A 144,179-nucleotide genomic window follows, 5' to 3' on the forward strand; every position below is an offset into this window, starting at 1 on the left:
CCTCTCCTCACGGATCCTGCTCCAGCCCTCCTCACTTCTATCCCCACTATACTTCCCCTCACACATCCCACAGTTGGGCTGTTAACTCCCTTTCCCCGACATAAAGCTCATGTTTTCAGGAAAGATGATGGAGTACAAAAGGAGTAAGGAAGATTCACACAACTTGAAAGTCTCGATTTAGATCATAAACAGCCTTAAAAATACATTCTTCTTGCCAAATAGCGAAATTAAACTCACAAAATCCCTCGGTGCCACTCTTGCTACTCCTCCACTTACAGCTGCAGTTTCTCCTGTTCTCTCTCCAGTTGTTCGTGCTTTTGCAGTTTGGGGTTGATGCTCAGCTCCCCCACCCCCTGCTCAAGCTTGCTATGATGATCGGCCTGTTTATTTCAATTCATGGTACATTATAGATTGCTGCATGGCCGTGCATGCGTGCACCATGGAGAGAACATTGGTCCACTCCCCTGCTCTTTCCCAATAACCCTGCATCTTTATTCCTTTTCAAGTAAATATCTCATTTCCCTTTCCCACAGCTTGGAACAGATTTTCCGTTTTGGCACTCCTGGTGCATGCTGGGAAACTGGGCCCCATTGATCCTGTGATTTTTCCATCCATTAAAATGAATGATCGGAAAATTACAGGCTGGGAGTGGAAATTTCCTGAATTATGCATTTAACGTGCACCGGGATTCCAAAGCGAGAAAATCTCACCCCCTCAGCTTCCCCCACACTGCCCCTCACTGATGGGCTGGATTTTATCGGGGCCTTGACGTCGGGATCCGTGCCTGGGGAAGGGGGGGGGTTGCGGGTGCATGAAGATTGCCCTGAATGAGGCCCGCCACTGACCTCAATGCCGGCAGGGCCCATCCCATGGTGGCCCCCCACCCCACTGCTCGGCGATGGGACCCTGATATTGAAATAAATTAACTCACCTGCATTAATGACGTTCCTGTTGCATCCTGAAGTGTGGCCACGATCTTCATCCCGGCGGCCGGCAATGCCGTGCCTTCAAATCCCCGTCCGGGGACATGAGACGCAACACCTGTGGGGACGGGGGAGGAGGTAAGTTTCTAAGTGCGGGAGGGAAGGAGTGGGGTCAAACTCGTTGGATTGGTGGGGGGGATGGTGGGAAGGGGCTGAGGACTAAAGTTATTTTGGTCGGGGGTGAAAGGTCGCAATCTGAATCAAAGTTTTTTTGTGAGGGCAGTGTCCGACTAATGACTCGATTATGCCTTGGGAGTGTGGGTGAGGGCAGTGCAGATGTAATGTAATGTGTAAATTAAATTAAAACACTTCAGTCCTTTTAAAAAGTAACATTTCTTCTAAGGGCTTAAAGCCCTAGAAAAATGGCACCAGCACCTGTGCAGTGACACCGGACACCATTGCCAGGGCCAGCTCGCCCGCCCCCCCCTCCATGTCATCTGGGGGAGGGTGGTCCATCCCAGCCATATTAATGAGCCAACACGTATAAGATCGCGGCGGCTCCGCGGAGTAAAACCCGCACGTACAAGCCGCCATACAGCGGCAGCAAAATAAAATCCGGCCCGATGAAACTTCTTGAAATTCACACACCTGTTGATTTCAATGTTCCTCATGAATGTTGCAGTGAGACCATGAAAGCTGTAGCTTTCTTAGCTGGAATCTCTCGAGTTCACGCTATATCAACTTGGAGCTGGTTTTATATTTGATACAGTCTGTCAGGCATCCAGACATCTTACCTCTGTGTCAGCAGGTCATGGGGTCAAGCCCCACTTGAACACAAAATCTAGGCTGGCACTCTAGTGCAGTACTGTGGGTACTGCGCTGTCAGAGGTGCCATCTTTCAGATGAGACATTAAACCTCTCAGGTGTATGTAAAAGATCCCATGGCGGTATTTTGAAGAAGAGTAAAAAGATTTTATTCCTCAACCAACGTTACTAAAAACACATAATCTGGTCATTACTACATTGCTGTTTGTGGGAGCTTGCTGTGTGCAAATTGGTTGATGCATTTCCTATATTACAACAGTAACTACATTTCAAAAATAATTCATTGGCTGTAAAGCATTCTTGGGCATGCTGAGGTTATCAAAAGTGCCAGAAAATGCAAGTGTTTTCTTTTTTTCTTTTTATGTATATATACCCCTCGCCAGGCCAGCACACTTTAACACATTTAAGGGCTGCATTTTAAAGTGTACACCCACTTGTATGTTCTTTGTTTGCTAAGTAGAAGTTGAATGTGGACTGTCAGACTCCTGTGGTCACACAATGTCAGTATTGACTCCGTATTTTACCATGATAGTTATTTATAGGCCTGTAAAAAATTTACCTTGTGAAAGTCAATTTAGATTTTTCCAGAAAGTCTGAAATTGGAGCTTTCTGGAAAAACTGCTTGATATGTTTGATTTTTGACAATTGTGAACAAGGTCTTTTTTTTAATCTATTATTGGTTAAAGGATGTGGTTTGTTTTGAGGCAGAGACTGTTCTGGGAATCTAATAAACTGATATTAGATATTCTCAGTCGGTACATTAACTGCACTAAATTAAGTTTTATTCTAGTTTCAAAATAGAAAAAAAAGACAAATTTCACTCATGTAAACAAGACATGGATCTGAAAGGCTGGGATTAAGGGCTGAATTTTACCGACCCCCGGGCTTTGGTTTTGTGACTGGGATGCCTGAAAATGCCTCCTGGAGTGAAGGCCTGCTCGAGTATAAAATTGAAACCCGACCCAGGCCCCACCCGACCATAGCCAACCCGAACCCGACCCGGGCCCGAGTCCTTTAATTTATTTTCACGCCCGACTCGACCTGTATATTGCAATAAATTTAATGATATTAAGCATGTTGTTGTGCTCTACCTTATCCAAATGGTAATACTTGTGATCCTGTTCATCTGTTCCGGCAGCAGACTATTCCTGCAGGTGGAGTTATGGGGAATTATGGGTGAGCCTGATCCCATGAGTTCCTGGAGGCATCACTGTCCAGCCTGACCCGACCCGAGCCTGACTGCTGGACTCAGGAATATAGACCCGATCTGACCCGAACCCGACACATGTAGTCGGGTCTGGTCGGGTTCGGGTCGGGTGGACAGGCTTTATCCGGGAGAGGGCCACCAAACACCCTAATGCTGGGAGGGCCCGGCACGATAATGCCGGCAGCGGCGAGGCCTTGTGGCAGCACCTCTGCTGCTCGCCGACGGGATCCTCATTTAAATATTTAAATAAATTACAATCGATGAATTAATGACACTTATGCTCCCGTCATCTGTCCCTGTGTGATCTTTGTGGAGCTGGCCGGCACTCCTGAGCATTCGGATCCCCGTCCGGGGAATCGAGGTGGAACACTGGTTGGGAGTTGGGAGGAGGTAAGTTTCTCAGTGCAGGGGGGTGAGCGGGGTCAAAGTAATATCATTGGTGTATGGTTTTGTGGGAAGGGTTATAGCGTAAAGTTTATACACTTTGTTGGGGGGTGGGGTGGAAGGTCAGGTGGACAAGGTAAGTGTTTTGGGAGAGACAGGGCAAGTAATTCATTTAATTGCTATGGGGGAGTGGGAGGGGGGCAGAATAAATGTATTTAATTTTTTTTAATTACGTTTCTTTAAATATTTAAATTTAACGGAAGGGCTCGAAGCCCTTTAAAAATGACGTCAGCGCCTGCGCACAGGGGATGGACAGCCCACCCCCTCCATGTCACTGGGGAGGGGTGGTCCGCCCCGGCTATTTAAATGAGCCATTGTGCTTAATATCGCGGCAACTCTTCGACGTGTGGCCCACGCGGACGGGCCGCTTGTTTTTGCCCGCCGCTGATTTCGTCGGCGGCTGTATAAATTTCAGCCCCAAAAAGGTGAAGAAAGTCATCTGCACAATTATAATTCTTTTGTTTTTAACTTTTAAAGGTCATGTGCAGTTTTTTTAGCTCTTTATAGTGTCTCATTGTCAGAATCTTATTAATCAGGTTTTAGCATTGTCTCTTCCTCACAGGCACAATGATGGGTTAGGAACATAGGAACAGGAGCAGACCTGCCAGTCCCTCAAGCCCTCTTCACCATTCAATGAGATCATGGCTGATCTACACTTCAACATTCCCGCTTTTGCTCCATACCCATTAATAACCTTACCCAACAAAAACCTTGCAATCTCAGTCCCAAAATTGTCACAGCATCCACAGCCTTTTGGGTGAAGGGGGTTTCAAATTTCAACTACTCGTCAATGTCTATGTCCTTATTCGCTAAGTTAACAATAGCAATAGAGGAATTGACCTCAACCCCAGGTATACTGGATAGATGTTCTGTCTCCTGTACTGGATTTGGAAATGGTATCAGTTTACAGTAATGTGGGTCAACAAACCCAAGTTATACTGCTCAATGCACCGATCAGAAAAACTGAGGTGTGCATTTATGTCCTTGTTCTGATGCAGGGTCACTGACCTGAAACGTTAACTCTGCTTTTCTCTCCACAGATGCTGCCAGACCTGCTGAGTATTTCCAGCATTTCTTGTTTTTATTTCAGATTTCCAGCGCTTGCAGTATTTTGCTTTTATTTTTATATGTATGTCCTTGATTGAGCATAACTCTCTGGCAAGGGAGAGATCATGATCAGTGAGCTTTAATCCTGCAGGTGGTGTTTTTGTGTTTTTACTTTGAGTTTTTTGGGGGTTTTCAGCACCAGTTTTTACAGCATTTCACCCTTTGGGATTGGAAATTGACCGTGGTTGTTGTTTTCCTGTTGGTTAAGGTTTTAGTACCTGTCCCAGGAAAGTTTCAAGCACAAAATGGCTGCAGGGCCAACACCAGAGCTCCAGGCCAGGCGGTGCGTAACACCATTAGGGTGGCGGTGAAAGATAGCGAAGGAGGAGCACCCATTGACCGTGCCTTCTTCATTAAGAAAATCCTGATTGATTGCTGTGGATTCCAAGCTGCGGACATCTGCTGCCTGCAGGACTTCCCCAGCAGTGGATATTTCGATGTGACGTTTAAGAACATGGCAGAATGCATCAAGTTCCTGAAGATGTTCAAGGAGAGAGAAAATCAGACGCCGCCATCAATCCTCACGGCAGAGCTGCTCTTTACGCTGCCATGGCAACAGAACCGGGTGGTGACAATCCATCTCTACAGCCCCCATGTTCCTGTCGTGGATGTGCTCACTTTCCCCACCAGGTAAGTCAAGGTGGCCGGGAGCAGCACCGAGGTCAAGGACCGGTTTGGGATTTGAACCAGCAAATGGCAAGTCAAGGTCACCTTGAAGGTCGATGCCAATGGAGCCATCATCCATCCTCCCTCCAGCTTCGCTATCGGGGGAAGTCGAAGCTTCTTAGTCAACGCAGGGCAGCCCAGAGTTTGTCGTGCCTGTGGAAAATCTGGTCATGTGGAAACCAACTGCAGTACAGTCGTCTGCAAGAACTGTAAGCAGGAAGGCCATCAGACCAAGGACTGTAAACAGAGTAATTGCTGTACCCTCTGTGGTGGGGCAGACCACCTCTACAAGACCTGCTCCAAACGCTGCCTCAGTTAAGCTCAGGCAGCAAGGTCATAGGAAAGGCTAGAGGAAGGCACGGTGAACGCACCTCGTGCTGCGAAGGAGATCAGCAACCCTCCCCTCAGCGAGGAAAATCCATCTAAGAAGGGGCGGAAAGGAGAGGTAGCTGCAACAAGCAAACCAACACCTACCCCGTGCCCGTAAACTCCTCCTCAACAGACAGAATCAATGGAGGAGGAGGCAGCAGAGGGGCAATCGGATGAGTGGGAAGTGGTCAAAAGGAAAACCACAAAGAAGGAGCCCCAAAAAACAGAACAGGTCACCTCCCAAACCAGTGGCAAGAGGAGGCTACCGTCTGAGACAGAGTACGGCAGCTGCTCCTCATTGGACGAGGAAGGGCCGGAAAGACGGCACCTGCAAAAGAAACAACAGAACGCAAAGAAGCTGGAAGAGAAAGCCCCCAGCTCCGTGGCACTGGAAGCAGCGATGGACTGAGCGCGACACAACCCCATGTCCTGAACCCAGCGAGATGCCCAGCACACCCCAGCACCGGGAGACCAAGAGCAGCGAAGCATCCAGCGCACTCCAGCTCCGGGAAGCCAGGAGCAGAAACGTCATCGAGGAGGAACAGAGAGGAAAGACGCCACCAGCAGAGGACAGACCAAACCTTGCTGCCTACAAGACCACCCCCCCCCCGATGTCACCCCAGCAGATCAAACCCCGGTGAGTGACCGGGAGTTTTTTCTGAGCCCAACGTATGTGCAACAGCTTGTGTACACTATGGGTATACAGGAAAATACCCCCAAGGACTGGAACTAGTAAGGACACCTCGTGTGGTAAGCAACATCCAGCTTTAAATGGGTATAAAGAGTGCTTCCATTAATATGCGTAGCATTAAATCTACTACACAATGTGTTTCGACCTTGGGTTACCTTGCCAAGGTCAAAGCCGACCTACTGTTTCTGCAGGAGTGTGGGATACTGCACCTCAGCACTTACAGGCAATGGTCACAATGGTGATCCCACCGACCATCGATCTGGTCAGGGGGAAATGATTCCCATTCCACTGGCCTGGGTATTCTGTTGCAGGGAGGCAAATTCACCATATCCGAAGTTAAGGAGGTGGTGGTCAGTCACCTCCTTGTAGCAGACGTAATGTACAACAATGCTCCACTCCGGTTAATCAATGTGTACGCCCCGGTCCTATACAGCGAGCGGCTGACCGTCCTCCAGCAGCTGCCACCACTGCTGGCAATGTCCAGGCCAGTCATTCTAGACGGTGACTTCAACTGCATCATCAATGCAGCTGGACGATCCAGCAGTGACGTCAGAAAACTGGGCGATATGTCCAGTTTCCTGATGGAAACAGTAAAAGATGCCAAGCTGCACGACGTCTTCAGCAGCCCTGCAAACGGAGCACAGCGTAGATACACCTGGTCAAGACTGGACGGGTCTGCCCGTTCCAGGATTTACTTCCTGTTTGTGTCCCGTGCCTTCACGGTCAGATCCACCAATGTCAAGCCGATGTTCTTCTCTGACCACTGCCTCCTACTGGCCGACTGTCACTTACAGGACGAGCAGCGGGTTGGCAGGGGCACATGGAAGCTGAATGTAAAACTGCTGACCCCAGAGAACACTGAGGAACTCGAAAGGGATTACAAAGGTTGGAGAACCGTGAAACTCCTCTTTGAGTCTCCGGTGCACTGGTGGGAAGCGATCAAGACGAACATCAAGTGGTTCTTTATCCTCAAAGGTGTTCAGAAGGCTAGAGAGAGACAGAGGGAAATGTCCCAACTCCAGAAAAGAATGCACAATCTGCTCCGGCTGCAGTCGATGGGGGTCGAGGTCAAGGAGGACCTCCAAGAGGTGAAGAGCCAGCAGGCCTCGCCCTTTGTCACGGAGGTCTCCAAGATCATCTTCCGGTCCAGAGTCCGCTCCGTTGAGCAGGATGAGACGTGCTTGTGTTACTTCTTCCGAAAGGTACACACACAGCAGCCTGAAGGAAGAGGATGGCTCAGTGACATCTTCGCAGTCTGACATACTAAGGATCAGCAAATCCTTTTACGCCAGGCAATACTTCATGAAACCCACGGACAGCACGGCCTCCCAGTCCTTCCTGTCATCTATCACAAAGGTCTTAGATGACAGAATGCGGGTGAGTCTGGACACTAACTCTGGACGAGCTGACAAAGGCCATCAGGTCCTTTGAGACGAGTAAAACTCCCAGAAGCGACAGCTTACCGATTGAGTTGTATTCAACTCTGTGAGACTGGATCAGCCCAGACGTGCTGGAAGTATACGAGAGTATGCCCCTGGCTGGCAGCATGTCAGGATCCATGAGGAAAGGCAACATCACCCTCATCTACAAGCAGAAGGGGGAGAGGGCGGAAATCAGAAATTGATGGCCCGTCTCATTGCTCAATGTAGACTGTCCAAGGTCGTCGGGTCAGGTTTGCATTGGAGTTGGTGATCCACCCCAACCAGACCTGTACTGTACCCAGCCGTAAGATCTTTGATAGCCTCACGCTACTCAGGGATACGATTGCCTATGTACGGTACGGGGAGTGGACACCTGCCTCATCAGCTTTGACCAGGAGAAGGCTTTTGACAGGATATCGCAAATATACATGATGGACGGGCTGTCCAAAATTGAGTTTGGGGAGGGAATCCGCAATTGGATCAAACTGCTCTACACAAACATCAGTAGCGCAGTCTCAATCAACGGCCGGGAATCAGAAAGTTCCCTGATCCAATCTGGATTCAGACAGGGCTGTCCTCTCTCCCCTGTCTTGTTTGTTTGCTGTATTGAACCTTTTGCTGAGTCCATTAGGAAGGATGCAGGCATAAGAGGGGTAACAATCCTCGCTAGCAGAGGCACTCAGGTCAAAGCCTCCCTGTACATGGACGATGTTGCTGTCTTCTGCTCGGATCTGCTGTCCGTTCGCAGGCTGGTGAGCATCTGCAACCAGTTCAAACTGGCCTCGGGAGCCAAAGTAAATCGTGGCAAGAGCGGGGCCATGTTCTTTGGGAACTGGGCCAACCCATCCTTTGTTACCTTCGCCATCAGGTCAGACTATCTGAAGGTGCTGGGGAAATGGTTCGGAGAGGCCGGGGCATGCGGCAAAACCTGGAAGGAGCATATAGCAATGGTACACCATAAACTGAGCATGTGGGAGCAGCGATCTCTCTCCATTGTGGGTAAGAACCTGCTCATCAGATGCGAGGCGCTCACTTTGTTCCTGTACGTGGCGCAGGTCTGGCCCATACCCCACTCCTGCGCCATGGCGGTCACCAGAACCGTTTTCCACTTTATCTGGAGATCCAAAATGGACCATGTCCACAGGGACATGCTGTTCAAACCTCCGGATAAAGAGGGAAAAAACGTACCAACATCACCTTCATCCTGATGGCCACCTATGTGTGCAGCTGCATCAAGCTGTGCGTAGAACCCCAGTACGCAAACACCAGGTGTCACTACTTGCTGAGGTTCTATCTGTCCCTGGCGTTGTGAAGGATGGGTCTGGCCACCAGGATGGTGGCCGCAGAACACTCCATTCATTTGGACCGTGCCATACCACCTATCCTTCATGGAAAGGTTTGTGCAGAAAAACACCTTTGACCATCAATCCATCAGGCAGTGGTTTGCACGGAATGCTCTCAATGCCCATTGGGAAAAGGAGATGGTGGATCCTGTCGGATGGTTCCCTGAGCAGACTGCCAAAGTCATTTGGCAGAATGCTTCATCACCAGAACTTTCAAACAAGCACGAAGACGTAGCTTGGCTGGTGGTGAGAAGGGCCCTCCCCATCAGATCCTTCCTGCATGCTCGGATTCTCACCCGCTCCGCATGCTACCCTCGAGGTGGCTGTGGTGGGGAAGAGACTGTTGCCCACTTCCTTCTGGTATGCACCTTTGCAAAGCAGGTGTGGAAAGAGATGCAGTGGTTTTTGTCAAGGTTCATCCTGAGCAGCTCTGTAACACAGGATTCTGTGCTCTACAGGTTGTTCCCAGGGACACCACCAAGGTAAAAATCAACTGCTGCTGGAGGATCAGCAACTCGGTGAAAGACGCTCTTTGGTCTGCCCGAGACCTGCTGGTCTTCCAGAGAAAAGAGTTGTCCACAACCAAGTGTTGCAGACTGGCACATTCCAAGGTCCAGGACTACGTGCTGAGGGACGCACTAAAGCTTGGGGCAGCCACAGCAAAGGCTCAATGGGGAAAGACCCACTGTGTAAGGTCCTCCCACCATAGTGAACTGAGGGGTTGGAACCTGTGTAAAACCCCTCGGGCTATATGCACCAAAATGTTTTTGCTCTGTAATGCAAATGTACCTTGAATATAAAATGGAATGGCAAAAGTTGTGAGGAATCTCACACTCTATATCGAAGGAATCTGATCTCTATTTTACCTTCCGAAATGTCAAATTTGAACTATTCTGTAATGTAGTTTTTTCTAATTTTTATAAAGAAAGTATATTTTTGGAAAAAAAAAACTCACTGGCTAGTGGTGACAAGGGCCCTCTCCGTCAGATCCTTCCTGTATGCCTGGAGTGTTACCACTTCTGCACACTGCCCTCGAGGTGGCTGCAGTGGGGAAGAGCCCATCATCCACCTCCTTCTGGAATTTGCCTTTGCAAATCAAGTCCGGAAAGAGATGCAGTGGTTTTTGTCGAGGTTCATCCCAAACAGTTCCGTAAACGCAGGACTCTGTGCTCTACCGACTGTTTCCAGAGACACACACCAAGATAAACATCAACTGCTGCTGGAGGACAGTCAACTCAGTGAATGATGCACTTTGGTCTGCCCGAAACCTGCTGGTCTTCCAGAGCAAAGAGTTGTCCATGCAAACTGGCACATTCCAAGGTCCAGGTCTACATGCTGAGGGACGCACTAAAGCTTGGGGCAGACGCCATAAAGGTTTAATGAGGGAATGCCACTGTATAAGGCCCTCCGGCCATAGTATAACCAGGGACTGGAACCCGTGTAAAACCCCTCAGGGTATATGCACCAGAGAATGTTTGACGCTTAATGTAATTGTACATTGTAAATATAACCTGAAATGGCAAGTTTAGTGAGGCATCTCATGTACTGTATTGAATGAAACTGATCAGTATTGCACTTTATGTAATGTCAAATTTGAACTGTTATGTAATGTATTATTACAAATTTTATGAATAAAGTGTATTTTTGGGGAAAAAAACTCACTGGCTTTCAAGAGTTACATTTTAATGGATAAAATTCTTATATTTAAAAGTAGGGTGAGGGAGAACAATCTGCCCAAGAATGTCAGGGGTTCAATACTTCAGAGCAACCAATGGGTCAATCATTTTGGGAGTGCTTCTGTTGACAGGACGCTGGTTTCAGTTCCGTTGTTAAAGGAGTAGCCTGTTAATGTTGAAATGATGCCATTTCCTTTTTAAAGCAATGTGATGTAGATTTGTATTAATGTAATTAATAAAATATATTTTAATGAAACTGAATAATAAAATAAACTAGGAAATGTTTCAAAATGACCTTTGGGGGTTTTGGTAGTTTGGTGAAGGGGTTAAGACTGCAATGGGGGCTGTGCTAATAGACATGCCTGGACTAGAGATTGGTTTACGCCATTTTTCGAACACAGGGGTTGCCGTCTCCACAGCCTCTGCTCCCATATCCTTGTCATGCAGCCAACCCAAAGGCACGGTCAATGCTGCCCCCATACCTGTTTCGGACAGGTTACCTAATCCTCTGCCCTCCCTGTGAGGATGCAGCAACACTCTATGCCAAATCCAAGAACTCACCAAAAACACCTCCAAAAACACTCCAGAGTACTTTCAGACACAGTGCAATAGCAGAAAGTTTCCAAAATTATGTTAACTGCAAGTTGGGTGCCTGGCCCTTTAAATAACTCTAGTTGTGGGGCCCTCTTGCAGCTGAATTGTTGATCTTTGGTGAGTGACATTCAAATTTATTGAATGGACCTGTACATTCCAAATTTGGAAAATGGTCGTCACATCAGCCAGTATTATGCCAGGCTCGAACCAGTTCAGTTGCTTCTGGTGCTTGCAGGGGATGCCCGCAAGAGCACCCTTCTCAACGTGGTATGCCTCTTGGCCTGTGCGGCAAGTGGCTGGCGGCACAGTGCACAACCCCAGGAGGGCGTTCAGCTTCCATAGCGCCATCTCCTGCAGTGCTATGGATCTGAATTTCACGCCCACCCATTTCGAAATCAGGATACAGCATGCAATTTTGTTTCAAGTTGCTAATTACCATATTTGAACTTGCCTGGAAGCGCTAAAACAGATAACTGCAGGTTTAGCACTCAAGCGCAGTTTAGGCGCTATTCTTGTGGAGCAGCCTTTGTGGGCTCCACACACCCACATCTACTGTAGGTGTGCAGTTTGCTGGCTGACACAAAGGCAGGTTTCAGGATGGCTCAGGGACTGGTACACGGTTTCTCAGACATGGAGGAGAAACAGAGAAAAAGGAATGTCTTGTACCCACAGTGAGGAGAAGCAATCCACCCAACTCTCCTATCCCGGGGCGGCACAGTGGCGCAGTGGTTAGCACCGCAGCCTCACAGCTCCAGCGACCCGGATTCAATTCCGGGTACTGCCTGTGTGGAGTTTGCAAGTTCTCCCTGTGTCTGCGTGGATTTCCTCCGGGGGCTCCGGTTTCCTCCCACATGCTAAAGACTTGCAGGTTGATAGGTAAATTGGCCAATATAAATTGCCCCTAGTAGAAATGTGGTAGGAATATGGGATTAGTGTAGGATTAGTATATATGGGTGGTTGATGTTCGCACAGACTCGGTGGGCCGAAGGGCCTGTTTCAGTGTTGTATCACTAAACTTTGGTCCCTCTCTCCAGCAGCAGCTGATGCTGCTCTGCCAGGCCTTATGTCCTCCTCCCATTGTTCCTCCAGACCAAGGGAGGCCTTGAGCAAGATGCCAGTGACCAAGCACTCCTATTTCTCCTGGTGACTCCTATAACGTGTCCAATAAGGTAGAGTAGTACAGCACTCAAGCTTTTTAGGTGAGGTCGTCAGAGACGTTCCAGAATAAATGTTGACAGAGTGATGGTGAAGTCTTGAAAAAGATTCCCAAAAGTCTCTCCACGTATTTCAAAAGTCCTCTTCAAACCCCCAGCAGCCAGTGAACAGTAAAAGGTGATATACATTTAAGTAGCACTCAAAATGATCAGCAATGACTTGCTTCCTCCTGTTCAGCTGGTTGCTGTTAGTTGAAGTGTTCTCCAACAAAATGTTATGCAGCCTGGTAATTTAATTGTCAATCAGCCACTCAATGATCCTCCGAGTGCTCATTCCGAGCGTGGGCTTCAATTCCTTTAACAAGATGGTGCCTTGTGCCAAACATGGACTAAATCAATGTTGCAGCTGAAAACCCCATTTTGATCCACCTGAAGTATTCAGCCAAAATCGCACCCCGCAATCTTCACCGACATGCATCAGAAAACGGCAAATGCTGAAGGAATATTGAACTGTATATTTGAATTAGTTTCAGTTCTGTGGCAATCTGTTTCTCAGAAGTATCAGAACTTAATAATTGGATTTCTTATCATTACATCTTGAAAATATGTAACACTAATGATAAAACCAAATTTTAATAGACTTCAGGCATAATCCAATTCATCTGTTCTTTACCTGCTCCAAACCAGTTATCTCCCTGGGCTGGCTCCATTGCTTTGTTACTGTTCAAGAAACTACAGTTGGTATCTTTCAAATTACAATCCTCAATCACTGTCTGGTTGTAGTTTGCAGTCTCTGTCACCTTCTGAAAGGATGGTTCTCCACAGTCAAACATTTCTGCAATCCGGAATCAGGAAAGCTTCCTTCCTAATCCACTTTCTGAGCTTTTACACTGTGTATCAGTGTTGACAACCCTCCAGGATTGGCCTGGAGTCTCTGGGAATTAGACTGATTTCCAGGACGCTGCTGTGGGCAACCCAGGAGAAAACTCATTAAGGCATTAGAAAAAAAGTATGCTTTAATGTTCTTTGAATATTAGTTTTAGAAATATTGGAGATGATGAAGACAGTTCTTTGACTGTTTATCAGGTCACAAAGAGCCTCTTGCTCCATTGGTGTGGAAAGGTGGGTCAGCATGAGGACGGACACGTCGGGAGCCCAGCAGTGGGAGCACACGGTCAGGATGGTCATGTGTTGAAACTTCCTGAAATAGGTCCAACCAGATTTGACAACCTTACTGTGCACCAGAACTTAGTATCTGTAAGCACACTGTGTAATGCAAAAACTCAGGCTGGGATTTTTCTAAGCTCCCGACATCAGGCTCCATGGCAGGGGGTGGGGGGACTGGAAGATTGTTCTGGCAGGGGCTCACCACGGAGTCCGACGCGTTGAGTGCCGGGCCCGATCTTCCTGGTGGTAGTGAGGCTCCCTGGCGGCAGCCCCCCTCCCCACCACTGGGCGACGGGACCCGGATTATAATATTTAAATTAATTAAATGAATACATTTACATCCAATACACCGCGATCTTACCTTGGGGCTGCGATCTTCTGAGTGGTGGCCGGCACTCATTCACCTTCACTTTCCTATCTAGGGAAAGCAGGCGCCACCGTGGTGGGGAAGGGGGGAGGGGAGCTTATGATTTTTAGTGCTGTGGTGGGGAGTGGGTGGTGGTTGGGGTCAGATTTACAGTACGAGTGTAGGGGATGGTGGGAAGGGGTGACCTCTGCACTTCGTTCAGTTTGGGGCTGAAGGGTCAAGTGTTGAAGGTAAGTGTTTTGGGGGGGTGGGAAAGGGGCGATACATTTTTAATCAATATAGTGGCGGGACGGGTATAACTTTAAAAATGTAAATGAGACGGCAGGGCAGTGCCCTTTAAAAATGGCGCCAGGACCCGCGCACAGGCAGCTGACGCCGTTGCTAGTGTCAGAGAGCTCACCCACTCCACGTGTTTGGGGGCAGGAGGGGGGAGCAGCCCGACCAGCATATTAACATGGGTCAACGCGAAGACGATTGCAGCGGCATGGCAGTGCGCGGCCCTCACATGCGTGCCGCCATTTCTTCCGCCCGCTGCCGGGAGCAGCAGTGGGAGAGGAAAATCCAGCCCTCAGCGTGCAGGTGTAGAGACCAGCCCCCTGTGTTTGCCTCATGGAAACTGAAAAGCCAGAATGACTTGCATTTATATAGCGCTTTACATGACCACCAGACTTCTCAAAGTGCCTTACAGCCAATGAAGCATTTTGGAGTGTTGTAACTGTTGTAATGTAGGAAACGTGTCAGCCAATTTGCGCACAGCAAATGTGATAAAGACCGGGTAATTTTTTTTTTTGTGATGTTGATTGAGGAAGAAATATCGTCCAGGACACCAGAGAGAACTGCCCTGGCCTTCTTTGAAATAGTGCCATGGCATCTTTTGCATCCACCTGTGAGGGCAAATGGGACCTTGCTTTAATGATTCATCCAAAAGACAGCACCTCCAACAGTGCAGCACTGGAGTGTCAGCCTTTATTTTTATGCTTAAGTCCTGGAGTGTGACTTGAACACAGAACCATGTAACGCAGATACAAAAGTGCTACTAACTGAGCCACAGCTAATACACAAGGCAGGTACAACTGGGCCTTGACCTTAACCACATCATTTTCAATTACTCAATTCTAGCCAGAGACTTTCTACTGCCTGCTCACCCTTACCGAAGTCTCCTCTTTCTAACACTGTAATAGTGTTCACTAATATATAGGAGCAGGAGTGGGCCATTCAGCCCTTTCCTATCCTGAGTGGTGTGAAACAGGGCTGTGTTCTCGCACCCACACTTTATGGGATTTTCTTCTCCCTGCTGCTTTCACATGCGTTCAAGTCCTCTGAAGAAGGAATTTTCCTCCACACAAGATCAGGGGGCAGGTTGTTCAACCTTGCCCGTCAAAGAGCGAAGTCCAAAGTACGGAAAGTCCTCATCAGGGAACTCCTCTTTGCTGACGATGCTGCTTTAACATCTCACACTGAAGAGTGCCTGCAGAGTCTCATCGACAGGTTTGCGGCTGCCTGCAATGAATTTGGCCTAACCATCAGCCTCAAGAAAACGAACATCATGGGGCAGGATGTCAGAAATGCTCCATCCATCAATATTGGCGACCACGCTCTGGAAGTGGTGCAAGAGTTCACCTACCTAGGCTCAACTATCACCAGTAACCTGTCTCTAGATGCAGAAATCAACAAGCGCATGGGAAAGGCTTCCACTGCTATGTCCAGACTGGCCAAGAGAGTGTGGGAAAATGGCACACTGACACGGAACACAAAAGTCCGAGTGTATCAAGCCTGTGTCCTCAGTACCTTGCTCTATGGCAGCGAGGCCTGGACAACGTATGTCAGCCAAGAGCGACGTCTCAATTCATTCCATCTTCGCTGCCTCTGGAGAATACTTGGCAACAGGTGACAGGACCGTATCTCCAACACAGAAGTCCTCGAGGCGGCCAACATCCCCACCTTATACACACTACTGAGTCAGCGGCGCTTGAGATGGCTTGGCCATGTGAGCCGCATGGAAGATGGCAGGATCCCCAAAGATACATTGAACAGCGAGCTCGCCACTGCTATCAGACCCACCGGCCGTCCATGTCTCCGCTTTAAAGACGTCTGCAAACGCGACATGAAGTCCTGTGACATTGATCACAAGTCGTGGGAGTCAGTTGCCAGCGTTCGCCAGAGCTGGCGGGCAGCCATAAAGGCGGGGCTAAAGTGTGGTGAGTCGAAGAGACTTAGCAGTTGGCAGGAAAAAAGACAGAAGCGCAAGGGGAGAGCTAACTGTGTAACAGACCCAACAAACAAATTTTTCTGCAGCACCTGTGGAAGAGCCTGTCACTCTAGAATTGGCCTTTATAGCCACTCCAGGCGCTGCTCCACATACCACTGACCACCTCCAGGCGCTTACCCATTGTCTCTCGAGATAAGGACGCCAAAGAACTGTTCCATTATTCTATGGGGCAGATAGGGCTCCACTGATGGCTAGCAACGTCTAGCACCTTTTATGCCTTTATGCCTTCTTTGACCTCACAAAGGCCTTCGACTCTATCAACCGGGAGAGATTATGGAACATCCTCCTTAAATTTGGCTGCCCAGAGAAAGTCGTCGCCATCCTCTGCCTACTGCATAACGACATGCAAGCTGTAATCCTTGCCAACGGATCTGCCACTGACCCAATCCGAAGACCAACTGGGGTCAAACAAAGCTGTGTCATTACACCAACGCTCTTTTCCATCTTCCTTGCAACACTCCACCTCATCTCCATGAAACCTCCTGCCAGAGTAGATCTACTTTACTGGATGAACGGGAAACTAACCTATGTCGCCTCCAGTGCTGCAGTACTCTGACGACGCTTGCATATGCGCACACTCAGTGTCTGAGCTTCAAATCCTCGTTAATGCATTCATGGAGGCATATGAAAGAATGAGCCTTAAGTTAAACATCCGGAAGACAAAGGTCTTCTACCAGTCTGCTCCCACAGCGCAGCACTGCCCTTTTACTATCAAAATCCATTGCGAACCACTGGACAATGTGGATCAATTCTCATACTTTGGAAGCCTCCTCTTAGCAAGGGCAGACATCAAAGATGAAATTCAGCATTGCTTCCAGTGTGCCAGTGCAGCCTTCAGTCGTCTGAGGAAAAGAGTGTTTGACGACAGAAACCTCAAATCTGGCACCAAGCTAATGGTCTGCAGGGCCACAGTGTTACCTGCCTTCCTGTATGCGCCGGAAACATGGACACTATGTGGCAGAAATCTCAAAGCCCTGGAGAGATATCACCAGCGGTGCCTGCACAAGATCCTGCAGATTCAGTGGCAGGACAGGCGCTCCAAGATCAGTGTCCTCTCTCAGGCCAAGCCCCCAGTATTGAGACAGTGGTCATGGCTAGTCAGTTATGTGGGCGGGCCACATTGTCCACATGCCTGACACAAGACTCCCAAAACAAGCTTTCTACTCCGAGTTCCATCATGGCAAGAGGCTACCAGGAGAGCAGAGGAAACGCTACAAGGATGTCCTTAAAACCTCACTGAAAAAATGTAACATCTCCACTGATTCATGGGAATCTCTTGCCCGAGACTGCACAAAATGGAGAAGAAGAATCCGCGAAGGTGCCACCCAGTTTGAACAACGCCGACATGCCCAGGCAGCAACCAAGTGCAAACAATGGAAGGAGCGTTCGGAAATTCAAACATCCCATCCATTTACCTCATCAAACACCACCTATCCCACTGTGGCAGTGAGCGGATCCAGAATTGGACTATTCAGTCACCTAAGGACCCACAACCCTGGAGTGGAAAAAAGCCATCCTCGTTCCCAAGGGACTGTGGATTTTAAGGTTCTCTGGCAACTGGCATATTCGTTATCAGTTGCTATTGTTAAGGATTTTGATGTTAGGGAATTCACACTTACAATCTGAGTTAGCATACAGAACAACAATGGAGGCCAGCTGTGCATGCACCAGATTGAAACAGCTGCAAGCAGTGCCAGTTTTTAGGCAAAGGTCTTGTTGCAGGTCATAGTGCAGCACTGGGTTTACACTGACACCAGATACTTGATAATGCAGCAGATCAGCATAATTTAAAAGTGTATTTCGTATTTAAGTTCCCAGACTTTAAATCATAATGATATCAAATTTGGAATCTAATTTTGAGCATTACTTGACAGTAGAACCTAATGTAGAATCTGCAATTTTGGAATAAAATGGAAACAAAAGAGCCTCCCCACCTCTATATATCTGACCAATAAAGTATAGCTAAAGGGACCAAAAAAGCTAAGGTGACTACTAGACTTAGACTCACTCAAAGTTTGAACCAGGGTGTTTGCAGGGAAATAAAAATTGCTCCCAGTAAGGGACTGGGTGGCTCAAAAAGTTAAACACTCTGAAACTTCAGTTCAAATCCAGCCTAGACTCAAGATAAACGTCTCCTCTTTGTCCTGGAAGTAAGGGTGCTGCATAAACTTAGTTTAGCCAATATTTTGCAAAGTTGCATAGAGGAGGCTTGTATTCCCTTGAATATAGAAGATTAAGGGGTGATCTAATTGAGGTGTTTAAAATGCCAGCCAAGAGCGACGTCTCAATTCATTCCATCTTCGCTGCCTCCGGAGAATACTTGGCATCAGGTGGCAGGACCGCATCTCCAACACAGAAGTCCACAAGGCAGCCAACATCCGCAGCTTGTACACACCACTGAGTCAGCGGCGCTTGAGATGGCTTGGCCATGTGAGCCGCATGGAAGATGGCAGGATCCCCAAAGACATATTGTACAGCGAGCTCGCCACTGGTATCAGACCCACTGGCCGTCCACGTCTCCGCTTTAAAGACGTCTGCAAACGCGACATGAAATCCTGTGACATTGATCACAAGTCGTGGGAGTCAGTTGCCAGCGTTCGCCAGAGCTGGCGGGCAGCCATAAAGACAGGGCTAAAATGTGGCGAGTCGAAGAGACTTAGTAGTTGGCAGGAAAAAAGACAGAGGCGCAAGGGAAGAGCCAACTGTGCAACAGCCCCGACAAACAAATTTCTCTGCAGCACCTGTGGAAGAGCCTGTCACTCCAGAATTGGCCTTTATAGCCACTCCAGGCGCTGCTTCACAAACCACTGACCACCTCCAGGCGCATATCCATTGTCTCTCGAGATAAGGAGGCCCAAAAAGAATATATAGGAGCAGGAGTGGGCCTTTCAGCCCCTTAAGTCTGCTCCGCCATTCAATTAGATCATAGCTGATAGGCATCACAACTCCATTTTTCCGCCGTTGGTTTATACCCCTTGATTCCTAAACCAAAAGAAATTGATCAATCTTAGTCTCGAAAGCTCCTACTGACCCCCGGCCTTCTGGGGGAGAGAATTCAAGCTTCCTATCACAATTTCTGTGAAAAAGTGCATCCTGATTTCGCTCTTGAATGAACCAACTCTAATTTTAAGATTATTAAGTTTTTAATTTGTTCATGACATGTAGGCATCACTGGCTAAGCCAGCATTTATTACCCATTCCTAATTGCCCTTGAGAAGCTGGTGGTGAGCTGCCTTCTTGAACCGCTGCAGTCCATGTGGGGTAGGTACACTGTTAGGGAGGGAGTTCCAGGATTTTGATCCAGCGAGGATGAATGAACTGTGATACAGTTCAAAGTCAGGATAGTGTATGACTTGGAGGGAAGTTGCAAGTGGGGGGACTCCCCTGTGCCTGCTGCCTTTGTTCTTCTAGGTGGTAGGGATCGAGGGTTTGGAAGGTGCTGTTGAAGGAGCCGTAGCAAGTTGCTGCAGTCCATCTTGCAGATGGTACACTGCTGCTGCCATGGTGGAGGGAGTGAATGCTTGTGGATGGGGTGCCTTTGCCTGGATGGTGTCGAGCTTATTTAGTGTTATTGGAGCTGCACTCATCCTGGCAAGTGGAGAGTGAATGTTACTTGCCACTTATCAGCACAAGCCTGAATGATGTCTGGGTCTAAAGAATATAAGAATATAAGAAATAGCAGCAGGAGTAGACCATATAGCCCCTCGAGCTTGCTCCACCATTCATTATGATCATGCCTGATCATCAGCCTCAACTCCATTTTCCCACTGGCTCCTCCTATCCCTCGATTCCCTAAGAGACCAAAAATCCGTCTATCGCAACTTTGAATATATTCAGCTACAGCCATCGGGGGAAGAAAATTCCAAAGAATCACAACCCCCTGAATGAATAAGTTTCTTCTCGTCTTAGTCCTAAATGATCAATCAACCCCATATCCTGAGATTGCATGCGGGCATGGTCGGCTTCCTTATCTGAAGAGCTGTGAATGGAAGTGAACTCTGTGCAATCATCAGCAAAAATCCCCACTTCTGTTTATATTCCCTTGTTCTTGTCTCCCCCACTGGAGAAAATAGTTCCTCTGCATCTATCCTATCAAATTGTTTGAAAATCTCAAGCACCTCAATTCGATCATCCCTCAATTGCCTATGTTCAGTGGAATACAAGCCTAGTCTATGAAACCTGTCCTGATAATTTAACGTTCTAAGCTCTGACATCATTCTGGTGAATCTGCACTGTCCCCCCTCCAAGATGAATATATATTCTCATGGTATGGTGCTCAAAACAGATGCAATACTCTAACTAGGGAAGTAGAGAGGGTTTGAAACTAAATAATGGGTCAAGGAATCAAATTTGGGAAGATGTGGTAAGTCAAAGAGTAGAGACAAGGCAAGAGAGAAAGGTAATAATATGGGAAATGATATACAGACCATGACAGGAAGGGACAGAGAGTACAAATCTAAGAATAAATCAGCAGATAAGGCTAGAGGTTACAAAAATAATAAAAGGACAAAATTAAAGGCTCTGTAGCTGAATGGACATAGCATTCGAAACAAAACAGATGAACTTATAATGCAAATAGAAATAAATAAGTATGATCTGATAGCCATTATAGAGACATAGTTGCAGGATCAGAAGATTGGACAGAATATAAAAAACAGCAAACAATGACTAAAAGATTAATATGGAGGAAAAAATTAGAAATCTAGCTGGATATATAAAACAGATGGTAAGAGTTTCTATAGATACTTTGAAAAGAAAAGAGTTAACAAAGTGAGGAACAAAGTTACAAAGTTAACAAAGGGTTCTGAAGAAGGGTCACTGACCCGAAATGTTAACTCTACTTCTCTCTCCACAGATGCTGCCAGACCTGCTGAGTATTTCCAGCATTTCTTGTTTTTATTAACAAAGTGAGTATTGGTCCTATAGAAAGTGAGTCTAGGGAATTAATAATGGAAAATAAGGAGATGGCAGATGAATTGAACAGGTATTTTGTATCGTTCTTCACTATAGAGGATACAGTAACATCCCAGAATTAGCTGTAAGTCAGGAACTGGAAGGGAGGTAGGAACTCAAGAAAATTATAATGTGGTACGGAGCAAATTGTTGGAGCTGCGGGCTGACAAGTTCCCAGATCCTGATGGACTTCATCCTAGGGTGTTAAAAGAAGTGGCTAGTGAGATAGTTCAAAATTCCCTCGATTTGGGGAAGGTTCCATTACATGCAAAAATAGTCAATGTAACTCTTTTATTCAAAGAGGGAAGGAGTCAGAAAGCAGGAAACTACAGGCCAGTTAACTTAACATCTGTCATAGGGAAAATGTTAGAAGCCATTATTAAAGATGTTACAGCAGAGCATTTAGAAAAACTGAAGTTAATCAGTTGGAGTCAACACGGTTTTGTGAAAGGGAAATCATCTTAAACCAATTTATTGGAGTTCTTTTCAGAAGTAACATGTGCTGTGGATAAAGGGGAACCTGTGGATGTATTGTAGTTAGATTTCCAGAAGGCATTTGATAAAATGCCATAACAAAGGTTATTGCGGAAAATAAAAGCTCATGGTGTAGGGGGTAACATATTGGCATGGATAGAAGATTGGCTAGCTAACAGGAAACAGAGATGAGGCATAAATGGGTCATTTTCTGGTTGGCAAGATGTAACAAGTAGTGTGCCACAGAGATCAGTGCTGGGGCCTCAACTTTTTATAATTTATATAAATGACTTGGATGAAGGGACCAAAGGTATGGTTGCTAAATTTGATGATGACACAAAGATAGGCAGGAAAGTAAGTAGTGAAGAGGACATAAGAAGGCTACAAAGGGATATAGGTAGGTTAAATGAGTGGGCAATGATCCGGCAAATGGAGTACAATGTGGGTAAATGTGAAATTGTCCATTTCGGCAGGAAGAATAAAAAAGAAGCATATTATCTCAATGGTGAGAGATTGCAGAGCTCTGAGATACAGAGGGATCTGGGTGTCCTAGTGCAAGAATCGCAAAAAGTTAGTATGCAGGTTCAGCACGTAGTTAGGAGAGCTAATAGGATATAGGATGTTGTGTCATTTATTGTGAAAGGAATTGAATACAAAAGTAGGGAGGTGATGCTTTAGTTACATACGAACATACATACATATGAATTAGGAGCATAAGTAGACAATTTGGCCCCTCTAGCCTGCTCCGCCATTCAATAAGATCATGGCTGATCTGTTTGTGTTTAGAATTCCGCACTCCCATCTACCCCCGATAACCTTTGATTCCCTTGCTCAACAAGAAACTCTCTACCTCCACCTTAAAAATATTCAATCACCCTGTTTCCACCACCTTCTGAGGCAGAGAGTTCCAAAGTCATACAACTCTCTGAGAGAAATAATTTCTCCTCATCTCTGTCCTAATAGGGCGACCCCTAATTTTAAAACTGTGTCCTTTAGTTCTGGACTCACCCACAAGAGGAAACATCCTTTCTCACATCCACCTTGTCAAGACCAAACAGGATCATATATACTTCAATCAAGTCTCCCCTCACTCTTCTAAACTCCAACAAGCCCAGTCTGTCCAACCTTTCCTCATAAGACAACTCACTCATTCCAGGTATCAATCTAGTAAACCTCCTCTGAACCACCTCCGATGCATTTACATCCTTCCTCAAATAAGGAGACCAAAACTGCACACAGTATTCGAGATGTGGTCTCACCAATGCCCTGTATAATTGAAGCATAACATCCCTACTTTTATTTTCAATTCCTCTCATAATAAAGGATAGCATTCCATTAGTCTTCTTTATTACTTGCTGTACCTGCACATTAACTTTTTGTGACTCATGCACTAGAACACCTGGAGCCCTCTGCACCTCGGAATTCTGCAGTCATTCTCCATCTAAGTAATACTCTGCTTTTTTACTCTTCCTGCCAAAGTGAACAACTTCACATTTTCCCACATTATACTCCATCTGCCGGATTTTTGCCCACTCACTCAACCTATCTATATTGGTCGGCAACCTCCTTATGTCCTCATCACAACATACTTTTCCGACCTATCTTTGTGTCATCGGCAAATTTAGCTACCATGCCATCGCTCCCCTCATCTAAGTCATTGATATAAATTGTAAAATGTTGAGGGCCCAGCACACACCCCTGCGGGACTCCTGCCAGTCAAAAAAGGACCCATTTATGCATATTCTCTGTTTTCTGCCAGCCAGCCAATCTTCTATCCATGCTAATATGTTACCCCTACACCATGAGCTCCGACTTTGCGCAATAACCTTTTTTGTGGTACCTTGTCAAATGCCTTTTGGAAATCCAAGTACAGTATGTCAACTGGCTCCCCTTTATCCACAGCGCATGTCACTCCTTCAAAGAATTCCAACAAATTGGTTAAACATAATTCCCCTTTCACAAAACCATGCTGAATATTCCCGATTACCTTGAGTTTTCAAAGTGCCCGGCTTATTATCTATTATTAATTCCCCATTCTCACTCTCAGGAGGACCAACACTCACTTTACTTACTTTTCCTTTTTAATTTTTTTTCCCAAAAATATATTTTATTCATAAAAAATCTGTAAAAAAATACATTACAAAACAGTTCAAAACAGCACCAAGTTGACATTCCAGAAAGTGCATGGGAAATCAGTTTTCTTCAATACAGTAGTGAGTTGCCTCACAACCCTTCCATTCCATTTTACCTGCCATGTACATTTTACAGCAATACCATATTTGGTGCATACAGCCCGAGGTGTTTCCTATGGGTCCAGCCCCTCAGTTCATTTTGGTGGGAGGACCTTACACATTGGGTCTTTCCCCATTGAGCCTTTGCAGCGGCTGCTCCGAGTTTTAGTGCGTGTAATCCTGGACCTTAGAATGCGCCAATCTGCAACACTCAGTCATGGACAACTCTTCGCGCTGGAAAACCAGCAAGTTTCGGGCAGACCAAAAGGCGTCTTTCACCAAATTGATAGTCCTCCAGCAGCAGTTGATGTTTATCTCGGTGTGCGTCCCTGGGAACATCCCGTAGAGCACAGACTCCTGTGTTACAGAGCTTTTTGGGATGAACCTCGACAAAAACCACTGCATCTTTTTCCACACCGACTTTTCCTTTTCAAATACCTGTAAAAACTCTTGCTATCCATTTTTTACATTTCTAAGTAGCTTCCTCTCATACTCTCATTTCTTTCTCCTGATTAACCTTTTAGTCATTCTTTGCTGTTCTTTATACTCTGACCAATCATCTAACCTGCCACTCATCTTTCTTCATGGTAGGAATATGCTTATTCTGAATATTCTGAAATATCCCCTTAAATGTCTACCACTGTTTCTCTATTGATCTATCTCCTAGCCTAGTAACCCAGTGCACTTCAGCTCACTCATGCCCAGATAATTGTCCTTTTTTAAGTTAAAAATAATAGTCTTAGACCCACTCTTCCCAGGTGCCAGGGTTCGTGATGTCTCGGATCGTGTTTTTGGGATCCTTAAGGGGGAGGGGGAGCAGCCCCAAGTCGTGGTCTACATAGGCACCAACGACATAGGTAGGAAGAGAGATGGGGATTTAAGGCAGAAATTCAGGGAGCTAGGGTGGAAGCTTAGAGCGAAAACAACCAGAGTTGTTATCTCTGGGTTGTTGCCCGTGCCACGTGCTAGCGAAGCGAGGAATAGGGAGAGAGAGGAGTTGAACACGTGGCTGCAGGGATGGTGTAGGAGGGAGGGTTTTGGTTTCCTGGATAATTGGGGCTCTTTCTGGGGTAGGTGGGACCTCTACAAACATGATGGTCTTCACCTGAACCAGAGGGGTACCAATATCCTGGAGGGGAGATTTGCTAGTGCTCTTCGGGGGGGTTTAAACTAATCCAGCAGGGGTATGGGAACCTAAATTGTAGTTCCAGTGTACAGGATGTTGAGAGTAGTGAGGTCAGGGATAAGGTTACAAGGACGCAAGAGGGCACTGGCAAGCAAGAACTTGGTTTAAAGTGTGTCTACTTCAACGCCAGGAGCATCCGGAATAAGGTGGGTAAGCTTGCAGCGTGGGTTGGTACCTGGGATCTCGATGTTGTGGCCATTTCGGAGACATGGGTAGAGCAGGGACAGGAATGGATGTTGCAGGTTCCGGGATTTAGATGTTTCAGTAAGAACAGAGGGGATGGTAAAAGGGGGGGGGTGTGGCATTGTTAATCAAGGAGAGTATTACGGCGGCAGAAAGGACGTTTGAGGACTCGTCTACTAAGGCAGTATGGGCCGAGGTTAGAAACAGGAGAGGAGAGGTCACCCTGTTGGGAATTTTCTATAGACCTCCGAATAGTTCCAGAGATGTAGAGGAAAGGATAGCAAAGATGATTCTCGACAGGAGCGAGAGTAACAGGGTAGTTGTTATGGGGGACTTTAACTTTCCAAATATTGGCTGGAAATACGATAGTTCGAGTACTTTAGATGGGTCAGTTTTTGTCCAGTGTGTGCAGGAGGGTTTTCTGACACAGTATGTAGACAGGCCAACCAGGGGTGATGCCACATTGGATTTGGTACTGGGTAATTAACCCGGCCAGGTGTTAGATTTAGATGTAGGTGAGCACTTTGGTGATAGTGATCACAATTCGGTTAGGTTTACCTTAGCGATGGGCAGGGACAGGTATATACCACAGGGCAGGAATTATAGCTGGGGGAAAGGAAATTATGATGCGATTAGGCAAGATTTAGGATGCGTAGGATGGGGAAGGAAACTGCAGGGGATGGGCACAATCGAAATGTGGAGCTTATTCAAGGAGCAGCTACTGCGTGTCCTTGATAAGTATGTACCTGTCAGGCAGGGAGGAAGTTGTCAAGCGAGGGAACCGTGGTTTACTAAAGAAGTTGAAGCGCTTGTCAAGAGGAAGAAGAAGGCTTATGTTAGGAAGAGACGTGAAGGCTCAGTTAGGGCGCTTGAGAGTTACAAGCTAGCCAGGAAGGATCTAAAGGGAGAGCTAAGAAGAGCAAGGAGAGGACACGAGAAGTCATTGGCGGATAGGATCAAGGAAAACCCTAAGGCTTTCTATAGGTATATCAGGAATAAAAAAATGACTAGAGTTAGATTAGGGCCAATCAAGGATAGCAGTGGGAAGTTGTGTGCGGAATCAGAGGAGATAGGGGAATTGTTAAATGAATATTTTTCGTCAGTATTTACAGTGGAGAAAGAAAATGTTGTCGAGGAGAATACTGAGATTCAGACTACTAGGCTAGATGGGATTGAGGTTCACAAGGAGGAGGTGTTAGCAATTTTGGAAAGAGTGAAAATAGATAAGTCCCCTGGGCCAAATGGGATTTATCCTAGGATTCTCTGGGAAGCCAGGGAGGAGATTGCAGAGCCTTTGTCCTTGATCTTTATGTCGTCATTGTCGACAGGAATAGTGCCAGAAGACTGGAGGATAGCAAATGTTGTCCCCTTGTTCAAGAAGGGGAGTAGAGACAGCCCTGGTAATTATAGACCTGTGAGCCTTACTTCTGTTCTGGGTAAAATGTTAGAAAAGGTTATAAGAGATAGGATTTATAATCATCTTGAAAAGAATAAGTTCATTAGCGATAGTCAGCACGGTTTTGTGAAGGGCAGGTCGTGCCTCACAAACCTTATTGAGTTTTTTGAGAAGGTGACCAAACAGGTGGATGAGGGTAAAGCCGTGGATGTGGTGTATATGGATTTCAGTAAGGCGTTTGATAAGGTTCCCCACGGTAGGCTATTGCAGAAAATACGGAAGTATGGGATTGAAGGTGATTTAGTGCTTTGGATCAGAAATTGGCTAGCTGAAAGAAGACAGAGGGTGGTGGTTGATGGCAAATGTTCATCCTGGAGCTTAGTTACTAGTGGTGTACCGCAAGGATCTGTTTTGGGGCCATTGCTGTTTGTCATTTTTATAAATGACCTGGATGAGGGTGTAGAAGGGTGGGTTAGTAAATTTGCGGATGACACGAAGGTCGGTGGAGTTGTGGATAGTGCCGAAGGATGTTGTAGGGTACAGAGGGACATAGATAGGCTGCAGAGCTGGGCTGAGAGATGGCAAATGGAGTTTAATGCGGAAAAATGTCATGCTGCAGCTGTACAAAACTCTGGTGCGGCCGCACCTGGAGTATTGCGTGCAGTTCTGGTCACCGCATTATAGGAAGGATGTGGAAGCTTTGGAAAGGGTGCAGAGGAGACTTACTAGGATGTTGCCTGGTATGGAGGGAAGGTCTTACGAGGAAAGGCTGAGGGACTTGAGGTTGTTTTCGTTAGAGAGAAGGAGGAGGAGAGGTGACTTAATAGAGACATATAAGATAATCAGAGGGTTAGATAGGGTGGATAGTGAGAGTCTTTTTCCTCGGATGGTGATGGCAAACACAAGGGGACATAGCTTTAAGTTGAGGGGTGATAGATATAGAACAGATGTCAGAGGTAGTTTCTTTACTCAGAGAGTAGTAGGGGCGTGGAACGCCCTGCCTGCAACAGTAGTAGACTCGCCAACTTTAAGGGCATTTAAGTGGTCATTGGATAGACATATGGATGAAAATGGAACAGTGTAGGTCAGATGGTTTCACAGGTCGGCGCAACATCGAGGGCCGAAGGGCCTGTACTGCGCTGTAATGTTCTATGTTCTATGTTCTTCTCTCTTTCAAACCGGATGTAAAATTCAATAATATTGTGGTTGCTGCTACCTAGAGGTGCCTTTACTCTGATGTCATTAATTAACCCTGTCACATTACACAATACCAAGTTTTATATAACCTGCTCACTGGTTATACAGGGCATTGGTGAGACCAGTACTGATCTCCTTATTTACGGAAGGATGTAAATGCTTTGGGAGAAGTTCAGAGATGATTTACTAGACTAATACCTGGAATGAGTGGGTTGTCTTATGAGGAGAGGTTGGACAGGCTCGGCTTGAGTTTAGAAGAGTAAGAGGCAACTTGATTGAAACATATAAGGTCCTGTGTGGTCTTGACAGGGTGGATTTGGAAAGGATGTTTCCCATTGTGGGAGAATCTAGAACTAGGGGTCACTGTTTAAAAATAATGTGTCGCCCATTTATGACAGAGATGAGGAGAAAGTTTTTCTCTCAGAGGCTTGTGAGCCTTTGCAACTCTCTTCCTCAAAAGGCAGTGGAAGCAGAGTCTTTAAATAATTTTAAGGCAGAGGTAGATAGATTCTTGATAAGCAAGGGGGTGAAATGATATCCAGGGTAGGCGGGAATGTGGAGTTAAGGTTACAATCAGATCAGCCATGGTCTTGTTGAATGGCAGAGCAGGCTTGAGGGGCTGAGTGGCCTACTCCTGCTCCTAATTCATATGTTCGTAAATGGGGTCTGGCCAAAGCTCTGAGTGGCTGGAGCATCACTTCCTCTCCATTGTATTCCATACACCCATGTTGGAAGCACGGAACAGATCCTCTGTGAGCAGGGTTTGAAGTTGTGTGGGAAAGCCCCAATGGATTTCAAACCCAATGCTAATAACTCTCATGACCACAGCTAGTTTACACAAAGGAGTGTCGTGACAAACAGTCTACTCCCCAGATGCAGTCCTATAGTAGAAGCTCCTTGTAAGTAAGCAACCCTATAAAACACCTCTTCATTGCCAGAGGTGTTGTCCCACTGATCTTGGAGCTGTAATGTCTCCTCTCACTAACTTGTAACATCCACTCCAAATACAAAGAGGAAGCTGTAAAGCAATCTTGAAGATAATGTGGCCTGCCAGGTGGCTTTCAGATACTTAAAACTCTCCAGCTAACAATAAATTGTGACATTTTGTTCATTGCTTTTCCCAGTTACTGCAATAACATTTTCTGTTAAGAGCTGTTCTTTAAAGTAAACAAGTTTAATTATACAAGATTTCTGTCCTCGATTTTAAAATTCTTATCCTTGCTTTCAAATCCCTCCATCGCCTCTCTCTCTCTCTGTAATCTTCTCCAGCTCCTCTCTGAGATATCTGCATTCCTCTTGAGCATCCTGATTTTAATTGCTCTTCCGTTAGTGGCTGTGTCTTCAGATGCCTAGACACTATATTTCTCCTTTTGTTTTTCCTTCAAGCCTACCTCTTTTCCAAGCATTTGGTCACCTATCCTAGCATCTGCTTATAGAGAAATACAGCACTGAAACAGGCCCTTCGGACCACCGAGTCTGTGCTGACCATCAACCACCCATTTATACTAATCCTACATTAATCCCATATTCCCTACCATATCCCACCATTCTCCTACCACCTACCTACACTTGGGGCAATTTACAATGGCCGATTTACCTATCAACCTGCAAGTCTTTGGTTGTGGGAGGAAACCAGAGCACCCAGCAGAAACCCACACGGTCATAGGGAGAACTTGCAAACTCCACACAGGCAGTACCCAGAATCGAACCCAGGTCGCTGGAGCTATTGAGGCTGCGATGCTAACCACTGTGCCACCCCAATGCCAATGTCAAATTTTTGTCTGATTATGCTTCTGTGAAGTGCTTTGAGATGTTTTACTAAGTTAAAGATGCTATATAAATGCAAATTGTTGTTGTTTCTGTTGTAATTTTATTCATGTGTTGAGGCAAATTTTCATCTGCATCACATGGGCAGTAATTTGGTGGAGCAGATTGTCCACTTGTTATAGAACCCCTCCAATATTCATTCACCTGGAGGGGAGTGCGTAGTAAGTTAGTGATCGGTAAAGGATATAATGAACACAAGGGTATGGGTCTGACGTACAAGTGCTTGGGGAAGGGAATGGGAAGGGAGTTGCTGAAGGGCCCATTTTCCTTGCCAACCCCACCCCAAATGTAATCTGCTGCCACTGCTGCTCCTTTTCCTGCCCCACCACATCACTCAGCACCAAAAGGAAAAAAGAAAAGTCAAATACAGCGAGAGGGAAATCGAGGGGTTAAGGGAAGAGAAGCAGAGACAGAAAGGGACCAGTTCTGATGTTTGGCACTTACTGGGTGGTTGGCAGCTGGAACAAGCCCATTGTTACTGCCTGAGATATTTTGAGGACTGGGCCTCACTCACATTGATCCAGCTACTCACCAATCAGGTAAGCTGATGGAGCTCGCTGGTTTGACGATGTAGGAAATTGGCTGATTTCAATGCCAGGTGACAGTTCAGTCCGGGGGAGCAGGTGCAGGTCACAATCTGGGGACGGGTGGTGGTGGAGGTGAGGTAATGGTCATATATGTGTCAGTGAACTAAAAGATTAAAATACTTTTGCCACATGCTTCTGTACCACAAAATTGCACTCCAGATCCTATGCACATCTGAGGACTCTGGTTTGATTATTTAAGCTGCCACCCCACCTGAAAAGTTGGGCACTAAGGCTGCCCATCTAAAGACCTTTACCAAAATGGTCACCAGAGTGCTGATGTGACCCATCACCATTTTCAGGTGTCCTCCCCAGCAGCACAAAGAAATCGGAGACCAATGACCATATTCTCCCAGTAACCACACTCAATTGACCAATACATAACATTGGAGTGACTTCCTGTTTGTCACTGGGCAATTAACAATATCCATTTTCCATCACCATTGGAATCAATTACAAAGGCACCACTTGCAATGTATTGAGAACACTGTCTATTCCAGGCAATTCAATAAGCTTTTTGCACTTTACTAACATGCGATGACCTTAATTACTTAATCCACTCTACTTACCATTTTAAAAGCTCTGTTGATTTCAGGCAAATTGAAGTGTTAATTAAATGTCTTTCAGCTTGTCCTGCTGATTATTCATTTGGTATCTAGGATCTGAGTGCCTGAGGACTACAGTGCAGTCAAACATTGCGGCTGTTTTTATCAAGATGGGAACCGCTCATTGTAGGAGCTTGAGGTTTCCTGTCCTCACCCTCCCCTTTAAGATGTTGTTTACTGTTGATGTTGTCGGAAATTTGTGCCTTGAAGCAATCTTGGGCCAGATACTAGAGCACGATCAACAATATCTTTATTTGGCAATTCTCAGTCCATTGCGAATTGAGGGGAAATCATGTTAGTACCGGTAGGTCCACTATTGATGAGGAAGTAATATTGGTAATATCTTGTAGTAATTTATATTTACGTAGTGCTTTTTATGTCCCCAGGTCATACTGGGGCACAGTGGCGCAGTGGTTAGCACCGCAGCCTCACAGCTCCAGGGACCCGGGTTCGATTCTGGGTACTGCCTGTGTGGAGTTTGCAAGTTCTCCCTGTGTCTGCGTGGGTTTCCTCCGGGTGCTCCGGTTTCCTCCCACAAGCCAAAAGACTTGCAGGTTGATAGGTAAATTGGCCATTATAAATTGTCACTAGTATAGGTAGGTGGTAGGGAAATATAGGGACAGGTGGGGATGTTTGGTAGGAATATGGGATTAGTGTAGGATTAGTATAAAATGGGTGGTTGATGTTCGGCACAGACTCGGTGGGTCGAAGGGCCTGTTTCAGTGCTGTATCTCTAATCTAATCTAATCTAATCTAAATATTTCTCAGCTAATGAAGTGCTGTTGAAGTGTAGTCATTGCTGAGGAAACACAACAGTCAATTGGTGCACAGCAAGCTCCCACAAACAGTAATGGAATAAATTACCAGATAATCTGTTTTAGTTATGTTGGTTGATGAATCAATATTATTCAGGACATCAGGAGAACTTCTGCTCTTATTCAAATAGTACCATCTTACATTCACTTGAAAAGGCAGAACGTGTCAAATTTAACGTCTCAACAGCATCAGCGACAGCGCAGCACTCTCTTAGCACTGCATTGGAGTGTCAGCCTGGATTGTGTGCTCGATCCTGAAGTAGGGTTTGAACCCACTTCTGAATCACCACTGACCTATGACTTTTAATAGATGACACCATGATGCCTGCAATTCTGTCCTCCAGCCACAGGTGGTGTGATGTGAGTTGCCCAGATCCACCCATTTTGGCCTATTAGAACAAACATCGCTAAATGCACACCAACTAACTTAAGTAAGGCCGTAGGAGATTTGTGAGTAATATATTAAAAGTCTTGCATATAGGATGCACTTCCTGTATCACCCCTACTTCCTGTAACACTTTCGACCACTGCTGGCCCTATTGTTAAAAAACAGCAAATCCTCTCACTCATCAGGGAATCTTCCTGGTCCTGTGGAGGCGGGAACGGGAGGAAATTTAGATATGAGAGCATCAGGTCAGGGGTCCGATGGCAGGGTGGGGGTGGGGGTGGGGGGGGGCGGAGGTTATTAGAGATTTTTGAGGATGTAATTATTAGGGTAGATAAAGGGAACCCGTAGAAATAGTATACTTGGATTTCCAAAAGGCATTCAATAAGGTGCCACACAAAAGGTAAATACACATAAAACGGTTCATGGAGTTAGGAGTGATATACTGGCATGGATAGAGGATTGGTTAACATACCGGAGGCAGAGAGTAGGGATAGATGAGGCATTTTCAAGTTGGCAGGCTGTGACTACTGGAGTGCTGCAAGGATCAATCCTGGGGCCTCAGCTATTTACAATCTATATTAACGACTTAGACGGAGAGAGAGTCATGTATCTAAGTTTGCAAATGATACAAAGCTAGGTGGGAATATAAGGATGCAAAGAGCCTGCAAAAAGATATAGACAGACCAAGTTAGTCGGCAACAAGGTGGTAGATGGAATATAATGTGAGGAAGTGTGAGTTCTTCATTTTGGTAGTAAGAAAAGAAAAGCAGAATACTTTTCAAAGGCATGAAACTTGTAAATGTTGATGTTCAGAGGGACTTGGGTGTACTCATACAACACAGAAAGTTAACATGCAGGTACAGCAAGCTATTAGGAAGGCAAATGACATGTTGCCCTTTATTGCAAGGGGATTGGAGTACAAGAATAAAGAAGTTGTGTGACAATTGTACAGGGCTTTGGTGAAACCACACCTGGAATATTGTGTGCAGTTTTGGTCTCCACATTTAAGGAAGGATATACGAACATACGAGCAGATGAATTAGGAGCAGGAGTAGGCCATTTGGCCCTTCGAGCCTGCTCCGCCATTCAATAAGTTCATTGCTGAACTGATTACCCCACATTTCCACCTAGCCCCAATAACCTTCCACCCCCTTGCTTATCAAGAATCTATCTACCTCTGCCTTAAAAATTTTCAAAGACTCTGCTTCCACTGCCTTTTGAGGAAGAGAATTCCAAAGACTCACGACCCTCTGAGAGAAATAATTTCTCCTCATCTCTGTCTTAAAGGGGCGACCCTTTATTTTTAAACAGTGACGGCTAGTTCTAGATTCTCCCACAAGCAGAATCACCCTTTCCACATCCACCCTGTCAAGACCCCTCAGGATCTGATATGTTTCAATCAAGTCGCCTCTTACTCTTCTAAATTCCAGCGGATACAAGCTTAGCCTGTCCAATCTTTCTTCGTAAGACAGCCCATCCATTCCAGGTATTTGTCCAGTAAACCTTCTCTGTACTGCCGCCAACGCATTTACATCTTTCCTTAAGTAAGGAGACCAGTACTGTACACAGTACTGCAGATGTGGTCTCACTAATTCCCTGTATAGCTGAAGCATAACCTCCCTACTTTTGTATTCAATTCCCTTTGTGATAAACGATAAATTTCTATTAGCTTTCCTAATTACGTGCTGTACCCGCATACTAACCTTTTGCGATTCATCCATGAGGAGACCCAGATCCCTTTGCATTTCAGAGCTCTGCAATCTCTCATCATTTAGATAATATGCTTCTTACCAAAGTGGACAATTTCACACTTTCCCACATTATACTCTATTTGCCAGGTCTTTGCCCACTCACTTAACCTATCTATATCCCTTTGTAGCCCCCTTTTGTCCTCTTCACAAGTTACCTTCCTATCTATCTTTGTGTCACCAGCAAATTTAGCAACCATACCTTCGGTCTCTTCATCTAAGTCATTTACATAAATTGTAGGAAGTTGAGGCCCCAGCGCTGATCCCTTTGGCACATCACTTGTTACATCTTGCCAATCAGAAAATGACCCATTTATGCCTACTGTTAGCTAGCCAATCTTCTATCCATGCCAATATGTAATCCCTACACCATGAGCTTTTATTTTATGCAATACCTTTTATGTGGCACCTTATCAAATGCCTTCTGGTTGTGGATGCTCCATTGTTTAAGGCTGAAATAAATTTTTGGTCTCTCAGGGAATCAAGGGATATGGGGAGTGGGCAGGAAAGTACAGTTGAGGCAGAAGATCAGCCATGATCATATTGAACAGTGGAGGAGGCTCAAGAGGTCATATGGTCGACTCCTGCTCCTATTTCTTATGTTCTTATGTGTTTCCACCTCCAGGCAATCTTGCCAGAGGCAGGTCATCAAGGCAACAGCTACCCACGCGGCAGCGGGGTGCGTTGACAAGTTAAATAATTCATTGCGGGCAGATTGCAGACACTGCAGGGATCTTCCCATCGGCGGACTGATTCCCCCCCCTCAGTCCAAAGTCCAGCAGGTGCCGAGAGGTAGCTTGCTGACTGCTAGCCAGGGAGCCCATGAGCCCTCTCTCAGTCCCCCAACCAACTGCAGGCACAGGGATCAGCAGGCCACAGCTGCAGCTGCAGGCTGTCCTGTGGATGGGTTTCCCCTCCTTAGGGGTGCCTGACAGGTTAATTTAAAAAAATAAATATCTCTTCAGAGGGAGGCTCAAGATGGAGGTACCCTCATGGTCCTCATCCTACAGTGGCAATGCCCACCTCTGCTAGTGGGGCTGCCATCCTTCCAAGGCTGTAGGCCCTCTGATAGGGCCCACAGTCTCAGGAGTCCACTCACCATCCTTAATTGGACAGCGGACACTGAGATGGCCAATTAGGAGGCCATCTCCCAGAGGATTGTGCTAGCGGTGCACGCTGCCAGCAAGTCCTGGGTCATGACCCGGAAATAATCCCATCTCGCGATTATTCTTAAAGGCAGAAGATTTCACCCATAAGAGATTGGCAAGTTAAACTTTGAACTATGTCTTCAAATCACACAGCTGAAGTCTCAGGAGGCTCCTTTAGTTATAATGTCTGGAGAACAGTAATAAAGGATTTTAAACTTAATGGCTGATGTCATGCTAGGTCCCCACCTGCCAAGAATGAGGCATATTAATTTTGTCATGAACATTGATTTTAAACTGTTGGTGGAGTGAGGGGAGGAGCATCTGAATGTTCAGGTCTCAGGACTCAGTGGGACACAGAAGCTGTGATGTCCCACAGACTAAATTTTACCCCCATTTTTCCTTCCTTCCCTTTCCATATCTAAAACTAATTAAAAAGTAAGTTCTCCCTGTGACGGCGTGGGTTTCCTCCGGGTGCTCCGGTTTCCTCCCACATTCCAAAGACTTGCGGGTTTATAGGTAAATTGGCCATTGTAAAAAAAATTGCCCCTAGTGTAGGTAGGTGGTAGGAGAATTGAGGGAAGGTGGGGATGTGTGAGGGAAAAATGGGATTAATATAGGATTAGTATAAATGGGTGGTTGATGGTCGGCACGGACTCGGTGGGCTGAAGGGCCTGTTTCAGTGCTGTATCTCTCCATGACCCTAACTTTTCACAAGATCAGCCACGGCTGGAAAAGACATTTGCATATTAACGGATGGTTTTTGGAAGGACAAAGCAGCCCTTCCCTGACATTCAACCCACAATGGACTTTTGATCACCAGATGTTGAAGGTGGGGGAGCTCGCATTCCTTGTTGACTGTTAAGATGGCCAAATATACAATTGGACATGGTCAAACCAGCTAGTCACATGACTAACCTGAGTTTTTTGAATTTGTACAGTTTGGGGAGAAAGGCAGAATGCTCCTGGACTGAAGAAGATCTCTTGTCTGTCTGTCTGCTCCCACCTCTTTCTCACAAGCCTCTGAATCCACTGAAGACACATAACCCCGAGAGAGAAAAGTTTCCTGCAGCAAACGAGGTTTAAGAAGAATACTAGGCCCCAACGAAAAGCAAGATCTATCTACAAGCAAGAACTCTACAGTGAGCCCGAAGAACAGTAACAAATCTTCAAATATTGCCCCAAACCTTTCCACTTTATTTTTCTTCTGCTCTTTTCTGTCTCTATTTGCATGTGTATATCGCATATGCATGCTAGTGTGGGCGCATCGTGTATCTGTCGGCATCAACCAAATTAGAATTTAAGTTTAAGTTTATTAAATTTCAACTTTTCTTCTCTAAATCTAAGAAAGCCTGCTTGTGCTTTTTTTTGCCTTATAATTGGAAATCAATGAACCAAGGGGGAGCTAAAAACACAGTGTGTTTAAAATTAAACCCTGTTACGGTAAGTCCAGGTGAAGGCTGAGAGGGACCCCGAGACACCTTTCTCACCTGGTTGTAACACTGGAATTTTATGGTGGGGGAGTCGTCCACCAACCAATTGCCAGTGGCAATCCCACCTCTGCCAGATCTGGGGATCCACACCGGTTTTAGGGTTCCCAAGCCCTTAATTGTTCTTGGGTGGGACTACCACCTCATTGAGGCAGGAAGTCCTGTCTAATTGAACTGCCGGCCAATCAGCAGGCTGGTGGCTCATAGTCCCAACAGCACCACTGGGAGTGGTGGCCATTGCTGGAATTGCAACCCAACTGAAGAATGAAGATGATGGGGAGCACCAGAAAACAGGTAGGTTTTGGGGGCCTCACCAGGCCCCAGCGAGCCAAACGGTGTCGGTTAGGGGTGCGGGGGATGTGTTGTGCATTGGGGATGGTTGGGGCTTTGGGGGCGGCCCTCTGTCGGGCACAGGGTGCCTGATCAGGAGAGCCCCCCCTAGGCCTTCAGAAGACCACCTACTTTTATCAGGCGGCTTTTCTAAGGCTGCCGACTGTAAAATCCCTGTGGCGGCGGGCAGAAGCCCTTAAGTGGCCATTAATGACTTAAGGGCCTTGATTGGCCTGGGGCAGGCGGGCTGTTTCTCGCCGCCACTGCCCCGTGTAAATTGGCGGCGGAGGCGGGAGCAGGTCGGGAAGGGCCCCCTTGAGTTTCCCGCTCCATTTTATGTCCCCACCCCGCCACCAACCTGCTCTTTTGGGGGACGTAAAATTTTGGCCAATGTAATTTTTCACAGTGTAAAATTGTATACATTTTCTTATTGAATATTAATCTAACACTTTTATAACGAGTAATTAATCTGGCAACTGAAATATACACAATAACCACAAAAATATTGCAACATCATAACCTAAATATAACTGAGATAAAACATGAAATATGTAAAACCCGTTACAGAGTGACACTTGGAAGCTGTGATGGATACAGGAGATTAGAATAAAAGACAGCAGAAGAATGAATTGTAATCAATAGATTACAATGTCAGAATGCATTCCCTGAATGATCTGCTTTTTGGAGTGAACAGGGATCTATGTCAAGAACCATAAAGAAAGATTGAGTAAAACGGGTCACTGTTAATTCCCATCGGGAAAATCAGGATTTCAAAATATACGATTGGGAAGCCAGACTTTCAATCTTAACAATAAACATTCAGAACAATTTTAACAGCCCCTCTTGCTGAATATTTTCAATGCAAAAATCCTTCCTCTAGTTACATGAGTGCCAAACACCAGAACTGTACACGAACAGTGGTTTAATAAAAGATTTACGGGCCAGTTTGCACTACTGCTGCACCTGAAGTCACGTGCTAATGCTACAATGCAGTCCGCAGCTGCTGGATGTTTTCTTGTCGTACGTCCAGGTGTTGACAGGCTATTTGACCACTGAAGGCATCAGGGTCAAGTTCAATCTTGGCCTCACTTGAAATCTCTACTCACTTACAACAGACACACTTCCCAGCAGGGGTTACAGATAGTGTTTAGGAGCAGGAATCCTGGCTGACTTTGCCTTTCCTTCACCCGGAGACTCCGAGACAAATCATTTCTTCTTTGTAACAAATCAGAGGGGTAATAAATAGTTGCTTTTATTTCCAGACCCTCGAGAACATTTCTTCAAGGAATAACAAAGAGAACAAGAGAAAACCTAGAAATGTAATTAATACAATTTGCTTGCACCCATCAGGGGGCCATCTAATGTTCAGTTAACCAGATGCGAGTACCGTACATATTACCCTTACCAGCGCTGTAGTCTGTCACTGAGCAACATCTGCAGCCTCTGCAGTGGTCATTTCCATAACAGCAGCAACACCACTCACTTATGGTCTCACCGCTAGCATGGAGACTTTTAACTCCAATCTCCAAGATGCAGTTACAGTCAGCTTCAACTCACACGGTGAAGAGTTACAGGGAGAGATGGATCCCGAGCACTCTGGATACCCATTGTTGGAATCTCGGAGGCATAGGTGAGCCCTGTGGGGAAATGCACTCTGAGGGAATAACACATGAGCAGCCAGCTAGTGATTATGTAGACAGCAATTCTCTACTGTTATTTAGCCCAGTTCAAGTGACTGTCGATGCCATGTCTGAAAGCAATGAGCCCTCAATGACTGTAGCAGAGGAAATCCCTCGGCTGAAGCAGGTAAACTTCCATTTATATTGAATCTTTCACCTCCATTTTATTTAATGCTGTCAACCACAGAGGGTTTGGGACCAGTGACCATAACTGTATTAGCTTCAAGTTATGGAAAAGGATAGAACTGGTCCTCAGGTTGAAGTCCTGAATTGGGGGAAGGCTAATTTCGATGGCATCAGACAGGAACTCTCAAAAGTTGAATGGGCAGAAAAGTGCCGGATGGAATTTAACCCTGAAAAGTGTGAGGTGATACACTTTGGAAGGAGTGATGTGGCACAAAATTATTCAATGAATGGCCTGACATTGGGAAGTTCTGAGGAACAAAGGGACCTTGGCGTGTTTGTCCATAGATCTCTGAAGGCAGAAGGGCAGGTTAATAGGGTGGTTAAAAATGCATATGGGGCACTTGCCTTTATCAATCGAGGCATAGATTACAAAAGCAGGGAGGTCATGTTGGAGTTGTACAGAACTTTGGTAAGGCCACAGCTGGAGTACTGTGTGCAATTCTGGTGGCCACATTATAGGAAGGATGTGATTGCAGTAGAGGGGGTGCAGAGGCGATTCACCAGGATGGTGCCTGGGATTGAACATTTAAGCCATGAAGAGAGGTTGGATAGTCTTGGGTTGTTTTCGCTGGAGCAGAGAAGACTGAGGGGTGACCTCATCGAGGTGTACAAGATTATGAGGGGCATGGACAGGGTGGATAGGGAGCAGCTGTTCCCCTTAGTTGAAGGGTAAGTTACGAGGGGACACAAGTTTAAGGTGAGGGGCAGGAGGTTTAAGGGGGATTTGAGGAAGAACTTTTTTTACCCAGAGGGTGGTGATGGTCTGAATGCACTACCTGGGAGGGTGGTAGAGGCAGGTTGCCTCACATTCTTTAAAAAGTACCTGGATGAGCACTTGGCACGTCATAACATTCAAGGCTATGGGCCAAGTGTTGGCAAATGGGATTAGGTAGACAGGTCAGGTGTCTTTAATGCATCAGAGCAGACTCGATGGGCCGAAGAGCCTCTTCTGCACTGTATTATTCTGTGATTCTGTGAATGGGAGAGGCTGTTTACAGGTAAAGGGACGTCTGGCAAGTGGGAGGCTGTTAAAAGTGAGATAGGAAGAGTTCAGGGCCAGCATGTTCTTGTTAGATGGAAGGGCAAGGCTGGCAAGTTTAGGGAACCTTGGTTGACGAGGGATATTGAGGGTCTGGTCAGGACAAAGAAGGAGGTATATGTCAGGTATAGGCAGCTGGGATCAAGCGAGTCCCTCGAGGAGTATAGGGGACGTAGGAGTACACTTAAGAAGGAAACTAGGTGGGTGAAAAGGGGCCATGAGATTTCCCTGGCAGATAAGATAAAGGAGAATCCTAAAAGATTCTAGAAGTATATTAAGAGTAAAAGGGTAGCTAGGGAGAGAGTCGGTCCCCTTAAGGATCAGTGTGGTAATCTATGTGTGGAGCCACGGGAAATGGGCGAGGTCTTAAATGAATACTTCTCGGCTGTATTTACCGTGGAGAAGGTCATGGAAGCTAAAGGGTTCAAGCGAGGGAACAGCGATATCCTGCAGCATATCAACATTATAAAGGAGGAGGTGTTGGAGGTTTTGAAGCGCATTAAGGTGGATAAATCCCCAGGGCCTGACCAGGTGTATCCCAGGATGCTATGGGAAGCAAGGGAGGAGATTGCTGGGGTCCTGGCAGAGATTTTTGTATCATCGTTAGCCACGGGTGAGGTACCGGAGGACTGGAGGATAGCTAATGTTGTGCCTTTATTTAAGAAGGGCAGCAGGGATAAGCCAGGGAACTACAGACCGGTGAGCGTTACATCAGTGGTGGGAAAGTTATTGGAAGGGATTCTGAGAGACAGGATTTATAAGCACTTGGAAATGCAAGGTCTGATTAGGGATAGTCAGCATGGTTTTGTGCATGGGAAATCATGTCTCACGAAATTGATTGAGTTTTTTGAGGAGGTGACCAAGAGGATTGACGAGGGCAGGGCGATGGACGTTGTCTACATGGACTTTAGCAAGGCCTTTGACAAGGTCTCGCATGGTAGGCTGGTCCAGAAGGTTCGAACACATGGGATCCAGGGTGACCTAGCCAATTGGATACAAAATTGGCTTGGTGATCGGAGGCAGAGGGTGATAATGGAGGGTTGTTTTTCAGATTGGAGGCCGGTGACCAGTGGTGTGCCGCAGGGATCGTTGCTGGGCCCTCTGTTGTTTGTCATATATATTAATGACTTGGACGAGAATGTAGGGGACATGATTAGTAAGTTTGCAGATGACACCAAAATTGGTGGTATAGTGGACAGTGAAGAAGGTTGTCTCAGGTTACAACAGGATATAAATCAACTCGGAAAGTGGGCAAGGGATTGGCAAATGGAATTTAACACAGACAAGTGTGAAGTGATGCATTTTGGGAAGTTAAACCAGGGCAGGACATATACAGTGAATGGCAGGGCCCTGGGGAGTGTTGTTGAGCAGAGAGACCTTGGGGTGCAAGTACATAGTTCCCCGAAAGTGGCAACACAGGTAGACAGGGTGGTGAAGAAGGCGTATGGCATGCTTGCCTTCATTGGCCGAGGCATTGAGTACAAGAGTTGGGACATCATGTTACAATTGTACATGACGTTGGTTAGGCTGCATTTGGAGTACTGTGTGCAGTTCTGGTCGCCGCACTACAGAAAAGATGTGATTAAGCTAGAGAGGGTGCATGAAAAGATTCACAAGGATGTTGCCTGGTTTGGAGGGCTTGAGTTCTAAAGAGAGATTGGATAGTTTGGGTCTGTTTTCCCTGGAGCGAAGGAGGCTGAGAGGGGACATGATAGAGGTGTATAAAATTATGAGAGGCATAGATAGGGTAGATAGCCAGAGTCTGTTTCTCATGGTCGGGGTGACTAAAACTAGAGGGCATAGATTTAAGGTGAGAGAGAGGAGGCCTAAAGGGGATCAAAGAGGTAAATTTTTCACACAAAGAATAGTGGGTATCTTGAATGAGCTGAAAAAGGAGATGGTGGAGGCAGGAATAGTAGCGACATTTAAGAGGCATCTGGACAGGTACTTGAATGAGAAAGGTATAGACGGATATGGAATTAATGCAGGCAGGTGGGATTAGTATAGATAGGCATTATGGTCGGCATGGACGCGGTGGGCCGTAGGGCCTGTTTCTATGCTGTACGACTCTATGACTCTATAAGGAGAGCATGTAATCGGGTGGGATGGTGGCGGGGGAACCCCGTCACCTTCCCACCTCTGCTGAAATTAAGTCACCAATTGAGGCCCTTAAGTGGGCAATTAATGCCCAATTAAGGGCCTCACCGTGTCACCGCCGCAATTGACCCTGCAACGGTTGGGCCTGTTGCCGCACAGGGAGCACGGCCAGAAATATCGTGAGGAGTGCTTGCTGGCTCCGGAAGGGGGAGCCATCATTAAAAGGCATTTAACACCTAAATGAGGGACCCAGCATCAGGAAGTCGGGGGGTGTGCCGACTGAGAGCCACCGCCTGTCCTTGCTGCCGACCCCCTTACATCCCTCTCCCGTGTGACCACCACCCCATGAGACACCTCCCGTCCTGACCTGCCTGTGGCCTGAGTCCAGCCCCGCTCCTGGGCCTCGGGTGGGTGCTCCACCGGCAGTGGCCACCGCCTCCACAGTGGCACTGCTTAGTTAAAGAGCTGCTGGCTTCTGATTGGCTGAGAGCACTCAGAGGGCAGGACTTCTGTCGCCAAGGTTCTTGATCCCATGGAAAGCCCGCCGCTGTCCAGTTACATGTCTAATTGGCACTTGATTCAGCAGGCCTCCCACAGAAGAGGAAACGCAGGGTTCTCGCCAGCACTTTTGCTGGAGGTCAAAAAGACCCCCATCGCCTGGATAAAATCCTAACCATGATGACCTGGAGTACTTCACAGACAATGAATTACTTGTTACGGTCAAGTGAGGAGGGGTCAAAGGGCTTCCCTCATTTCCCTCTCCTTGTTCGAACACCACACGTTTAATTCTTTATTAAAGTGGATGTACTGGCCAATTCAATAGGTTTTTGATTACTTACTTGCTATGGTCGTAACAAGAACCAATCGGACAGGTTTTCTTAAGTTAGCAAAGAAAGAGGTTAAATTTATTGTCCCTAAACTGAACTAATAAAATAATAGACAATGCAATAACTTTCACTATCACACACACACACACACACACTAGTGGTTTACACACACACAAATAGGTTATAGAGTGGGGAAAGGTAGATTGGTTGAGTTTGAATCCATAGAAGTAAAAAGCTACACAGTTTGTGAAGTTTGGTGATTCGGCTGGCTTCTAGCTGAATTCCGTGGTCCTGAGGCTTTTAGTTTGAAGAGGTAGATAGCTGGTTCAATGAGTCTCTTGGAGATAGTGGTGAGATGATTTCCTCCAAAAAGGTTTCTGATCAGAGCTGGAGTATGTAGAGGTGGTCATTCAACAAGCAGGATTTGAAAGCTTACAAGGTGGAATGGAGAGAGAGAGAGGGACCCCTACTTAGGGTCTGCTCATGTCCAGTTGCTTTTCCTCTGCGGCAGAGAAAACACCAGCTTAAAACCACAGATGGGGCAGGGCTTGTCACATGACAGTCACTCAGTTATTCAAACATAGCAGTGAGCAGTATTTCTCTGCTTGCTGAAAAGAACAGATAGTTCCTTTAAACTTCCTGGGTCTTGGTTCTTGCTGGGAAATGCACAAACATTTTGTCTCCCTCCTCACAGTCCTTTGCAATGTAGGATGCAGTGTAGCAGACTAGGTGATCTTCTTAAGCTGCCAGCAAAGGCATCCTTTTAGCTGGTCTTTTTAAAAGTCTTTTAAAAAATATATAAATTCAGATCTCCAGTCAGTGGACCAAAGAAACTTATCAGTCAACAAAACATATAGGCATAACATACTTTTTTTTCCAATTACTGTTGTTATGTAGGCAAATGTTACAGCCAATTTGAACACAGCAAACAACAAAAATGATTATTAATCTTTTTCAGTGGTATTGGTATAGAGAGAAATCTTTGCTGTTCTTCCATCAGTGGCATGGAATGCTTTCCATTCAACTGAACAGGTAGATAGTGGATTTGGTTTATCTCATCTGAAAGATGGCACCTCTGACAATGCAGTACTCCTTCATTACTGCAGTGCAGTGCCAAGCTAGATTATGCACTGAGATCCTGAAGTGAGGCTTGAACTGACAGCTTCTGACTCAGATGTGAGAATGCTATCAACTAAGGCAAGATAGCCAGTCTTCTATATCCCCTTCAGATGGTCAGTGAGCTGTGCAGCCAGCCACTAGGACTCCTCAGTGGGAGAAACACTTATTAGTAATGGGTGCCCACATGGAGAAGTTGATAACACATAAGGGAGTAAACTCAGCATCTGAACAGATTGAACACTTTCACTACAAGCACTGAAAAAACTCGACAAATGTATTCCGATCTCACAGTTTGTCATTGTTTCACTGGGCAGAGATGAAAGTGTCAGAAATTCAAAAGCCAAAGAAAGAAAATGACTGACTCCAGTGATTTCTCCTGTGTATATCTAGACAATCCTGGTGGTGTAACTGTTGAGGTGACCTTCCTTGACATCATTTGGAGGGCCTTGCAGGTCCTTGTGTACATTTAGCAATGTTTGTCTCGTGAGCGTGAGCCTGCTCATGCCCTGCATCTCCACTTTGCCCAGTTAGCTGGCATGCTCTAGTACACCTGCTGGCTGGAGTTGTACCAGCTGGGAAGTGTATGTCTCCTACGACCTTTGGGCCATCCTTTTCAGTGACTGGTCATTCTACCAGGTACTATTCATTTCTTCACCTCGGTCACACTGGTGCTGGCCTGGGGTAAAATACTTTTCCAATTGATTGTGCTGACAGAGAATATTGCAGCAGTTCACTATAGAACCATAAAGGTTTACAGTGCAGAAGGGGGCCATTCAGCTCATCCTGTTTGTGCTAGGACAATTTAAAACGAATCCTACCATCCTGTGCTTTCCCCATAGCCTGGTACAGAACTGTAGAAACTTGACTGACCTTAACAAGCCAAGACCAGACTCACTCTTTGCTACTATTTATTAATCCATGTTTGAGGGTTAGAGTTCCTCTGTGAAGCAGTCCATGCAGACAGGACCAGGATGTGTAGGGTTGATAGAAGAAGGTCTTCCAATGCTCGCTTGCCTCTCTTTGGAGGGTTAGTGCCAGCCCGAGTGACCCTGGTGAGGGATCACACAGTGTCCATCGGTTCGATCAAGTGGCTATTTGAGGACATATTGTGCTTCACTGAAAATGGAAATAGAAACATGTTTTAATTTATTAAATAATAAATTTAATTTGTTTTGAATCAATTGTTTTCATGAACTTGCATTTATATAGCACCTTTCATGATCCCAGAACATCTCAAAGTGCTTGACAGCCAATGAAGTGCTTTTGAATTGTAGTCACTGTGTAAGGGGAAATCTTTTATGTCCACCTGAGAGGGAATCAGTATTGTAATGTAGGAAACATGACAGCCATTTTTGCACAGTAAGATCCCACAAACAGCAATGAGATTATGATCAATTTCTTTTTTTAATGATGTTGGCTGAGAGATGGATATTGGCCCGAACACCCAGGAGAACGCCCTTGTTCGTCTTCAAAATAGTGCTATGGGATCACTTACATCTTCCTGAGAGAGCAGATGGGGCCTTGATTTAACGTCTCACTCAAAGCACCTCCAACAATGCAGCACTCCCTCAGTACTGCTATAACCACTCTATGACTCTATGATTAGGTGACCACCAGGGCTCTATGTTTGAGTCCTATGAAGACCAAGGACTCGGCACCCCTAACCAAGGTTATGTTGGTGATTGCTCCATTTAACTTTTAAAGCTATTGATCAGAAATAAGGCAAAGTTAATCAACAACCTGCATTTCTACAGTGCGCTTATTGTAATAAAATGATCCAAAGACACTTGACTGGAGTGTTATCAAACAAAATTTGACATGGAGCTGCATAATGACAGGTGACCAAAAATCTTGGGTCAAAAAGGTAGTTTTTAAAGAGCAACTTCAAAGGAAGACAGAGAGTTAAGGAGGCAGAGAGATTTAGGCATGGAATTCCAAAGCTTAAAGTCTTGACAGCTGAAGGTACAGCCATCAATGATGGATGCTCAAGAGGCTAGAATCGGAGGTGTGCAGAGACCTCAGCTAGTTAATTCAAACTTTTATAAGGAGTTATTTTGTTCATTGAATAAATATAAAGCCTGTGGGAAGGATATGGCTTGGTTCTGTTTAACATTGCCAGGCCAGTTGGTGTTTATTGGAAGCAAGGTATAACTGGAAGAAAAGCTATTTTTGCACTGGGCCTTGTCAGTACAGGATTTAGTTTCCATGAAATTATAATGTACATGTTGCTACGGTACAAAAGGTAAACAGACATCTTTGTATTTATTTCTTGGAATGAAGCTTAATTACATTTTTTGTAAAGATGTTGGTAACTGGATATCTAGTGACAAAAACAGATGTATCAGAGGGGCATTAGTTCAGGCACATGAAGGGAGGTCTCTGGCGTCACCAACTAACTGTGTCTGTGCCACCCAGTTGGAGTTACAGGAAATCATTATTGGCCCAAGGAATTTGAACATCAAAAGCAAGTGAGTAGTAGTCTGTGCTGAGAACTAGACAAGGTGCTGCATAAGTACAAATATATATGCTTGTTACTGTACTGAGGATTTTTTTTTATCTCTTTGGGCTGGATTTTACCAAGCACACAAAGTCAGCCTCCATGGAGGCCCTTCTGTCGCTGGGCGATGGGACCTCAATTTCAATACTTAAATCAATGGCATGAATAAATTTGAATGAACTTACCCGCAATCGTCTGGGTCTGATGTGATCCTCAGTGTGGCGGCTGGAACTCCCACAGCTTCAATTCCCTGTCTGGCAAAAGCCAGCATGACACTGTTGGGGAAGAGGGAGAGTTAAGATTTCCAGTGCGGTGGTGGTTGGGGGGGGGGGGGGGAGGGGGCGCGGTATCGGGGTAAAATAAACGTAATGAGTGCAGGGGATGGTGGGAAGGGGTTAGCTTTAAACTTTGTGCAGTCTGGGGGGGGGTGGTGGGTGGTGCTGGAAGGTCACATTTAAAAGGTAAGTGTTTTGGGGGGATGGGGAAGGGCCAATAGCTCGTAGAATTATTATTGAGGGTGGGGCATTAGAATTTTATTTGATAAATTTTGGAGGGGGTGAATCTTTAAAAATTTAAATATGGCGGCAGGACTGGCTTCCCTTTACAAATGGCGCCAGCGCCTGCGCACAGGCAGTTGACACCATTGCCGATGTCAGACAGCACGCCCCCTCCACGTATTGTGGGGGGGGGGCTGCCCCGGATATTTAAATGAGCTGCCGGGTGGCAGCGCCCTGGGTTTTCAGTCGTCATTACAATGGGAGATCGGAGAACCCCCATGGCAATTCTATCTGAGGCTGTAAGAGAAAACATTGGAAATAAATTGTGAGCCTGTTAACATCTGGATTGTGAAGATGGGTTAACCTGTCTTCTCTTTATTTTAATGGGATCACAAGGTAATTATGGATGCAGAAGGCCATTCAGCCCTACTTGCTGCATCTCATTAAATAATTCCATAGTTTTTTTGCCTTCGCTCAACCATCTGGATTTTCTTTTATTCACCCGGGGTAAGTGGCGTTGCTGGCTAGGTCAGCATTTAAAGCCCATCCCTAATTGCCCTTGAGAAGGTGGTGGTGAGCTGCCTTCTTGAACCGCTGAGGAGTCGTGAATGGTGCTGAACATTGTGCAATCATCGGTGAACATCCCCACTTCTGACCTTATGATGGGAGGAAGGTCATTGATGAAGCAGTTGAAGATGGTTGGGCCTAAGACATTATTCATGTCTACTCAATGTGTTGGTCTCTCTGATCTCAGTCTTAAATTGACCTATCACTAGTTTGAACCTATGTCCCCTTGAACTAATCTCTGTCCTGCTGTATATCTCTAAGTCCTGAAGTTAATTTCTTTCTATTAACATAGGCCATTACCTTTCACCTGCAATAATCACTCATCCTGGTTTAATTATATATTGCTAGGTGAGATTTCCGAGCATGTTGAAACAACCTGTTTATAATCTAGTGTTTGTGGGAGTCTTTAAGAAGCTTATCTCAAAGATAAAATGCCCTTAGTTCTGGAAACACTACTGCCGTTATCCCTCTGTGAAATACTATGCTGTGCAGGCTGATTTTATAACTTTGCACTCCTAATGGTAGACTGCATTGGGATTTCATTTCAATGGACAGTGTAATCAAGAGCTGCTCCAGTCTCTTCAGTGGCGTGTGTTCGTATCGCACCGCTGCCACCATTTAATGAAGAGCTGCCACCATGTTCTGGGTGAGTGGAGGATTCCTGCGCTTTTTGCTGTTGGACACCTCCTGTAATGGCATCAACTTCGAATAGCCTGAGGAAGCCTTTGAAAACAACCGATCAGCCTGAGATAGGGATTGGGTATTCCCTTTTTTTTAATTTTACTGAGCCTTTAAAAGAATCAACTTTGCAAGCACCTCAAAGCTTTTTTTCAACGGGGGTTTCTGGAACTGTCAGCACAATAACTCACCTGATCACAGTGATTGATTTGCAGCCTGTCGTTCAGCACTCCATCTTCTACAGCTTGAGGTAAGTGTTTTCCTCTTTCCCTGTTTGGGCCAGTACTTTTTTTTTTTACTTTCTGTCTTTTAGTTATATGAAAGTAATTTTTAAAGCTGTTTTGCCTGTGGTCTTCAAGTTTAGACTTTGTCTTCTCACCACAGCTGCCACCACATAATGAGTTCTTTTTATGTTATCTGATGCAATATAAATGAGATGTGTGGAGTCCAGTTGGTTGAAGGTCTCAAACAGGTTAATTACAGCTAACTATGATATGCAGTACAGAGCTAACTATTTACAGAACTTGCCTCAGTGTGTTACAGTTGCAGAATGACTGGCTCTGAGTCACATGACTGCATCCTGGTACTTCGTCCTTAACATACTAAGATCTTAAAGGGATATCACTCTTAAAGGTAATCATACAACAGACAACACACTGCAACAGTGACTTCACAACACTCACTGCCAGAGGACAAGGTTCCATGCGAGGAATTGCATTTGTTCAATCATTCAATGAAATTTGACTAAAATCTGATGCAAAATCAGTAGAAAACTCCAACTGACAATTTGCCTGTCCATTTTGCTTGAACCTATAAAATGGCATCAGGTTTCCCCCAATGCCACAAGATGTCCATTGGTTACTGACAAATGTCCCTTCTATCAGGAGGATAACATGATTCAGTTGGTAGCATTCTTGCCTCTGAATCAAAAGTTTGTGGGTTCATATTTCACTGCAGAGACTTGAGCACATAATTTAGGCTGACATGCCAGGGCACAGAAAGAGGCCATTCATTCAGTCGAGCCTGTGCCGGCTCTCTGCAACAGCAATTTAGCTGTTCCCCGCACTTTCCCTGTAGCCAGTCAAAATCTTTCCTTTAAGGTGCTTATCCAATTCCCTTTTGAAAGCCATGATTTAATCTGCCTCCACCAACCTTTCAGGCAGTGCATTCCTGATCATAACTGCTAGCTGTATAAAAAAGTTCTGTCTCATGTAGCCTTTAATTCTTTTGCCAATCCGTTCAAATCTGTGTCTTCTGGTACTTGACCCATCTGCCAAGGGGAACAATTTCTCTCTATATACTCCGCTTAGACCCCACATGGTTATGAACACTCCTAGCAAATCTCCTCTCAACCTTCTCTTCTCAAAGGAGAACAACACCAGCTTCTCCAATCTATCCACATAATTGAAGTCGCTCGTGCCTGACACTATTCTCATAAATCTTTTCTGCACCCTCTTTAAAGCCTTCACATCCTTCCTAAAGTGCGGTGCCCAGAATTGGACACAGTACTCCAGTTGAGGCTGGAGCAGTGCATTAAAAAGCTTTATCATAACTTCCTTGGCTTTTAACTCTATGCCTCTAATTATAATGGGCACATTCTGCTCTCCGGTGGGGAATCACACTCACTAAAGGCCCGGACAACAACCCAGTAGTAGTATGGAAGACTTGTGCTCCAAAACTAGCCACACCCCTTGCCAAGCTGTTCCAGTACAGCTACAACACTGGCATCTACCCGACAACATGGAAAATTGCCCAGGTATGTTCTGTCCACAAAAAGCATGACAAATCCAATCCAGCCAATTATCGGCCCATCAGTCAACTCTTGATCATCAGCAAAGTGATGGAAGGTGTTGTCGACTGTGCTATCAAGTGGCACTTTCACAGCAATAACCTTCTCACTAATGCTTAGTTTGGGTTTCGCCAGAACCACTCAGCCCCAGATCTCATTACAGCCTGGGTCCAAACATGGACAGAAGAGCTGAACTCAAGCGGTGAGGTGAGAGTGATTGCCCTTGACATCAAGGCAGCATTTGACCGAGTGTGACCTCAAGGAACCTGAGCAAAATTGAAGTCAATGGGAATCGGGTGAAAACTCTCCACTGGTTGGAGTCATACCTAGGACAAAGGAAGATGGTTGTGGTTGTTGGAGGCCAAACATCTAAACGCCAGGATGTCACTGCAGGAGTTCCTCAGGGTAGTGTCCGAGGCCCAACCTTGTTCAGTTCTTCATCAATGACCTTCCCTCCATCATAAGGTCAGAAGTGGGGATGTTCACTGATAATTGCATAATGTTCAGCACCATTCACAACTCCTCAGATACTGAAGCAGTCCACATCCACATGCAGCAAGATCTGAATAACATTCATGCTTGGGCTGATAAGTGACAAGTAGCATTTGTGCTACACAAGTGCCAGGCAATGACCATCTCAAACAAGAGAAAATCTAACCATCTCCCCTTGACAATCAAAGGCATTGATACCCGACAATCAACCTCCTGGGGTTTAACATTGATCAGAAACTTAACTGGACCGGCCTTATAAATACTATGGTTACAAGAGCATATCAGAGGCTGGGAATTCTGCGGCAAGTAACTCCCCTCCTGAGCCCCCAAAGCCTGTACACCAACTACAAGGCACAAGTCAGGAGTGTGATGGAATACACTTGCCTGGTTGTGTGCAGCTCCAACAATGATCAAGAGGCTCATCACCGTCCAGGACAAAGCCGGCCGCTTGATCAGCACCCCATTTACCACCTCAAATATTCACTCCCTTCACCACAGATACACAATGGCAGCAGTGTGGAGCGGGATCGAGTGACCAGGATTGAGTTCCAGCCTCAAAGTCTTCCATTCAGCCACTTCCGCCAGCCAAGTGGGGGGCTGGATATCCGATGACATTTTAGCACGCGTGTGAGAAGATGGACCAGGCGCGAATACGCAATGCCATTGGAGCTGTGCGATGACATCATCCCGCGCACGTGCCACTTTGTCCTGGCAAGATGTAGCTGCGTACGTGCATAGCTTGGCGCACTCTGATGACGTCAGCGGACCACTGCGTTGTCAAGAATCACTTTGGAGGAATATATGTTAAACCAGGACAAACTACGGTGGTCGTACTTTGAAATAGTGCCATGGGATCTTATACCTGCATCTGAGAGGAAAAATGGGCCTTGCTTTAGCACTTCATCCAAAAGACAGCACCTCTGCCAGTGCAGCACTCCCTCAGTACTACACTGAAGCGTCAGGCTGGATTATGTACTTAAGTCTCTGGAGTGGGATGTGAACCCACACACAGCCTTCTTACACAGAGGCAAGAGAGCTACCCACTGACAAGGCTGACAATTACAGATCAGGAAGGCCATTTTGACTCATTTTAGGTCTTCTATCCCTACTGTTGTCTTTCTATTTTTGAACAAAGAAGGATAAGGTTTAAAGTCAATCTAATTGTAAAGAACAACAAGGCAATGAATTTGGAGATTTTTTATTATTTGTGTGCAGTATAGGCAGTTGTCGCAAACATTCAGGACACACTGGTATACACTTGATACTGTGTTCTATATAATCGTTATATTGATAACAGGCCATCTTCAGCTGCTTCATCAATGACCTTCCTTCTAACATAAGGTCAGAAGGGGGATGCTTGCTGATGATTGCACAATGTTCAATACCATTCGCAGCTCCTCGGATAATGAATTGTTCGTGCCCACATGCAGCAAGACGTGGAAAACATCCAGGCTTGGGCTGATAAGGGGCCACATAAGTGCCAGGCAATGACCATCTCCAACAAGAGAAAATCTAACTATCACCCCTTGACATTCAATGGCATTACCATTGCTGAATCCCCACACTACCCCATCCTGGGGGTTACCATTGATCAGAAACTTAACTAGACCAGCCATATATATATCATATATTAATGATATAGATGAGGGAATTAAATGTAATAAATCCAAGTTTGCAGATGACACAAAGCTGGGTGGGAGTGGGAGCTGTGAGGAGGATGCAGAGAAGCTCCAGTGTGATTTGGACAGGTTGAGTGAGTGGGCAAATACATGGTAGATGCAGTATAATGTGGATAAATGTGAGGTTATCCACTTTGGTGGCAAAAACAGAAAGGCAGATTATTACCTGAATGGCGATAGATTGGGAAAGGGGGAGGTGCAGCGAGACCTGGGTGTCATTGTGCACCAGTCGCTGAAAGTAAGCATGCAGGTGCAGCAGACAGTTAAGAAGGCAAATGGTGTGTTGGCCTTCATAGCAAGAGGATTCGAGTACAGGAGCAGGGATGTCTTGCTGCAATTATACAAGGCCTTGGTGAGACCACATCTGGAGCATTGTGTGCAGTTCTGGTCTCCTAATCTGAGGAAGGATGTTCTTGCTATAGAGGAAGTGCAGCGAAGGTTCAGCAGACTGATTCCTCGGATGGCAGGACTGAAGTATGAAGAGTGATTGGGTAGATTAGGCTTGTATTCGCTAGAGTTTAGAAGAATGACAGGGGATCTCATAGAAACCTACAAAATTCTAACAGGACTGGACAGACTAGATGCAGGAGGGATGTTCCCAATGGTGGGGCAGTCCAGGACCAGGGGGTCACAGTCTAAGGAGAAGGGGTAAGCCATTTAGGACTGAGATGAGGAGGGATTTCTTCATGCAGAGAGTGATGAACCTGTGGAATTCTCTACCACAGAAAGCAGTTGAGGCCAAATCATTAAATATATTCAGAAAAGAGTTGGATATAGTTCTTAAGGCTAAAGGAATCAAGGGATACGGGGAGAAAGCGGGAACAGAGTACTGAGTTTGGACGATCAGCCATGATCGTATTGAATGGCGATGCAGACTTGAAAGGCCGAATGGCCTACTCCTGCTCCTATTTTCTATGTTTCTATATAAATACTGTAGCTACAAGAGCAGGTTAGAGGCTGGGAATTCTGTGGTGAGTAACTCACCTCCTTACTCCCCAATGCCTGTCCACCACAAGGTACAAGTCAGGGGTATGATGGAATACTCTCCACTTGCCTGAATGAGTGCAGTTCCAACAACATTCTAGAAGCTTGATGCCATCCAGACAAAGCAGCCCACGTGATCGGTATTCCATCCACCACCTTCAACATATACCCCCTTCACCACTGACACACAGTGGCAGCAGTGTGTAACATCTACAAGATGCACTGCAGCAACTCACCAAGGCTCCTTCGACAGCACCTTCCAAACCCACGACCTCTACCACCTAGAAGGACAAGGGCAACAGATACATGGGAACACCAGCATCTGCAAGCTCCCCCGCAAGTTACACACCATCCTGACTTGGAACTATATTGTTGTACCTTCACTGTCCCTCCCTAACAGCACTGTAGCTACACCATATGGACTGCAGCAGTTCAAGAAAACAGCTCACCACCACTTCTCAAGGGCAATTCGGGATGGGCAATAAATGCTGCTCTTGCCAGTGATGCTCACATCCCAGGAATGAAAAAAAATGGTAGCAAGTCAGAATTTGAGTTAATTACTTTTAGAATGAAAACCAAAAGATGTTGAAATGGCTGTCATTGGAATTCTTGTGCTGTGATATAATTCAAATGGATGCTAATGTTGGAAGTATGGTGGAGTCTAGAAAAGGGTGGCATAATCTTAAAATTAGAGCTATGCCGTTCAGGTATAATGTCAGGAAGCACCAACGGTAGTGGAAATCTGAGCTCCCTCCTCCAAAAAAAGGTTGAGGCTGGGTCAATTTTAAATAAGTGTGGTTTAACCCTCAATGTGCTGGTAGGCTTAGAAAATTTCTTGGCCTGGTCAACTTTGTTTTCAGTGAAAATAAAGTAGTTAAGATATACATCCAGCCAATCATTCCAGGTAATGTAGGGAGTGGGAAATGTGGGCCCACTTTACTCTCGTGTCATTTGTTTCTTTATTTCAGGAACCAAAATGCAGAGCTCCTTGATAATGGCTTGGTGGAAAAATACACCTCCCAGTGTGGCACTCAGTTGTACAGATCAGGGGGTCCCAAGCTCAACCTTTCGGTCTCTGCTGAGTTCAATGATCTCACTTGTGGCTACGAAGTAATAGTGCTGCAGTGTCCCTGGGCTAGATAGGAGAACCATAAAATAACCTCCTGATCACTATCAGGTGACACCTGATGGAAACCACAGATGTGTGGTGGCTTGGCAATGACAGCACCCATGGTTAAATATAATGATGTTGTTCATACGAAATGAATGGTTGCTTGCAGAAGGGATGAAAATAGAGGAGGGGAAAGGGAAATATGGAGAAGATATGTGGATAAACTAGAAAAGCTATGATTGTTCTCCCTCAAGTAGTGAAGCAAAGGTGAGATTTAACAGAGGTGTTCAATATTATGAGTTTGATAGAACAGATAGGTAGAAACTGTTTCCAGTATCCGGAGAGTCAGTAACCAAAGGAAAAAGATTTAAGATAATTGGAAAAATAGCCAGGGGAAGATGAGGAGGATTTTTTTCCATAGGAAAAAGGGTGGTGGAAGCAGATTCAATAGTAACTTCCAAAAGGGAATTAGATTATGTACTTAAAAAGGAGAAATTTGCAGGGTTATGGGAAAATAGAGGGGAAGTGGGACTAATTGGATAGCTCTTTCAGAGAGCCAGCATTGACAGTATGGACTGAATGGCCTTCTTCTGTGCTGCATTATTCTATGACACAATGATATGAGGATGAAAATTACTCAGTTACCTATCTTTAATAGATTCAGCCTTTCAGACAAAGCTCTGGGCCAGACTGGGTGCTTGGTTGGCAGTTACACCCAAACTTCATATAATGAGTGATTCCATGATCCGGTGCTCCCATTCGGAAACCACGCTCAAGGGATAGCATTTTGGCAAAATATGGATCGCACCTCCGTGATTGACTTGTGGCATTTTTGTTGCTCATTATCAAATTATTTTGATGAGACCAGAACCAAAAGGGTTACATTGTGAGGACAGGTTATATAGACTAGGCTTGTATTTCCTTGTGTATGGAATATTAAGGAGTGATCTAATTGAGGTGTTTATAATGATCAAAGGAGTTGATAGGGTAGATAGAGGGAAACTATTTCTTCTGGTGGGAGAGTCTAGAACAAAGGGGCAAACCTTAAAATTAGAGCTAGGCTGGTCAGGGGTGATGTCAGGCAGCATTTCTTCACACAAGGGTAGTGGTAAACTGGAATAAAAACAGAAAATGCTGGCATTAGTCAGCAGGTCTTGCAGTATCTGTGGAGAGAGAAACTGAATTAACGCTTCAGGTCTGTGACCTTTCATCAGAACTGTTTATTGAGATTTCCAGCATCTGCAGTATTTTGCTTTTTTTATTCATTCTTGGGATGTGAGTGTTGCTGGCTAGGCAAGCATTTGCTGCCCATCCCTAATTGCCCTTGAGAAGGTGGTGGTGAGCCACCTTCTTGAACCGCTGCAGTCCATGTGGTGTAGATAAACCCACAGTGCTGTTAGGAAGGGAGTTCCAAGATTTTAACCCAGCAACAGTGAAGGAATAGCGATATAGTTCTGAGTCAGCATGGTGAGTCACTTGGAGGGGAACTTGCAGGTGGTGGTGTTCCCATGCGTCTGCCGCCCTTGTCCTTCTAGGTGGTAGGGGTCATGGGTTTGGAAGATGCTGTTCGAAGGAGGCTTGGTGAGTTGCTGCAGTGCCTCTTGTAGATGGTACACACTGCTGCCACTGTGCGTCAGTGGTGGAGGGAGTGAATGTTTGTGGACAGGGTACTAATCAAGCGAGCTGCTTTGTCCTGGATGGTGTCAAACTTCTTGAGTGTTGTTGGAACTGCACCCATCCAGGCAAGTGCAGAGTATTCCATCATACTCCTGACTCGTGCCATGTCGCTGGTGGACTGGATTTGGGGATTTGGGGAGTTAGGAGGTGACTTACTTGTCACAGAATCCCCAGCCTCTGACCTGCTCTGGTAGCCATAGGATTTATATGGCTGGTCCAGTTAAGTTTCTGGATAATGGTAACCCCCAGAATGTTGATGGTGATTCAGCGATGGTAATACCATTGAAATGTCAAGGGGTGATAGTTAGATTCTCTCCTGTTGGAGATGGTCATTGCCTGGCAATATACAAACTGGGTGGTTTTATTTTAATAAAAAAAAGTCAACAGATGAAACTCTCCGCCGAACAAAGGCGGTGGAGGGGTGCCACCACCACCCGGTAAACGTGAATGTTACTTGCCATTTATGAAGCCTGATTGTTGTCCAGGTCTTGCTGCATATGGACACGGACTGCTGCATTATCTGAGGAGTTGTGAATAGTACCGAGCACTGTGCAATCATCAGCGAGCACCCTCATTTCTGATCTTATGTTGGAGGGAAGGTCATTGATGAAGCAGCTGAAGAAGGTTGGGCCTAGCACACTATCCTGAGAATCTCCTACAGCGATATTCTGAGGCTGAGATGATTGTCCTACCACCACCACAACCATATTTCTTTGTGCTAGGAATGATTCCAACTGGGGGAAGACTTTCCCCTTGATGCCCATTGACTTGAATTTTGCTGGAGCTCTTTGATGCCACACTTGATCAATTGCTGCCTTGATGCCAAAGGCAGTCACTCTCACCTCACCTTTTGCAGCAGTCAAAATCTGGAACTCGCTCCCCAAATGCTTGTGAGGCTGGAAGACAATTGAAAATTTCAAAATTAAGATTGAAAAATTTTTGTTAGGCAAGGTTGTTAAGGGTTATGGAACTGAGGAGGGTAAATGGGGTTAAGGTACAGCCATGATCTGTATGGTGGAACTGGCTCAAGAAGCTGAATGCTGTACTCCTCTTCCTATTTTCCTAATTTACTATGTTGCTATGTTATTTTAAGACTCGAGGGGCTGAATGGCCTACTCCTGTTCCTATGTTCCTAATTACTATTTCAATTTAAAAACACATTTTAATTACACTTACAACATCTTTCCATTCAGTCAGCTAAGTCCCAGGTGACTGAACAATGCCAGTGAGTGAACAAATGTAATGTTGAAGCTTTCCATCTGAGAAGCTGGAGATGAGACAGGATAAACATTCTTTGCCTATATCAAACAAAATGGAACTTCGGTCATACTACAACAACAACCTCTTGAATTTATATAGTGCCGCTAACATAGTAAAATGTCCCAGGGTGCTTCGCAGGAGCATAATCGGAAAAAAATTAGCACTTAGTCATGGAAAGCGATATTAGGGCAGGTGACCAAAAGCTTGTTCGAAGTGATAGGTTTTAATGAGTGTCTGAAAGGAGGACAGAGAAGTGGAGAGTCGGAAAGGTTTACGGAGGGATTTCCAGAGTTTAAGGGCTAGACAGCTGAAGAGTCAGCCTCCAATGGTGGGTCAAAACTCTGAAGGCTGAGCAGGAAAATATTTGCATTTTAACTATAAATATAAACCCTTCAATGGTTTGTTTTATTGACCACGATCTTCTAGCACTCATCCCCTAATACCAGCTGAATCAAGTGTAATAAAGTCCACGTTCTTATCCTTGTGAACCAACAAAGGACAAGGAATAATACTCGCACAGTGAGCTCATGCTTAACTCAGCAGTGCCAACCTGAGGAGGTCCTTTCTGCAGCTTTCAGAAGAATTTCTGTCACGTTTCTCCATTTGCTACATTGATAAAGTTAATTGAAACTCCCAGTATTAAACTGATCTTATATAATTACACAGGAACTCTTCTTTCATTAAAGATTATGTACAAATGCAGTTTATTAAATCTGAGACCAGCTACCTACTGCTGTCATTAATCCAGAGCACCTTTCTCTTTTCACTTTTATTTCCCTCTTTCAATCATTTTCAAGCCATATCTGAGCCTCCTTAAAGTAAAGCAGAGGTAATCATTGCAAGGCAAGGGATCGTGGAAATAACCTTGACAGTGACATTTAGTCTCACAATACTCTCCTGCTCGTCCCTTACATTGAAACTTTTACGATCATCTGTCCAATGGATCACCGGGGCAAAATTCGAGAGTTCTGTAGTTAGCCAAAATAGTTCAAATGTGGTTACTGGCAATTAAGCGGCAACCAGGAAAGGTTACACATTCTTGTGGTGTAGCATTGAAAATTAATCTTAATTGTCATGGAACTGAATAGTCTACTAGAGGTCAATCCAATCAATGTCATTTATAATTTCGTAGGTCCAAGGAGCTTTCTCAAATTCAGTATCTTTAATGGTTACGAATTATGAAATATCAATCCATCGCAGTAGTGATTTTTAAAACCAAAAATTAGCCCTTGTCTCTCATTGGGCTAGGGCCATTTCTGTATTTCTGTGTCTCAGCTATTTTAAGTATCTCTGTGCAGTAACATCATTAGACTAATGTGCAAGAAAATGTCAATGTCTACATCATTCTGTGCAAGAAAATGTCAAACTCTACATCATTCTCTACAAATGAACACCATGGACTGTCTGGTGCAGTTATTTGCAGTTCAGATGGATAGCTTCATGTTGATGAGGATGAACAGTGTACTGGGGGGGGATATTCACAAAATCAATAAAACAAGCGGGCAACTATATACAGAGGCCCAAGCAAGGGTGGGAATGGGATGTCCAGGAGGATGATGATGCACGGCTGCCAAAGGGAACAGGACACGACATGGTAGCATGGAGAGATAGCTGCTTTAACTTGGGTCCCAGAAAGTTTCTTCCACTGAGTCTAGCTGCACAATTAGGGTTGCCAATCGTTCTGGATTGTCCTAGTGACTCCCAGCATGAAATATTAATCTCTACTTAATTAATGAGGTTAATCAGCTGGACACTGCTACAAGCAACCAGGGAGGAAAATCAGAGGGGTATTAAAAAGTCAGAGAGGGGAGAAAAGGCTGTTTGACTGAGTCAATAATCATCCAATTAAAGAGTCCGTTTCTCTAAGTGGCATGGGTAGGTGGTGTGCCCTGAGGATAGGCATGTCAGGTGACCAATATTACAACAACAACTTCAGCTATATAGCACTTTTAACGTAGCAAAATGCCCCAATGCATTTCACAGGAGCGTTATGAAAGAAAATTTGACACCAAACCACCAAAGGAGATATTAGGACAACTTGGTCAAAGAGGTAGGTTTTAAGGAACATCATAAAGTACTGCCTGTGTGGAGTTTGCAAGTTCTCCCTGTGTCTGCGTGGGTTTCCTTCGGGTGCTCCGGTTTCCTCCCACAGCCAAAAAAAAGACTTGCAGGTTGATAGGTAAATTGGCCATTATAAATTGTCCCTAGTATAGGTAGGTGGTAGGGGAATTGTGGGGATGTGGTAAGAATCTGGGATTAGTGTAGGATTAGTATAAATGGGTGGTTAATGGTCGGCACAGACTTGGTGGGCCGAAGGGCCTGTTTCAGTGCTGTATCTCTAAATCTAAAAAAAAAATCTAAAAAAAAGGAAGAAAGAGAGAAACAGAGGTGGAGAGGTTTCATGAGGGAATTCCACTGCTTAGGGCCTATGGTGGAGCAATTAAAATCAGGAATGCTCAAGAGGCCAAAATTGGAGGAGTGCAGAGATCTTGGATGACTGTAAACTGCAGGGGATTAGAGAGATAGAGAGGGCAAGGCCATGGAGGGATTTGAAAACAAGGATGAGAATTTTAAAATCAAGGTGTTGTTTAACCAGAAGCCAATATACATCAGCGAGCACTGGTGTGAGTTAAGACATCGGCAGCAGAGTTTTCGATTACCTCAAATTTACGGGGTGTAGAATGTGGGAGATCAACCAGGAGTGCACTGGAAGAATCAAGGCTAGAAATAACAAAGGAATGAAAGAGGGTTTCAGCAGCTGATAATATGAGACAGGGGCGGAGTCAGTTGGTAGCACTCTTGCCCCTGAGTCATAAGGTTCTGTGTTCAAGTCCACTCCAGGAATTGGGTATAAAACTCAAGGCTGACAGTCCAGTGCAGTACTGAGGGTGTACTAAGCTGTCAGAGGTGCTGTCTTTCAAATGAGATGTTCAGCTGAGGCCTGGTCTCAGGTTGGATGTCATAGAGTCATTTGCAGCACAGAAGGAGGCTGCTCAGTTTATGCTGGCTCTCTCTACAGAGCAATCCAATTAGTCCCATTCCCCTGCTCTATCCCTGTAGCCTTTCAAGTGCCCACCCAATTTTCTTTTGAAATTATCTATTATCCCTGCTTCCACCACCCTTGTAGGAAGCAAGTTCCAGGTCATTACCACTCACTGTGTAAAAAAGTTCTTCCTCACATCCCCCTCCCTGCATCTCTTGCCCAAAACAGGCTAGAGTGGAGTGTAAATAGTTATAATGAAATAAAGATTAACGTTTAACTACTACAGACTAAGAATCTCTCTGGCTAAACTAAATAAGGTGGCAGCGTACAGAACCAACATATAACATTTGTCTACGTTATCCAAACCTGTCATAACCCTGTGCACCTCTATCAAATCTCCCCTCAATCTCCTTTGCTCCAAGGAGCACAAGCCCAGCTTCTCCAACCGAACCTTGTAGCTAAAATCCCTCATCCCCAGAGCCATTCTGGTAAATTTCCCCTGCACCCTCTCAAGGACCCTCATATTCTTACTAAAGTGTGGTGACTAGAACTGGATGCAATACTCTAGTTGTGGCCTAAAGATTCCATGGCACTATTTTGAAGAAGAGCGGTAGAGTCATCCCTGATGTCCCTGGCAAATATTTATCCCGCAATTAACATCACAAACAGATTATCTGGTCATTGTCACATTGCTGTTTGTGGGAGTTTGTTGTGTGCAAGTTGGCTGCCATGTTTCCTACATGACAACAGTAACTACACTTCAAAAGTACTTCATTGGCTGTAAAGCACTTTGAGGCATCTAGTGGTCATGAAAAACGCTACATAAATGAAAGTCTTTTTTTTATGAGGTTGAAATAGGCAGTCTTAGTTTAGGCACAGATATGTGGTTGGAAGCTCACCCCAGAGTCAAATACAACACTGAGGTTGCAAACAGTCTGGTTAAGCCTCAGACAGTTGCTAGCAAGAGGACTGGAGTCATTAGCTAGGGAATGAAGGTTATGGTGGGAATTGAAAACAATGGCTTTGGTCTTCCCAATAGCTAGTTTGGTAAGCCTTCTTCTCATTCAGTACTGGATGTCAGAATTGCAGTCTAACAATTTAATGATAGTGGAAGGGTCAAGAAATGCCGTGGTGAGATAGAACTGGGTGTCATCAGCGTACATGTGGAAACTGATGCTGTGTTTTTAGATGGTGTTGCTGAGGGGCAGCATGTAGATCCTTGGGAGTCACCCAAGGGAGTGGGAAGAGAAGCCATTGCAGGTGATTCTCTGGTTACAATTAGATAGATAAGAACGGAACCAGATGAGAGCAGTCCCACCCAGCTGGACAACAGTGGAGAGGTGTTGGAGGGGGATGGTGAGGTCAACCATGTCAAAGGCTGCTGACAGGTAGAGAAGGACAAGGAGGAAAAGTTTGCCTCTCTCACAGTCACATAGAAAGTCATTTGTGACTTTGATAAGAGCCATTTCAGTACTATGGCGGGACAGCAACTTGATTGGAGGGATTTAAACATGGAGTTACGGGAAAGATGGGAATGGATTTGGGAGGCGACAGCACATTCAAGGACTTTGGAGAGGAAAGGGAGGTTGGGGGTGGGGTGATATTTTGAAAGAACGGAGGGGTCAAGGGTTTTTTTTGAGACCAAGAGTGATGATGTTGGATTTGAAGAAGAGTGGGACAGTACCTGAGGAGAGAGAACTGTTAACAATGTCAGCTAACACAAGAGACAGGAAGGGAAGTTGGGTGGTCAGTAGTTTAGTGGAAATAGGGCCAAGGAAGCAGGAGGTAGATATCATGAACAAAATTAACTTGGAGAGAGCATGAGGGCAGGTAGGAGAGAATCTGGAGGAGGAGACAAATTCAGGGTGAGGGGAGGGAGGGTAACCTTAGAGGAAGTTTGACCCAGTGGGCTGGGGGAAGGGCAGGGAGTAGCAGAGGCAGCAGACTACATCTTAATGACAAAGAAGTCCATGAGCTCCTCGCACTTCTTGTTGGAGGCGAAGGTGAAGGAGTCGGGGAGAGGGGTTTAAGAAGACGGTTTGCAGTAGAGAAAAGAAGCCGGGGGTTATCTTTGCTTTCCAAGATGATCCTAGATTAGTGATCAGTTATAGCAGGAACATGGGTGTGGGGTGGTTACTGGTCTTTATGATGAAACCTGCCACAATATGGCCAACCAGAGTTAGAGACCCTGTACACATCTGGCTTTGATAAGCATAATTTAGATTTTTTCATAGGAAATAAACAGAAATTAAGAAAAAAGAATGAATCATAGAGTTTTATTTTTCAGAACTTGCAACTACACAGCACTGATCATCATGACCAGCATGGATTGTTCATCACCATGACCGGCGCTGGCTCTCGATCACTAGAACTAATAATAGCAGCTACATTAACTTTAGCCAGGTAGATATGTGTACACCATTATACCTTAGCACTTGTATTAACCATGAACACCAAAACACAAGGTGCATAAGAGCACTTGAATACATAAGCAAGCTGCAAAACCTGGATGTAATGCTGTATTATGTGTGTGTTATCAATAGAGATTCCTCCCAACTCAGAGTTTTGCACACCAGGTGCATATTGGAAGTATTAGGTGTGGAAGATCAGTGTGTCCCACACCATTTTCTGTGTTTTGCTGCCCACAGTTTAATTCTTAATCTGTGTTCCTGTCATGTGAAGTCTGCACCTGGAGCCATAATTCATCGATCTACCCAGCATCCCAAACACTCCAAGCATCATTAAAACAGGCAGATTTGGACGTCATTGGAGCTTTACAGACTTGGATTTGCCCCTGTGAAGCTAAATCGCAAGGGGAAATGTCACCAAGAACTGCCTCTCCTATAAATCCAAAAGTGTTACTCCGTTCACAAACCAGTCAGATAAAGCCACAACATTGAAATAGCCACAGTTCCCAAAACTAATCCTTGAATTACAATAAGTCAGGCTTTTCTAAATCAGAAAATGTGTAACCACAGCTTCACTTTAAATATTTGATATTAATATATTCGGCTTCAAAACACAATCCTCCAGCCTGAGCCAACTCACCTTCCTATATCAGTGTTGAGTTACACAGAATTACATTGGCCTGGATTTTGCATGAAAAATAACAGTACGGCTAACAGTGCCCACCGTTATTATGGAGTAAATGGGACAGCAACTTCTGGTGTATGCACATGCACAGTTAAACTATGGAAATCTGGAAGTTGCTGTCCAAGTCACCCACAGGCTGCTATACTACTACCTCACCAACAGACTCACCATTAAAATCCATGTAAGGGAGGAAATTACGATACTTAACCATTGGTTATCCACTGAACACAACAGAAAAAGTTAGAACTGCTGCATTTAGGTATAAGTGAATTTTTAACAATGTGATAAGTCATAATTACTGCTAAACAACCTCTCTAGCACTGAAAATGTAATTATACAATATCTCTTCAGTACTTAATTAGTGATGGTGATTTTAGAAAAAAAGATTTTTAAATACTTTTTCTCTCTGTCTCATCTCTCTCTCTCTCAAACCTATCTTTTTTTCCCTCTCTTTATTTTACTTCCTCTACATGATTTAAATCTAATTTATACTTCCTGGTTGAGACTCTGCACATCTTAGTCAAAATTCATCAACTTGATTGGTTGTGGGGCCAGGCTACTGCTTGCCCTTCTCACTCACACCACAGATTCCTGGTAGAGGGCACCACACTGAATCAGGCATCTGTATGTTGCCACTCAAAAGTCTGCAAAGAGTCTCTGGGCTTTTCCTTCACCACTGACCACAAAATCCGGGCCATAAAATTTACAGCACAGAAACAAGCCATTTAGGCCAATAGGTCTATGCCACTTTACTTCATCTCACCCTATCAACATATCCTTCTATTCCTCTCTTCCTCATGTACTTACCTAGCTTAAATGAAACTATGTTAATTGCCTCAACCATTCCACGAATTTGAAAGTTCCACATTCTAACCATATTCTCAAGAAGTTTTTCCTGAAATCTCTGTCAGATTTTTTTAGTGACTATCTTATATTTATGACCCCTAGTTTCAGACACACCACAATTGGAAACATCTTTTCTATGTTTACCATATCAAACCATTTGATAATTTTAAAGACCTCCATCAGGTCAACTTTCGGTCTTCTCGTTTCAAGGGAAAAGAGCCCTAGTCTTTTCAATCTTTTCTGATATTTGTGGTATCATTCTCATTATTTTGTGGATTTACACAGTTAATGCTGGTGGATAATTTTAAGTTGGAACTATAATGTAAATTCGGTGCTCCTAACAGCACATCTCATTTGAAGGGAGCACAGATTAGAGATATGAATATAACATTGTGGTGTTGATTTGTCAACAAGCATTTGATAACAACTTGTGTTTATATAGTGTCTGAATGTAGTAAAACATCTGAAGGTGCTTCACAGGAGCAATATCAAACAAAATTTGATACCAAGCCACATAAGGAGATATTAGGACAGGTGGTCAGAGAGGTAGGTTTCAAGCATCATCATAAAACAGTAGAGAGAGGTGGAGAGGTTTCGGGAGGGAACTCTAGAGTTAAGGGACTCCAGAGGTAACGAGAGAGGGAATGGGAAGAGAAGCCATTGCAGGTGATTCTTTGGCTATGACATGAGTTGGATGATCAGCCATGATCATAATGAATGGCAGAGCAGGCTCGAAGTGCCGAATGGTCTACTCCTGCTCCTATTTTCTATGTTTCTATATGTAAGAGTGGAATCAGGCGGGGGCATCAATTAAGGCCACCGGCTGGGAGTGCAGGATTACTGAATTTAGCCTTACAGATTCCCTTTTATGAATTTGCTGTCCTGTATAGATTGTAAAGCCTGTGAGACCTATTAACCTTTGTATTTCAGATACTTGCTCCCTGGAGAGTAAAGTTACATGTTGGAAAAGGGAATTCGTAGCATGTGAGGCGATGGAGTCTCCTGTCGCTTAGACAAATAATTGTTCAGCAAGGAGACTGGTTGTTCACTGTCTAGGTTGATGTCATCTCGTATGTGATGTTAAACCAAATCTTGATTTGCAGATCTGATTGCAAATATTACATATGATGTCACTGTTGGAGGGGTGGGTGAAGGCACTGACTCTCAAATGTTGAGATTGTTTGAAAAGAGACTTCCCCATTTAAATCTGTCTGGGGTTGTTTTCCCCCAAGTAGTGGGGTCCAATTTACAGGCTCTGAGATTGGCTTTCAGAATGTCTTTGTATCTAAGTTTGGGATGTCCTATGGTGTGGGTTCCCGTGCTCAACTGGAGCTGTAGAATACCGCCTATGGTATGTGGGAACCCTCCATGTGAACCACATGGCAACCCAGTGAAGCTGAGTTCTGATGAGCATGCTCATGATACCAGGTATGTGGCACCTTGTAAGAACTTCGGTGTTAGGCATTTTGTTCTGTCACTTGATTTTGCAGATGGATCTTAAGCAGTGAAGGCGGGATGCATCTAGTTACCTTATGTGACGCTGGTAGGTTGTCTATGCCTCACAGCCATACAGAAGTGATGTGAGAACCACTGCCTGGTAGACTTTGATCTTTGTTTTGAGACAGACTCCATGTTCTCTCCAAAGCCTGTGGGTGAGCCTACTGAGCTTGCTTTTGCCAGGCGATGGATGATTTCATCATCCAACGTGGTGGGGTTGGAGAGGATACTCCGAAGATAGCAGACTTCTGAACTGAATTGAGGGCTGTATTAGCGATTGTGACGATGGGGTCTTGGAGTTTGTGGCCAGGGTCAGGTTGGTACAAGGTCTCTGTCTTTTTCAGACTTATTGTAAGGCCGAAGCGTCTGAGGCTTGGGAAAAGTGGTCAACAAGCAGCTGGATGTCCTCTGGAGTGTGTACTTTGAGAGCACAGTCATCGGCAAACAAGAGATCACTTAGTAGCTGTTCCTTGATCTTTGTGCAAGCCTTGAGCCTTTGCAGATTGAATAGGTTGCCAACTGTCCTGACCTGAGTGTGTGCTATGTCGAGATCTTTGAGTGCATATAAGAGCAAGGCCGAAAGTAGATGGCAAACAGAACTGGAGCCATTACACAGACTTGCTTGGTGCCACTGGTGACAGGAAAGGCATCTGATAAGGCACAATTCTGTGTCAATCTTCAGTAAAATGATGAAAGGTGTCATCGACAGTGCTATCAAGCGGCACTTGCTTAGCAATAAACTGCTCGATGATTGTCAGTTTGGGTTCCACCATGGCCACTCAGCTCCTGACCTCATTACAGCCTTGGTTCAAACATGGACAAAAGAGCTGAACTCAAGAGGTGAGCTGAGAGTGATTGCCCTTGACATCAAGGCAGCATTTGATTGAGTATGGCATCAAGGAGCCCTAGAAGAACTGAAATCAATGGAAATCAGAGGGAAAACTCTCCCCTGGTTGGAGTCATACCTAGTGCAAAGGAAGATGGTTGTGGTTGTTGGAGGTCAATATTCTCAGTTCCAGGACATCACTGCAGGAGTTCCTCAGGGTAGTGTCCTAGGCCCAACTATCTTCAGCTGCTTCATCAATGACCTTCCTTCAATCATAAGGTCAGAAGTGGGGATGTTCGCTGATGATTGCACAATGTTCAGCACCATTCGCGACTCCTCAGATACTGAAGTAGTCTGTCCAGCAATACAACAAGACCTGGACAATATCCAGGCTTGGGCTGATAAATGGCAAGTAACATTCGCACCACACAAGTGCCAGGCAATGACCATCTCCAACAAGAGAGAATCTAACCATCTCCCCTTGACATTCAATGGCATTACCATCGCTGAATCCCCCATTATCAACATCCTAGGGGTTACCATTGACCAGAAACTGAACTAGAGCAGCCATATAAATACCATGGCTACAACAGCAGGTCAGAGGCTAGGAATCCTGCGGTTTGTAACTCACCTCCTGATTCCCCAAAGCCTGTCCACCATCTACAAGGCACAAGTCAGGAGTGTGATGGAATACTCTCCACTTGCCTGGATGGGTGCAGCTCCAACAACACTCAAGAAGCTCAACACCATCCAGGACAAAGCAGCCCACTTGATTGGTACCCCATCCACAAACATTCACTCCCTCCACAACCAGCGCACAGTGGCAGCAGTGTGTACCATTCACAAGATACACTGCAGCAACACACCATGCCTCCTTCGACAGTACCTTCCAAACCCAACTTCTACCACCTAGAAGGACAAGAGCAGCAGACACATTGGAACACCACCACCTGCAAGTTCCCCTTCAAGCCACACACCATCCTGACTTGGAACTATATCACTGTTCCTTCACTGTCGTTGGGTCAAAATCCTGGAACCCCCTTCCTAACAGCACTGTGGGTGTACCTACCTCACATGGATTGCAGCGGTTCAAGAAGGCAGCTTCTCAAAGGCAATTAGGGATGGGCAATAAATGCTGGCCTAACCAGTGACGCCCACATCCCATGAATGAATTTTTAAAAAATAACACTGTTCAGCATGCCATCATAAAATGAGCGAATGACCCTGACCATCTTTTCAGGGCAGCCATATTTGTACAGTACCTTCCACTGGCCTTCATGCTTTACAGGAAGTAAAGGAACTCTAAACACAGCCTTCCCTCCCTGCACCTGCCAGGTCACCGCTCCTGGATGATCAATAATCACTGCAGTTGAAACATAAAGAAAATTCAAAGTCAAAGGATAATTAACTATCAGATGACACTCGGCTCATGGAATGTCAGAACACCTTTAGACAATAATACAAGACCAGAGCGTAGAATAGCCCTCATAGCCAGCACGCTGGGCAGGTACAATATTGACAGAGCTTCTCTAAGTGCAACAAGGTTTGCAGAGGAGTCTCATCTTGAGGAAGTAGTCACAGGCTACTCATTCTACTGGATTGGCAAGTCCAAGGACCAGCCTCGACAGTCAGGTGTGGGCTTTGCCATTCAATCTGAATTGACACATAAATTCGACACACTTCCCAGGGGTATCAACAACCGACTCATGGTACTTCGAATAAGTATTGTTAGAAACCAGTACGTAACATTCATCAGTGGCTATGCACCAACAGTGACACACAGTCCAAGTCAAAGAAGCATTCTACGACGATCTCAGCAGGATAATCAGTGGAGTACCACACCAGAACAAACTCATCATTCTTGCTGATTTCAATGCACATGTTGTCACAGACTGTAATACATGGACGGGAGTACCGGGACACCACAGCATTGTTAGACTAAACTCCACCAGCCAGTTCCTTCTCTCTAAGTGCAGCGAGTTTGACCTCACCATGACAAACACAATGTTCCAACAAGCTGATAAATTGAAAACAACTTGGATGCACTCCAGATCTAAGCATTGGCACATGTTGGATGACATTATTGCACGACAGAGGGACCTCAAGGACTTGCGCTCTACCTGCTGCCTTTGAGATGCTCATCAGATCATCGGCTTGTCAGCAACATTATGTCCTTGAAGGTAACACCTAAAGCGTCAAAGACCACAGAATCAAAGCACAAAGGAAGCTTCATGTAACAATCCTAAAAGACTCGGCCAAGAGACAGGAACTGGAACACAAATTAACCATAGAGCTTGCTGGTATCCCAGTCGATAACGTAGACATTGGAAGTTAAGGGATGTCACTCATAGCAGGAAATCTGAGGTCCTTGGATTCATCAAATGGAAGCACCAAGATTGGTTCGACAAGAACAACCAAGATATAACCAAGCTACTAGATGATGCGCACAACACTTACAGATCTGACATAACTGACAAAAATTCACCAGGAAGAAAAGCCAGATACCATCAAGCAAAACACATGCTGCAGGCAAAACTAAAAGGGATGAAGAACCGCTGGTGGGAGAACAAGGCTGCAGAGCTTGAGGAAGCTGTCGATAAGCATGACCTGAAGACTCTCCATGAAGGTCTCCGATCTGTCTATGGCCCCAAAACTGACAGTACGACCCCTGTCCTCTCAGCAGCTGGCAATCAGCTCCTAGCGAGCAGGCATGGGACTCTCTCAAAGGGCAGAGCACTTTAGCAATATCCTGAACTAAGATTCCACAGTGTGCAACGAAGCCATTGAATCACTGTCACAACATCGCATTCTGGATGACCTTGCCGGCGAACCATCAAAAGCCAAAGTCACCAAGGCCAGAAAGCAATTGTCTGTGGGTAAGTCTCTGGGAGCCGATGGCATTCCACCTGAAGTATTCAAGTACGGAGGAGTTCACATGGTTCGGAAACTCTCGAGCCTTTTCTGCATAATCTGGAACCAGATTCCAAGGATGCTTCCATAACTCACCTGGACAAACGGAAAGGAAGCAAGTCTATCTGTGACAATCATGGCGGTATTTCCCTTCTCTCCAAAATGGGAAAAAATCTTACAAGGGTTATTCTCACTAGGATTGTCACTCATACATACATACATACATATGAACAAGGAGCAGGAGAGGCCATTCGGCAAGCTGAGCCGCTCGGCTCTTCTATAAGATCATGGCTGATCTGTTTGTGGACTAAACTCCACTTTCATGCCTACCCCCGATACCCTTTGACTCCCCTGTTTGTCAAGAATCTGTCTACCACTGTCTTAAAAACATTCAGTGACCCTGCCTCCACCGCTCTCCAGGGAAGAGAATTCCACAGATCCACGACCCTCTGAGAGAGAAAATTTCTCCTCATCTCTGTCCTAAATGGGAGACGCCCTTATTTTTAAACTGTGGCCCCTAGTTTTTTTTCTCTCCCACAAGGGGAAACATCCTTTACACATCCACCCTGTCAAGTCCCCTCAGGATTTTATATGTTTCAATAGATCACCTGTCATCCTTCTAACCTCCAATGAATAAAGACCCAACCTGTCCAACCTTTCCTCATCAGATAACCCTTTCATCCACCAGGAATCAGTCGAGTGAACCTTCTCTGAACTGCTTCACAGACTGTATACCCCTTTTTAATGCTCTGGACGCTAATCCGACCAATCTATCCTTCCCCACTCTGTAACCGATTTGTGTGTGTGTGTGTGTGAAAGTTAGAGTGGAGTTTTGTTATTTTACTTAGATCAGTTTAGATACAATAAAGCTAACCTCTTTCTTTGTTAAACTCAAGAAAACCTGTCCAATCGTTTCTTTTAGGATCATAGCACATAAATAGTGAAACACTCACTGAATTGGCAAATACATTCACTTTTAAAAAGAAATAAACTCTGTTTTGATCAAACAAGGAGAAGGCAAAGAGGGGAGCCCTTTGACCCCTCCTCACCTGATTGCAAAACAATTCACGATGTTTTCCCGAGGCCTGCACCAGGTTCTTACAGTGATCCACGCACGTTCAGCTCAACTATGACTCATTGCCATGCCCACTGCAAGTTTGTTTGCTTTTCAAATATCCTCCCTATCATGATGTCTGTGTTTATCAGAACGTCCTTGTCCCAGTGAATGAAACAAGCTTTCCTCAGATTATCTTGGGCCATTTCTCTACAGGTTTCCTCTCTTTAACTGTGAGATGAATGTAACCATTCATCACTTACACCAATTAAATGGTCTGATAGTTGCATGTAAAGCATAAAAGGAGCTTTATAATACGCTCAATGTGATTGGCTAGTTGTCTTTCATGACTGCTATCTTTTTTCAGCAGTTATTTACAGCTAAATTTGACTTTCTGGATGTTAAAATCTATGAAAAGGAGACATTTTACCTTTTATTCAATTAAAAAGAGAACTGTGGCTCTACTTTAGGATCATCACATTTCCAGTATCAACCTCCATTTTATATTAGTGGTTAGAAGGAGCAGGTAGCAAAAGCAGTAACGGATTATTGGTAGGTGGGAAAAGCAGTAACGGATTATTGGTAGGAAACAAAGGAGGAACAGATCTTTGGATATTATTTTGGCTAAAGGATGAAAACTGATGCCAAATGGGTACATTGCTAATAATACCAGCCTGTTTGAAAGTTTGGATTTAGCATACAATTTTGGTCTGTTTGCAACTTTGGTGTTGTGTTGGACCCTGAGATGAGCTTCCAACCACATATCCGTGCCACACTAAGTCCGGCTATTTCCACTTCCGTAACTTCGCCTGACTCTGCCCCGCCTCAGCTCATCCATACCTTCGTTACCTCTAGTTTTAACTGTTCCAATGCACTCCTCGCCAGCCTCCCACATTCGACCCTCCATAAACTTGAGGTCAGAGGTCATTGAAAACTCTGCTACCTGCGTCTTAACTCACATTGAGTCCCATTCACCCATCACCCCTGTGCTCACTGATCTACATTGGATCACGGGCAAGGAACACCTCGATTTTAAAGTCTGCATCCCTGTTTTCAAATCCCTCCATGACTTCACCTCACCTTAACTCCGAAATCTCTTCAATTACTACAACCCCACGTGATATCTGTGGTGCAACCAATTCTGCCTCTCAAGCAGCTCCGATTTAATCATTCTACCATTGGTGGCCATGCCTTCAGCTACCAAGGCCCTAAGCTCTGGAATTCCTTCCCTAAACAACTTCTCTCCCTCCTTTTCTTGTTTTCGTCCTTAAAGACACTCCTTTAAGCCTACCTCTTTGACCAAGCTTTTAGTAATCTGGCCTAATATCTCCTTATGTGACTCAGTGTCAAATTTTGTTTGATAACGCTCTTGTGAAGTGCCGTGGGATCTTTTACTGGATAAAAGGTGCCAAATAAATACAAGTTCATGTTGTTGTTGATGATTACCATAATTTGAACTTGCCTGGAGTTGCTGAACCATAAACCTGCAGGTTGAGAACTCAAATGCTGCTTTAGACAATTTGCGTGGAGCAGCATATGTGGCTTCCTGGCACCCACTTCCACAGAATGTGTGGAATACTCTGGCTGGCACGAGGCAGCACATTGCAGGGTGGCTCAGGAACAGGGGGCGAGGGTGCACAGGTTCTTGGGCACATCACTGGAAGTCCTAGTAGAGGACGTCCAGAGAAGAGAGTTCCTGTACCTGCAGGGGGTGGGGAAGGCATCCACCTCACCCTCCTGTCCCTCTCTCCTGCAGCAGCCGGTGTTGCACTGCCGGGAGTCATGTCCTTCTCACATTCCTCCTGCAGACCAAGGGATCCCCTTGCCAGATGCCCATGAACAACTCCCTTTTTGCTGACAATTACTATTAGGTGCACAATAAGTGGAGTAGCACAGTACTTACTTTTCAGGTGAAGTTGTCAGTGAATTTCCAGAATAAAATCTGCTCGAGTCTTGGTGAAGCCCTGACAAAATGTTCCCAGAAAGTCTCCCATTGGGTTTCAAAGGTCCTCTTCACAGGTCCAGCAGCAGTCAACCTGGTGAGTATACCTGTAAGTAGTGATTGAAATCACTTGTTTACTCCCAAAACAATGGGTCACTGTTTGGACAGGGCATTTGTCGAAGCGCAAGCCACCAAAATGCTATGCAGCCTCATTATTGAGCACTAACTGACATTTTCCGTGGCATTCAACTCTTTAACAATCCTCTGTTCCAAGTCTGTGCCTCAACTTCTTTAGCAAGGTGATATCATGCGCTAAACATGGGTTAAACCAGTGTTTCAGCTCAAGATCCCATCTTGGCCACCACGGAGGATTGAATCTTGGAATCATAGGCGAGGATTTTACAAAGCTCCCGACGATGGGCTCTGTGCGGTGGGGGATGCCGGAAGATGGTTCCAGTAGTGGCCCGACACGGATCCCGAATCCAGGAGGGCCAGGTCCTATCTTCCCGGCAGCAGCGAGGCTCCTTGGCAGTCCCCCCACTGTTGGCGATGGGACCCGGATTAGAATATTTAAATTAACGCAATACATACATTTAAATAGAATTTACTCCAATCTTACCTTTGAGCCGTGATATTCTGAGCGGCAGTCGGCACTCACGCGCCTTCACTTTCCCATCCAGGGAAAGCAGGCAAAACCATGGTGGGAAGGGGGAACTTAAGGTTTTTAGTGCAGTGGGGGCAATGGGATCAAATTTTCATCACTAGTGTAGGAGATGATTGGAAGGGATGACATGTGCACTTTGTTCAGTTTGAGGGGGTAGGTCATGTGTGGAAGGTTTTGCGGGGGAAAAGGGCGATAGATTTTTGATCAGAACAGTGGGGGTAGGGGTATAACTTTAAAAATGTAAATGAGCCAGTAGGGCTGCCTGCCCTTTAAAAACACAGGCAGCTGATGCCATTGCTGGCATCGGAGAGCCCGTCCCCTCTCTGTGATTGGGGGGGCTTGGCCGACCGGCATATTTAAATTAGTCACAGTGCACAACATCACGGCAGCATGGTGGCACTTGGCCTGTATTGCCCACTGCCACACCCGGCGCCAAGTGGATAAAGTCCAGCCCATAGAGTGGTTACAGCACAGAAGGAGGCCATTTGGCCCATCCTGTCCGTGCCAGCTCTCTGGAAGAGCAACTCAGCTCGTCCCACTCCCCCACCCTTTCCCTGCAGCCTCAGTTTCAGGCAGCGCATTCCAGATCCTAACCACTTGCTACATAAAAACGTTTTTCCTCATGTCGCCTTTTGTTCGTTCACCATTCACCTGAAATCTGTGGCCTCTGGTTCTCAACCCTTCCACCAATCGGAAGAGTTTCTCTCTGTCTACTCTGTCCAGACCATTCATGATTTTGAACACCTCTATCAAATCTCTCTTCAACCTTCGCTTCTCCAAGAAGAACAGCCCCAGGTTCTCCAATCTATCCACGTAACTGAAGTTCCTCATCCCTGGAAGCATTTTCGTCAATCTTTCCCGCACCCGCTCCAATGGGTTCACATTCTTCCAAAAGTGCAGTGCCCAGAACTGGATGCAATACCCCAGTTCAGGCCGAACCAGTGTTTTATAAAGGTTCAACATAATTTCCTTGCTTTTGTACTCTATGCCTCTATTTATAAAGCCCAGGTTCCCATATGGTTTATTAACCACTTTCTCAACATGTCCTTCAACCTTCAACAATTTGTGCACATCTACCCCAGTCCCTCTGCTCCTGCACCCCTTTTAGAATTGTACCCTTTATTTTATATTGCCTCTCCTCATTCTTCCTACCAAAATGTATCACTTCACACTTCTCTGCATTAAATTTCATCTGCCACCTGTCCGCCCATTCCACCAGGCTGTCTACGTCCTCTTAAGGTCTATCACTATCCTCCTCACAGTTCACAATACTTGCAAGTTGTGTGTCATTTGCAAATTTTTAAATTGTGTCCTGCACACCCATTAACATAGATCAAAAAAAGCAGTGGTCCTAGATCCAACCCCTGGGGACCCCCATATTATACCTTTCTCCAACCGAGAAACAACCGTTCACCACTACTCTCTATTTCCTACCACCATCCCTTTTACTCCATGGGAAAGCTTTGGCAAGCCATGTGGCACTTTATCAAGCTCCTTTTGGAAGTCCATGTACACCACATCAACTGCATTGCCTCATTAACCCTCTCTGTTGCTTCATCAAAAAAACTCAAATCAAGTTAGTTAAACACGATTTTCCTTTAACAAATCTATGCTGGCTTTCTTTAATTAATCCACATTTGTCCAAGTGGCCATTATTTTTGTCCCAAATTATCATTTCTTAGAGCTTTCCCACCACTGAGGTTAAACTGACTGGCTTGTATTCCTTAGGGTAGTGTCTTAGGCCCAACCATCTTTCGCTGCTTCATCAATGACCTTCCTTCAATCATAAGGTCAGAAGTGGGGATGTTCGCTGATGATTGCACAATGTTCAGCACCATTCGCAACTCTTCAAATACTGAAGCAGTTTGTGTAGAAATGCAGCACGACCTGGACAATATCCAGGCTTGGGCTGATAAGTGGCAAGTAACATTTGTGCCACACAAGTGCCAGGCAATGACCATCTCCATCAAGAGAGAATCTAACCATCTCCCCTTGACATTCAATGGCATTACCATCGCTGAATCCCCCACTATCAACATCCTAGGGGCTACCATTGATCAGAAACTGAACTGGAGTAGTCATATAAATAGTGTGGCTACAAGAGCAGGTCAGAGGCTAGGAATCCTGCGGTGAGTAACTCACCACCTGACTCCCCAAAGCCTGTCCACCATCTACAAGGCACAAGTCAGGAGTGTGATGGAATACTTTCCACTTGCCTGGATGGGTGCAGCTCCAACAACACTCAAGAAGCTCGACACCATCTAGGACAAAGCAGCCCGCTTGATTGGCACCCTATCTACAAACATTCACTCCCTCCACCACCGACGCACAGTGGCAGCAGTGTGTACCATTTACAAGATGCACTGCAGCATCGCACCAAGGCTCCTTAGACAGCACCTTCTTACTTCCTTCAATATCCTTGAATACATCTCAATCCAGTCCTGGTGACTTACTAACATTAAATACAGCCAGCTATTCTAATACCTCCTCTTTATCAATTTTTAACACATCCAATGTCTCGACTACCTCCTCTTTCACAATGGTTTTGGCAGCTTCTTCTTCTTTGGTAAAGACAGAAGCAGAGTACTCAGCCGTGCCCTCTGCCTCTATGTGTAAATCCCCTTTTTGGTCTCTAAACAGCCACACTGCTTCTCAATACCATTTTGCTATTTAAATGCCAACAGAAGAAAAAAAGGGTTCCCATTTTTTGCTAGCTGCCAATCTTTTCTCATACACTCTCTTTGCTTCTTTTATAATTTTTTTCACTTCCCTTCTGAACTTTCTAGAATCAGCCTGTTTCACACTTATATTATCAACCTGACTTCTGTCATCTGCACCTTTTTTCTGCTCCAACTTATTCTCTATCTCTTTTGTCATTCCGGGAGCTCTGGCTTTTTTTGTCCTACCTTTCTCCTTTGTGGGAATGTATCTCAACAGTACCCAAGCCACCTCCTCTTTAAAGGCAGCCCATTGTTCTGTGACAGTTTTTCCTATCAATCTTTGATTCCAATTTACATGGTCAGTTCTTACCCACTGAAATTGACCTTATTTTTACTCTGGGTTGCTCCTTGTCCTTTTCACAGCTAACCTAAACCTTATGATACTATGATCACTGTTCCCTAAATGTTCCCCGACTGACACTTGATCCACGATCTACCTCAATCCCCAGAACCAAATCCAGCAATGTCTCTTTTGTCACTGGGCTGGAAACATACCAATCTAGAAAATTCTCCTGAACATACCTCAGAAACTCTTTCCCCTCTCTGCCCTTTATACAATTGCTATCCCATTTAGATTAGGATAATTAAAGTCCCCCATTATAACTCCTCTATAGTTTTTGCACCTCTCTGTAATTTCCTTGCAAATTTGTTCCTCTAGATCTTTCCCACTAGTTGGTTCCCTGTACAGTACACCCTGTAGTATAATGGTGGCTCTGTTGTTTCTTAGCTCTAACCAAATAGATTCTGTCCTTGACCCATCAAGGACATCCTCTCTCTCCAGCACTGTAATATTCTCCTTAATCAATACTGCCACCCTTCCTCCTTTCTTTGTTTCCTTATCTTTCCTGAACACCTTGTGTTCAGAAATATTTAGTACCGAGTCCTGTCCTTTTTTGAGCCATATCTCTGTTATCTCTGTCACATCAGATTCCCCCATGTGAATCTGTGCCTATAGCTCACCAATGATTATTTGCCACACTCCGTTTGTTCAAATATATGCACTGTAAACCTACTGTTACGACCAGGTGACAAAGGGGTCTAGGGGTTCCCTCTCAGTCTTTGCCTGGTTTAACCGTAACAGAGTTTAATTTTTAAATCACCATGCTTTAGCTCCCCCTCAGTGAATCCTTGTTCACTGATCTCCAATTGTAAGGCAAAGAAATCAATCATACAGGTTTTCTTAGATTTAAACAAGAAAGGTGGAAGTTTATTAATCTTAAACTCTAATTCGGTAAACGACTACGAATATGCAACGCAACCACGCTAGCATGCATACGCGATAAGCATACACGCAGATAGAGACAGAAAAAGTAGGAAGAATAAAGGGGAAAGGTTTGAGGCAATAGCTGTGTTTCTATTTAGGGTCCTTTGAGTTCGATGCAGAGTCTTTAGTTGCCAGTAAGTCTTGCCATTTCGTTGGGGCCCAGTGCACACTTTAACTTGTTTCGATGTAAGAGTCTTTTTTCTCTTGAGGTTTAAATCACTTCAGTAGATCCGGAGACTAGTGAGAGAGAGAGCTAACCAGACAGGATAGAGGGTCCTGTTCCAAGTTCAGTTGCAATCTGCAGTCTGACCCAAGCTGTCCTGTGAGCAGTACAAAACCAGACCTAGGCCAACAGGTTAGTCATGTGACTCGCTTTTTAAACAAAATCCTGCATTTTTGGATTCCAAAGCTCTTTGTTGGGGGGGGGGGGGGGGGGGGGATGTAGTGCTGTCTCTTACACCGATAAGATGTGGACACCATTGCCCAGACCAATCAGTGAGCAGCTCCCATTGTCTCTCCAAGCACTGTCTCTTAATATGCAAATGCTTTCCAGCCACTGCTGGAGTCATCTCTTCACTCCAGCAACAGTTTAAATGTGATGAAATTAATATGTCTCATTCTTGGCATTTGGGGGTCTTTATGACACTACTTTAAATATTATTACATTCCCTCTGCCTGAATGTGCTGTCCATATCCCCCTCACCCCCGTAAATATGGTTTGCAGAATCAGTAATTTAACTTTCCAATTGAATTGTAAGCAAATATTCCCACATAGATCTATTTTAGTGCAAATTCTTTTTTTCTTCTTGCTTGCTTTCTTTATGAGTACCTTAGCAAGGAACTGGTTTCTGTCCAGGTTATGAGTTACATGATGACCATTACCAATGGCAGGTCAATGATCCAACAGTGACAGTCATGTCTATACCAATCTTGAACAAGCCACACCCATTTCCTCCCCTCCCCCACCACACATAGCAGGGTCCTTCTCTATCAGAAGGGCTGACAAAAGATTATTTACTGTGGCTGACAGAATTAATCAATAGGAACCAATTCAAACTCAACAATGATCTGCCTGAGAAGTCCTTGCTGCAACCTGTGATTGGTCTGTTCCAACTGCATGTGCGGGGTAGGGACAATGCAAAAATGTCATGCAGCATTATGAGAACGAATGTTAACCACATAACACAAAACAAAATCATGAACCTGCTCCTAAAAAAAGTTTACAATTTCAATACATATACCACACGGAGGAATTCTTCCCCATTCCTGACATTTCTCCCAAATTCCCAGTTATTCATTACTCCACCATTGCTTTCAGCTGCCAAAGTTCTGGAATTCCATCGTAGACCTCGCTACCTTGCTCTCCTCCTTTACGATGTTTCTTACAGCCTACAACTTTGACCATGCTTTGGTCACTTGTCTAATATCTCCTTATGTGCCTCGGTTGCAAGGTGGTGCTGGAGGAGAATGGGGACAGGGTGGGAAGAGGGAGTCTCAGATATCAGATAGAGTTTGATCCCTCCAGATCACTGCAGCATGCATTATCTTCCAGTCATCCCAGAAAGCATTAGGAGCCTCTAGTAAAAAGAGGCCAGATCATCATTTTACTATCGTCTAATTAGATACAGTGGGCATGTGTGCACTTGGCCTTAATTCTCACCAGAAATGTGCAGAGCTTGGGGATTACCTATTTTAAACAGGCTTTGGAAGCAGACACAATCTGTGCCGAAAGAAAGTCAACCAATGTTTTGAAGAGAAAGGCTTGATCGTGGAGCAATATGTCATGTTATTTCAAGTGCTGTGATTTGTTAGCTTATTTTTAGATGTTTTTGCCCAAGCATATTGGTCAACAGATTTTCACTTGTTAGAAATTAAATTTGAGTATGGGCATTCCAATGGGAATTGCTCTATTTTAGTTTTATTTGGGGGCTGAGGAAGAGAACGAAAGGAGGGATATGAGGCGAGTCAGACTGAATCAATGGCTGACAGCCCTTAAATGTCCTGGGCCATGAAGCCATGTCTATGGGTCAAGGTACTTCTACCTTGGTAGGTCTGAGAAAGCTGCCTTTGCCAGCTTTGCTTCACTAAGGAGACACTGATTGAAACCCAACCTGCAACTGATCTCTATCTCAGGGATGGCAACACCAGTGTGTGCCAAGCACACAAAAAACACTTAAGATTTACAAATCTGTCTCTTTCCAAGTAGCCACAAAATGATGAACATGGAAATTTGCTATATTTAGTGAAATCCCACTGCTGTAGCAGAGCAACAAGACCTTTCAACAGCAGCAACTTGCATTATATAATGCCTCTAACATAATAAAGTGCCCCACACCAAAGCTTCTGGTTGTAGGATCAATCTGCATCATTGCATTGCTATAGCGGACTGGCATCAAAACATAAGAAATAGGAGCAGCAGTGGGAAATTTGGCCCCATCAGCTTGTTCCATCGTTCAATATGATCATGGCAGAACTTTTACCTCAACTCCACTTTCCTCTATCCCTATCTCCCTCGGCTGCTTTAGTGCCCAAAAATGATCAATCTCAACCTTGAATATACTCAATAACTGAGCATTCACAGCCCTCGGGCGAAGAGAATTCCAAAAATTCAGAACCTTCTGAATGAAGAAATTTCTCTTCATCTCATTCCTAAATTGTCGACCTCTTATCCTGAGACTATGGGCCCTGAATTCTAGACTCTCCAGCCAGGGAAACAACCTCTCAGCATCTACCCTGTCAAGCCCTCTAAGAACGTTTCAATGAGATCCCATCTCATTCTTCTAAATTCCAGAGAATATTGTGATGGAAACCACACCTGCCAAATGGAAACATATTAATTTCAGCATATGGAACATTTATTTATTTAGAGATACAGCACTGAAACAGGCCCTTCGGCCCACCAAGTCTGTGCCAACCAAGAACCACCCATTTATACTAATCCTCCAGTAATCCCTTGTACTGGACATTAACGATAACTTGTTTAAAAAGACCACAGAGCAGTGACTGAAAACATCGCTGCACATTTGAATTCTGAGAGCCAGTTGCACAGAGAGATAATGGGAGTACTCCTTGATTCAATTAGCCAGATGGATTTTGTCAATAGTGATGATCAAAAGACATTGAGAGTCATTGTCTGTGTAAGCGCTAGCACTCCACCACCCGCTCCCCTCCCCCCCCACACTGAGTGTGTCTAGTAAGCTTTGAAGAATCAACAGCCCTCGCAGGTGATGCTGTGTCAAACAAAGAGCTAGTCACATAACTAATCTGCTAGCCAACCTGGGAATTGATTGAATTGTGCCTCACAGTAAAGTTCTGAGACAGACTGCAATTTTGAAGACCAAAGAGAAGCAAGGTCTCTCTCTCTCTCTCTCTGATGCAAAGTTCCAGGGACCCACGAAAGCAACTTAAGCCTCAAGACAGAAACCCCCTGCAGCCTTCTGGTACCAGCTACACAAGTTTGAAACTGTTCACTAGGCCCCAACGAGAACTGCAAGACTTAACTTCAATCAAAGTCTTTACAGCAAAACTAAAACCAGTAACTGAATTCCATCTACTACTTCAAACCTTCTCCCTTTAATTCTTTCTCCTCCTCTATATCTGTTTGTGTGTGTGTTTATCACGTATGCAGGCTAGCATGGTTGCGTTGCGTATTTTTAGTAGTTTTAACTGAGTTAGTGTGTTAAGGTTAATAAACTTACACCTTTCTTGTTTAAACCTGAGAAAGCCTGTCTGATTGATTCCTTTACAATTACAATTGAAGAGCAGTGAGCAAGGACTCACTGAGGGGAAGCTAAAAACGCTGTGTTTTAAAAGTTAAACCCTGTTACGGCCAAACCAGAAAAGGGGCGAGAGGGGAGCCTAAGCTCCTTTCCTCACCTGGTGGTGACAATATCATGGAATCGCAGAATTGTTACAGCACAGAAGGAGGCCCTTCGGCCCATCGTGTCTGCACCGGCTCTCCGAATGAGCAATTCACTTAATGCCATTCCGCTATATATCCAGTTCTACTCAATCTCTCCTCATTGGGTAGCTCTTTCATCCCAAGAATCAATCTGGTGAACCTTTGTTGGATTCACTCAATGCAAGTGTAACCTTCCTTTGGTTAGAAGACCAAAGCTGTACATGGTGCTCCAGGTGTGATCGCAACAAAACCCTATATAATTGCAGCAAGACATCTCACTCTTATACTCCAGCCCCCTTGCAATAAAGGCTAACATATCACTTACCTTCCTAATAGCTTGCTCTATCTACATGTTAACTTACTGTGATTCGTGTACAAGGAACCCAAATCCCTGTGAATACCAACATTTATTAGTCTCTCACCTTTTAAAAAATATTCTGCTTTTCCATTCTTCCTGGCAAAGTGGATAATTTCACACTTGCCTACATTATACTCCAACTGCCCTCTTCTTGCCCAATCACTTAACCTGTCTATATCTTTTTACAGTCGCTTTGCAAGCTCCTCAGCCTCCTCAGAGCTTACTTTCCCTCCTAGCTTTGTATTGTCAAAAAGCTTGAATATTACACTTGGTCCCCCCATCTATGTCATTGACATAGATTTTAAATAGCTAAAGTCCAAACACTGATCTTTACAGTACTCCACTAGTTACATCCTGTTATCTCAAAAATGTCTGTTGCCAAATCCTCAATCAATGATAATATATTATTCCCATCCCATTAGCCTTAATCTTGTGTATTAATCTTTTGTGGGTGGCTTATTGACTAGAATCACAGATTGGTTACAGCACAGAAGGAAGCCATTCGGCCTGTCGAGTCTGCGTCAGCCCACCGCAATAGCAATTCAGCTAGTCCCACTCCCATGCCTTTTCCCTTTAACCCCGCAATGTTTTTTTAAATCTTCTGATGCTTATCCAATTCCTTTTATAAAGCCACAATTGAATCTGCTCCCATCACACTCTCAGGCAGTGCATTCCAGATCATAACCACTCACTGTATTAATATGTTTTTCCTCATGGCATCTTTAGTACTTTTGTCATTCACCTTAAATCGGTGTCCTCTGGTTCGACCTTTCCGCCAATGGGAACAGTTTCTCTCTATCTGCTCTGTCTAGACCCCTCATGATTTTGAACACCTCTATCAAATCTCCTCTCAGCCTTCTCTTCTCGAAGGAGAACAATGCCAGCTTCTCCTATGTATCCTCGTAACTGAAGTCCCTTATTTCTGGAACCATTCTCGCAAAGCTTTTCTGCACCCTCTCTAAAGTCTTCACACCCTTCCTAAAGTATGGTGCCCAGAATTGGATGTAATACTCTAGTTGAAGCTAAACAAGTGTTATATAAAGGTTGTCATAGCTTCCTTGATTTTTTACCCTTTGCCTCTATATATAAAGCCCAGGATCTCATATTCCTTTTTAACCACTTTCTCAACCTGCCCTGCCACATTCAATGATTTGTATACATATATGCCCAGGTTCCTGCACCCCCTTTGGAATTGAACCCTTTATTTGAGAGACAGAAAATCATTACAGCACAGAAAGAGGCCAGTCGACCCATCGAGTCCATCCCGGCTCTCTTTAGAGCAATCCAGTCAGTCCCACTCCCCCGCTCTATCCCTATAATCCTGCAAGTTTATTTCCCTCAAGTGCCCGTCCAATTTCCTTTTGAAATCATTGATTGTCCCTAGTTCCACCACCCTCATAGGCAGTGAGTTCTAAGTCATTATCATTTGCGGTGTAAAAAAGTTCTTCCTCAACTACACCGCACCCCCACCCCGTATCTCTTGCTCAAAACTTTAAATCTCTGTCCTCTAGACTTTGTACCACCGGCTAATGGGGACAGCTTTTCCTTGTCTATGTTATCTAAGCCTGTCATAATCTTATACATCTCTATCATATAGGTCAGCGGCTAGGAATCCTGCGGCGCATAACACACCTCTTGACTCCCCAAAGCCTGTCCACTGTCGACAAGGCACAAGTCTGGAGTGTGATGAAATACTCTCCACTTGCCTGAAAGGGTGCAGCTCCAACAACACTCAAGAAGCTCGACACTATCCAGGATAAAGCAGCACACTTGATTGGCATCCCATCCACAAACATTCACTCCCTCCACCACCGATTCACAGTGGCAGCAGTGTGTACCATCTACAAGATGCGCTGCAGCAAAGCGCCAAGCCTCTTCAGACAGCATCTTCCAAACCTGTGACCTCTACCACGTAGAAGGACAAGGGCAGCAGATGCATGGGAACACCACCACCTGTAAGTTCTCCTCCATGTCACACACCATCCTGACTTGGAACTATATTGCTGTTCCTTCACTATCACTGGGTCAAAATCCTGGAACTCCCTTCCTAACAGCACTGTGGATGTACCTACCCCAAATGTACCTACTCCAGCATTTCAAGAAGGCAGCTCACCACCACCTTCTCAAGGGCAATTAGGGATGGGCAATAAATGCTGGCCTAGCCGGCAACGCCCATATCCCATGAACGAATAAAAAAGAATCAAATCTCCCTTCAACCGCCTTTGCTCCAAGGGAAAAAGCCCCAGCTTATCCAACCTACTTTTGTAGCTAAAGGCCCCCATCCTTGGAACCATTTTGGTAAATATCCTCTGCACCTTCTCAAGAACCCTAACATCCTTCCTAAAGTATGATGACCAGAACTGGATGCAGTACTCTAATAGTGGCCTAACCAGAGCTTTATAAAAGTCCAGCATAACTTCCCTGCTTTTGTACTCAATACCTCTATTTATGAAGCCCAAGATCCCATATGCTTTGCCAACTACTGTCTCAATATGTCCTGCCACCTTCAAAGATCATTGCACATGAATCTGCAGGCCCCTCTGTCCCTGCACACTCTGTAGAACTGTGCCATTTAGTTTATATCACTTCTCTCTCTCCCTTCTGCCAAAATGTATCACCTCACACTTTTCTATATTAAATTCCATCTTCCACTTGTCTGCCCATTCTGCTAGCCTATATCCTGTTGCAGTTGATTTGAATCATCCCCACTGTTTGCCACAACTCTAAGTTTGAGATCATTGGCAAATTTTGAAATTTTACCCCGCATTCAAATATCCAAGTCATTTATATCAATAACGCTTTGTAATTTTACACATCTACACTGCTTACAACACTGCCCATCTTTTTGTCATCAGAAAATTTGGATATGTGGCTTTCTATCCCATCATCTAAGTCGTTAATGAATGCAGTGAATAGTTGAGGTCCTAACACAGATCCTAGCAGGACACTAGTCGTCATATTCTGCCAATTAGAGTAACTGCCCATTCCTCCTACTGTCCTGCCACTCAGCCAATTTCCTAACCAGATGAATAATTTGCCTTTAATTCCATGAGCTTCAACCTTAGCTATCAGGCTAAGAAATGCCTCTGGAAGTTCATATAAATAACATCCATAGAAATGCCCCTGTCCACCCTCCGGCCAACAGGCAAAAACATGATAGAAGGTTGTGTTTGATGGTCCAAATGAGGCCAATAGCAATTTGGTTCCCATTTTCCTAGGCCCACTTCTGAGTAAGGTTCCTAACCCCTAACCTAAATGTTGCTACGTTCCAGGAACCCCACAATGCTACCAGAGTGTGCCTCCCACCTTGCTCGCAGAGCTCCCTCTCTTCCCCAGGACCACCTCTTCTCAGTACTTCACCTCCCACTTCCTAATGCCAGAACCCCATCTCAGTGCTCATAAACTCCTAGACTACACTTCCAATGCACTCAGAGCCCTGTACCATAGCCTATGCCCTTCCCAGGACTAAGCCCAATGCTCACAGAGCCTGAGGCCTTCCTGTCCGATGCTCACTGATCCCAGGCATTGCTTCCAAAAGGCTCCCCCAATGTTCCCGGACCCAGGGGCTCACTAATGTATTGTCAAACTCCGACTTCCTAACATAGTACCTGCAGAGAAGCCTGTGACGCTCTGCTAGAGCTGTTAACGAAGGAAACAGCTTGCATTTATAAAAGAAATTTATGACTTCAGGACACATCAAAGCTCAATTAATTACTTTTGAAATGTATGCGCTGTTGTAATGGGAGGAAATATGGCAGCAAATTTACGATCACCAAGGTCCTGCAAACTGGTAATGAGATAAATAACTAGATAATCTGTATATTCATGATGTTGGGTGCAGGTTAACTATTGGCCAGGACATCAGGTAGAACTCCACAGCTCTTTTTATTGTGCCGTGGGATCTGTTACGTCCACTTGAGAGGGCAGATGGGGCATCTTTTTGACATCTCATGAGGAAGATGGCACCTCCGACAGTGCCATATAAGGCCTGAAGAAGCCATCACCTGAATATGACTTATTAACAGAACTGCAGGCAATTTAGAACTATCTGCAGTCATGCGTGTACTTCACCAAAGGTTTTGACATTTATAATTTGGAAGAGGAAATGATCCAATTCTTTTACATGCACATGCTAACCCATTGAATTCAGATATGCTTTAAATGCTACAGGAGTGTACATGTGATGGAAGCAAGATTTTGTTCCAAATTTATGGAATTGATTGGTTTATTTATTTACTTACTTAAATTGGCAGGGTATCGAGAGGAAACGGCAGTAGATGCCAGAACGGTAGGTGGGAAGTTTCAATTGGCGGTGTAGTGCAGAACTCTGACAGTGAACCGACTTGCAGTTATACTACTACCAGATGCTGACAAAAGCAAATTGAAACATGCATTATGGTGGTTTCATTTCTTCCAAAATTGGCTGATTCAAAAACAAACTGCACTTTGGGATCTGGATTTCAGCCAACTTCTGAGTCTATTCCCAATGTGCACTATAAGCACAGTAAAAAGAGACACAGTACAACATTACAGCTGCTCATTGACTAACAATTACTGTACTCTGCATGAGTGTAAGTGGCACACAATTCAATTACATTACTTGGCAAGCAATAAGCTACAATGAACTACTATGGAATATTTTTATTCGTTTATGGGATATGAGCATCAATGGCAAGGCCAGCATTTATTGCCTATTTCTAATTCCCTTGAGAAGGTGGTGGTGAGCCGCCTTCGTGAACCGCAGCAGTCCATCTGTGTGGGTGCACCCACAGTAAGCTTAGGGAGGGAGTTCCAGATATTTTACCCAGTGGCAGTGAAGGGACAGCAATATAGTTCCAAATCAGGATAGTGTGTGGCTTTGAAGGGAACCTGCAGGCGGTGGAGTTCCCATGCGTCAGCTGCCCTTGTTCTTCTAAGTGGCGGAGGTCATGGGCTTGGAAGGTGCTGTCGAAGAAGCCTTGGTGAGTTGGTGCAGTCCATCTTGTAGATGGTAGACACTGCAGGCACTATGTGCCAGTGGTGGAGAGAGCGAATGTTTAAAGTTTGTGCATGGGGTGACAATCAAGTGAGCTGCTTTGTCCTGGATGGTGTTGAGCTTCTTGAGTGTTTTTGGAGCTGCATTCATGCAGGCAAGTGGGGAGTATTCCATCACACTCCCAACTTGTGCCTTGTAGATGGTGAACAGGCTTTGGGGAGCCAAGAGGTGAGTCACTTGCCACAGAATTTTCACCTCTGACCTGCTCTTGTAGCCACAGCATTTATGTAGCTGGTCCAGTTAAGTTTCTGGTGAAGGTAACCCCCAGGTTGTTGATAGTGAGAGAATTCAGCAATGAAAATACAGTTGAATGTCACAGAGAGATGGTTAGATTCTCTCTTGTTGGAGACGATCATTGCCCAGCACAAGTGTGGCACGAATATTATTTTCCACTTATCAGCCCAGGCCTGAATGTTGTCCAGGTCTTGCTGCATGCGGACACGGACTGCTCCAGTATCAGCTGAGTTGTGAATGGTACTGAATGCTGTGCAATCATCAGCGATCATCCCCACTTCTTACCTCATGTTGGAGGGAAGGTCATTGATGCTGCTGAAGATGGTTGGGTCTCGGACACTGATGTTCTTAGCTGAGACGTTTGGCCTCCAACAACAACAACCATCTTCCTTTCTGCTAGGTATGACTCTCGCCATTGAAGGGTTTTCCCCCTGATTCCCATTGACTTCGATTTTACTACTGCTCGTTAATGCCACACTTGGCCAAATGTGGCCTTGTTGTCAAGGGCAGTCACTCTCACCTCACCCCTGGGATTTAGCTCTTTTGTCTATGTTTGAACCAAAGCTGTAATGAGGTCTGGAATTGAGTGGCCCTGGCAGAACATGAACTGGGCATCGGTAAACAGGTTTTTGCTGAGTAAGTGCCACTTGATAGTACTATCAACGATAGATTCCATCACTTTGCTGATGACTGAGAGTAGACTGATGGACCGGTAATTGGCTGGATTGGATTTGTCCTACCTTTTGTGGACTGGACATATCTGGGCAATTTTGTACATTATCGGGTAGATGCCAGTGTTGTAGCTGTACTGGGACAGCTTGACTAGGGGCGCAGCTGGTCTGGAGCACAAGTCTTTAGTACTGTATCTGGGATGTTGTCAGGGTCCATAGCCTTTGCTGTATCCAATGTATTCAGTCATTTCTTGACATCACGTGGAATGAATCGAATTGTCTGAAGACTGGCATCTGTGATGGTGGCGACCTCAGGAAGAGGCCGAGATGGATCATCCATTCTTAAGTTCTGGCTGGAGTTGGTTGGAAATGTTTAAGCCTTGTCTTTTGCATTGATGTGCTGGGCTCTCCCATTTTTGAGGTTGGGGATGTTTGTGGAGCCTCCTCCTCCGGTTAGTTGTTTAATTGTCCAACACCATTCATGACTGGATGTGGCAGGACTGCAGAGCTTTGATCTGATACAATCATCATGGGATTTCTTAGCTCTCTTTTTAGCATGCGGCTTCTGCTGTTTAGCATGCATGTAGTCCTGTGTTGTACCTTCACCAGGTTGGCACCTCATTTTTACGTATGCCTGGTGATAAATCCTCAGGCCCAGATGAGATGTATCCCAGGCTGTTATGTGAGGCAAGGGAGGAGATAGCAGGGGCTCTGACACAAATTTTCAAATCCTCTCTGGCCACAGGAGAGGTGCCAGAGGACTGGAGGACAGCAAATGTGGTACCATTTTTCAAGAAGGGTAGCAGGGATAAATCAGGTAATTACAGGCTGGTGAGTCTGACATCAGTGGTAGGGAAACTATTAGAAAAAATTCTGAGGGACAGGATTAATCTCCACTTGGAGAGGTAGGGATTAATCGAGGATAGTCAGCATGGCTTTGTCAGGGGGAGATCATGTCTAACAAATTTGATTGAATTTTTTGGGGAGGTGACTAGATATGTAGATAAGGGTAAAGCAGTTGATGTGGTCTAAATGGATTTCAGTAAGGCTTTTGATAAGGTCCCACATGGGAGATTATTTAAGAAGCTAAGAGCCCATGGGATCCAGGGCAATTTGACAAATTGGATCCAAAATTGGCTTAGTGGCAGGAGGCAGAGGGTGATGGTCGAGGGTTGTTTTTGCGATTGGAAGCCTGTGACCAGTGGTGTACCACAGGGATCGGTACTGGGACCCTTGCTGTTTGTAGTGTACATTAATGATTTAGACTTGAATATAGGAGGCATGATCAGTAAGTTCACAGATGACACGAAAATTGGTTGTGTCGTAAATAGTGAAGAGGAAAGCCTTAGATTACAGGACGATATAGATGGGCTGGCAAGATGGGCAGAGCAGTAGCAAATGGAATTTAATCCTGAGAGGTGTGAGGTGATGCATTTTGGGAGGACTAACAAGGCAAGGGAATATACAATGGGTGGTATGACCATTGGAAGTACAGAGGGTCAGAGAGACCTTGGTGTACTTGTCCATAGGTCACTGAAGGCAGCAGCACAGGTAGATAAGGTAGTTAGGAAGGCATATGGGATATTTGCCTTTATTAGCCAAGGCATAGAATATAAGAGCAGGGAGGTTATGATGGAGCTGTATAAAACACTAGTTAGGCTACAGCTGGAGTACTGTGTACAGTTCTGGTTGCCACACTATAGGAGGGATGTGATTGCACTGGAGAGACTGAACGATTGCCAGATTTTGAAATGGTCCAGATATTGGATGCAGATGTGAATAAAATGGAAGTTTTAAAGTCAGGCAGAATGAGGATGAAAGTACTTTCAGCAGATCTAGTAATTACAACAGAGGACACAATTGGAACAGCGATGATAGGCAAATGAATCCCAAGAATGCCCAAGGAAGTTATTAGGTGCTTCAGGTGTGATTTGAAGAATCAATACATGATGGTCTACACAAAGCAGAGAGGCAGGATCCTCAAAATGACACATTAAGAAGAGAGCGGCACAGTGGCGTAGTGGTTAGCACCGCAGCTCCAGGGACCTGGGTTCGATTCTGGGTACTGCCTGTGCGGAGTTTGCAAGTTCTCCCTGTGACTGTGTGGGTTTTCGCCGGGTGCTCTTGTTTCCTCCCACAGCTGAAGACTTGCAGGTTGATAGGTAAATTGGCCATTGTAAATTGCCCCTAGTGTAGGTGGTAGGGAATATGGGATTACTGCAGGGTTAGTATAAACGGGTGGTTGTAGGTCGGCACAGACTCGGTTTACTGAAGGGCCTGTTTCAGTGCTGTATCTCTAAATAAGAAAGTACTGATGAATCCAAATGAATTGTAATGATGACAAACAGTTGTAGTCCTGTGATGAATGTGTTAGTCACAGACCCATTTAGCTGTGCAGTGCTAGATAGTGTGTGCACTTCAACAGTATGTGGAACAGATTAGTTAAAATGTTATCTTGATTCCCTAAGTAGTGAGGATCAATGCAAGGTTAAGGTGTATAAAAGTACTACCTACTTTAGGTTTGATGATGACAGCACATTGAGGTCACGAAAGAGAGATGTAATTCCATGTAAAATAGCCAGAATGTGCCATTTTCTAAGTAATGATGTAGTCTCTAATGAGATACCTATACAGTTGCATAATACTTCTATGAAAAAGACACAAATGAAACTTGTCATTGAGCATGATAAAGTAATTATTTTTGGAAAGTCAGTGGATCTGCAGTTTATCCATTCAGGATGTTATTGTATCCCCTAAACAAAACCAAATGTTTCTCATCAGAGTGTTAGACAAGTATAAACTGCATTAGGTGATAAGAATCAGAGAGCAAAAAAGCAAAGTTGTCTTAAAGTTACATAGACAACTTTCTCTCCCGACTTGTCAAAGGCTAAAGACATTGCTAAAAGATGTAGATGTGGTTGATGAAGAATATACAAAGCTAATAAAAGAGATGAACGAGAAGTTGAAATGAGAGAGTTAAACCCATTGTTCTTCAGGTGTTTTTCAAAAATGTCTTTGATCTGTGTTCTCTGTTGTCCTCGTAACCAAAATTTCTGTCTTGTCTTTAAGCAGAGTGGATGTGAGGTCACCTGACTTCTCTGACTCCATCTTAAACTGTAAAAAAAATCACAGTTTTTTAAGACAAATCATGTGACAAAGTCCAGCGTTCATAACGCGTGCTGGAAAAGCTACTAGCAAGTTTAAGTATCAGTTGAATATCCAGGATGATGATGAAGAAGTGAGTTCCATGGACTGGCAGAATAAGGTGGAAGAGTGGAGAGTATGAAAGTGCAGAAAAAGTACTGATAATGAGTTCGGAAGTGACTCTTATGTCAGAAAATAATCACATACCAGGGAAAGAACCTCTGATAACGTAAAAGGGCAATCTCCTAGAAGTAGTTCCAACAGACATTAAAGTACAAGTAGAGGCCATAGCTTGAATGGTTTACATAATGAAATGACGACCACAGAACAGTCTTGGAAGAGAACTAGAAGAAAAAGTTCTCATGATTCTCAAGTTTTGGATACTACCTATAAACTTGAGGATAAACTTATAAGAGAGGCAAAACAAAGAGATTTGCATTAAAATAAAAGCAAAATACTGCGGATGCTGGAAAGAAGGGTCACTGACCTGAAACGTTAACTCTGCTTCTCTTTCCACAGATGCTGCCAGACCTGCTGAGTGGTTCCAGCATTTCTTGTTTTTATTAAAGAGATTTGCATAGTTGGAGAGTGGGGGAGTTTATTCTGAGGTGCAAGATAAGGGCCAACTAACTTGGTCACATAGGTGGATTTGTACCTAAAAAGTCCTTGCAGATAGGATTTATAAGATTAAAGTGAAGCTAGTTTCTGGGGTTTTTAAGAGCAACTGGATGATACAGATCTAAGAGTGTACTCTCCTACTGCTAGAAAAGTGATCGTGAAAATCTTTGTGGCTCTTTGGCCACATGTTCATCGGAGTGTGGACAAATTGACATAAAAGCCACGCTTCTGCAGGGCGATACTTTTCAGAGAGAAGTGTTTTTGAAACCACTCAGAAAGACAGCAGAGGCAGAACAGAAACTATGAAAACTAAACAAAATGTCCAAGGTCTCAATGATGCTTCCAGGGTATGGTATTTATCAGGGAGATCTTGCCTTGCTAAAAATAGGAGCTGAATTTTACAGCCTCCCCAGTCACAACATCCCCCACCCCCGAACACCTCCACCACCAACCCCCCCCCACCCCACCCCTGACATCAGTGGTCGTGGTGAGTGGGGCTGGAAAATGCCTCAGGCAGAGGCCTGCCAGGAGCCGGGAAGACTCAGCCTGATATTGCTGCCAGCGGCGAGGCCTCATGGCCCCCCCCTCCCCCCCCCCCACTCCGCCGCTCGGCAACGGGAGGCAAATCTAAAATGTTAATTAATGAATTAATTACTTACCCACTCCTGCCGTCCATTCCACTCCAATATTAGTGCCAATGGCCGGTACTCCCGCGCCTTCGGATCTCTGTCTGGAGATCTGAGGTGCAACAATGGTGGGGAGGGAGGAGCAGGTAAGTTTTTCTGTGTGAGTTGGGGGTGGGGGGGTTGGTGGTGGCATCAGGGCAATTTGATTGATGTAGGGGATGGTGGGAAGGGGTAAAGATTAAAGTTTGTGAACATTACGGGGAGATGGTCAGCTGCACAAAGTAAGAATTTTTGTGGGGGGGAGAGGGCAAGGAATGAACTGTCCCATCATTGGGGGGTGGGACAGGAGCTAGAAACATTTATTTAATGTTTTTGAATAAATTCTAACTCACTGTTTCTTTAAAAAGTGAAATGAAATGTCAGGGCTCGAAGCCCTTTAAAAATGGTGTCGGCACTGTGCAATGGCACCTGACGCCATTGCCAGGGACGGTCTGCCTGACCTCTCCACATCATCGGGGGATGGGGGGGGGAGGCGGAGAGGCAGTCTGCCCTGGCTATTTAAATGAGCTGCCGCACTTAATATTGCGGCGGCTCCGCAATGAGTGGTCCATGCGGATGGACTGCCATAGTTTACGTCCGCTGTAATGAAGATCTGCAATGTGTCATGAAGACCCCACCTGCCCCGAATGAGGCATATTAATTTCGTCAGATGAACATTGACTTTAAACAGTTGCTGAAATGAAGAAATAACTTGTTTAAAGTGATCAGCAGTGGCTGGACAACATTTGCATACTAAGAGACAGTGCCTGGAGACAATAGAATGGCTCCCTGATCCAATTAACCCAAATGGATTTTGATGACCAGACATTGAATGTGTAAGAAAGTCAGCAGGCCAGGGTGTCTGCTAAGATGGAGAATCCGCAAAAGCAGGAGTTTGTTAGAACAGCTAGTCAAATGAGTAACCTGCTGGCCCCTGGTTTTATTTGAACTGTTCACAGTAGAGTTTGGGAGATTGCAAATGAACTTGGAAGAAGAGAGCCTTTCTCCTGGCTAGCTCTCTCTCTCTCACAAATCTCCGGATCCACTGAAGTCACTTAAACCTCAAGAGAGAAAAGACTCCTACATCGAAACAAGTTTTAAAGTGTGCACTGGGCCCCAACATAACAGTAAGACTACTGGCGATCAAATACTCTACATGGAACTCAAAGGACTATAAATAAATCCCAGCTATTGCCTCAAGCCTTTCTCCTTTAGTCTTTCTACTTTTTTGTCTCTATTTGCCTGTGTGTTTATCGTGTATGCATGCTTGCTTGGTTGCGTTGCGTATTCAAAGTGGTTAACCAAATTAGAGTTTAAGGTTTATAAACTTCCACCTTGCTTGTTTAAATCTAAGAAAATCTGTCTGGTTGATTTTTTTGCCTTACATTGGAGAGCAGTGAACAAGGATTCACTGAGAGGGAGCTAAAACATGGTGTAACATTGTTACAGTTAAACTCGGCAAAGGTTGAGATGGAACCCCTAGACCCCTTTCTCACCTGGTCATAACAAATGTGTTATTGGTATCATAAAGGAAAATTTTCAGGCAAGCATGATGTATATTGATGATTTCTTATGGGGTAGAACAGTGGAATTTGAGAAATGTATTATTAATAAGTTTAGAATAGAATGTAAGATTGGGAGTCAGGCTTGTGGGGCTTTTAAATCTATTGGTTTAGATATTAAGCAGAGTATGTCTGGAATAGCTTTAAATCAAAAATCCTATTTAGAGAGTATTACTCCTATCCTGGTTAATCGTACTAGGCCCTCGTGGAAAGATGATATATTTAAAAAATAGACAGAGTAATTGTGAAGCTTGATTGGTCAGTTGAACTGGTTGTGCACTCAGACTAAACCGAATACTCGTTTTGATGTATTGGAGTTAAGCAATATAATGAAAAACCCTAAAGTAGAAAATATTTTAAGAGCAATAAAACATTTTTAAAAATCTGGAGAAATGTGTATTTAAGTTTCAATCCTTAGGTGACCCAAAGAACATGAAACTAGCCATTTTTTGTGATATTCCACATGAAACTCTTCCTGATGGGTATTCTAGAGCAGCTGGATCCATCATACATCTTATGGCTGAGAATGGGAAATGTCCTTTAGCTTCGGAAGCTAAGAAAATAAAAAGGGTTTTTAAAAGTACTTTAGTTGCTAAAATACTGACTCTTGCAGAGGCAGTAGATGTGGGATTCTATTTGTCAAATATTTTAATTGAGGTTCTGTATAATGGGGTGCTGAAGATAGTATACCCATTGAATGTTGTGTAGATAATCATTAATTGTGGTATAATGTACACTGTATGAAAAGTGTGAGTGAGTAAAGATTACGGATAGACATTGCTGCCTTGAAACAAATGCTGGAGAGAAGAGAAATCTCTAAAATTAATTGGATGGATGCAAGTCATCATCTGTCTGATTGTTTTATGAAAAGAACAGCATATACAAAGAAATTGTTGGGGTCCTGTAAGAAAGTGTCTTGCATTGTAATGCTTTGTACAGAATATGGAGGTTTTTGATTTGATTTGTTTTAAATTTTTCATTGCGCATATTAACTCTAATTTTTATTATAAGAGAGAGAGAAGAGAATCTGTTAATTGTACATTAATTGTGTTTAGTTGTATGTAGGTGGTGGGCATTAGCTGGGGTTTCCCTTGAGCCCCTAGAAAGACACAGATTAAAAATGTGCTCATTGGGTTCGGAGGTGCATGCTTGTAATTCGTAATTCTGTAAATAAATATAAAAGTGTGTAAAGATTGGCTGCAGTTCTATTCTTCACCAACTTTCTTTTTGGAATAGAACAACAAGGTCTGAGCAGTGGTCACTCCTACCGATACTGCCATAAACAGATGCATCTGCGACAGGAAGATTTGTGAGGACAAGGTTAAGTAGAATTTTCCCCCTTGTTGGTTCTCTCACCACCTGCCGCAGGCTCAGTCTGGTAGATAAGTCCTTCATATCAGCTCAGCTCAGTAGTGGTGCTACCAAGAAATACTTAGTGATGGATATTGAATTCCCCTACACAGAGTACATTTTGTGCCCTTGCTACATGTAATGCTTCTTCCAAGTGGTGTTCAAAATGGAGGATTACTGATTCTTGAGCTGAGGGAGGGCAGTAGGTGGTATTCAGCAGGAGGCTTCCTTGCCTGCATTTGACCTGATGCCATGAGACTTCATGGAGTCTGGAGTCAATGGTAAGGGCTCCCAAGGCCACCTTCTTGTATACCACTGTGCTACCACTTCAGGGATGGTGATGGAGGAATCTGGGACATTGGTTCAGTGAGCATGACTATTTCAGGCTGTTGCTTGACTAATCTGTGGGACAGCTCTCCCACTTTTGGCACAAGTCCCCAAATGTTAGTGAGGAGGACTTTGCAGGGTCAACTGAGCAGGCTGTGTGGTTGTTGTTTCTGGTGCCTAAGTTGACACCAGGTGGTCTGTCTGCTTTTATTCTTATTCAATTTTCTGTAGCAGTTTGATACAACTGAGTGGCTTGCTAGGCCATTTCAGAATGCTGTGGGTCAGGGGTCACATGTAGATCAGACTGGTAGAATTCCTTGCCTGAATAGTCAACCAGGTGGGTTTTTGGAACAATCCAGTAGTTTCATCGTCACCATTACTGAGACTAACATTTTATTCCAGATTTATAAATTAATTGAATTCAAATTCTCCCAGCTGCTGTGGTGGGATTTGAATTCATATCCCCAGAGCAATAGTCCAGACTCTGGATTACTAGTCCAGTAACATTAGCATTATGCTGCTATTACTTACATTAATACATTGATGTGTCAGCCTTGAATCAGTTTGTAGCACTCTCACCTCAGTGTCAGAAGGTTGTGGCTTCGAGCCCCACTTGTACAGACTCATGCACATGATTCAGGCTGACAACCCAGTGCAGTGCTGAGGGAATGCTGCACTGTCAGGTGTGCCATCTCTTGGATGAGATGTCAAACCAAGGCCCCATCTGCACCTTAGGTGGACATAAAAGATCACATGGCACTGTTTTGAAAAAAGAGCAGGGGAGTTCTCCCTGGTGTCCTGGTCAATATTTATCCCTCAACCAACATCACTAAACAGGTTGCTGGGCAGTATCACATGGCTGTTTGTGGGATCTGGCTGTGTACAAATCAGCTACATTACAACAGTGATTATGCTTCAAAAGTTCTACTGTAAAGTGCTTTGGAAAGTACTGATAGTATGAAAGGTGCTATATGAATGCAATTCTTCCCTGCCCGAGTGTTGCCTCAGAAACTATTGGTTGAACAAAGAATGCAAGAGCTGATGGATTATTCCTCAGCCTTTAGCCGCTTGCAGTTTTCTGAAAGAAAACTGACAACTTTAGGCCTGTCCACTTGTTGAAAACCGGCCAGATGAGCAATAAAAATTGCTCGAGAGACATACCCACTGACAACCCAGAACTGGGCAGAGTTTACACAGCCCGCACTCTGACAAGTATACTCTGCTCCCTTTCTTCAGTCCCCGATCAAGGGCATAGGAAACCCATTGGAATCTGGCAAAGCCCTCCTTAAATATGCAGATCCAGCTCTGATGATGTCATCAGGCCCTGACCACTATTTTAACCATTGGTCGGAGCAGGGAAGCCATTGTGGCTCTCCAACCAGGCGAAACCAGTAGGAAGAGGAGTTGTGCTCAAAAGAATCCCCAAGAAGTACTTGTTTTCTAACTCCTCCAGGCCCCTCAAGAAAATTTTAGGTCTCCCGTGCACTTATGCTCCTCTCACCCTCCCCCCACTGATCATGAGGCCCTCCTGAAACCCCCTCCCGCACGTACATGAGTGTCATGAACCATTCTTTCAGTCCCTACCTGCCAAAGAGCTGCCACTTCCCAAAGGTATCAATCGGGCAACTGACCGAGGTCATGCAAATGAATCCCAGGAGTTAAAATTACCCCGGCCTCGAACTGCCAAAGTTGGGGTGAGGGGGAATGCAGCCGTGGGTGGGGGTTTAAAATCGAGTGCTGCCATGCCTGGCGTCGGGTTCAGCCCTTCCACACTCAATTCATTTATTCTGTATAGTTTGCACAACGTCCGTTTAAAATGGAGTTTTGTGCTAATTGTCACTCAAATGAAAATATTATTTTTCTAGTCCTGCTAAAATTGTTGTAATGGTAACAGAAGCCAGCACTTTGCACACTGCACAGGCCCACTGACTGCACCAAACTGAACTCAAAGTACACAGTAACCACAATCCTTACAGACTACTTTAAATAGTGAATTTCGGAGAAATAATTAGTGCAATACAACCCATTTGCAGAACAAAGGAAGAGATCTGTCACAACAATGTGTCTCCCAGAGAAAGAAAGCTCAACTCACTTGGCATTTCCAGCAATTTAATTATACAGTGCTGGCAGGAACTGAAACTAGATAATTAGTGACAGGCAACAGGGAGTTCAATGTGAAATACATGTGCTTCTCTAAAGTACTGTATACTCCACAGTGCCAGACTCATTTGGATCAATGTTCCAACTGTAAGGGCAAATGGCACAAACTAATTAAGATCTGTCTCGTTTCAACATACAGTATGCACAAAACAGGCAAAATTGCTTTGAACTCACAGGCTCTGATGTGGAAGTCACCACTTTTGCCTTTTCATTTGATACTGTCTCAGGAATTCACAGCTTTATAAAAGGGCATGTATGTTTGTGCGTCTCACAGTTAACTGGCCAAGCACCTGCCAGAATGTTGCTCACCCACCTAAATGCCCACGCAATCAAGATACACAGGCACCCTGCAGGCCTGTGCAGATTGGAGTTATGGTGAAAAGTGGAAGGGACGCACAGATGGCACAGCGTACGGATTACAGATCGAGGTGGGCAGGCTGTTGTGAATGGTGGGAGCAGACTGCAAAATGATCCTTCTGGAGTGGTGAGGCAAGTCACAAAACCCAGCAGGTGAAACAACCAAGGGAAATTGTCAAACAGGAGGTCAGCACTGAGTTATGTAACAGGGGCTGCACAGATATCTTGATATCAGAGCTGAAGAAAAGCTGCCAAGATAAGAAATTAAAATGCATGAGTACACATATGCTGTCAAATATGGAGAGTGTCATGTATAGAGACTACAATGTACGGAGACTGCCATGTATGGAAACAGCAATGTATAGACACTGCTCGAGTCGCTCTGAACAGGCTCCAGAAGCTGGCCGAGCGCGTCTACCCTGACGCACAGTGTGGCTTTCGTGCAGAGAGATCGACCGTTGACATGCTGTTCTCCCTTCGTCAGATACAGGAGAAATGCCATGAACAACAGATGCCCCTCTACATTGCTTTCATTGATATCACCAAAGCCTTTGACCTCGTCAGCAGACGTGGTCTCTTCAGACTACTAGGAAAGATTGGATGCCCACAAAAGCTACTAAGTATCATCACCTCATTCCATGACAATATGAAAGGCACAATTCAACATGGTGGCTCCTCCTCAGAGCCCTTTCCTATCCTGAGTGGCGTGAAACAGGGCTGTGTTCTCGCACCCACACTTTTTGGGATTTTCTTCTCCCTGCTGCTTTCACATGCGTTCAAGTCCTCTGAAGAAGGAATTTTCCTCCACACAAGATCAGGGGGCAGGTTGTTCAACCTTGCCCGTCTAAGAGCGTAGTCCAAAGTACGGAAAGTCCTCATCAGGGAACTTCTCTTTGCTGACGACGCTGCTTTAACATCTCACACTGAAGAGTGCCTGCAGAGTCTCATCGACAGGTTTGCGGCTGCCTGCAATGAATTTGGCCTAACCATCAGCCTCAAGAAAACAAACATCATGGGGCAGGATGTCAGAAATGCTCCATCCATCAATATTGGCGACCACGCTCTGGAAGTGGTTCAAGAGTTCACCTACCTAGGCTCAACTATCACCAGTAACCTGTCTCTAGATGCAGAAATCAACAAGCGCATGGGAAGGGCTTCCACTGCTATGTCCAGACTGGCCAAGAGAGTGTGGGAAAATGGCGCACTGACACAGAACACAAAAGTCTGAGTGTATCAGGCCTGTGTCCTCAGTATCTTGCTCTATGGCAGCGAGGCCTGGACAACGTATGTCAGCCAAGAGCGACGTCTCAATTCATTCCATCTTCGCTGCCTCCGGAGAATACTTGGCATCAGGTGGCAGGACCGTATCTCCAACACAGAAGTCCAACATCCCCAGCTTATACACACTACTGAGTCAGCGGCGCTTGAGATGGCTTGGCCATGTGAGCCGCATGGAAGATGGCAGGATCCCCAAAGACACATTGTACAGCGAGCTCGCCACTGGTATCAGACCCACCGGCCGTCCATGTCTCCGCTATAAAGACATCTGCAAACGCGACATGAAATCCTGTGACATTGATCACAAGTCGTGGGAGTCAGTTGCCAGCGTTCGCCAGAGCTGGCGGGCAGCCATAAAGACAAGGCTAAAATGTGGCGAGTCGAAGAGACTTAGTAGTTGGCAGGAAAAAAGACAGAGGCGCAAGGGGAGAGCCAACTGTGCAACAGCCCCGACAAACAAATTTCTCTGCAGCACCTGTGGAAAAGCCTGTCACTCTAGAATTGGCCTTTATAGCCACTCCAGGCGCTGCTTCACAAACCACTGACCACCTCCAGGCGCGTATCCATTGTCTCTCGAGATAAGGAGGCCCAAAAGAAAAAAAAAAGACACTGCTATACATAGAAACTGCAATGTATGAAGACTGATATATAGCTTGCAATGTAGTATACATTGACTGCTGTATCTAGAGACTGCCATATATAGAAACTGCCATGTAGGTGGGAGCAAGTGATGATGTGGTAGCTGATGGCCATCAAAGTACATTATAGGTATCACTCCAGCTCAGGATACTTAACCTGGAATGATCCAACATTGTTGTGCAAATGCAGCAGAAAAGGAAGCAATTAATCTGATTGAGAACCCATCCAACAGAAACAAAAAGGAGAACCTATGATGCAGCAAGAATGATTGAACACTGACAATAATTCAAAAATATGCTTTATAATGCACTCAGTCAACTCTCAAACATCCTCACAAGCTTTCTGCGGTCAAGGTACATTACATTCAGGTAAGCTGTGTGTACGGCCATAGAACTGCTACTGCTGTCTACAGAACACATGTGCTCAGTCAATACATATTTATCTTCTCCATACAGCTGCAACAGAAGGTGTTAACCACAGCAAAATGGAAGGAATCAGCAAGTCAAACCTCTCACTGTCTGTGAAGAGCTTCTCGCAGAGCACAAGGGTTGGGAAACACAGAATGGATGAGGCACAAGCTGATGACGAGCATTATCCTTCAGGTTTGCATAATTATAACTGCCTACCTTCTCTGTTTGACAGTTAAGAGTAAAGTAATAATTGGCAAAATCATCTGAAAACACAGGGCTGAATTTTGTCATACCCGAAAAAGTTCTGCCCCGGTGCCGAAAGCGGGAGCCAACCCTGCACTGGCAGATGGTGGGACCCTGGCATAGCATTTTGCTGCCGCTGGGGCCACCATCCAATTGAGAATGGTGGCCCACCATGCAGATCTACCTGCCAATTCAGAGGGCCTGTAGCTTAGCAGCCTCGACAGCGCCACTGCAAGCAGTGGCCACTGCTGAGGTTGCAGCTTCAAGGAGAGGGAGTCTCAATGCCGAGGCACCCTTGAAGACACGTAAGTGTTTCTGAGGAAGCCAGGGCCAGGCAGGCAGGCCCTGGTGAACCACGGGTGGGGGAGTTGCAGTTTATTGAAGCAGCAGTAAATTAGGCACAGTGGTGGTCATTGTCACCAGTGGGTCCCTCTGTGGGCCATGGAGCACTACATCCCCACCATTCTCCGACCACCTACCTATACTAGGAGCAATTTATAATGGCCAATTTATCTATCAACCTGCAAGTCTTTGGCTGTGAGAGGAAACTAGAGCACCCGGCGGAAACCCACGTGGTCACAGGGAGAACTTGCAAACTCCGCACAGGCAGTACCCAGAACTGAACCCGGGTCGCTGGAGCTGTGAGGCTGCGGTGCTAACCACTGCCCCACTGTGCCGCCCAATAGGCCACGGTGGCGGAAAGACGTTGCGCTCCCTCCCGACACGTTCCCCCGCCATATTGCCAGCCCTTCCGTCTTCCAACCCATCTCCAAAGGACTGGAAAATTCAGCCCACAGTGTCCCGTTTCCACATGCACCCTGACCACATCCAGCTCTCTTACCACCACCTCTCTCAACCCCTCTGCTGTCTGTAAACTATCAATGGGTTTGTACAACATCCAGTGCTGGATGAGTAGCTTTCCTCCAAGTAAATGTTGGAAAAAAAAATTTACATTTATATCGTGCATTTCATGACCTCAAGATGTCCCAAAGTGGTACTTTTGAAGTGCAGTCACTGTTGTAATGTAAGAGATGCAGCTGCCAAATTTCACACAGCAAGATCCAAAAACAATAATATGATAATGACTAGGTCATCTGTTCTTCTCCCTGCTGCTTTCACATGCGTTCAAATCCTCTGAAGAAGGAATTTTCCTCCACACAAGATCAGGGGGCAGGTTGTTCAACCTTGCCCGTCTAAGAGCGAAGTCCAAAGTACGGAAAGTCCTCATCAGAGAACTCCTCTTTGCTGACGATGCTGCTTTAACATCTCACACTGAAGAATGCCTGCAGAGTCTCATCGACAGGTTTGCGTCTGCCTGCAATGAATTTGGCCTAACCATCAGCCTCAAGAAAACGAACATCATGGGGCAGGATGTCAGAAATGCTCCATCCATCAATATTGGCGACCACGCTCTGGAAGTGGTTCAAGAGTTCACCTACCTAGGCTCAACTATCACCAGTAACCTGTCTCTAGATGCAGAAATCAACAAGCGCATGGGTAAGGCTTCCACTGCTATGTTCAGACTGGCCAAGAGAGTGTGGGAAAATGGCGCACTGACACGGAACACAAAAGTCTGAGTGTATCAGGCCTGTGTCCTCAGTACCTTGCTCTACGGCAGCGAGGCCTGGACAACGTATGCCAGCCAAGAGCGACGTCTCAATTCATTCCATCTTCGCTGCCTTCGGAGAATACTTGGCATCAGGTGGCAGGACTATATCTCCAACACAGAAGTCCTTGAAGCGGCCAACATCCCCAGCTTATACACACTACTGAGTCAGCGGCGCTTGAGATGGCTTGGCCATGTGAGCCGCATGGAAGATGGCAGGATCCCCAAAGACACATTGTACAGCGAGCTCGCCACTGGTATCAGACCCACCGGCCGTCCATGTCTCCGTTATAAAGACGTCTGCAAACGCGACATGAAATCGTGTGACATTGATCACAAGTCGTGGGAGTCAGTTGCCAGCATTCGCCAGAGCTGGCGGGCAGCCATAAAGACAGGGCTAAATTGTGGCGAGTCGAAGAGACTTAGTAGTTGGCAGGAAAAAAGACAGAGGCGCAAGGGGAGAGCCAACTGTGCAACAGCCCCAACAAACAAATTTCTCTGCAGCACCTGTGGAAGAGCCTGTCACTCCAGAATTGGCCTTTATAGCCACTCCAGGCGCTGCTTCACAAACCACTGACCACCTCCAGGCGCGTATCCATTGTCTCTCGAGATAAGGAGGCCCAAAAGAAAGAGGTCATCTGTTTTTGTGGTCTTGATCGTGGAATAAATATTGGCCAGGACACTGTTATCTTCGGTTCCCACCACAAATTCCACTGCTTAGTCACTGGCTCTATCCCTCGCCCTAGCAACTGAGGTTAAACCAGACTGTTCACAACATTGAACTTATTTGACCCCAAGATAAGCTTCTGATCACATCGCCTCATCATTGCTAAAACCACCTATTTCTACCCCTGTAACACTGTGCGACTCCTTCCCTGCCTCAGCTCATCTGCTGCTGAAGCCCTCAACCATGACTTTGTTACCTCAAAATTTGACTATTCCAATGTGCTCTTAACCAGCTTCCCATGTTCTACCTTCCGAAAACTTCACGTCATCGAAAACTTACTCACACAAAGTCCCATTCTCATATCACCCCTGTGCTCACTGAACTACATTGACTCCCAGTTAAGCAACGCCTCAACTTAAAATTTGCATCCTTGTTTTCAAATCCCTTCATAGCCTCGCCCCTCCCTATCTCTGTAACCTTCTCCAGCCCCACACCCTCCAAGACGTCTGCATTCATCTAATCCCGACCTCTTGAGCAGCCCCAACTTTACTTTGACCATTGGCGGCCGTGCCTTCAGCTGCCAAGAATCTAAGCTCTGGAATTCCCTCACTAACCCTCTCTGCCTCACTACCTCTCTTTCCTCCTTTAAGCCACTTCTTAAAACCAAGCTTTTGATCATCTGCCCTTATATGTTCTTATGTGGCTCTGTGTCATATTTTGTTTTATAATTTTCCTATGAAGCACCTTGGGACATTTTATTATGTTAAAGGTGCTATATAAATACAAGTTGCTGTTGTTGTTGTGTTGCCTGGTAACCTGCACCACATATTGCCTGTGGAGCAACAACATAGACAACTTTTGACATTTTCTTGTCAAGTGACTTCTTTGAGCAGGTGACAATCCAAGTGGACTATAAGAAGCCCAATGACATGGGGTGCCTTGATTTCCAAAAGGCTTTTGGTGAAGTTCCACATGAAAGGCTATTAATTAAACTCAAAGCTCTGGGGACTCAGGGTAAACCCTGGGAATGGATCGGAAACTGGCTGGAGTAGGAATCCACACATACTCATTAAGGCGAGTTATGTCAAAGTTGGGGAAGCGTGAGATGGGTACCCAGAGCCCAGTTCTGGAACAACTACTGTTTCAAATTCATTTCAATGTGCTGGCTTCAGAAACTTCTTGTAAAGTGGTCAAGTTTGGAGATGATGACAAACTAAGAGGGACAGTAGAATTGGAAGAGCTCAGAAGTTACAGAGTGATTTTGCATACAGTGCAAATACACCTAGCAATCAGAGATGGTATTTAAGTGTTACACATAAGAAAAGATAGACATCACTAAATATGTCCAACCAATATAGAGCTATAACCGACAATGTGCACAGCCAAAACAGTACCACATAGGTCAGAGGGGAGAATGGTAATACTTTGGTCAGATCACATCTTGACACTCTGTCCCATTCTGGTTACCAAGTGTTCTGACCAGGCGAGAAAGGGGTCTAGGGGTTCCATCTCAGCCTTTGCCTGGTTTAACCGTAACAGAGTTTAATTTTAAAATCACCATGCTTTAGCTCCCCCTCAGTGAATCCTCGTTCACTGCTCTCCAATTGTAAGGCAAAGAAATCAACCAGACAGGTTTTCTTAGATTTAATCAAGAAAGGTCGAAGTTTATTAACCTTAAACTCTAATTTTGTTAATGACTAAAAATACGCAACCCGACCACGCTAGCATGCATAAGTGATAAACACACATGCAGGTCGAGACAGAAAAGTAGAAAGTCTAAAGGGAAAAAGTTTGAGGCAATAACTGGGATTTATTTATGGTCTTTTCAGTTCGATTTGTCTTTGATTGCTGGTAAGTCCTGCCATTTCTTTGGGGCCCAGTGCATGCCTTAAAACTTGTTTCGATGTAGGAGTCTTTTCTCTCTTGAGGTTTAAATGACTTCAGTGGATCCAGAAATTTCTGAGACAGCGAGAGAGAGCTAGCCAGAAGAGAGGCTCTCTTCTTCCAAGTTCAGTTGCAATCACCCAAACTGTGCTGTGAGCAGTTTAAACAAAACCTGGGCCAGCAGGTTACTCATGTGACTAGCTATTTTAACAAACTCCCGCGTTTGTGGATTCTCCATCTTAGCAGGCACCCTAGAATACTGGCTTTCTTACACATTCAATGTCTGGTGATCAAAATCCATTTGGGTTAATTGGATCAGAGAGCCATTCTATTGTCTCCAGGCACTGTCTCTTAGAATGCAAGTGTTTTCCAACCACTTCTGATCTATTGAAACAAGTAATTTTTTCATTCCAGCAACAGTTTAAAATTAATGTTCAGATGATGAAATTAATATGCCTTATTCTTGGCAGGTGGGATCTTCATGACACAAGAGACATTCAAGTGCTGCAGAAAGTTGTAGAAAAGAACTACTGGCTGATCCCCATTTTCAGGGAACTGGGTTGAGAAGGAAGCTTACATAGTCTTGGGCTTTTCGGCTTGGAAAGGAGGTGTCTGAGAGGTGATCTTATAAAGGGTTAAGTTAAAGGTATAAAAGTTAACTTGAAATATTATTACAAATTAAATTGTGGGAGCTGACCTACAGAAAACAGGTTCAAATTAGCAAAAGTTAAAGTTAGGACTGGAATTCGGAAATTCTTTTTCAGACCAGAAGTGGTCAACATGTGGAATAAACATCCAGATATAGGAGTGGAGGTAAAGACCCTGGAATCTTTTAAGAAACAATTGGATGCTACATTGGGGGAGTGGTAGGGTCACTGGATGGATCAATTAAGATGGGCTGGATGAAAACAGAAAGTGCTGGAAATACTCAGCTGGTCAGGCAGCATCTGTGGAGATTGAAGCAGAGTTAATGTTTCAGGTCTGTGACCTTCCATCAGAACTTTCATCAGAAAGGTCACAGACCTGAAACGTTAACTCTGCTTCTCTCCACAGGTGCTGCCTGACCTGCTGTGTATTTCCAGCGCTTTCTGTTTTTATTTCAGAATTCCAGCATCTGCAGTATTTTGCTTTTATTAATGATCAGCCTTGGAATTATCTTGTGAACTTGTAAATGCCCATTTCTCTTTGTTTCAGACTGAGTAGTAACCCAGGAGCATCATGTCAAATCCTCTCGGCAAATCGAGCCTCACCACAGGAGTCAGCATTATCATCACATGAAGTATTCGTTAATCCAGAGACAAGTACCTCAACTGAAGGATCACAAGTAATATCTGAAGATGCAGTGACTACACTAGGGAAGGCACAACATCACCAAGCTTAGTAGCTTCATGATTCCAATTTCATGGGACTAGCTATGGAACAGGCGATACTGCAGGCACCCAAAATAGGTGGGCATGCCCTTTTTCTCTTTGCAGAGCATGATGCAAACCATTGGTGCTTGGCTGGGTGATGTCAGGCAGCATTGCTGGCATCTGCAGAGGAGACCATAGGCAGGCAGATATGGAGCATCTTCCCAAATGCTGCTAATGTTGTTGAGGCAATGAAGTCCACATTCTAAGGCTTCAACAACAACAACATCCTGACGTCAGTAGTAGGAAAAGTGCTGGCATCTATTATAAAGGATGTGATAACTAGACATTTAGAAAATAATAATAGGATTGGGCAGAGTCAACATGGATTTATGAAAGGGAAATCATGTTAGACAAACCTGTTGGAGTTTTTTAAGGATGTAACTAGCAGAAAAGACAAGGGGAAACCAGTGGATGTGGTGTATTTGGATTTGCAGCAGGCTTTCAATAAGGCCTCACACAGGAGGTTAGTAAGCAAAATTAAAGCACATGGGATTGGGGGTAATGTATTTGGCATGGATTGAGAATTCGTTAATGGGCAGAAAACAGCGAGTAGGAATAAACGGGTCATTCTTAGGTTGGCAGGCTGTGAATAGTGGGATACCACAAGGATCAGTGCTTTGGCCCCATCTATTCACAATCTATATCAATGATTTGCATAAGGGGACCAAATGTAATATTTCCAAGTTTGCTGATGACACAAAACTAGGTGGGAATGTGACTTTGTCAGGAGAATGTAAAGAGGCTTCAAGGGGATTTAGACAGGCTAAGTGAGTGGGCAAGCACATGGCAAATCGAAAATAATGTGGAAAAATGTGAAGTCATCCACTTTGGTAGGAAAAAGAGAAATGCAGAGCATTTTTCCAAATGGTGAGAGGTTGGGAAGTGTTGATGTCCAAAGTGATCTGGGTGTCATTGTTCATGAGTCACTGAAAGCTAACATGCAGGTGCAGCAAGCAATTAGAAGGGCAAATGGTATTTTGGCCTTTATTGCAAGAGGATTTGAGTACATGAGTACAGAAGTCTTGCTGAAATTGTATAGAGCCTTAATGAGACGGCACCTGGAGTGTTATGTACAGTTTCCTTACCCAAGGAAGGATTTACTTACCACAGAAGGAGTGCAACGAAAGTTCACCAGACTGATTCCTGGGATGGCAGGATTGTCCTATGAGGAGAAGTTTGAGTAGACTGGGCCTATATTGTCAAGAGTTTAGAAAAGTGAGAGGTGATCTCATTGAGGCATACAAAATTCTTACTATGCTCGACAGGGTGGATGCAAGAGGATGTTCCCCCTGGCTGGGGTGTCTAGAACCAGGGGACATAGTCTCACAATAAGAGGTAGACCATTTGGGACTGAGATGAGGAGGAATTTCTTCACTCAGAAGGTGGTGAATCTTTGGAATTCTCTAACCCAGAGAGCTGCGGAAGTTCAGTCATTGAGTACATTCAAGACAGAGATTGATAGAGTTCTAGATATTAAAGATATCAAGGGATATGGGGATAGTGCGGAAAAATGGCATTGAGATAGAAGATCAGCGATAATCTAGTTGAGTGGTGGAGAAGGCTCAATGGGCCAAATGGCCTACTCCTGTTCCCATTTCCGATGAACCTATGAATAACATCTTGCATTGCTTCCATGAGCTTGGAGACAGACTCCAGTGAAGCATGAATGTGACAATCAGACATTTGGTGTTAGTGCAACACTCCATTCACAAACAGAGTAATAGCCTCCTTGTGGACTGAACATCCAACATGGGCATGTGGCTAGAAACACAGGAACAGGTGGATGGGTTTCAAATGGCCACCAGTTCCTTTTCCTACAGCTGCCTCTAGACACGTGACTGGAGAAGCCCTGAAAGTATGCAGGCCCCCATAGACAAAACAGGATGGGCTATTCCTGGCACCTAGGATGTACCATTTGTGTCTGCTACCCATTAAGGCAACTGAATCGCAAGCAGGCAAATGGCAATAGTAGGATCCATTACAATTCAGTTCATGAAAAAGCTTCAAATACTTTACTTTTATATGAATTTGTAGCTGCCTAACTCGGTATGAAGGGGGAGGTAAAAAATACACAAAACTTGAGTGTAATATAGGTGCTAACATCAAAGGAAGATGGCTCTGCTCTTTATATTGATTACATGTAAATAGTTCACTGTTAGGAAGAATGTTATGCTTGTTTCTTCCAACAATGCATGTGAGCTTGCTACTGCAAGAAAGAAGGGGAGTCATTATCTGTACTGGTCGTCCTCCCAGGATAATCCTATTCTAATTAATTCAAATCCTGCTTGGCCGGGTTGCATTTGTTGAAGGCATTCACATCTGCAATTCATTTTGCTTTGTCACTTCAAGAAGTATTTCAAAGTAGGAGAGCTTTGATCACTTTTGAAAAATGCCTTCTTATCTTCCATTGTGCCATCATGGACTTCAAAGAAGAGTCACATAACTAGGCTAGTTCTGTATATTCCTCCAGTCCTTATTTTGCTATGCTTTTATACAAGGTGGGGCTAATAGAAACTCTGTGGGGTTCACTTCTCATATAAAGCTTTTTATTGTCGACTTATGTACAGAAATTACTCAAGGGAATTTCAAGATTCTGGTACTTTTATTGTTTTGGAACAGATGATGCAAATTTACACTCATTAGAGCTGAAATTCCGTGTTACCAGTTTTCTACGGTAACTGTATCGGAAGATGACGGAACTGCAAAGGAATCTTTTTTTCTGCTGCTCGTCTGTTACTTCTTTATAATTTTTCTCCCTACAGAAACGTTTGAACTAGTACTTTAACCTGAGTGATGTTGTCTGTCAGCATATTATTTGCTACCAATTCCAAGACATTTGAAAGACACAGTGGGCAGGCCAAACTATTTTCTCCATATATTTGAAGAGGACAAGGGTTCATTATTTGTCCTGTGGCACTTTATCTCATATACTGCAGACATACGATCATGTTTCAGTTCATAGCAAGGGGAGAACTTGCATATGGAAGATATCAGTCAAAGGATTGTCAAACACATTTGCTGTCACTTGTAACTGTGGTGGGGTGTAAAATGAGCGATATCAGAATTATCACTCGTTATACACCCGAGCCAATTTACCATTCCAATATTGTCCATTTTATATAAAGCTCCAAATTCTACCTATAGCATATTTGCCAAATACTATCAGCAACATTCAAACTAATACACAATTAACCCTAACACAGATAGAAATTTTAACCCCAAAGTGACATAAAAAATTTCCAATCATTTCTTGTATAAGTATGGTTCCCCAAACATGTTTGATCAGTTCAATTGATTATTAAAATAAGTAGGGGTTGAATTGTTTGGTGTACAAATCTGAGTTGAAAGCGTTATGTTAAATGACAGTGGCAGAAAAAGCCTGATGAGGTGGTTTATTTACACTCTTGGTTGCAAACATTTGAAACGAAAGGAAAATAAATTGGGATGGAGTGTTAAATGGGCTGTGAATTTGCTATCACCCATTTTGTGGTACTGTTGAAGTGAAGGGAGAGGGGGGAATGAGCCTGAGCTGGCAGCGATATTTTCCTTGAGCTAGGTAGAGCCCTCCTATTCCTTCTGGCTGCACAGAAGTGTAACTCTGACAACCTTTTCATGTTTTTTTTTGAATGGGCTCCAGTGCTGGTTCAATCACTTACAGGAACATAGGGCTTAGGAGCATGAGTTGACCATTCCACCCTTTGAGCCTGCTCTGCCATTCGATAAGATCATGGCTGATCTAGTTGTGGTCTCAACTCTACTTTCCTCTGTCTGCCCCCCATAACCCTTGACTCCGTAGTCTATCAAAAATCCATCGAACTCAGCCTTGAATAAATTCAATGACCCATTTAAGGCAGAGTTGAGGAGAAATTATTTCTCTCAGAGAGTCGTGACTCTTTGGAGCTCTGTTCCTCAAAAGGCGGCGGCGAAAGCAGAGTGTTTGAATACTTTTAAGGCAGAGGTAGATAGATTCTTGATAAGCAAGGGAGTGAAAGATTATAAGGGGTAGGTGGGAATGTGGAGTAATCAGTTCAGCCATGATCTTGTTGAATGGTGGAGCAGGCTCAAGGGGCCAAGTGGCCTACTGCTCCTAATTCGTATGTTCGTATGAATGACGCAGCCGCCACTGTTTTCTGGGGAACAGAATTCCACAGACTAACGACCCTTTGAGAAAAAAAATTTTCATCTCCAGTACAACAGGGTAGAGAATACATGGCACAAGCTCTGCCCTTTTGAACACCATTCTCCCTGGGGATCCTAAAACCTGAGTTCGGACTCCAATTTGCATATGCAGAGCACCTCACACCTGTTTCGGGCACACCTAAAGTTGCTTGTATTCAATTTCAAGCTGGCGCACTTTCAGTACAGATCAGACCTGACATTGGGCACCTCAATCTTAACTTTGCGCCCAAACAAATAATGAAATAGGTTGAATTTCCCCCCAAAAAATAGAATAAAAGCAAAATACTGCAAATGCTGGAAATCTGAAATAAAAACAAGAAATGCTGAATTTCTCCCCATCTTTTCGTAGTATTGAGGCAAATAATCTCCAGGTCACACAGACAACACCCAACTCTGTAGCAGCTGACCCAATATTAGCTGATGAACATTTAACCCACACCTGATACCTGAGCACAAAATCTCAGCTGACAATTCGGTGCAGTGCTGAGGGAGTGCTGCACTTTTAGAATTTTAGAACATTACAGCGCAGTACAGGCCCTTCGGCCCTCGATGTTGCGCCGACCTGTGAAACCATCTGACCTACACTATTCCATTTTCATCCATGTGTCTATCCAATGTCCACTTAAATGCCCTTAAAGTTGGCGAATCTACTACTGCTGCAGGCAGGGCGTTCCACTCCCTTACTACTCTCTGAGTAAAGAAACTACCTCTCACATCTGTCCTATATCTATCACCCCTCAACTTGAAGCTATGTCCCCTCGTGTTTGCCATCACCATCCGAGGAAAAAGACGCTCACTATCCACCCTATCTAACCCTCTGATTATCTTATATGTCTCTATTAAGTCACCTCTCCTCCTCCTTCTCTCCAACGAAAACAACCTCAAGTCCCTCAGCCTTTCCTCGTAAGACCTTCCCTCCATACCAGGCAACATCCTAGTAAATCTCCTCTGCACCCTTTCCATAGCTTCCACATCCTTCCTATAATGCGGTGACCAGAACTGCACGCAATACTCCAGGTGCGGTCTCACTGTTGGAGGTTCTGTCTTTCAGGTGAGATGCTAAACTGAGGTTCGATCTGCTCCCTCAGGTGGACGTAAAAGATCCCACAGCACTGGCCCCGACATTAAGTCGAAGATACATTGGCAGCAGGGAGGTCCAATATCATGTGAGAAGCCCAAAAGTATGTGCAGCACGTGGGGTTTGAACGTTGCCAGTCCATTAGCATTTTACTTCTGGGTTTGGCATTGTTTGTGCGTTAGCCGGCGAAGCGGAGATTGGGTGGGGAGCAAGAAGTGAGGACCCACGTGATGTCATTTCACTTCCACTATATAAAGGACCAATCCAAGGATGGAATTTGGAATAAAAACAGGAAATGCTGGAAATACTCAGCAGGTCTGGCAGCATCTGGGCAGAGAGAAGCAGAGTTAACGTTTCAGGTCAGTGACCCTTTTTCATGGAATTTGGAGCAGTTTAGAGTTGGAAAGCAGGGAGAAAGAATTTGACTATGGATTCAGGACTGTGTCCTGCTTCACAGAATCACAGATTCACAGAATCACAGAATTGTTACAGCACAGAAGGAAGCCATTCAGCCCATCATGTCTGCACCGGCTCTCTGAAAGAACATCTCCCTCAGTTCTATTCCCCTGCCTTCTCCCCATAACCCTGAAGATTCTTCCTTTTCATATAACTGTCTAATTCCCTTTTGAATGCTTCAATTGAACCTGCCTCCACCATCTTCTCAGGCAGCGCATTCCAAACCTTAACCACTCGCTGCATGAAAATGTTTTTCCTCATGTCACATTTGCTTCCCTTGCAAATGCTTTAAATCTGTGCCCTTTCATTCTCGATCCTTTCACGAGGGGGAACAGTTTCTCTCTATCTACTCTGTCCAGACACCTCATGATTTTGAATACCTCTATCAAATCACCTCTCAGTCTTCTCTTCTCTAAGGAAAACAGTCCTAACTTCTCCAATCTATCTTCATAACTGAAATTCCTCATCTTTGGAACCATTCTTGTGAACCTTTTCTGTACACTCTCCAATGTCCTCATGTCTTTCCTCAAGTGCGGCGCCCAGAATTGGACGCAATACTCAGATAAGGCCGAACTAGTGTCTTATAGAACATAGAACAGTACAGCACAGTACAGGCCCTTCGGCCCACGATGTTGTGCCGAACCTTTAACCTACTCCAAGATCAAACTAACTACCTACCCTTCATTCTACTATCATCAATGTACCTATCCAAGAGTTGCTTAAATGTCCCTAATGTATCTGCTTCTACTACCACCGCTGGCAGCGCATTCCACGCACCCACCACTCTCTGTGTAAAGAACCTACCTCTGACATCTCCCCGAAACCTTCCTCCAATCACCTTAAAATTATGCCCCCTGGTGATAGCCCTTTCCACCCTGGGAAAAAGTCTCTGGCTATCCACTCTATCTATGCCTCTCATCATCTTGTACCCTCTATCAAGTCACCTCTCATCCTTCTTCGCTCCAATGAGAAAAGCCCTAGCTCCCTCAATCTTTCTTCGAAAGACATGCCCTCCAGTCCAGGCAGCAAACTAGTTTGGCAGGGGGATGGGAACCGGAGCTACGGATCAGTGGATGGGGTAGCTGTTGAACAGGCAGACACCGAGAGCAGAGAGTCTGTGAGGAAGGTTAGACAATTGACACGACAAAGTTGCAGCCAGTATGATGGGTTGAAGTGTGTCTATTTTAATGCAAGAAGTGTCAGAAATAAGGGTGATGAACTTAGAGCATGGATCAGTACTTGGAGCTACGATGTTGTGGCCATTACGGAGACGTGGATATCACAGGGGCAGGAATGGATGTTGGATGTTCCGGGGTTTAGATGTTTCAAAAGGAATAGGGAGGGAGGTAAAAGAGGTGGGGGAGTGGCATTGCTAATCAGGGATAGTATCACAGCTGCAGAAAGGGAGGTCGTCGAGGAGGGTTTGCCTACTGAGTCATTATGGGTGGAAGTAAGAAACAGGAAAGGAGCAGTCACTTTATTGGGAGTTTTCTACAGACCCCCGCAATAGCAACAGAGACACGGAGGAACAGATTGGGAGGCAGATTTTGGAAAGGTGCAGAAGTAACAGGGTTGTTGTCATGGGTGACTTCAACTTCCCTAATATTGATTGGAACCTCCTTAGTGCAAACAGTTTGGATGGAGCAGTTTTTGTCAGGTGTGTCCAGGAAGGTTTCCTGACTCAATATGTAGATAGGCCGACTAGAGGGGAGGCTATGTTGGACTTGGTGCTTGGCAACGAACCAGGCCAAGTGGCAGATCTCTCGGTGGGAGAGCATTTCGGTGATAGTGATCACAACTCCCTGACCTTTACTATAGTCATGGAGAGGGACAGGAGCAGACGGGATGGGAAAATATTAAATTGGGGCAGGGGGAATTACAATGCTATTAGGCAGGAACTGGGGAGCATAAACTGGGAGCAGATGTTCTCAGGGAAATGCACGACAGAAATGTGGAGGTTGTTTAGGAAGCACTTGCTGCGACTGCTGGATAGGTTTGTCCTGATGAGGCAAGGAAGGGATGGTAGGGTGAAGGAACCTTGGATGACAAGAGATGTGGAACAGCTAGTCAAGAGGAAGAAGGAAGCTTACTTAAGGTTGAGGAAGCAAGGATCAGACAGGGCTCTAGAGGGTTACAAGGTAGCCAGGAAGGAACTGAAGAATGGACTTAGGAGAGCGAGAAGGGGACTTGAAAAAGTCTTGGCGGGTAGGATTAAGGAAAATCCCAAGGCGTTCTACACTTATGTGAGGAACAAGAGGATGGCCAGAGTGAGGGTAGGGCCGATCAGGGATAGTGGAGGGAACTTGTGCCTGGAGACGGAGGAGGTAGGGGAGGTCCTAAATGAATACTTTGCTTCAGTGTTCACTAGTGAGAGGGACCTGGTGGTTTGTGAAGACAGCGTGGAACAGGCTGATATGCTCGAACAGGTTGAGGTTAAGAGGGAGGATGTGCTGGAAATTTTGAATGATATGAGGACAGATAAGTCCCCGGGGCCAGACTGGATATACCCAAGGATATTACGGGAAGCGAGGGAAGAGATTGCTGCGCTTTTGGCGATGATCTTTGCGTCCTCACTGTCCACTGGAGTAGTACTGGATGATTGGAGGGTGGCAAATGTTGTTCCCTTGTTCAAGAAAGGGAATAGGGATAACCCTGGGAATTATAAACCAGTCAGTCTTACGTCGGTAGTGGGCAAATTATTGGAGAGGATTCTGAGAGACAGGATTTATGATTATTTGGAAAAGCATAGTTTGATTAGAGACAGTCAGCATGGCTTTGTGAGGGGCAGGTCATGCCTCACAAGCCTTATTGAATTCTTTGAAGATGTGACAAAACATATTGATGAAGGAAGAGAAGTGGATGTGGTGTATATGGATTTTAGCAAGGCGTTTGATAAGGCTCCCCATGGTAGGCTCATTCAGAAAGTAAGGAGGCATGGGATACAGGGGAAGTTGGTTGTCTGGATACAAGATTGGCTGGCCCATAGAAGACAGAGGGTAGTAGTAGATGGAAAGTATTCAGCATGGAGCTCGGTGACCAGTGGTGTTCCACAGGGATCTGTTCTGGGACCTCTGCTCTTTGTGATTTTTATAAATGACTTGGATGAGGAAGTGGAAGGCTGGTTTAGCAAGTTTGCCGATGACACGAAGGTTGCTGGAGTTGTGGATAATGTGGAAGGCTGTTGTAGGTTGCAACGGGACATTGACAGGATGCAGAGCTGGGCTGAGAAGTGGCAGATGGAGTTCAACATGGAAAAGTGTGAAGTGATTCATTTTGGAAGGTCGAATTTAAATGCGGAATACAGGCTTAAAGACAGGATTCTTGGTAGTGTGGAGGAACAGAGGGATCTTGGGGTCCATGTCCATAGCTCGCTCAAAGTTGCCACCCAAGTTGATAGGGTTGTTAAGAAGGCGTATGATGTGTTGGCTTTCATTAACAGGGGGATTGAGTTTAAGAGCCGCAAGGTTATGCTGCAGCTCTATAAGGCCCTGGTTCGACCACACTTGGAATATTGTGTTCAGTTCTGGTCGCCTCATTATAGGAAGGATGTGGAATCTTTAGAGAGGGTGCAGAGGAGATTTACCAGGATGCTGTCTTATACAAGTTGAACATAACTTCCTTGCTCTTGTACTCTATGCCCTATTAATAAAGCCTAGGACACTTTATTATATACTTTATTATATATTATATACTTTATTAATTGCTCTGTCAACCTGTCCTGCCACCTTCAATAACTTATGCACATATACACTCAGGTCCCTCTGCTCCTGCACCCCCTTTAGAATTGTACCCTATATTTTATATTGTCTGTCCATGTTCTTCCTACCAAAATGAATCACTTCACATTTCTCTGCATTGAACTTCATCTGCCACCTGTCTGCCCATTCCACCAACTTGTCTATGTCCTTTTGAAGTTCTACACAATCTTCCTCACAGTTTACAATGCTTCCAAGTTTTGTATCATCTGCAAACTTTGAAATTGTGTCCTGTACACCAAGGTCTAGGTCATTAATATATTCTTATGAAAAGCAAGGGTCCCAACACTGATACCTGGGGAATTCCACTACAATAAAAGCAAAATACTGCAGATGCTGGAAATCTGAAATAAAAACAAGAAATGCTGGAACCACTCAGTAGGTCAGGCAGCATCTGTGGAAAGAGAAGCAGAGTTAACGTTTCGGGTCAGTGACCCTTCTTCTGAACTGACAAATATTAGAAGTGTCACAGGTTATAAGCAAGTGAGGTGGGGGTGGGGCAAGAGATAACAAAGGAGAAGTTATTTTTTCTTTTTTTCTTTTTTACACTTTTTACAATCTTTTTTTTTGCAGTTATTTCATTTCATCTTAGTTTGTTCAGTTTGCTTACCCACTGTTTTTTTCATGTTTGCACTTGCTGCTGTTCAATATTCAGTCCGTTAACACCTTATCTGTACTAATGCTTTGTCTTTCAACACACCATAAACATATTGTTTGCCTTTGCTCCATGACCTTTTGGTCAGCTTTGTGGCCTTGTCCAATCTACACCTTCTCCTTTGTTATCTCTTGCCCCACCCCCAATTCCACTACAAACCTTCCTCCAGTCCATAAAACATCCATTAACCACTAGATAGTTCTCTTGTGTACTGTTGGGGTCTGTAAGGTGCCAGGAAGAGATACATTTCCTCAGTAATGGGAGGAAGACACAAAGAGGATGTGGTTTTTGGTGTCAAGGAAGTCAGCTGCAGGAGCATTGCACCACACTCCTGAATTCAGTGCAAGAAGTGGTTTAATGACCTAACCAGGTCAAGAAAGGTGAATACAGTTATACATTTATTTCACCCCCTCACTCTGTCTTGTCAAGTCTATACCATTACATCGCACCCACTTACCTTGTAAGTACACCATCCTTCCTCACATCCCTATCTATCCATCCACCACTGCCATTCACCCTCATCCTTATGCAATTTCATGCTTATCCCTGCTAGTCATCCTTACCAAATGCACAGCATCCATTTGGTGAACACAAACCATTACAGTCACCATTATGGCGTCATTGTCGACAGGAATAGTGCCGGAAGAATGGAGGATAGCAAATGTCGTCCCCTTGTTCAAGAAGGGGAGTAGAGACAGCCCTGGTAATTATAGACCTGTGAGCCTTACTTCGGTTGTGGGTAAAATGTTGGAAAAGGTTATAAGAGACAGGATTTATAATCATCTTGAAAAGAATAAGTTCATTAGCGATAGTCAGCACAGTTTTGTGACGGGTAGGTCGTGCCTCACAAACCTTATTGAGTTTTTCGAGAAGGTGACAAAACAGGTGGATGAGGGTAAAGCAGTGGATGTGGTGTATATGGATTTCAGTAAGGCGTTTGATAAGGTTCCCCATGGTAGGCTATTGCAGAAAATACGGAAGAAGGTGATTTAGAGCTTTGGATCAGAAATTGGCTAGCTGAAAGAAGACAGAGGGTGGTGGTTGATGGCAAATGTTCATCCTGGAGTTTAGTTACTAGTGGTGTACCGCAAGGATCTGTTTTGGGGCCACTGCTGTTTGTCATTTTTATAAATGACCTGGAAGAGGGTGCAGAAGGGTGGGTTAGTAAATTTGCGGATGACACTAAGGTCGGTGGAGTTGTGGATAGTGCCGAAGGATGTTGTAGGGTACAGAGGGACATAGATAGGCTGCAGAGCTGGGCTGAGAGATGGCAAATGGAGTTTAATGCGGAAAAGTGCGAGGTGATTCACTTTGGAAGGAGTAACAGGAATGCAGAGTACTGGACTAATGGGAAGATTCTTGGTAGTGTAGATGAACAGAGAGATCTTGGTGTCCAGGTGCATAAATCCCTGAAGGTTGCTACCCAGGTTAATAGGGCTGTTAAGAAGGCATATGGTGTGTTAGCTTTTATTAGTAGGGGGATCGAGTTTCGGAGCCACGAGGTCATGCTGCAGCTGTACAAAACTCTGGTGAGACCGCACCTGGAGTATTGCGTGCAGTTCTGGTCACCGCATTATAGGAAGGATGTGGAAGCTTTGGAAAGGGTGCAGAGGAGATTTACTAGGATGTTGCCTGGTATGGAGGGAAGGTCTTACGAGGAAAGGCTGAGGGACTTGAGGTTGTTTTCGTTGGAGAGAAGGAGGAGGAGAGGTGACTTAATAGAGACATATAAGATAATCAGAGGGTTAGATAGGGTGGATAGTGAGAGTCTTTTTCCTCGGATGGTGATGGCAAACACGAGGGGACATAGCTTTAAGTTGAGGGGTGATAGATATAGGACAGATGTCAGAGGTAGTTTCTTTACTCAGAGAGTAGTAGGGGCGTGGAACGCCCTGCCTGCAACAGTAGTAATCTCGCCAACTTTAAGGGCATTTACGTGGTCATTGGATAGACATATGGATGAAAATGGAATAGTGTAGGTCAGATGGTTTCACAGGTCGGCGCAACATCGAGGGCCGAAGGGCCTGTACTGCGCTGTAATGTTCTAATTCTAATTCTAATTCTAAACTCACAGGTGTGACCTTTCCCTCATTTCAAATGACAGTGCAAAACACGAGGGAGAGGGTGAGGGAAGGGGAGGGGAGAGGGAGAGAACCCGAGATGGTCTTCCACACATATCCCAGTTAACAATTGCAGAAGAGGGAGTTCTGGAGATCAGTGGAGTTTTTGCATTCATGGCCATCAGAGATGTGAAATGTGATCATAATAATAAGTTACAACATTCTTACTTTGCCAATACTAATTCATATTTTTTCTCTCCACAAGGACCATCATGCATGTAGCAGGAGTCTATGAACCTTGTGTGATGAGGGTGAACCATCATGGGATTCAGATACTCGCACTTCAATGGGACCAGTAAGACAGATGCCTGGGTTTTCACCTGGTGATTCACACTTCACAAGAGCAGATGATGGTAGCAGCAACAGCTTTGGAGATTTTACATTGGAGGGCATAGTGCGGCCCCTTACAATTCACCCAGCACAGTGCAACTCCCTCACAGTGCATACCCCCACATTCCCCCACCCCCACACAGTATGCCCACTCCACAATGTGTCCCTCTACAGTGCATCCTGTGAAGTGTGCCCCCGACAGCGCACCCCAGCACTGTACCCCCACAATGCATACCCACAGTGTGCACAACTATAGTGCACCCCCAACAGTGTGCCCGCCTACTGTTTGAAACCCCCCCTACAGTGTGCCCTCTAGAGTGTGTCCTCCTTACGGGTACATCCCCACCCCTATCACCACACAGTGCACTTCCCCACAATACACCCCCGTTTCACTACTAATACCGAACTGTCCATTGAGCTATCGGATTTCCCACCCCTCGGTATGATGAGCCATTCATTGATCCCCCGGCAGCTCCAAATCAACGCTGATGAGGTCCGAACCTGACAAAGGTTGGGGCCTCCTGTGCTGTCTTTAAGTGGACCAAATTCATGCCTGATTTAAGCAGAAGTTATAAACCACCACCACCCTCCCTCCTCCACCACCCAATCAGTCAGATGAATATATAATAAATAGCAGAACAATTGTTTCAAACCAAACCCGATTTGTGTCATTTTGTTTGAGGTGGTTAAGTTTGCAGCTTGTCCAATAAGTGGGATGGGTGAAGAGAAACTGGATATTTTCATTTTGTGGAGAATTTCCAGAAGTATTGCTTTGTTTCAATAGGATATTGATCAATCAAAGTGTTTTCCACTTCCCCGTGCCTAATATAATGACTGTGATGAAGGAAGAAATATTTCCGATGTGAAATCATTCTTCTGTTCGCTCCAAACCACAGCCACCCAGACAGGAAGCTAATTCCCACCCACTAATTACACAACATCAGACAGAAGACAATAACCAGATCATCAGATGAAACTTCCTGTGAAACAGATCAAGTGCATATGTTGCGGGATCCAGTATCGGTCATCGTTTATTGATAACCAAAGGTTTTTTTCCCCAAAAATATACTTTATTCATAAAATTTGTTAAAATACACTACATAACAGTTCAAGTTTGATAGTACATAAAATGCAATACATATCAGTTTCTTGCTATACAGTACATGAGGTGCCTCACTACTCTTGCCATTTCAGGTTATATTCACAATGTACATTTGCATTTGTTATGAGCCTGTAGTTTTTTTTTCGGGAAGAATGCAGTGTGTCTTTAAGGCTGGGAAACGGAGCCATACTGCTTTAAGGCAGCAGGTTCCAAAAGCTGTGTCGAAGAATGCATTTTGTTGCCCTGGGATACAGCCATTCGGAGACTGCGATTCAAAGGGTGTATTCTCGTTGCCTTGGATACAGCCACTCGGACTGAATATTGAGAGATACATTGCTACAATTTATACTGGGGAAACAGAGAGACAGCTGTGTGTTAGTACCTGAAAGGATAGCTCTTAGACCATTTAAACTGAACGAAGAGAATTTAGTCTGTTTATTTATTATTCTCTCTCAAAATTCTAAGAAGTCAAACCAAAATAGAGATCTCTGATAATTTAAACTGAAGGAAGGGAAGTTAGACTGTGACAATCTTATATCCCTCAAAAATTCTAAAGCCAAATAGATTCATTAAAAAGTGTTTGCAAGTTGTTAATTGTAGAAATTCATCGCTGGAGAAGGAAAGCAACAATTTCAACTTCTGGATTAGACTACGGACTGTTCTACTGTTGAAGGACCTTTTTTTCCCCATTGGATGGCTGTGAGGACTTCAAGCAAGCTTGGACTGTTCCACATCTGGCAGGAGCGTAAATCTGCAAGGACTCTAATTTTTTCTATTTTAAATGTTGTTTATATCTTAGTTGTGTTTAAGAATTTAGTTTTTCTAATTAAACAGTTGATTTATTGCTTTAAAGACACCTGGTTTGGTTAGCCTCATTCGGGGGTTAATAGATGGTACAATTTGGCTGGATCTTTCTTTAGTCTGGAAAGTTTGAAATGATATGTTAGGCAATCTGTGGAGGGAAGGGATTGAATTAACAGTGCGTTCCTCCCACCAAAATCGGAATTGTATATTTTGATTGTGGGCTTTGACTGGAGCGGTCGGTCATAACACATTACATACCAAAAAATATTCTGTGCTGCATAAAACTCAAGGGATTTTGCCCGGATTCCAACCCCTCGGTGTACTATGGTGAGAGGGCCTCACACAGTAGCTTTTCCCCATTGAGGCTTTGCGGCAGTTGCCCCAAGATTTAGTGCATCCCTCAGCATATAGTCATGAACCTTGGAATGTCCAGATGTCCAAAGGTGAAATGATGATTGATGTCTTACAACCAAACATAATTTGCTTGGTTTGATTGCTGCTCACAGATTTGAACTTATCACATTTTAGTCGTCAGAAAATAATCTTTTTTGCTGTATTCTGGTTAGAGGTTTCCTCTAAGCAAATAGTTAATTTGTGTAATACGTTGAAGTTCTCTCTCGATTCTCCATGCTTAATGAAGTACCAGAACATAAACATAAACAGCATGCACGTCAACGTGGTGTTTAAACCCAGGTGTTTTGCAAGAACAGGTCAGAATCATTACAAACCGTCAGGGCACACGAGTTACAGGATAACCCAAAGATTAGTGATGCCTAACACTGTCTCATTGGTACAATGGGAATTGGACAGGAATGGGGAATTGCATCTCTGCTGAGATTCTTGTATTCTTGAAGCTGAAGAGTGACCAAAGTTCAACAGATGTGACCAGTAAAAACAACTGAATCACCAAAACCCCCACTAGGTGCTCCCATGGCTGATGACACTAACAGCCCAGAACAGCACAGAGGAGCACTAAGATAAGGCACGTACATCTAAACAGGCTGGTCATTGACAGGACCATCAGGGTGATGAAAACTCTCTCCATCACCTTGACAGATGAGGACAGCTTTAGTAGTATGCACCAGAACAGGTTCCAGGATAATGTGTCCATCATAACATTGTGATTCAGGAAGGTTTACCTTGAAAAGGCTGAGGTGGGAAAAGAATTACTTGGAATTGACCATCAGGGCGACATGCATTCAGAGAGTCCTCGCTGGGTGCTGCAAGAGACATCAGAGGACAGATCATCTCGGAAGTCTTCTCTTTTGTCTAACTCAGTCTACTATGTACACCACAGATTGACCTTCTTCTTGCCACTCACTCCATTATTCATCCTATCACAGCAGCTATCTTTGTCCCAACATGAGCATGATGTTAATCATCACCTGAGTAAATAACTCTACACCGAATGAGTGCATTCATTCCGAAATGACTGCAACCTCCATGAATAACTAAGCGCCATGTTAGTGCAGTATTTTTTAATATAATAATTGCAAAGTGCTGCATAAATGATTACCCTGCTCTTTCCTAACTTCGTCCTTTCTCTGAGTGCCTACATGTGCCTTTCTATCTAGTGCCACATGAGAGCCTGGATCATGGCAGTTATTTGGCTCCTTATGTCATACAGAAGAATCGTGCAACTGAGGAGGTCCTTCTTGTGTGGCAGGTGGCTCCTGGCATGGAGTTACTGCAAGTTGCACTTCTGAATGGTGCCTCGAGCAGCCTAATCTCAGCTCCCATCTTCAACTAGCATGAGGCCATGAGAGAGAAGCTCAGAGGCCTGGCATGTGCTACTCTCCTGAGAGCTGGCAATATGAGGCGGGTGGACCCCCAACTGCCGCCATATCACTGGTTCCATTGATCAGCTACATGGCTGGTCTCACGGCAGCAATCAGATTCTGAAACCCTTGAGACACCGCAGTCGCCAAAGTCCAGAGAAACAATTTATGGTGCACTCCACTGTGTCTCTGTTCCTTCCGGCACTACAATCCATGCTTCCATGGAGTGGGGGCATCTGCTTGGTTCATGGCTGTGTCTTAGCAGGGGATCTGCTACAGAATGCAGTAAAGCTACCACTCAGTCCACGGGTGCCGGCAAAGAAGAGGAAGCTCCCATGTTGTAGACTCAAGAGCCACACCTGTCCTTTGTGGCATATCCTCAGAGACTGACCTCAGAGCCTTGGCGTGTGTTTGCTGTTCCTCAAACATCCTTCGTTTCAGGTGAGTACCCATAAGCTCAGTCACTAACCCAGCAATCTTACCGTCTCTGATGGCTAGAGCGAGTGAGTACCCAATAGCTTCATTGCTATGCCCTCGAAGGGTTCATGGATTTAAAGGTGGGGATGCCCCCTCTGATGGTTTGCCTTTGGTGGACATTGTTTGCCAATTTGATCTACAAGAAGATAAGCAAATGAGGATAAGGCTAGCAGTTGAGGAGAGAGTGCCAAGTGGATTGAGAGAGATGCAGTAAGAGAAGTCGGGTTGTTAAAGTGGAGGAGCGGATTTTGGGTTCTGCAGGGTGCTTATTTTGTTGAAGGAGCTGTGAACTGAATTAAAGCTACCCTTAACCAGCATATAGCGTGAAGGATTGGTTGTGCAAGTGTTGCTCTAAGAGGATGAAGAATATGAAGGTGCCCAGGGTGACCAAAAAGAATAGGTGAGAATGCCCAATGTGTTAGCTTATCAGCCCTGATAATGTTGAGGCACATTTTCTGGCATTATTCAGCAGTACAGGGGTGAGGGAGTTGGTACTCAGTGCCATTGCCACCTCTCTCCATGCATCACGAGTTACATTCCTGGCAGACCTGGTAGCCCCCAGTCTGTGTCTCCTGTTTTCAGTCTTCTTGATGATGTTTTGAAAGTTTCCATCAAAAAAGATTTGTGTTTTTCTCCTGGTAGGGTCTCTGTCTTCCTGCCCTCTGGGTACAGATGGTGTTTGAGTGGATATCATTCTGTAAAAGTATAAAAAAAGCTCTTGATGAAGTTCTTTGAGAATGAAGTGAAAGAACCCACCCCTGCTCCTCCCTTAACCTTGTGCTGCCCAGTCAACTGCTAAAGACTGCAGAGACTTTTTAAAAGCTGCACAACAGTTTCCAGGTAGTTCAGCTCTTTACACCTGTGTTACACTGGTTTTACACCAATGACTGCATCAACAGGAATGCAAATGAGAAGACCCAGGAAATGCTGAGGTATAGAATATAAGAGCAGGGAAGTAATGCTGGAACTGTATAACTCATTGGTTAGGACGCAATTTGAGTACTGTGTGCAATTCTGGTCACTTCATTACAGAAACGATGTAAATGCACTTGAGAGGGTGCAGAGGAGATTTACGAGGACGTTGCCAGACTGGAAAAATGCAGCTATGAGGAAAGATTGGATAGGCTCGGGTTGTTCTCCTTGGAAAAGAGGAGGCTGAGGGGAGATTTGATTATGTACAAAATTGTGAGGGGCCAGGATAGAGTGGAGGTGAAGGGTCTATTCACCTTAGCAGAGAGGTCAGTGACGAGGGGGCATAGATTTAAAGTGATAGGTAGAAAAATTAGAAGGGAGCAGGGCTACAGACCAAATGCTGGAAGGTGGGATTAGAATAGGTGGATCGCTTTTCAGCTGGCACAGACACGATGGGCCAAGTGGCCTCTCTCTGTGCCTTAAACTTTCTATGATTCTATGTTAACCAAGGGTTCCCAGTAGTGTAACTCATTTCAACAAAACTCGAGGCCTAAGTCTTGCTGTAAAAAAAGGGTTTCAGCAACAGTGGGAGTGAGGCCAGAATGGAGGTGGCCAATGTTGCAGAGATGGAAGTCAGTGATCTGAGTGATGGATGTCACATGGGTTTGAAGCTCAGCTCCAGGTCGAAAAAGACACTGAGGTTACTCATGAAGTGACTCAGCCTGATGAAGGAGCCAGGAAGTTGACCCACAATGGTCTGGCAATGCCTCGATTTTAGAACTGTCATCCTTGTGTTCAAAACCCTCTGTGGCCTCGCCCCGTCCCAATCTCTGTAAATTTCTCCAGCCCTACAACCCTCTGAGTTCTCCGTGCTCCTCCTGCCGTTTGTGCATCCCTGATTTTCATCGCTTCACCATTGGCGACCGTGCCTTCAGCCACCTCAGCCCTAAGCTCTGGAATTCTCTCTCCAAACATTTCTGCCTCTCCAGTCTCTCTCCTTTAAGACACTCCTTAAAACCTACCTATTCGACCAAGCTTTTGATCATCTGTCCTAAGATTTCCTTATGTGTCTCGCTGTCAGATTTCTTTTAGTAATGCTTACGTGAAGCACTTGAGACGTTTTACTCCATTATGGGTGCTATATAAATGCAAGCTGTTGTTGCTGACTATGGGACAAATATTGTCCAGAACTCCCTGCTCTTCTTTAAATAGTGTCAAGGTATCTTCTCCATTGACCTAAACTGATAGAGAGGACCACAGGTTAACACCTTGACCGATAGACAGCACTTCCGACAATATTTTTCCTCAGTATTGTGCTGAAGTCTCAGCCTAGATTATGTCGGAGTGGGACTCGAACCCAAATCCTTCTGAATCAGAAGAGAAAGTGCTATCACTGTGTTGTAATATATACGATACTGCATAAAAGAAATGCTACAATACTGTTTTCCCCAGCAATTTCTTGCCTATAAAGAGCAGTTATTTAAAATATATAGTGAACATCAACGCAAGCTCGAGGAACAGCATCTCATATACCGATTAGGCACACTGAACATTGCCGGACTGAACATTGAGTTCAATAATTTCAGAGCATGACGGGCCCCCCATTTTACTTTTATTTTCAGTTTTTTTTTCTTTTTCCTTTTTTATGTATTTTTTGCGTTTATTTTATTTTATTTCATCTTAGTTTGTTCAGTTTGCTTACCCACCTTTTTTTTCATGTTTGTACTTGCGGCTGTTCAATTTTCTGTCCGTTAACACCCTATCTGTACTAATGCTTTGTCTTTCAACACACCATTAACATATTGTTTGCCTTTGCTCCATGACCTTCTGGTCAGCTATTCTGTGACCTTGTCCTATCTACACCTTCTCCTTTGTTATCTCTTGCCCCACCCCCACTTTACTTGCTTATAACCTTTTACATTTCGAATATTTGCTAGTTCTGAAGAAGGGTCACTGACCTGAAACGTTAACTCTGCTTCTCTCTCCACAAATGCTGCCAGACCTGCTGAGTATTTCCAGCATTTCTTGTTTTTATTTGAAATATATAAATGGGTTAAGCTACTATTGTTCATGCCTAATGCTTTAAAAGCCCCATACCCACTGAACAACACAAACATGTTTACATGGCCAGATGTTGTAACAAAATGTCACAGGACTCAAAAACACACAATGCAAGCCATTGACATGGCTATATCCCAGCTGAATCATTTGATCCTCCACCTTCATGAGGATTTATGGCTGGCTGAAGTCTGTGTATATCCACGTGGTCATTATTAGTAGCTTCCAGTTTACGCCAGCCATCAGCAAAATCTGAACAGACATGTTTAATTAACCCTGCCATGTGCCAGCTGAACCTATAACAGTATTGCCCCATCATATCAAAAAAATGCTTGCTGCTGTGGTTAAGATTACATGATTTATATTATGTTTTGAAATGAGGTGTGTTGCTGTCACTTACAAAAACAACTAACTTGGAGAGTGTTGCTCTGCACAGTATATTAATAGAAGCATAACCCCATTTATTTTAGAGTTTTACTGTAAAAGGCTATTGGCTACCTTTAGAATATTAGAGGAGCTTTACACAAATGCACGAAGCAACCAGGAATAGGAGTGGCAGTGTAGTTATGTCACTGGGCTAGTAACCTCAAAAGGCTGAGTTAACAGTTAGAAGGCTTGTGTTCAAATCCTACCATAGTAACTGGAAATATAGATTCAGTTAATAGCAAATTAAATAAATTGTGTGGGAATAGCTAGTGCTAGTGGATTACTATCAACAATCCACTGGTTTACTGATATCTGCTGTATGTACCTACAGTCTGACCTCTATATGACTCCAGGCCAGAACAATGTGGTTGACTACGAAATGATCTAGCAAGCCATGCAATTGCTGAGAAGATAACTCACCACCACTTTCTTAAGGGCAATAAATGCTGTCCTTGCCAGTGAACGCACTGCCTGAGAGTGTGGTGGAGGCAGGTTCAATTGTGGCCTTCAAAAGGGAATTGGATAATCATCTGAAAAGCAAAAATTTGCAAGCCTACATGGAAGGGCTAGGGGAGTGCGAACTAGCTAAATTGCACTTGCAGAGAGCTGAATTGCCTCCTTCTGTGCTATAACCATTCTAAGAATGAAAAAAAGTTCTAGCTTCAATGTGCCAATCATTTTATGCTATAGTTAAAGGCATTTAAGCCAATTTAATGCTCCAGTAGCTTGATGACAAATATTTTTTGCAATTTCTAATCTTTATTTGCACTTGGGCACCAAAGCATTTTTCACAAATTTTTAACATATCATCTATTCAAACAAACTGACCTTTCCAGTGGTTGTGCTATGAAATCACTATCAATTTAGCTATCACATTATAAAAAGGTGTATTCCGAGTGGTGAAAACAGCTGCATTCTTATATTTAAGTGTTATATGGAGAAAGCTCACAAGCAGCAGAAAGGATGGCAAGTTCTGGATGTTCTATACCATTTTTTCAAAGTTGCAGCAAGTCCTAAATCCTAATTTAAAAAATATTTAACCAAGTGCAGAGTAACACTAAATGTTATAATAGAGGACTTTGAGTAAAAAAAAGACAGATAAAAATTTGTTTATTTTTTCGAATTCAATTTTATATTTTTTGGACCTCACCCCAAAAACATGTATCCTGAGCATGTGGGACAAGCTGCCTATTTCGTGATGTACAGAAGGACTGCTTTAGAAACAAATGATATAATTTATATTATTTTTGCTCAAAACTTCTGGCCATGAAGGAAATATGGAAGGAACTGCATGGCAAAATATTAACTTTTAAAGTCATGCTTAGATAATTTGTTATTCGACATATGAAGCTATGACCCAGTTTGTCTGTTTTAGTTTGTGTAATGTAAACCAGATAAACGGCTTGCATCTTTGTCTTTTTTGTGGTTTGATATTGTAGCTGGCTGTGAGGGGCTGGCCTCAATGAAACCACTTCCCCAGTTGAATAAAAGCAATTATTATATCACACCCAGCTGACTCCTGTGCCAAGTTATGAGAGAGAAATGGAGAGATGTGCAAGCAGCAGCATAGTCTCCAGCTACTGTGAGCAACACTACAGGAGATCTGCTGGTACTGCCAACAAACCAAAGTCCTCAATCTATTAACTGTGGGAGATCTTACCATGCAAAATTCAACACCATCGAAAACAAGCAATTATTTTTAGTTTCTTTTCCCTGCAGTTAATTAAAATTAAACTGCAACAGCAGTCGAGCATTTTAATCTGCTTGCAATTTCTTCTTTCTGGCTTGTCACCCAGCATAGGTGTAGAATGTAAACTTGAAGGATCAATCAGATTTAAATCTAATTCAGACCATCTGAAGCATTGAAACTTGAACTAATAATACCAATTCAAGCATCAACATTTACATAAGAAATAACATTTCCAAATAATGGGAAAGAGAAGAGATTTATTGGCAAAGAGGTTGACAATAACAACATCAACAACTTGCATTTATATAGCGCCTTTAGCATAGTAAAACACCTGAGGTGCTTTACAGGAGTGTTATCAGACACAATTTGACACTGAGCCACATAAGGAGATGGTAGGACACGTTGCCAAAAGCTTAATCAAAAAGATAGGTTTCAAACGATGTCTTAAAGGAATAGAGCGGGGTAGAGGAGCAGACAGGTTTAGGGAGAGAATTCCAGATCTCAGGGCCCAGGCAGCTGAAACCACGACAGCCAATGGTAGAGCGATTAAAATCAGGGATGTGCAAGAATCCAGAATTGGAGGACTGCAAAGATTTTGGAGGATTTTTATGGCTGGAGGAGGTTACAGAGCTTTTTTTCCCCAAAAATATACTTTATTCATAAAATTTGTAGAAGTACATTACATAACAGTGCAAATTTGACATTAGATAAAGTGCCGTACAGTACATGAGGTGCCTCACTACACTTGCCATTACAGGTTATATTTACAATGTACATTTTTATATTTCATGTCAATCATTTTCTGGTGCATACAGCCCGAGGGATTTTACACAGGTTCCAGCCCTTTGGTTCACTATGACAGGATGACCTTACACAGAGGCCTTTCCCCATTGAGCCTTTGCAGCAGCTGCCCCAGGCTTTAGTGCATCCCTCAGCACGTAGTCCTGGATCTTGGAATGTGCCAGTCTGCAACACTTTGTCATTGGCAGCACTTTGCACTGGCAAGTTTCGGACAGACCAAAGAGCGTCTTTCACTGAGTTGATGATTCTCCAGCAGCAGTTGATGTTTATCTCGGTGTGCATTCCTGGGAACAGCCGGTAGAACACTGAGTCCTGCGTTACAGAGCTGCTCGACATGAACCTCAACAAAAACGACTGCATCTTTTTCTAGACCTGCTTTGTGAAGGCACATTCCAGAAGGAGATGGATGACGGTTGGTTCCCCACCATAGCTGCCTCGAGAGCAGACTGTGGAGGTGGTGAGACTCCGGGCATGCAGAAAGGATCTAACAGGGAGGGCCCTTCTCACCACCAGCCAAGCAAGGTCTTGGTGCTTGTTTGAAAGTTTTGGCCAGGAGGCATTCTGCCAAATGAGTTTGACAGTCTGCTCGGGGAACCATCCAACTGGAGGAGGTTACAGAGATAGGGATGGGTGAGGCCATGGAGGGGTTTGAAAACAAGGGTAAAAATTTTAAAATCAAAGTGTTGCCAGATTGGAAGCTAATGTAGCTCAGTGCAACTAGGGGTGACATGTGAACGGGACTTGGTGCAAGTTCGGGCAGCACAATATTGGATGAGCTCAAAGTTACAGAGGATGCGAGGTGGGAGGCCACGCAGGAGAGGATTAGAAAATTAATAGGACTGAAATAATTGAGGAGGTACTCTGGGAGCACATTAACGTTGGGAGTCATGGCTGTGGGGTGAGGACACCAGAGAATATATTAGGTCTGTTTCCTATGTCAATATGTTATTAGTGCAGTAAAGAGAGATGGAGTGTGTGGTTCTCAGTAATGAATTAAGGCAAGTGACCTGAAGCAGAGGTGAACATTTAGGGACCAGCGATTCTGACTAATTAGGCTTGCAGCTAACTTGGATGAAGAAAAATCAAAGACAAAAACAAAGGTGTTGGATTGGATAAGACCAACATTTGGGGAGTTCAGATGGGAGGCGGCCCCAGATTAATTGGCTAAAATGGAGTTGGCAGATAAAACAGTAAACCAGCTGTGGGAAATACTAATTAGCAATTGGCTTCAATACAAATCGAAATCCTTGCAACTTGCAATAGAAGGAGTGGAAAAAGTGTCAAAGTTTCATGAGTGAAGAAGCATGTTAAGCCTAAGAAAGAGACAAAATTAAACTGGTAACACAAGAGATATAACCAGATGAATTTGGAAAAGAAGTGTAGTGAAGCACATAGAGAAAATTAGAGTATGAGAAAAGAACAGCAGCTGACATAAAGAGAAATAGCTTTTTTAGCATATGTATCACAACTGCCTCAGTGGTAGCACTCTAACCTCTGACTGTGGCTTCAAGTCCACTCCAGAGATTTGAGCACACAGTCTAGGCTGACACTTCGGTGCAGAACTCTGAGAGTGCTGCACTGTCACAGCTGCCATCCTCCAGAAGTTAGACCAAGGCCCCTTCTGTGCTTTCAGGTGGTTGTAAAAGATCCTATGGCACTATTTGAAGAAGAGAAGTGGAGCTCTCTTAGTGTCCTGCCTAACATCTGTCCCTTAACAAGGATCAATAAAACTGCTTTGGGACGTCGTAAAATTGTGAAAGGTGTTATATAAATGTATACTCTGACTTTCTTCGATATCAAATGCAAGGGGATCAAAAAAGAAAGAGGGAAGTATTAAGAGAAAATGAAGGCAGTCTTATTCTACAGATTGAAAAGTTGGGACCAATACACAGGAAGTATCCACCTCTGTATTTACAAATGAAGGTGAAGGAATACCAAATGAGGATGTAGAGGGATAACTAAAAACAGGATTTTTGATTCTTCTCTATTGATTTCTGGACAGAACTGGTTAGAAATGGACTAGGCTAAGCCAGGCCAAAAAGTATTCCTCCAAACCAGGAACCATCCCGCCAGACGTGGAACCATACTGCCAGGCAGAGAAAAATTTTGCCAGGCCCTCACCCAGTTTTAAGTACCTCTGCCTTCCCCCTGAAAGTGGCAGGTGTCAATGCAAACTAAATCTGCAGCCACGGCCTGGCACTAGAATGAAGCGGAACCGGATTCCGTGGCAGATTGAGACTCAAGCCACTTTGCTCTACAGTCATTTGGCCTTGAGGCCCAAATTGCATTTAACAAGTTTTGCATTACAAAATGGAAGCCACTTTCCTACCAATGCTAAATCGAAAGTGAATACAGGTCACTTTACACAATGGATTATAAAAAATGGATGGCAAACAAGAAGAATGACGTGGGTAACAGAAAAGGAGGGAGGTGAACATATAATTGAAGAGAAAGGCCTCTGGGCAATTTTGAAAGCAGGAAGTGGGTAATAAGGTGAAGGTTTTCAAGGATACAATTCCTGAAGTGGAGGAGGTGGGGACCAGAGACTGAAAGAGTGGCCTGCCAATGGTGGGGTGGAAGGCGGGGACGAGAAGTAGATCCATTTGATCTAAACTCAGAATATACCCAACCCTGAGTTTAGTTTCACCAGCAGAGTTTGGTATATTGGCCTAGAAATTTGATGGTGCCAAATGAGGCCATCAGCAAGATACAGCCTTACTAGCAACACCCACATCCTAGAATGAAAATAATTGTTGACTGGCGAACACATAAATTACCCACCATGTTCTTCTGTCACTTCAAGCAGTGGAACATATTAGAGCATTGCTTACAGTTGGAGCAACCATTCCAAAATGATTCACAAGTAAAACAATGCAGCTAAGCAAAAAAAAAAGCAGGATCCCTACAAAGTACACAACTAAATAAGAGAATAGGAAAGTCTGCAAGGGAGTAATAAACCCTGCTCAGAAAGTCAATCCCTCAGAAGCCATTAGCTGGTCAGTGCATGGTCCTGCAGGATGAGACGTTGCACAAATGTTGTGAGGCCTCAATGCACCAGCAGGGCCTAGTACACAGCAGGCAAGGATCCCAAAATTGTGGGCACACTGTCCACATCTTCTAATCCCATTTTCTGTGGCAAGGCATCAGCAGCACAGGAACATCAGAACAGGAATAGGCCATTTAGCCCCTTGAGTCTGTTCCACCACTCAATTAGAACATGGCTCTTCTCTTAACTCCATCTACTTACCTTGGTTTCATAACCTGAAATACCTTTGCCTGACAAACAGCTATCACTCGGTGTTTTGAAATTTTCAATTGATCTCCAGCCTCAACAGCGTTTTGCGGGGAGAGAGTTCCAGATTTGGGCAGGAGAAGGTTCACTCAAAATGAACCCCCTTGTGTTATAAGCACCAATATGGAGCAGGGGCATTCGGGAGATTTGTCCAGTAGAAGAGTTTCTTCTGAAGTAGCGAAGCAATCAGAAAGTCAGTAGTCTTCAGACTTTGACCGACAAAGTTGAGATGGCTCATAACTGTAGCTTGTTGATATACAATGACTTGCTCACATTGACACCTGCCAGTAACTGGGAACAACATTCTGTGATCACTGATCATCAAAGTCTGGTTAAGCTTAACTTAACAAAGGCACTTGCTGCTCAGTCTAAGAGTAGTCATCTCCTGTCTTCCATTTTGAAATTTAGTGAGGAAGAGTGACCTCCATTTTAACCCCAGCTATTTTAAAATCAAGCCAAAATCAAGGACACAAATTCCTGTTTTTGTCACAGTTTCTCAATTTCACTTTTGTTCAAAAATTGAACAGGAGTTTGGTTGCTTATTGGGTGATTTTGTTTTTTTAGATCTATCCCTTTCACTGCTAATCGAGGCTTACAGAAGCTTGGGTGCTATGGTATTACCTGAAGTAGTGGACGGCTACATTTGGAATGCAGTAGCAGCAAACTTCCTGCCATGCTCCTGACACAATAGACTCAGTCTTACTGGCATTAGGAAGAGTGGTTCCGGGATCCTCCATTTCCAAGTTACCTCTTTGTGCAAAGCCAGGCCTAGACTTGACACTTTTACAAGTGGTGCAAGGAAGTTGTGTCACAGGAGACTGAAGCACTGACTGTGCAACACTGCCACCACTCTATAATTATTTATGTACGTATTGTTACACTTTTATACACAAGTTTTTATTTTGTTTCTGGTGGTTTTACATGAGTTCAATGCCTGTGTGTCTCCCACACTTCAGGATGTGCCATAACATTCACACACAAAACAATTAACACCAGTGATATTTTTTACTAAAGGTTGATTGAGAAATAACCAGAACTTGAGTCCTAAGACAATATACCCTGCCTCGTATACACTTCATGGCCCAGCTCACCATATATCGACATGACCTAATGCGTGTTTCTGAACAATGTAACATTGCAGTCAATCTACAAGCAACCATGTAATGATAGCAAAGTCTAGCATGGGGAGAAGTCATGCTGAATAAATTTGTTTAAAAATGAAGCATTTTTTGTTCTATTTCAGTTGCTAAATTTAGTTACAAAACCAGAAAATTGTCAGGACAGGTTGCGTAGACTTGGCTTATATTCCCTTGAGTATAGGAGATGGAGGGGTGATCAGAAAGAGGTGTTTAAAATATTAAAAGGCTTTGACAAGTTAGCTATGGAAAAACTATTTCCTCTGGTGGGGGAATCAACAACAAGGGGCTTAATCTTGAATTTACAGCCAGGCCATTTAAGAGGGAAATCAGGAAGTATATTTTCACACACGAAAATCTGAAACTCGCTCCCTCCAAAAGGCTGGAGACGGTACGACAATTGGAGCTTTCAAAACTGAAATCCATAAGTTTTGTTGGTTTACAGCATCAAGGGATATGGAGCTAAGGTGGGTAAATGGAGTTGAGGTACAGATCAGCCATGATCTAATCAAATGGTAGAGCAGGTTCGAGGGGCTGAATGGCCTCCTTCTGTTCCTAACGGAAACAATCTGGATTTATGGATAGCAACAAGAATAAGAAGTGGTATAAGCAGAATTTAATTACACCCATGCAACCCATGAGGTGGGTTTTGGGTAACGGATATCATTGCAGCATCTGACATAAAGTGGGATCATAACTTGTGGCTCAGCACCATTCTGAGTAAAATGAAGCAGGGAATGCGAGAGTCCCTCCAGTTGGTGGAACGCCAGACTGCGCACACGTAGCACTGGGCAATCTATAAGCCTGGCCAATGCAAAGCCCCATTGTAAAGGAGGCGATGAGAGGGTTCTGCAGATCACTCAAACTTTACAAGCCAACTGTCTAATGAGAGATGAGAAACACCCCTATCCCCTGCCCAGGAATCCAAACACATATGTTCCCTCTGTACTTGACCTCAAAGCAACCCAAAAGGAGCTGTACCTGGCAGTATAACTCAGGTCTGTGGCAGTGCACCACAATTTACAGTTATCAGCCTGAGGCTGGTCATTTAATAGTTGCATGCATTAACAAGGGTATCACCTTCAAATCAAGGTGAGTTCCCTCATATTTCTGATGAAAATTTCCCCTTCAATGTATAGGCCCATCTCTGTTTAAGCATATCAAACATACGTCCCAAGACTTACATAAAATTGGCGAAGACCATTTAGTTCTGGTTCAAACAGCCTAAGAATCTTCCAAAACCACAGGCTACCTATAGATCATGAGGAGGATTGTCTATGATCTATAATTAGTTGCCATTCATGAATTTCTGATAATAGTGAGTAAACTTTGAAGGAGAGCTTCCAGTTCACCATTGTGGGCCACTTTATATAAAAAATATTACATCTCTCCATTCCTCCTAATTTTCACGTCAGTCAAGTCAGAAAACAGTAAATTTGATCTCTCGAAATTTGTCTCCGAAATTCTCATTAAAAACTCATCATCACTGCGAACAAAGATCATTTGCATTGATAGTATGATGTGATATGGGAGTAGAAAGCTACAGCAAACAGCACAGTTCACTGCCCACATCAGGATAATTATCTTCAGTAATGCTTTGCATCTCCAAGTGTTTTGGAAATTCTGATCTGCCATCCTGTTTGTTCTATTCATAAGTCTGTGTATTTCCGATCAAAGATGATGTTGTTCATTGGCTTGCTGTGAACACCTATGATACATAATGAGGCTCGGGTAAATGATTTTCAATCAGTAGTGAACTCCTGTTTTAAAATTTTAGTTAGGATCCTTTGGCTGTGTACTTATAAGCCCCACTCTACCTAAAAGCTCAGCTCTGAAAAGCAACGGGTGCAGAAATGAGCTCAGAAAAAGCTGGCACAGTAATTACTGTAATAGTCCCTGGAGTGAGGAGATGGTACTCCTCGCTGAGAAACACATCATCTTTTTTACACCTAATGGTGCTGGTGCTTCATGCAGTACCACACAGAGAGAAAGACAGCATGAGTGCTGGTTTACTCTATATCAAACTGCTCTGCATTATATTACTTGCAAGCTTAAATACTCTTTCAGATGAGATGTTAAACTGAGGCCCCATCTGCCCTCTCAGGTGGATGTAAAAAACCCAATGACACTATTCAAAGAAGAGCAGGGGGGTTCTTCCCACTGTTTTAGCTGACATTCATCTCTCAGCTAACACCGAAAACAGATTATCTGGTCATTCTTCACATTGCTGTTTGTGGGAGCTTGCTGTGCACAAATTGGCTGCCATGTTTCCTACATGACAACAGTGACTATACTTCAAAAGTAGTTATTTGGATGTACAGCATTTTGAGATGTCTTGAGATTGTGAAAAATGCTGTAGAAATGCATTTTTTTTTCTTTTTTTTACTCGACCACTCTTTAAAAGAACCAGAGTAGTTCCAGCAGTGATATTTGGGGGATATTAACCTGGAAGGCACATGGAAAATAATTACTAGGGAGCATTGCTCACAAACATCTCCCCATCTAGACTGGAAAACATTCACAACACAATTAAAATGTCATCGGAAAATACAGTCAGAGAGGCAAATGTCTCTGTGAACAATAAATTAGAAGCACCTCCTCGGCAAAGTCTTCCTGGTGCTTGCAAGTTACTTTTGAAAGTGTGTATTTTATTAATTCCAGATGTTTGGCCAGTTTATATGTGGCATAAATTTAACATCTCACACAAATGAAACCTTCTAACAACTTAATGTATTTTGTGGACCCAGTGTCTGCTCACAGGGTACTCGTAGGTTTGCTAATAAGACTGCCATTCATTTTAACAAATGCCACATTATTTTTTATTCCTCTTCATAAGCGACAAGTTATTGCTGTTGTATTAACAGACAAATCCTGAGCATGCTGTGGGAAGATGGTGTCATAGAAACAGGAGGAGGCCATTCAGCCCCTCGAGCTTGTTCCGCCATTCAATTAGATCCTGGCTGATCTGTATCCTAATTCCATTCACATGCTTTGGTTCCAAATCCCTTAACATCCTTGCCTAACAAAAAGCTAGCGATTTCAGTTTTGAAATTTTCAATTGACCCTCAATCACAACAGTTTTTTGGAGGAGAGAGTTCCAGATTTCCACTACCTTTTATGTGAAGACGTGCTTCCTAATGTCACCCCTGAATATCCAAAATTCTGCTGCTCATTTCCTAACTCACACCAAGACCTATTCACCCATCACCCCTGTGCTCGCTGAACTACATTGGCTCCTGGTACGGCAATGCCCCGATTTTAAAATTCTCAACCTTGTTTACAAATCCCTCCGTAGCCTCATCCCTCCCTATTTCTGTACCCTCTTCCACCCTCACAACCCTCCAAGATCTCTACGCTCCCTCAATCCTGGCCTCTTTCATAATTTAGATTTGAATTGTTCCACCATTGGTGGGCATGCCTTCAGCTGCCTGGGCCCTAAGCTCTGGAATTCCCTTCCTAAACCTTGCCACCTTTTATTTATTCTTTCATGTGCTATGACCAAGGCGGGAGGAGTGCACTGTTTATTCTAGTTCCACTCCTCCACAGGTCACCACATATATTTAAATTTTTTCCCCTGACCGATACGGTCAATCATAGACTCTATTTTTATCCCAGAATAAAACACTGTCACTGGGATCTTCCTAGAACAGTTCTTGACAGGCGACGTTGAAGTTCAGTTTGGGCAGGCTTTCCAGGGAAAATGCAGTAACAGGCAGTTTCTTACACTTGCTTCTCAGCTTCTCAAGAGATGTAAAACTGGCAGGCTTTTTCAAAGAGCTGGAACTGATTGAGCTGGGTGTTGCTCTCTTGGAAAGTTTTCCCAACTGTCTTTTCAAACCATTGTCTATATCTCAACTCATTGTCCGAAGCAAAACCAAAATCAATGCCACGAGAATCAAGCTTCCTGATCCCTATAAATCTTGACTGTCACTTCTCTATAAACATCTTCCCCAAGTCATAAACAACATATGCTGGGCAAATTGTTTGAAGACAGGTGCCTTCCAGTAACTGTTTACCATCCAAACCTCTCAGTGACCCTGGTAAAAAAAATCCATGGACTCCTTTTTAGTTTTAAACCACAAATCTTCACTATTTAATAAAAAAAATGGAAGCCCTTGTAACACATGAAATGTAGGTGTCACTGACAAGGCAAGCATTTGTTGCCCATTCCTAATTGCCATTGAGAAGGTGGTAGTGAGCTGCCTTCTTGAACCATTGCCATCCATCTGGTGCGAGTACACTCACAGTGCTGTTAGGAAGGGAGTTCCAGGATTTTGATCAGCAACAGCAAAGGAACGGTGATATAATTTCAAGTCAGGATGGTGTGTGACTTGGAGGGGAACTTGCAGGTGGTGGTGTTCCCATGTATCTGATATCCTTGTTCTTCTATTTGGAAGAGGTCGCCGGTTTGGAATGTGCTGTTGAAGGAGGCGTGGTGAATTGCTGCAGTGCATTTTGTAGATGGTACACACTGCTGCTACTGTGCATCAGTGGTGGACGGAGTGAATATTGAAGGTGGTGGATGGGGCGCTGATCAAGCGTGTAGCTTTGTTCTGGATGGTGCCAAGTTTCTTGAGTGTTGTTGGAGCTGCATCCATCCAGGCAACTGGAGAGTATTCCATCACACTCCTGACTTGTGCCTTGCAGATGGTGGACAGGATTTGGGGAATCAGGAGGTGGGTTACTCGCCAATGAATTCCCAGCCTCTGTCCTGCTGTTCGAGCCACAGTATTTATGCAATTGCTCCAGTTCAGTTTCTGGTCAATGGTAACTCGCAGGATGTTGATAATGGGGGATTCAGCGATGGTAATGCAATGAATGTCAAGGAGAGATGGTTAGATTCTCTCTTTCTGGAGATCATCATTGCTTGGTACTTGTGTGGTGCGAATTTTACTTGCCACTTAACAGCCCAAGCCTGAATGTTGTCCAGGTCTTGCTGCATATGGACATGGACTGCTTCAGTATCTGAGAAGTTGTGAATGGTATGCAACATTGTACAATCATCAGCGAAAATCCCCACTTCTGACCTTATGATGAAGGGAAGGTTATTGATGAAGCAGCTGAAGATGGTTGGGCCTAGGACACTACCCAAAGGAACTCCTACAGAATTCAGTCCTGGGACTGGGATGATTTGCCTCCAACAACCACAGCCATCTTCTTTTTTGCTAAGTATGACTCCAACCAGTGGAGTGTACTTCCCTTGATTCCCATTGACTTCAGTTTGGCTAGGGCTCCTTGATGCCACACTCAGTCAAAGGCCGCTTTGATATCAAGGGCAGTCACTCTGACCTCACCTCTTGAGTTCAGCTCGTTCATCCATGTTTGAACCAAGGCTGTAATGAGGTCAGGAACTGAGTGGTCCTGGCGGAACCCAAACTAAGCATTGATGAGCAGGTTATTGCTGTTTTCGTGGTGCTTGATAGCACTTTCAGCAACACCTTTCATCACTTTGTTGATGTTTAAGTGTAGATTTATCCTGCTTTTTGTGGCTAGGACACACCTGGGCAATTTTTCACTTTGTTGGATGGATGCCAGTGTTGTAGCTGTATTGGAACAGCTTGACTGCCTCTCTCTCCTCCGTTAAGACACTCCTTAAAACCTATATCTTTGACCAAGCTTTGGTCACACCCTAACATCTCCTTCTGTGGCTCAGTGTCAAATTTTGTTTGATAAGACTCCTGTGAAGTTCTTTGGGACATTTTACAATGTTAAAGGTGCTATATTATTGCAAATTGCTGCTACATAGAATGGGAATTGAATCCGAGGGCTTTGCCAGCCTGTATGACACACCAACATAACGGGAAGTGCACACAAAGCCTACTGGGAGAATTCACTTAAATTAATGTAATATCTCATTGCTCCCAAAGTGCATGGATGATTCAATGCAGGCCCATTTTGAAAGGAAATCTGATGCCCATTGAAGTAGAGGACAGTTAGATGATCAGTTAATATCCAGTGAAGTGTCTTCAAGTTACTGAAGTGAGAAATTAGACTTCATAAGAAGGCAGTTGGAATATTCACACAAATCCTTTCTCCTAGTTCTTAGCAGAGCAGCGTGGTTGAAAGCATTGACTTCATGTGGGGTGTTGAGTGGATGAGTGGGAGTAGAGATAGTCCCAGAGCTAACTCAGAGCTAACTGGAGATAACTCAGTTCCAGAAACGAGGCCACAGCTAACTTAATGGCAGATCTTGATTGAAATCCCACCTGCAGACTTTCACCTGTCCTGGCCGGGCAGTTGGCATGAAATGACAGAAAATCGCATCTGTCATAGGCCGCCACTGATACCATGTAGGTGTCAAGATCGGTAGCTGGGGGCATCTCCCAGAAGTCTCATAATGAGCAAGGGGGAAGGTGTTCCGCTGCAGGTGTGACCTAAGCTGTCCATGTGGGACAATCAGGAGCAGGAGAATTCATCAAGGTCCACAAGGGAAGTAAAAACATTTACCTTTATTGGTCTATTCTGGTCCCGATCCTCTTCCCCACTGTCTTCACCTGGCGGGAAGCTCACTGTGGCTTCCTGCTTAGTTCATCCAGTTAAAACGACAGTTGGATCCCAATGACGTCGTCTGAACCCAACATGTCTACGCAAGAAAGGATTCCACCAGCTTTGGGCCATCTGCTCAGTTAAGCAGGTTAAAATTGGGAACTGTCAGCTCCTGAAAGCTTCAGGGTAGGTAAATAACCCATCGATTTTAACTTCCCATCTGCCCCATTTTTATTTGTCAAGAAAACACTATATGACAACTGAGAAATATTAATTTATCAGTTGGAATCCTATATTAAACATTTAATGGAAAGAATCCTACAGTTAACTTTTTAAAAAACTGTCAAACAAGATGGCCACCCCAATTTGCATCTGAAATTCCAGGAAATTGAATTGGAGGCACAAGTTTAACAAGAAGCCCAGCCAGGACAATGATTTGAGTAACTGAGTAGATTATCCAGATTACCCTCATTAGCAGGACATTCAAAGCCATCTCGAGGCCCCCCCAGGGGGTGAACACTGACAATACCACCTGAGAGAGCTTTTGGGTTTTAGACTTTGGACTTCATTAAAAACAAAGGGGATTGAGAGAACCATGTGACCATCTACCCAGGCTGTGTAAAACTGGGAGTTCTGTTGCACACAAAAAGACAAGCAGTAACTGAGTGTGCAGCAGCGGAAAAGGCAGTGTGCCTCCCTTTCTCTCTTTCTCTCTCTCCCCAGAAAACACCAAGTTTGAAAACAGTCTACAACTGTGGACCCTCCAAGCCTACAGACTACTACAGCAAGAGACCAGGGGAAGAGAGCCATCTACAAGCCTGCCTCCTGGAAAACCCTGAACAAAGTGGACTAGCCACAAAGTGCACTTTGACCAGCCAAAGTCCTCAACAATACAACTCCAGCCGGACGACCACCGACTCATCCAACCTCAAACTGTGTATTTAACTTTTATTTATTCTGGACTTTAATCCAACCTAAAAACTTACTTTCCACTTTTTAATCTATTTGTGTGTGTGATCTTTGTGTGAATGTGTACGTGAATGTCTAGCATTTTTTTTATTATTTTAAATTGGGTTTAGCTTGTTAAGTATCATAAGCTTACCTCTTTCTTGTTTAGTCTCAAGGAAATCTGTCCGATTGGTTCTTTCATGATCACATTAAAGGTAAAAGATAAAATACTAACTGAAGTGGTAAGCACAACCACTGTTTTTTTTAAAAGGCATAAACCCTGTGGCGGTCAATTAAGAGAAAGGGCAAAAGGGGCAAATGTAGGGAAACCAAGGGTTAAACAGAGGATTGTATTCTAGCTTGCTGGATGTGGCACTTGCCTCACTTGATTTACTTGACCTCTATAGGTGGAAAATAGAGGACTCCCTGAGGCCGTGGCTTAGGTTATAAACTGCCAGGTCAGATTTGTCAAAGCAAATAAACCAACAGTAAATTTACAGGAAATGCAGGCGTTACTATTCTCCTTAAAATGATATGAAACAACAAGGTCACCTTTCCAACGTCAACACTTAAAATAAAACTGACTCCTGTGGCTCCGTTCCTTACTGTTTGCTACCGCAGAGTCCCTGGCCTGTGCATCACTTCAGCTTCACATCGGTTTCGGGACGACTGCTGGGTTTTGGAATCCTTTGAAGATACATAGAAACAAGGAACATTCGAAATTGTGGCCCTGAGTTTCCTTGGGCCTTCCAGGACACTCTTGCCATAAAGTGAGGGGGGACGACGCTGCAAGAGAGCTGCAAATTAGGCCAGACCTTGGAAACACCAGTCCAAGAATGTACTGCCAGTGTCTGTAGCATTAGATAAAATTTCCATCTATCCCAAGAAAAGTTTCCTGTATCAGAGGGAAAGAATTTCCCAGCCGGAGATCTTCCTCGTCTCCAGCCCAGGATCCACTGAATGGCCAGTATGCCATGAGAAGGAAGGCATACTGACTTAATACCTGGCGCCGCTGTGGGACGATCCGACAGTGGGCCTTACTTTCTCTCGGTCCCCATCGTAACCCTAGCCCTAACCCTAACCCCACCCCTGAGATGCAATCATTATAGTGCAGGACAGTAATATGTTGGTTATGGAGCTGTCACCAGACCCTGGAAAGTCCAGTGGATCTGCAGCAGAGGTGATTACATCCTTGCAACTCAGCAGGTCTTGAGGTTCGAAGGATTTGAACCCTGTACCTCTTATAATCAGATTAGGAGGCCACTCACAGGAATTAAAATAATGTTTCCCCAACAAAACTTGCAGTGATGACTGAAGTTATGTATCTGACTGAGGTGTGAAGACGAATAGAAACAGAAAGGTATGAGGAAGTGCTTCTTAGGAGTAATGGTGGAGAATCTCTGGGCTAGAGGGAGGGATAATGGTGTTTCTTGGGTGATGGGGTTGGAATTCCTTTGTTCTTGACACATCTGAGAAGGAGAAATTCCATCAATGAGAAAGAAGTAGCTACTCCTTGGGTCACCTTACATCCTGATGGCTGAAGAGGAAGGCAGGATGACATCACCCACCAGAAATTCACCAGTTTCAGCTCCTCTCCTCTCTTATCCTACAGGATGTGCATCTTCACGATGCAAGTGTTGTGAGATATTCTGATGGGAGTGGGGCCACAAAACCATTGACCTAATAACAGTCAAATTCAGAGCTAGGAAGATGGCACATTTACAATCCACAGTTTTGTGAATAGGTTTAAGCACCTCACCACCCCTCCCCCACACCCTGCCTTCCAATGAAACACCAGGTTGCTCTTGTTAGTGGAGTGAAGTCAGGGTGAAGGATGTGGGCTGCCTCAGGGACCACTGTTAGGATCATTACTGTTTCTAATTTACATCAATGACTTGGATTCTGAAACTCAAAGCAAATAGGTCAAATTTGCAGATGACATCATACTAGGAGAGGCAATAGATTTGGAGAAGGCAAATCAGAAAATATAGAATGAATTAGACAAGTAAATGGTTAGAACAAAGACAAATTAAATTTAATGCAGACAGTATGAGGTATGACACATAGGAAGAAACAACTTATGATGTAAGTACTCCACGCAGGCTGTTGAAATAGCCAAGGATGAGCTTGAAAGAGACTTGGGGATCTTAGTGGATTCACCACTCCAGTGGGGCTGGATTTTTTAATCTGTTTGTGGTCCAGATCGGAAGGGGGCAGGTGAGCAATTCTCTGCTGCCGGCCTCCGTGCTGCTTCGTCGCCACCACCCTGACCTTGAGCCATTTTGAATGAGGGTGGCTCGGGATTGGATCAGGCCGCTTCCAGTGGGCAACCAATTGAAGCCAATTATTGGTAACTATGGGGCCTATTAAAGGCCCGTTCCCGTGCCGATTGGAATTTCCAATCAGCGATGCGGGCAGCCTATATGGTGGGCTCAGAGCAGGAGGTGGGGTGAACCATAGAACCATAGAAATGTTACGGCACAGAAAGAGACCATTCAGCCCATTGTGTCTGCGCCAGCTGAAGAAACTAGCCGCATAATCTAATTCCACCATTCAGCACCTGGTCCGTAGCCTTGCAGGTTACAGCACTTCAGGTGCAGGTCCAGGTGGCTTTTAAATAAGTTCAGTGTTTCTACCACCACTGTTCCTGGCAGTGAATTCCCTCTGGGTGAAAAAGTATGTTTTCATGTCCCCTCTAATCCTTCTACCAATCACCTTAAATCTGTGCCCCCTGGTAATTGACCTCTCCACTAGGGGAAACAGGTCCTTCCTGTTTATTCTATCTAGGCCCCTCATAATTTTGTACACCTCAATTAAGTCACCCCTCAGCCTCCACTATTCTAAGGACACAACCCTAGTCTATCCAATCTTTCCTCATAGTTGCAACTTTCAAGCCCTGGCAACATTCTTGTAAATCTTCTCTGTACTCTCTCCAGAGCAATTATGTCCTTCCTAATGTGATGACCAGAACTGCACACGATACTCCAGCTGTGGCCTAACCAGCGTTTTATATAGGTAGGAGGCGAGCGGCCAAGGAAAAGTGGTATGAAGACTGTTGCAAGGAGATAGAAGAACTAAAGAAAAGGCATAATATGAGAGTAATGCATAAGAAAGTTAAAGCACCGACAGATAAGAAGAAAAGAATAGCTACAAATAGTGGCTGAATAAGAGAAAGGAAGGTGAACTACTCTTTGAAAAGCAAGTTTAGAGAAACAATGGATGGAGTACATCTGAGAGCTGTATGATGATGAAGACAGAAGTGAATTATTACCACCAGAGGGAAGAGAAGGACCAGAGATAACAGAGGCAGAAGTCAGTGCAGCGATCAAAAAGATGAAAGCAAAGAAAACACCTGGAATCCATGAGATACCAACAAGATGATTGAAAGCCCTGAATGATGTTAGCATTGGGAAACTGACAGACCTCTGCAACAAAATTTACAGAACAGGATTCATCCTGTGTATCTTATGCAGTCAGTGTTCATTAACCTCCCAAAGAAACCAAAAGCACTGGAGTGTTCAGAGCACAGGACAATAAGCCTCATGAGCCATGTGATATAAATGATTTTAATAATCATTTGGTAAGAAATGACCAATCTATAGAAGCAGAGATAGATGATAGTCAGTCAGGATTCAGACCAAAGAAAGGAACAAGAGAGGGCATCTTTAACTTGAGAGTAGTCACTGAAAGATAGCTGGAAGTACAAAAATCTGTACATATATGCTTTATAGACTATGAGAAGCATTTGATAGAGTCTACCATCAGAAAATAATGGAGGGCATAAACAAATGAGAAATTGACAGAAATGACAAAAGGATAATTCAGAATCTTTATTGGGACCAAGCAGCAGTGATGAGATTTGATAGTGGCTTGTCAGACAGCTTCCCAATCAAAACAGGAGTGTATCAGGGTTGTGTTATGTCCTCAAAACTCTTCAACCTGTACACTGAAACTATCTACAGAGACTGAAGATCTACCAGGTTGCAATATTGGTAGGTTGAATGTCAACAACTTGAGATATGCAGATGGCACTGCACTGATTGCAGAGTCAGAAGAGGCACTTACAGGAAATTGCAAACAGAGAGTGTGGAACATGGATTACAAATGAATGTGAAGAAAACCAAGACAATGGTGATAAGCAGAGACCTAAGCCTGGAAATGAAAACTGAAGTAAATGGACAAGTCCTGGAACAAGTGAAAAGAGCAGATTATCAGAAATGGTGTGAGATGTGATTGTGAGGTCTGAAGGAGAATTGAGATAGCCAAGATCAGTTTTGTCAGAATGAAGGATGCGTTAATATCAAAGAAACTGAACCTGAATCTTATGAAAAGAATGCTGAGGTGCTACATTTTGTCATCTATGTTTTATGCCTCAGAGACATGGACAACAAACAAAGGGACTATTGATAAGCTGAATGCATTA

The sequence above is a fragment of the Heterodontus francisci genome, chromosome 38, assembly GCF_036365525.1.
Source record: "Heterodontus francisci isolate sHetFra1 chromosome 38, sHetFra1.hap1, whole genome shotgun sequence".
NCBI lineage: Eukaryota > Metazoa > Chordata > Chondrichthyes > Heterodontiformes > Heterodontidae > Heterodontus > Heterodontus francisci.